Here is a 124,280-nt window from a genome sequence, read left to right as displayed (position 1 = left end):
ATATTTCATGCCAAAAATGTCAGCAATGAGGTTAAAAAACATTAAAGACTTTACAAAAAATTCTATCACCAATATCACCAGGTGGGTTTTTTTATCAGTTCATTCTACTCCATAATATAAAAAAAATCTTCTAGCATTTGAGGTCATCTATAATGGCTTCAATTTCAATATTTTTACAAGTTAAAACAAAACCTTCTTGTCAGATGTATGGAGAAGATCTTGAAAATGCAAATTTAAATTGCTAAAAGAATCAGAAAGCAAATGAAAATGATCACAGAAGGGGTATGAATAGCAATGCCAAAAGTAAATAGCATGGCAGTAGCATAAGCATGATTGCAAACTGGATCAGGTTTAAACCCCAGAAACACTTAAAGAGCACAGGTGGGTAAAAGGCTGAAACACACCCTGTTCCTGTCAAGAAAATAAGGAGGGAAAAATGGAGACATTGGTCATCATATGGATGAGTTGGAGATCACATCAGAGACTCAGAAGCAACACTTGGGCTGAATTTGTGACCTGCAGAGATATTGCTACAGAAGAAAATACAGTAGGCAAAGTCTTCACTAGCACTTGCAAACATTCTTGTTTCACTGTTTTTTGTAATGCCTTCTGGCAAAAGAAATGAAGTAATAATCCCCAGGGTTTAATTCCAGTGCCCCCACCCTCTTCTTCAGGGTACTTGAAATGCTCAGCTCTACCCAAAAGAAGAGCACTGCTGCAAAACCGCGGCTACCTCAGAGCTACGGGGACAGGGGAAGGAGGAGGCACTGCTAGAGGCATATCATGCCAGTCCCAAAGCAAGTCATGCTGGCACAACACAATTCCCCCATGGAGTAAAGTTACACAAGGCTTGCATTATGACTCTAGTATCATAATTAATTCCCTGATTTACTCCTGTGTAGCAAAACTATATCCCGCCCTTTATTCAAGGCTCTTAGCAGTCCTGTAAATGTAGGTGGCATCAAGTGGAATCAACAGAAATTACAACAAAAGCTTTTTAATTAAAATAAGCCACTGGACTTTGCTTCTGCAATGAACATTCAACAAAGAAAATGACTAGTCATTATTTAGCTCACTTCAGTGAAGATTCTCACGATGCCTTCAACTGGAATATGTGATAATTTATTAGATTATGGAATAGTCATCTAAGGGAATAAGTGAACTGCTTTTCCTGAGACACTAAAAACCAAACTAGTAGAATTCATCAAAAAAACCCATTAACAAGGCAATGTTTATACAAGTGGTTTCTTCTGCAGGATCTGTGGTACTACTGGTTTAAAAAGAATGGTGTACAGTGATTCCAGATTTTCATTAAGAAAGCAAAGAGATTTTGCTTTCTGACTTAGTTTTTAAAAAGTGTATATGGTGTTGTTACTGGCTACTTCTGTGGAGATGTGGCCTGCTATCTTCCAGTTATCTCACATAACATCTACCAGATTTCATTGTTAAAAGTGTTTTTTTTTTTTAATTGCCCTTTTTTAAAATTGTATAATAAAAACCCTGAAAATAATAATCTCGTTGGATTGAAATGCATCATTTAACTACTTACAGACACTGTTGGTCTGAAATGCCTGTTAATCTTTTTGATTTACTCTCATATCTTACTGTGATGTCCACAGGAAGGGCCTGATCCCCCTTAAAAAATACCACATCTGATGTATATAATTTGTTTTGTTCATCTTTCAGGAGCAGCTCCTGAAATACAACCCGTTCTTTCTTTCTAGCCTCAGTCACCAACAGTTCACATAGCCGGTTACGTCTCTTAAGTCTGGCATCCTGCACTGGAGGGCAATATCCACTTATATGGGAGCAGGTCTCACTGTCTGCCTGACAATGCCAACACCATTTAATTTGAGTCTCTTGTCTGCCTCTTGCCTAAATTCTTTTTTGAATTAGAGATTCCTTTAAGAAAGATTAATAATTGCACAGCTTGATAGGTCATGTTTTAATAATACAGGGACTATACATACACAGGCACAAGAGTCATGCAAAAACCCCTACTAGCTCAAAAAAACTCAAACAAAACCAACATTTAGTCTTTACTAAAGGACCTCTTTCCCTGCCTAAGAATGAGGAGGAATCAGTGTATCTATAGTGTTCCCATGACTTGATGGAAATTGCACAAATTCCATACCACTGAGTGCAAACGACTTCTACAACAAAAGCTGGCATCAAAATGGTCCTATACAGAAAGCTTGGAACTGGATTCAAGCATGGCTGAAGTTTATGAAACTCAAAATCCTGGTTCATGATCCAAAATCCTCTCCAGCTAGAACACCACATAGTTGGCTTTTAACCACTGACACACAAGCTTGTGCCAAAATCCCTTGTTTTCCTAGGTAAGCAATTTGTAATGACTTCTGGCTCTATTCGTTATACACACACATCATAGACAGCACGACAATGCACGTGTAAAGCACCAAAACCATCTCCAAAAACACAGCTACAAACCTATTGGGACAATAATACATCTTCATTTATTTCACGGGCTACTAAAATGTTAGATTGCAAAAGGGGAAGATCACAGGAGAAGGTGTCCCTTGTATACGGAAGTCACAATATAAAGATGAGCTAGGGAGTAAGATATGGGCTTTACTTTAGATTTTATAGTAATAAGAGAGGCAGGGAGACAAACAGGGATAAGCAGATGATAAATCATATATATGCAAAGATGGTATTTGCATACCATCAGGTTCTTCCTTAAAATCAGTGATAAACTCATATCCATTTTAACAATCACTTAACAAACTGTCTGTTTAGGATTTTGAGAGTCAGTGTACACATTTACAGTCAATTCAAATCATATGTTGTCATCCAGAAAAAGGTTGACTTGTCTAAATGTTTGAGAATGAGCAACAGATCTTCTGTGACATAGTAAGCTCCAACATCAGTGCTAAATGTACCAGCTACAATGCACTCCTCTGGGCTTTGTGTTGTTTGGAAAGAGTGACACAAAGAACTCCCCATTGATTTCTGTATGCCAGCCAGAGAAGTACCTTGCAAATTATCAAAGTTTCTTATTAACTAAGGGAGAAAACCTAGCTTCGGTGCTATCAGTGTACATTTGTGCAACTGATTTGGAGCATGTTTATACACTAAGTTTTCTCTCTTGGTGGTTTTGTTTGTTTGTGGTTTTTGGTTTTTGGGTTTTTTTCTCCCACTTCTGACCACTTTTTCTTAAAGCCAAAGTTTAGCTCAGAAACAGATTGCAATTATCCATAGTAAGCTTTCCAGCATGGGTTTTCCCCTTTCTGTTCCCTAAATTTCCAGACATGTATGTCAGCTAGTCACAAAAATAGATAGGGGCATATATATATATACACACATATATATATATATACTCATATATATGCACACACACCACACAGACACACGCTTACACACACAAATGCTATTCAAGAGCTAAACATGCTTCTTCACAAGCACAAAGTGTATATGTGCAGAAATGTACAGAACAAATATAAAACCTAATCCAGCTGAACATTATAAATCCTTGTGGATTTCTGTGAAGCAGAAGTTACTCAGTGTGTTTGAAGATATCATCAAGACTTGGCAAGACACATCAGGGAGCGCTGTGTTCCACAGGACACTGAGTACGTGCACATACTGGAGTTCTTGGGAAACTGTTTGGAATCTTCCAGGATTTGCTTTCTTTTGAAATTCATGCCCTAGGATTCAGTAATCAATTAATTAGCTCTGCATAGGCTTTTTTTTTTTGGAGGGGCAGGGGGAGAACGGGTTTGTTTTTCGTTGGAAATCAGCCTTGGTGGGGTTTTTCAGGATGAATAAAGATTTGGTCATAGTTCAGACTCAAATTCCTCAGGAGTACTTTAGAGTTCACCCAGTTTTAAAGATCAAGTAATTAAAAAAAATGAAGTAAGGCTTTGTACTGGTTATTCCCTAACTATGTTAATTGCATGACAAGTTTCAACTCAGATTTTATACAACAGAAACTTTTCATGTTTTTCCACTTGCTGAAGCAAGATTTCATGGGAAAGTTATTTCTTGTTCTCTCTGCAACATTCATATTTTCTTTTCTCCCTCCCCCTCATCTTAACTTCACTTCAGTCTAGACACTCATCTGACAGTAAGGCTTTCACAACCTACTGATAGAGATTTTCTACCATCTACACAATGCTTTAAAAACTTATGCTTGACATTCCATTCTTTTCTAGAGTAACCAAAGGGAGGCATATATTTGAAGAAGAAAGGCAATTATATTAGCAATTTAATCAGTAGAAAGAATTATCACGCGGAGATGCTTTAATCATATCCATAAATGGAAGTCTCAAATTCCATACATTAGAGTAGAAACTACTTCTGCAAAAGTTAGCATGATTTTTGTGGAAAGGACGTGCAAGGAGCAAATCTCAGATAGTAAACTCTTTCTGGGAATCCTGCCACAAAAACTTTGACCAATAATTTTATTTTATTTTAAATATTCAGGGAACTGAGCATTAAATGTTCCACAGACAAGGAACGTATAGCATAGCTGGTTTCCTGCAGATCCAGTAAGCCAAATTCTTTCTCCCAAAAGTAACTATAATTCCATCAATCTTTGTGGAGCTTTGCCTGCATACACAAGAAGCTTTTTTTGCTCTGGATGCTTTTCACCATTTATTTTTTTCTATAAAATGGTTCCTGTTTGAATGGTATGTTGAAAATTTCAGTAACCTTTAAACATCATAAAAATATTGTTTAATAATACCAGTTAACTGTACTGTGCAATACTGTACAATATTTCCATTATCCACCCCCCTCCACTCTGCACTGGTAAGGCCAAATCTGGAGTTCTGTGTCCAGTTCAGGAAACACATGGAAAGAGTCCAGAGGAAGGCTGTGAGGATGAGGAGGGGACTGGAGCACCTCTTGAGGAAAGGCTGAGAGAGCTGGGTCTGTTTAGCCTGGAGAAGACTGAGAGGGGATGTCACTAACACTTATAAATAAAGGGCGGATGTCTAGAGGATGGTGCCAGTGACAGGACAGGGGGCAGTGGGCACAAACTGGAACGGAACACAGGAAATTCCATCTGAACAGGAGAAAAATCTTCACTCTGGGGGTGACAGAGCACTGGAAGAGGCTGCCCAGAGAGGCTGAGGAGTCTCCTTCTCCGGAGAGATTCAACCCCTCCTCCTCTGGACATGATTCCATGCAACCCACTGCAGGTGATCCTGATTTAGCAGGAGGGTTGGACTAGAGGATCTCCAGAGGTCCCTTCCAACTCACGCCCTTCTGGGTTTCTGTGATTTTGTGATTCCAACCAGGACAATTTAAAATGAAAAAATATTCCATACCTCATGGAATCAAGCATGTATGGATTTATGAATTCTTAGATATGTAGTCATTTCACTCCATGAATAAAATGGTAATAATACCATATTATTCTGCTATACGTTTTGGACTGTATTCCCTCATTCGCCCTTTCTAGTACCTTTAAGTGTAAGAAGCAATATCAGCTGGAACACACTTATGTTCTCATTTCACTCAGCTCAGGTGAAAGTCCAAAAATTATCATGAGTCCTCACTCTCATGATAATTTTTGCCTGTTCAAAAAGTATTATTTTCTCAACTCTGCCAGTGTTCAGTAATATTCAGCTTATCAAAAATCACTGTGTCAAAGTCTAAAGACTTATCTGACTATTGTATGATCTGAAGATACTAACAGATATTTAACTAATCTTAGCAACTTCCTACAAGTTGGTACCAAATAAAAACATCCTCGTACAGATGGAAGCCATGAGTGCCACCTGACTCTCAGAAATGATGCTTATAAATTGTCAGTAATTTCATACGAGCAAACAGCCTTAAAGCCATTCACTGGCACTAAACTTATCAATCAAAGCTGAGCTAGACTTGCTGTCACTACAACAGTCAGCTTCAAGGTAAAGTCTAAGTCATATTTTCAGAGGAAACAGAGATTTTAGCAGCATCTAGTGCTGACTTAAATAACAAAACAAAACACTGCCATGTGCTGAGCCAAAGAAAAACCCAGTAACAAGTCATTCCCATAACTGCATTGTGAATGGCAGCATAAAATTTACTGGTGTACTTACTTGAGTCTAATTGTCTTCTTTTTTTTCAGTTACAGAGCCTCCTGCTTCTTTTTTTTTTATTGCTCTATTTCAATACATTTTCTTTTAAAATTATTTTCTTTTTCCATATTTAGAAGAAAGGTTACATCCACCTATGCTGTGAGGATCACAGTGCATGCCTTGCTGTGGCAAAGACCAACCAGTTGGGTTACCTTGCACTGTTTTGATGATCTCACAACCTTGCAATAACCAACCCTACAGTATTTTACTCTTCACAAATTCAGTTCAAGTGTGGGGAGGGCACTATGGAGTGCCAGTTCTACAAGTTTCTTTCTTGTACCATCCCACAGAATTCAAAGACATGTTTTTTCTGAGAGAGATACCAAAAAGATTACATCTTAAGCCGTCTGAAAGCTGCTTATTTGCAGTTTTCCATATCTGAAAGAAACTGTATTTTGTTTCAAAGAAAGTATATATGGTTTGTAGAAAAAAAAATCTATTATTTTGTTTTTTTCAAAACTGGAAGACATACCTTGACTTTGAATATATGTATGGCAGCTCTACTGAGTTCAATGAAAGCAGCATCTGCATGGCTGTAGACAGAATTATATCCTTAAAGTCTAGCACAAATTGTAGTGTCATATTGTGTGATGCTTATCATCTCCTTAGAGATACATATTCTCACTACCATCTGTCAACATCTTGCATAACTAAACTTCTAGGTACTTAACCCCCCAACATTCACGTCAGAAGTTTGCACAGAAGCTAATGAGTGGAGTACATATATTAAACTTAAAAAAACTCCACCCAAATATTGTTTATGTAATTTCACACAACTCTAAATTTGTTCTCTTCTTTCACAGGTTCAAGGTGTCTCTTAAGAAAGTCTTAGAGTAGGTAAAAATGCATCACAAATGAACCCGCCACGCAGATCTTTCTTCCCTATAAACTTTTAAAATCAACAGATTACAAAGGATGGATTAATTTCAATCAGAAAACAACTAGAGTGGGTGCTATTTTCAGACCGGTTGCATTACAGAGTTAGCATTTATGGATGATCCTGCACTTACTGATACATCTCTCCCTAGAGTTGCTATTTTAGTGCTCTTTCCCCACCGAAATCGCTGACGCTCCCGGTGACACCACTTTTGAAGCCATTGCCATTACTGCTGATGCTACAGATTCTGCTGAGATAATGTAATTGCTGCGGTCATTGTTAATGGCTATGAATAGCTACTCCTCTTGCTATCCAAAGTACTTCTATTTTTATTCTCTGATATTACTACCCACGAAGGGCCTGATAAAAACAAAGTGATGACGGCATGCAAGCAAGTACCTGTGGCCACAAACGGCAGTGAGATGAGATGACACTGCTGCAGCAGTCACCCCGTGCGGCTGCCTGTGAGCTCCAGACCTTTTCCCAGGGTGGGATAGCTCCTCACAGCGCTTCCTTCCTCCAGCATCAGAAAGGGGAAGTGTGGGCGGGGGTCACGCACTGTGGATTGTACCGGGCGGAGGTTTCCCTCAGCAACGGGACAGGGATGGGGAGTCGGTGTGAGGGGGACTTGGTACCTCACAGATAGGCCTTGCCTCACCAAGCAATCAGCTCAGAGATGCAGCGGAGTCAAGAGGAACGAGGAGGTGGGGAGAGAGAGAGAGAGGAAGGGATGGAGGGAAAGAAAGAGAGAGAGAGGGAAAAAGAGGTTAGGAGAGGGAAGGAGAGGTAAAGAAAGGGAGGGAGAGGGAGAATGCCCTTGCCCACCGCATCTCTGAGGCGCAGCTGCCCTCTCGGCTGGAACCTCGGCAGCGCCACCGCCCGGGGCGTTTGCCGCCACGCTCTACCCCCGCACCACGGGGCGGAAGCACAGCGCCTGTCTCCCCTCTGCTTTACTGCTCCTGTCCTTCGCCGTGGGGCAGGCGCTTGGCGGCACTGGCACTTGAGAACGGGCCCGCCGACCCGTGAGGGAGCCAGCGAACGGGAACCGCAGGCCGAGCGGCGTACCCCGCACCGCCTCAGCGGCGCTCGCGGGGGGGTGGTGTGCCACGGCTGCCCTCGCGGGGGCGCCGCCGCCCGCCCCGCCTCCTCCCGGAGTCCCAGCACCCCCCCTCCGCCTCCATTTCCCAGAGTGCGGCGCGGGTGCGGGGCAGGAAGTCTCGTGCGCCTGAGTCAGGGGAGGCGGGGGAGCGGCCGGCGGGCGCTCGGGGAGGCGATGGCGCTGGAGACCCTCTCCCCGGACTGGGAGTTCGACCGCCTCGACGACGGCTCGCAGAGTGAGCGCGCGGGGAGGGGAGCGCGGCCGAGCGAGCGGGGCCGCGGCGGTAGTCACCGCGGGGTTGGGGGGGGGGAGGCACGGACTAAAGAGATCCCGGTCCTCTCCCGGCCCCGGACCTCTTCTGGCCCCTCACGTCGCTGCATCCCCTCTGGGAACAGGAGGGAGGGAGGAAGGGAGAGAGAGGGAGGAGGAGGAAGAAGAAGCAGTCGTGAGAGCTGAGCGAGGTGACCCTCCCCAGCTTCCCTGGCGGACCCTGCCCCGCGCGGGGAGCCGGGCGCTCGCCTCGCCGCGCCCCTTCCCCCGGCCGCCCGCCGAGTGCTGCTCCTCCTCCGGTCAGGCCTGCGGGGGTGGCCTGTAGCGGTGACCTTTTATTTATTTTAATTTTCGTTTTGTAGTCGTGGGTGGCGGTTTGGGGTAGGAAAGTGGCTATTCCAGCCCTTCATCCTTCACCTGCCCCGGGGGGTCGTCTCCAGTGGCCGCAGCCTGGCAGGGAGGGGACAGGCAGCCTCGCCCGAGTTCCTTTTCTTGCGCGAACCGGGCAGGAGGAGCAGAGGTTTGTGGTGGAGATGGTGTCTCTTTCCTTGCCGGTCATTTCTCGTGGCTCTCAAATTTTTGTAGTTGCTTCCTCAGTTAGCCAGACAAATCATGCTGGTACAAGTTAGTTGTACGCAGTGACCACTGGTGAAGGCTTTCTGGCGTGGAGTTGGGCGATCACTTGTGGGTTTACCTCCGCAAATAATTGAATAAGACCTTGTGATGCTCAAGTCTTTGACAGTCGTTTGTGTGCCCGTCAAAATCCACGTTTTTCTCAGCCCGTGGAGGTGACCTACTTTCTAAAGAGGGAGTGTATATGGTTGTCGCACTGTAATGCACACTGTAAGTTGAACTGTGCCAAATTAATTACACCAGGTGTTGCTGTGAAAATATGTCACTCAAGGACCAACTGTTTCACATATAGTGTTATCCCAAGGGATGATTCTGTTCTTGCCATATTCATTTAGTCTGGATTTCAGTGGAAACCAAAGTTGTCCTGAGCCAAGGTTTTTACCAGCTGCAGAATGGAAAATACAGCTTTTACTCACAACGCCAGATCTTCAGTGATCTGCCCATAACATTAAGTGCAGCTACAAGAACTCAGCATGACATAATCTGCTCCATTACCATGATCTTGACAGCGAACAAACAGGATGATCTTACGTTGAGAATAGCACACAACATTCTTCTAGGGAAAAGCTGGAGAATCATCTGACTTGGAAAACGTTTGTTGTTGTTGTCTACTTTTGCTTTATACGCATATCACTAACCTTTAGCAATTACAATGCTCTCAACTGAGGATACAAGATACTAAGTAGGGCTGGTTTCTTGCATCTGTCATAGACACAGCACTTGCAAATCCTGCTGTGGCAGTAAGTCTTACGAATGTTGATACTGTTGATTTTATGGAAGCAGATAATATTAAGTTGGGGGATCTGTACTGCTGAGATCTCTTGCATTAGTCCAATTGTAATGCTTTCATTTCATCACCTGAGGAGAAAATAAATCCAACTTCACTGTAAACAGACTGCTCTGAAGAAAAAGAAAATACCTGCTTTCTGTGATTTCTTTTTCTTTCTCCATGTGAATCAGTTTATTTAGGAAACCTTTTCGGCATCTTAAAAAGCTTTCCCCATCTTCAAGTCCTTTTTATCAGTTCAACCCCGCCTATTTCTGGCTAGCTAGTAGCTTTCACTCTCTTGTCTCTCTGAAATAGAAATTATTCACACCTGTCAGTTACATATGTTCAGTACAATGTGGCAAATTGATGGTTATCAATAGTTAATAGCTTGGAAATATTTATTATCAGTTATGTTGAGCAGTAGCATTGTTCAAATCCGTCATTTGGCTGCTGGAATAGTGGCAGTTTGTGGGTCACTAGCGGAGTGCTGCGGTGAGATTTTGTTTGAGAAATGCTGCCTGCTTCATAGGGAATTGATTTGAACAGCAGTGCCAATTTCCTACTCTTGGATGACTTGGAAGTTTTTTTTCTGTTCTTCCTATAAAGCCCCAATATCTCTGCCAGGTCTTTCATCTATTTTAATTTTGTGCAAGGGAGGGGATGGGATTGGGGGAATACCTCAATGCGCCTCTGTAGTAATAGGTCTCCAGATTTTGTAGCAGTAAGGTGCTGAAGCTGGCATGGTGGCTGGTTAAACTCCATTCTGCAGGGTTCTGCAGTGTTTAACTGGTTTTCTGCAGCAGAGCTTCCAGAAGATGCACCTGAAAGATGAGATGAATTTGATGGAGTAGAATGACACAATGATAGAACCCAAGGGCTTCACATCAGTGTCTGGAGTGTGTACTGCTGATGGAGAGGGGGGTTTGTTATCTTGCTTCGTATCTGTTCACGTGAAATTCAGTCCCTTTATTTTGACAGTGCCTGTGTGCTGTCTAGGCTGCAGGTACAGGTAGAATCTGGTGGCACTAATGCAGAACTTACTGTGGGAGAGTTTACCATGCTCCTTGGAGAGGCTTTGCAGTCCATGTGCCCTTATGGTTGGTATTGCTGCTGGCTTCAAAGCCATAGCTTAGAATTAGTTTCGCTGCAGTCACTTCTTGATATCAACCTTCCTGTACGTAGTCCTTTTCATCTTTTCCTTATTTGTTCCTCTCCTTAGGCCCGGTGCATGGTCTCAGTCAAATATTTCCTTTTTCTCCAAAAAAAGTCTTAAGTGATAATCAGTTCTGCAGTGCTCTTCCACTGAAGTAACCATCAACTACCATTTGGCTTAATTATTGGCAGTGTGATGAGTTAGAGGTTAAATATGCAGAAATTTAAAAAACGTTTTTTAACTTTCTGGAGCAGCTTACCTGCTGAAATGTGAAAAGAGCACGCACAAAGCTACGTGAGAGCTTACCTTTTGTTTGGAAAAGTTCAGTTGTTCAGCTGACTTGCGTTGTCTTAACTTTTTTTAGGTACCCCTGTGTTCAACAAGTAGCAGATCACAGGCTGTTTTAGATTTGTTACCTAATTTTGCAGAAGACGCTTCAGTCTTGATGTGAAAAAGGATTGCACTTCCTTACTGAGCATAGAAGCCTTGAGCTTTCATCATTAATTCCATAGTCCAAGTTATGCAACTAAATAATTGTGTATAAATGGGGGGAGGAAGAGAGTGTTTTATCACAGGAAGAAGAAAGATCAGGATAAGATAGGATAGAATGAATGAAACTTGTGGACCAATTGTCTGTAAACTTACTTTGCTAATTATTGCCACTGTTCTTGATGATTGGTCAGTTGAATATTACCTTTTGAACCTAACAACTTACTTGCCCCAGGAGTAGCAGGATAGCTGTGCATTTCAATGTCCAGGTGTTAAGCAGAAGGAAAGATCTGCTTGAATATGGTGAGTTTGCAAATAGGGGGAATGGTTGAAAGCTGAAAACTTCACATTTAATGCCCAAATAACTCGCTGAGAGGTAGCAGGGAGAGAGAGGAAGGGGGATTGATGCTAATAAACTGCTACTTTAGCCAAAGGTAAGAATTTTCTGCAGACCTTTTAAATGTTTGCTATTTTAATATTTGTGTTTCTTTTAAGCTGACACACTGTGTTGCATGATTGCTTTTAAACAAAGAAGAACTTTGCATTAAATAAAAAATGCTGCAGCAAAATGAGGAATACAGTGCTAAAGCTAAATAGCAACAGTTTAAATATTTTTAATAAAACTTTTGATATTGCAGTTTACTGAACAGCCTGTGTTATCAATTCTCAGAAATTCATGCTGAAGTGCAGCTGAAGAATTATGGAAAATTTCTTGAGGAGTATACGTCTCAGCTGAAGAGGATTGAAGATGCTTTGGATGACTCTGTTGGAGATGTTTGGGACTTCAGTCTTGATCCCATTGCATTAAAGGTCTTCATATATTTAATATGTATTGCAACTGTTATTTTCCTAGTTCCTCTTTCCCTTCAAAACCTGAGAAGTAATGCATGGTGCATTTCTGCTATTAAAACTTTGACTTCTGTGTTTAAGAAGCATATCTAATACTATTTTAATTCTCAAGTAATTAATAAATTGGTGCATATGGCAAGAGAAGGGGTTTTTCATATTATTTTCCAGTCTTCTGGATACTAGTGAAGTTGAGTGAATTCATGTGTTGGGAAGCCTAATGCCAGCAAACTTCTTCCCTGTGGGTGCTGGTGTTTTTATCTGGGAGTTGGTGTTCCAGAAGAGCTCCCTAATACTTGTATAACTGCAGAGTGAACTGTGTGTGGGTATTTATAGTTGTGCTTTGACTTGTACAGTATTTTCTGTTCTCCAGAGGTGGCTGTTTCCTTGGTCATAAGTTCTCTGCCCTTTGTGGAGCATTATATGTTTTTCTCTCCACTGAATTTGCAGACACCGTGTTTTGTTACCGTATGGAACTTCCCTGTGCTGAAGATGCACTCTTAAGTAATCATCTGTCTGAATAATTTGAATAAATTATGTGTAGGGCCAGCACAGTGCTGGATGTATGTAAAATAATTGCTATCATGTCTGACTTCAGTACAAAACCTCGGTGCCTGCTTACAGATGCACACTATGCATCCTATTTCCTACATTTGGGATTCCTAATTCAAGTTTTAGGTTTCCTGAGCTGTTTTTGATATATACAGCATAATGACTGTGCTTTACTTTCCAAGTTTTGGGAATTGTTGTGAATGCTGTATAATGCAGATAATTATTTGGCTTTCTGCTTAGAGTGAAAGCAAAGGTATTTCCATGTAGATGTGAAGAGCAATGGTCTTCTGCAGAGTAGGTTGCCAGCAATGTGCAATTTTTGCTCTCTTATTACTGACCTGATTGAGATTAAACTGGGGAAATAGAAATTACTTACCTAGTTGGGTAGGAGTGTTTTTACTAGTATTTTTCTGAAGTTGTTTGTTTTTGTTTATTTGTTTGTTTGGGTTTTTTTTTTTTTGCTTTTTAAATTTTAGCTTTTACCATATGAACAGTCATCCCTGCTGGAGCTCATAAAGACAGAAAACAAGGTGAGTGCTTTATTCTTACAAGAAAAAAAAAACATACCAAAGAATTATTCTAGCTAAAATTGAGCTCTCTAAAAGTGAATCTGTTTGTAATCTGTGTGGGTTTTTTCTCTCTTTGAGTCTAGGTTCTAAACAAAGTTATAACTGTGTATGCTGCCCTTTGCTGTGAAATCAAGAAATTAAAATATGAGGTAAATTCAGCTTTTATTACTGTGTATGAAAATGTTTGCAGTTTGGCAAGCTATTCTTTAGCAGTAAAGAAAAACATAAAATGTGTAACAATTTTTATAGCATGATTACGTATATCCTGTTTATTAAAAACCAATTTTCTGCTTTTGTTGTTAGGCAGAAACTAAATTTTATAATGGCCTCTTGTTTTATGGAGAAGGAGGTAAGTAGCTCCCTTTTACTGTACAAGTTTGTAGTTTGGTTATGCTAAATGCTCACAGTAAGTGTAATTTTAATAATGCAGATACATGCTCTCTCTGTGTCTTTGACTGATGAAGACCAAATAATGGACTTGCAAGTTACAGGGATATCTACTAGTCTCTTGTTACTGTCCTGAGTTAGCTTAAGATAACAGTAAGGTTTCTCCCTTACATTAACAAAAGGTTTTGTTGCAGCTTTATTTACGTGAGAAGTAGGGAATATGGGCTGTTGAGTTTGTTTTTAATGTATAACACATAGAAACCTGAGCTTGTATACTGGTGTTTTTCAAAATATGACCTTGAAAATCTATTTTTCACATGTAAATACATCCTAAACCAACTTATTTCCTACTGGGGCTAGATTTTACATTGGTTGTAGTAAAACGTTAAACCTGTAATTTGTTTGTAATAAAACAATGAATCCATTAATAAATAACTTGGGCCAAGTCCTGCCTACTGTATTCATGAAACTTCTAAGAGAAGTTGCAGTGTGTTACGGTCGTCTGCCTTTCGTGCACAGGTGATAGTACTCATACTGCTGTTTTGAACATGGCATAATACAGGGGCACAAGAAACTCTAAGTCAATTTAATTGACAAATTGTGAGACCTTGCTTTAGGTGAAAGCTGCTGGTAACCCCTCTGAAGGGTTGGTCTTAAGCTTCTACCTTAAAGGATGTTAGTCTGGGAACAAGCATGGATCTTCGTCCTGAAGAGTGAATATATTGAGTTGATTTAGAGATGTATCACCTAACTTTGTTTTCTATTTCAGCAGTTTGAGAGAAAGGGAAGGCCCTCTCATACTAGTCTTGCAAAAGGGCTTTTCTTAAAGCTTTTCAAGAGCCTGGACAGTTTCAGAAGTATTGAGGAATGTGAAAAAAGTGGTGTTTGTTTGGGTCTTTTTCTTAGCATGCCTTTAAATAATCTTAAAAGAAAGTGATATGCTGCTAAAATGATACTAGGGATTCCCTTAAAACTTCTCCATGTCTCTAGCATGAGAAGCAGCAACTTGTTCCTGACAGGTATTCCGCAAGGAATGCTTGAGTGGCAGGTCAGCCTTTTTTGGGTTAGGTGGGGTTGCAGAATTGTGTTCTCAGCTTCCACTTCCCTCCTTGTAGCAAGCTTGCTTATTTAGAATAGCTGGCAAAGTTGCTGGCTCAAGGATCAAACCCTGTGCTGGCCCTTTTCTTCTATATAAATAAATGTTTTTTTTTTCATCTTGGAGTGGATAAGACTACTCGAGGAACTTTAGTTAATTGGATTGGGGATTTTTTTTGGGACATACACTAAACAGAGTAAAGGCTGCATAAAATATGTAAAGGGGAAGTGTGTCATGTTTAGAATCTTGTCCCAGAGCTCCATCTTATAGAACTATGGAGACCCCTTTGGTGGCTGCTCTAAAAGAACATATTTTATGAAGCAATAAGATGTGTTTCTTACAGAGGTACACTTGGGATCGTAAGCCTTTTTTGCTCAGAGTGGCCCAATAAAAATTTTTAAAGTGGAGAGCATTCAACTGTCATCATACTAAGACTGGGTTTTTGTCAGGTAGTATTACAACTACTCCAGCTGACTGAAACAATTTGGCATTGGTGGTGTAATTATATTTCATAGTATCCTGTTAGCATACTTCGTCATACAGGTAGTGCTTTGAAGCTATGGTAATGAGTTGGTTCTTTCGTGCAGGATGGTATGCAGGAAGAAGAAAATAAGTTTCTTGAGGAAATTGCTTGCTTTTTTTCTTCTGGTTCAAGTTGTATATTCTTCCAGTAAATTCCAAGGATGTTCCTTGCAATATAAATACCTAGTGTTTTTGTACAGTTTTAAAAGTGGAAACATTAAATTACATAATATATATGCCTTTAAAGAATTACATTTCATATTCTGTATCTTAGGTGATAGAGACTTTTTTTCCTGGTGTGTAACTTATTAAATATGACTTTGTTTACGAGAAGTAAACTTCAAAAATAAATCCAGCTTAGAAAAGCAAAACTAAAAGTTTTTAAGGCTCCATCAGAATGCTCATAGTAAGATCTCCACTGGTATGACAGATGGCTTGGAGGACAAATTTCAATGTTAATTTATCAGGTTTTACACAGACTTTTGAAAGTAGTGACAAATGTTTGTATTTTAAGCCACAGATTCCAGCATGGTGGAGGGAGACTGCCAAATACAGATGGGAAGATTTGTTTCTTTCTTGCAGGTAGAGTATGGGGTTTTTTGTTGGTTTGGTGGGATTTTTTGACAGCAATTATAATATTAATTTTAAAAATGCAGACTTGTCACAACCATGGAGGTATCACACATTGTTCTGTGTTTTTTTTACACTTGTGCAAAACTCTGGAATTCTAGTGAGAGATGAAATGACAGTTTGTATAATCATTGTTCAGAGAAATTAGAATTGACTTAAGAAAATTCAGTAAGAGAAGATAAGGTGTTTCATTTGATGGCAAATGTAATTGCATCTGTTTTTATGGCTTTGATTAGCAAGTTTTAGTTTTCATTGAACGTTGGGAATGGATTAATTGTTTATACTTTTTTTTTTTTTAAGATGATATATGTTTTAATTTTGCTTTCTTCTACCTGGAAAAAACTGCTTGTGCCTCACTCAAGCTTTCTGGTAACAATGCTTATTTCTTAAACAGTTTGGTTGTTATCAAGGTCCTTTGCGTGAAAACAGGATCTGTGTTTCTGCTGAGGATTTCCTGTGCTCTTGGTTTTCAGTCTACTGTGATTTTTGTCTTCAGTATAGCTGAAGTGATTGTCTTGTTCCCAAAAATGTTTCTATTTTTATACAGTATAGCTTGTGATGAAATGTCTGGCTGAAGTAGAGAATGTACAGGAAGCTTCCAGAATATTTAAATAAGTTCTGGTTTAACAAAAGTTAACATTCCTGTACTTGCTGTTTACTAGCCTGGCAGTAGTAATCTATAGAGGTGCAACATCTTTTCTCAACATCTCTTATGGTGCATTTAGTTGTTGGGATATCTTGGAGGTTTTGTCCCCCAAGGGGTTTGGAAGCTTTTTGTCCTATCGACTCTTGACAGTTTCTTCCCTCATCATCTATTTCGTACTGAGCAGTTGTTTGAAACCTTTTAATGGTCTAAGATGGGACAACTGTACAATGGCATTTTTCCAGACTTCATTTTTTTTTTTTACATTTTATTTTCCGTACTAGGACACTCTGTCCTGGTGGAAGTTGAGAGCAAGGTACCTGGTGGTTTCAATATTTATGTGCATTGCAAACCCACCCTGTAGAACAAGTTTATGTTTATTTGTGCTAATATATATATTTATAGGGTGTGTACACAAAAATATAGCAGTATTACCAGTGAGCCCACTTTGTACATGTGCTGTGATGGTTTGGTGATTGAACTTGGGAAAGAAGGGGGATGCAGGATCTTGCCCCATAGGGGAAGCTCCTGTGTTAACAGGTGTGTGTTGCTTTGGGTAAACTTATCTGGATAACTTTTTTCCTTATTGAGTTTGTTCTTCTTCAACTGTTGTGTTCCCCTGAATCCACTCAGTTGTAGTCTATATCCAGAGACAGGGCGATGCTGTTCTGGGCAGCGTTATAAGCATATCCTCAAGGGTGGTGTGAAAATACCAATGAAGATGACAGAAGAGGTGAAATGTTGCTTTCATAGAGCTGATCTCCATATGCTGGTTTATTTGCTCTCCTGAGTTAAGGTTTTCTTGGTTAACTTGATGTAATAACCTCAAATTTGCTACGTCAAAACACTTTTTTTAAAAAAAATTATCAAAACAGTGCTGTGAAACAAAACTTGAGTACCGTTGAAGACAGTGTATTTGAAGAACTTATAAAATGATCATCTCATCTGTACAGTGTCACTGTTAATACGCATGTGCTGTTAAATTGGACTGTTTCCTGGAAGTTGTAAAATGGCAGCTGGTCCCCCTTCCCAGGAAGCGTGGTCTCCGTTGTCTGTCAGTCCATTCTTCTGGAACCTGTTGGCTTGTTTCAGCTGCGTTTGATAGAGCAGTGCAAGTATAAGAAGTAAAGACACTTCTATGTTTTGTGAAAACTGGTGACTAATAGAAGGCAGAAGCCCAAATAAGATCTATTTTTGATGGAGAGGAAGACAGAATTCAGCTGTTAGCCAGCCTTCTGGCAGGATCGGCAGTCTGGCTGGTTAGCCAGTGTGGGCTGTCTGCTGTGACTCCATCTGTGTGCTGACTGGCTAGACACATCACATGCTGACTTTTCCTTGATGGGATTATAGGGTGCATTAATGAGCAAATATTGTTGTTAAGGGAAACTCAAATTCATTTATCCTATACCATGTTAAAATCCATTGTAGATGTTAAGATAGAGCTTTAAGTGGAAAAAGTTGGCCTGTTCTTACTCATTTTGTAGTAACTATGTAGCTGAGCTACACAAAGCTAAGTTCTGCTTTAGTCAAGTGTACCTCTCAAAGACACTGTCATGTTTCTTTAAAAGCAGGATTCTGTGGCTTCTCATTCTTACCAGGCTTCTGTGTTAATGTCTAATTTGAGTTCAGCTATCGCCAGCTCACAGAGTGAGTACTGCATCTAGTGGGAAAAGGCACAGCCTTTGCTGTCAGGGATATGCTCTAAGATACTTGGGTGCTGTTGTAAAGTCACTTCTTGCTGCCTTTTGATGAATTGAACCAATAGTATAAATAGTTCATGTTGTGAACAACTTCGCTTAGTCCCAGATACTTTGTTCAGAGCTCTTGGTAAGATGCTTCCCATCCTGCTGTCCACTGACTTGGGTTAGGGATGTAGTTGATGCTTGGCTGCCAGTTTGGGATGTGGGATGTAATGACAACTTGCATAGGAGGGGGTCCTGCCTATACACATACAGACATATTTTGTTTTCTTGTGTTTCAGGAGCTGTCTTGCTTTGTGACCCGATGTTACGAAGTGGTGGTGAATGTAGTGCATCAGTTGGCTGTTCTCTATACCAGCAACAAGTAATTATTCCCTAAAATGCTACATTGCTTTTTATGTAGTTTAACAAATGTATAAAATATGACTGTTCTAAGGCATGGGCATTTTGGGAATATTGCTGTCTAGAGACAGGAGAGTGCTATGCAAGGTCGGGCTGCATAAGCCATTATGGAAATGGATTTGTTTGATCTATCAGAAAAAAATAGTGGTTTTATATAATGATTCAAGAATTTTATTTTCTGTCTTTTTTTGATAGAATTGATGCTTCAAAGGCACTTAGCATTTATGATTGAGAGATCATTACTCCCTCATCCTTGCTCATTTTGAGAGATTCGTTCTGTTGACTGATGCAGTAGATACCATTAGCTTTAGGAACTTAAAAATCAGATCACTTTCACAGTCTGATGTTTTAAATATGTAAATCTTGGTATATATTCCTCACAAGGAAACCATGATTTTAACACTGAAGTTGATCTCAGTAATGTTCTTGGGTTTAGCTCCACTGAAAAGCCATGAGGAGACTTTATTTCTGAATAGAATTGTTTGCTTTAGCTCTGAATATAACTGCAAGGCTCTTGATTCCCTCTCCCCTTGTATAGAATAGCATAATTCTCAGCTTTAATTGTTTTTGTCTTATGCTACAGCACAAGGTAGACTTTCAGTATTGTGCTGAATGCACAAGGCTAAATGTGTAGCTTGGGCATGGTTTGATTAAAGATGTGAAGTGATCTTGCACTTTTGGGCTGCAAGGTTGTGTGTGTGCACACTACTTGCTGTTAATATAACTGAATTAGGAACTGCTGATGTACATGTGACAGCACTGAATGCTGTCAGAGCTTTGAACCCATCACATACTGTATATCTAAAAATGTAATAATAAACTTGATGGCACACATTTCACATAGCATATGCTTTTAGTCAGATTTTGAGATTCTTTTGTTTTCTGAAGTTACTATATTAATGAAGAAAAATGTACCCCAAGAAACAAAGGGGTACTGTGATACAGCATTGATAAATATTCTCTGTTCTAAGGATTAAAAAGGCATTAAAATATATATATTTTATTTACAGGAATGCACCTAAAATTATAGAGACGTCTGGAGTTCATTTTCAGGTGGGAATGATTTGAAGTCCTTTTGTTTATGTTGAGATATATGTGTGTGTATATATGTGTGTATAACTATATATAGGTGTGTGTGTATATATATATATATACGTGTGTGTCTTTGCTGCTTTTCCCAGGATTAATGAACAAAAAAGTGAGTTTCAAATGCAACTTTCAATCTGGCATCTCCTTTTTAGGTTTTATTTTGTTATCCAGCTTTTTTGGGGAAAGGGCTGGTAGCTCCATGTCTCTCATATTCTGGCTTTCTTAGCTGAAAAGTTCTTGTGTGCTCGCTCGTTGTGTGCTTCTTTATGTTGACAAATTTTAAAAATCCTACCTTCAGTGTCAAAACAGAATAGTGCTTGTGTGCAGGCACCACTTTAAGTTCTCTAACATTCCTTTTCACACTACATGAAATACTAAAGCTTTAAGCTACCAAACCAACAAATCTCCAATTTAACTCTCTAGCTGGTGTCTTGTTGACTGATAATAGTGACTGTGATAAACTTTCCAGTAACTACAGTTTTGTTTTGTTTTTTGAACAGGCAATGTATGAGCATCTGGGAGAGCTGCTCACAGTCTTAATCACTCTGGATGAAATAATTGACAATCATGCCACTCTGAAAGATCACTGGACCATGTATAAGAGGTATGTCTCTGACACTGTAAAAATACTCCTACAACATAAAGCCACGTGCACATGCTCTTATCTCTTATTTCAAGAAAGTTGGTGTGGGAACATGGATTTTGGTAGCCCTGAGAGTTTTCCAGAAATCTCAATGAAGAGCAGGGCCAAACTCCTGCTGTGTTCTTCTAACGGCATCAATAAATTTGGGATGTTTTTAAATGCTGAGTGTTCTTCTTAGAATACATGATAAGCATCTTGACAAGCAGAGTAATGGTTGGTGGGGTTTAAAATATATTTGGTTAGAAGGCTATCCATGTTGATCATGGGGGTGGACATACAGAATTAAGAACACTATCTTAAGTAAAAGCTGAGGAGTCAACAATTATAAATGTAGTTAAATTAGTGGAATAACAACTGCTTCATTGAAAACCTAAATAAATGGGAGTTGTTCAAATGCAAATAGCTTATAAAGACCTAGTGTGTTGTGATTTATTTTTAAAAAATTATTATGTATTTTTTCTTTTGGAGTTGCTGCTGGACAAAGATGTGTGCAAGTAAAATCTATTTTCAAAATAGATAAGGATATGATAAAACTGTTAGCATGTCTTAATTGGGTTGTATGTGTTCCACACCTGTTCCTTATAGGCTGCTAAAATCTGTCCATCACAACCCATCTAAATTTGGGATTCAAGAAGATAAACTGAAGCCATTTGAAAAGCTACTGTTAAAACTGGAATGCCAGTTACTTGATGGAATGATATTTCAGGTAATGAAGTTAATGTTCTCCAGTGTGATAGGGGGGAACTGTTACATTGAAGTGACACTCTCTTTAGAGTGGTTTGTGTGGTGTTATTTTGTTTTGTTCTGGAGAGTGTGATGTGTGAATTTGGCTCTTGTATCTCTGCATGGTGGGGGGGGGAAAAAAGGCACTATTGTAAGATCCTTCCTTGCTCTTTTCATCTTCTCACGTGCTAGAACTGTGCCAGGCTTTGAATGGTAGCACTTAATACTTACTGTTCTGCAGAATCAAAGAAGCACAAGCAACTTGGCACTAGGACTGTGTATTACTCAGGAGTCTGGTTTTAATCAGAAATTTTAATAGTGGTCAGGCTTTTATAGGATAGGTCTGCTTTATTTTAGCTGCTTTTTCAACACAGTTAACTGGAGTGTGCTCAAGAGACTATCTTTTCTTTTTTTTTTTTTTTTAAGTGTGTGTTTGAGAAGCTGAAATCAGGTGTTGTGGCACAGTGGGCAGAGGGTAGTGTGGCTGAATCTGCTCACAGCAGTCAATTGAACAGGACTGTTGCTCAGTTCCTGTGTCTGTAAAAGCTTCCAAAAGGGAAACTATGGATAAATAATGAAGCATAATTTGGGTCATTCTTTCAAAGGGCATTGCTACTGGCTATCCAGTTTTCATCTTGTGTTTCTCTAATATTGAATTATTGCAAAGACTTCTGTTGTGGTTTTGCCCCATCCGGCAGCTGAAGTACCACACAGGCCATGCTCTTGGGGGAAGGGGTGGGGATAAAACCAAAGGCAAACCTTGTGGGTTGGGGTAAGGACAGTTTATTGGGACAGCAGAGAGAGAGAAATAATAGCAGGGCTTTATAGCAAAATATACAGAACTGGTGATTCACAATGCAGTTTCTCACTGAACCACACATCTCAGACTGTACAGCTCAGAGCTGTCCTGAAGCTGGGCCGTCCCCAAATCATGTGTTCTGGAGCTGTGTGCTCCTCCCCCACCAGCCCCCTTTATGCTGAGCATGATGTAATTGGCATGGAATACCCCCTTTGGGTTTGAGTCGTCAAACTGGGAATACCAAGTTTGGGTTACCTGTCCTGGCTGTGTCCCTTCCCAGCTTCCTGGGTGCTCCCCTGCCTCCTTGTTAGCAAAGCAGTATGAGCAATTGAAAAGTCCCTAACTGCTTGGCAATAACTAAAACATCTATGTGTTACCAAAACTGCCCTTCTAAATCCCACACACAGCACTTAACCAGCTACTAGAAAAAAAACCCCAAACCTCTATCCTAGCTGAACCCAGGACAACATTTTGAGACATCAGTAGCATTTGCCTGGTATTCATTCAGGAAGTTTCCCCTCTTGTCCTGCAAATGCCCTTTTCTAATAAAAATACATGGAAAATATTCTTAAATACAGTTCAACTAAATACTTCTTTAATATCTTTAGAAAATTTGAAGTTTATCACTGTATTTTGACTGTTGTGTGGGGTTTGGATTTTTTTAAACCGCTACCAGTGTTCTGGGGTTTTATGCTACAAGGTCATGAACCACATCCTCCAAGCAAATTGCATGATGATCTTTGTTTAGTGGATATCTAGTAGTGTATTATAATGTATTAATGTGAATATGCATCTAGTTTCTTACTGCTGGCATGTCAAATGGTTTCTTTAAAACTGCTCTTTAACAGAACTGTCAGGTAAATAAAATGGTCTTTTGTTTCATGTTAAGTATGAGAAGTTTTTAATATTTTTCTGTTATACTGCACTTAAGCATATCTGTATGTTGTGAACTTTAAGACTAATTTGAGGTTAGTCTTAAATCATTTTGCTCTTGGAGTATTCTTCTCTTACAAAATCAGTATTCTTGTAAGGCCCAAAATTCATGGTGCACTCATTCTGCTTTTTTTTTCCTTTTTGCTTAGGCCTGCATAGAGCAACAGTTTGATTCTGTAAATGGTGGTGTGTCAGTTTCTAAGAACAGCACCTTTGCTGAAGAATTTGCTCATACTCTTCGCACGGCTTTTGCAAACATTGAAGCCAAACTTGGTAATGCAAGCTCACACTTCTGCCAGCTTCGCTGTTTCTAAAATTGTTTGTGGTGTTTGTCTAGGAGCAGACTTTAAAACAAAAGTAAATATGTATTTCTGCAGGTGAACCTTCAGAAATTGACCAGAGAGATAAATATGTGAGCATCTGCGGCCTCTTTGTACTGCACTTCCAGATTTTTCGGACCATAGACAAGAAATTTTACAAGTCATTGTTGGATGTCTGTAAAAAGGTGAGTGTTTTATTCCTTTGTCAGTAATTAAAGGGGAGAATCTTCAGTAAGGAAGTAGATAATTTACTTAGTTGGGTAGCACAGACTTGTGAAAAGAAAACACACACAAATTACCAAGACAAATCAGAAAGCAGAATTGAGATTTTTGTACTTTTTATAATTTCCTCCCTACCCCCCTTTTCTGCCCCCATTTTATTTTAAAGATGGTCTAAAACCTGTGCACTCATGTAGATGCAAGATAAAGTGACTTAAGATTACCAATAAAAATGTTTCTTCTCAAGATTAATGTGGCACTGAGGACAAAAAAATTGTCTGGAGTATTGTGGGACTGAATAAATGCTGTGGGTTTTGATCTTGGATACAAATACATGTTCTGGAAGACCTTTAAGTCCAAAGGTGGTTTGGGCTTTTTCATATCACCTGTTAAACTCTCCAGTACTGTTTGGAATTGCTGAGAGTGGTAATAATTTTGCCTGTGGTATCCTTAGTAGACCTCTATGGGAGAAACATTTTTAACAGGAACGTATTACTTTGTAGAAACCAGTTATGCAGCAATAAACTTAACTGTGTGTTATGGTTCCAGAGAGACAGAAGAAACGCACACGGCACAATATTTGTTGTAGTTGCTAATGTTTATTGCTACTTTGGAATATTCTTCCACTCTTCCCCCCTTTTTTTTTCCCTCAGGTACCAGCCATTACATTGACTGCTAACATTATCTGGTTTGCTGACAACTTCCTGATTCAGAAGATACCAGCTGCTGCCAAATTCTTGGACAAGAAAAGTATGCACACAGTTAAAATGCAAAGGGAGAACTTTCTACAGCAGAAGGCACAGTCACTCACCAAGTAAGCTTCTTAAATGCTGCTCTGTGATGCTGTTTGGCACATAGTTTACAAGCATGTGTGTTTCTTCATTCGGTGTACTAGCATGTTGTGTAGTGTTGCTCAGTGGTGTTAATCAGCTTTTCCATTTCACTGCAGCAATATGTGTGTTAGTGCTGCTGAAAGTGTCAAAACGAAGCTGGTTTTTTCATGCTACCATTTCAGAAAAATGTGTATTATGTCATCAAAATAACAATGTTCCTGGCAGTTCTAAATATTTCAGTGATTTCTATTTTCATACTTTCAACTTGTGGATTTTTTTTTGGGTGGTTTGTTTTTGTTTGGTTGTTTCAGGGTTTTTTTGAACTAGTGTCTAGTAACCTGAGCTGTTTGGTTTTCTACTGGGGCTCTGCTTTCCATGTGCTTATGGAGTGAAGTCAGTAGTAGGCTTGTAGAGGAGTTTTTCTCTGCTTGGTGACTTTCTTCATTGCTGTTCTAATTGTTTGTTTGATGGCCATTGAAATTATCTGTATTTCACCAGGCTTCTCATGTTTTGTGCTCTGTGTAGTTTGAAAGTCACTTCCTTGTCTAAATTCTTTCTAAAATATGTTTAGAGGAGAGTTGGATTTTTTTTTAGCTGTCAGTCTCAGGAACAGATGTGCTGCACTGCCTAGGGAGAACACAGGGCTGAGATTTCTGTTTATGTTGCAGACCAAAACAAGAAGTTGAAAATTGGGGTTTGTGGAATAGAAGTAAAAAATCACATTTTGCAGGTTGTCTTCCAATCCTGTATGTCAGCTGGAAGAACTGGGTTGGAGGGAAGGAGGTAGGGGAGGAAAGCAACTCCATGTCTCCATGATCCTCTGGCAGATTATTTTCACTACTGCCCTGTTTCTGTTTCAATCCACCACTTGCTGGTTTACATCCTACATCCATGGGAAGATTCAAGAGCTCTGACTAAATTTTCTCCTGGGCTTTTATTCTGAGATGGAGCGTAACTGCACTGCTGCTCTGCTTCTGATCTTGGACAGTGGTACAAGGCACATCTTGCAGCTCCTAAGGTGAAGAAGAGGTCAAAAGAGATCTGGGTGCTCACAGAAGTTTCATAGTCTTAGAATGATTAAAATTGGAAGAGACTTTTAAAATCATCAAGTCCAACTGTAAACCAAACAGTACCAGGTCTGATACTGAACCATGTCCCAAAGCACCACATTTACACATCTTTTAAATACCTGAAGGGATGGTAACTCAGCCACTTCCCTGGGCAGCCTGTTCTGGTGATTGCTAACCCATTTGGTGAAGAAAGTCTTCCTACTATCCAGTCTAAACTTCCTCTGGCACAATTTGAGACTGTTTCCTTTTGTCCTATTGCTTGTTACTTGAGAGAAGAGATAAACACCCACCTCACAATGACCTCCTTTCGGGTAGTTTTAGAGAGTGGTAAGGTCTCCCCTCAGCCTCCTCTTCTCCAAGCTAAACAACCCAGCTCCCTCAGCCTGGGAGGACTTGGTTCTCTTGACCTTTTGCCAGCTTTGCCCTTCTTTTGGATGCACAATTTTCAGGGTACTGTAATAAAATCCAGATTTTGTATCTCCGGATTTGAATTCTGCCAATAACTTTCTCTTCTTTTTACAAATTCTTGTAAAATTTGTCTTGTCTTCTTACAAAGACTGTTGCCTTAAGAGTATTCTTCAAAGTGTAATTTTTGATGTCATAATCAATGACTTGAGTAAATTCCTGCTATAACTGCTACAATAAGTGGTATTGTAGTGCCATAGTTCTGTGGAATAAATAGCAGTTTAGTGAACTCTCTAACCATTTAATTACAACTAGTGCAGTTGAATAATTCAGAAGTTAATCTGCTTCAAGAGCAGCCTAGGCTGGTACTGATACAATGACAAATTATATTTGTTTATGTGTCTGTGTGTATATAACAAAAACTAAAACTTGGAGGAAAAAAAATTAACATCAATTTATGATTTTTTTGTCTAGTGCTTAAAAGCATTTTATAGCCGTTTTATTTACTATTTAAATAAGTGCAGTGTATGTACTACTAAGAGGGCCATTTGTTGTCTTCAGAGATAGATGATTTTGACTGAGATACGCTTGTACAGATATAAATGGCAGACTTAACTAATCCTTACCTGTAGAAGTTTGAAATGTGTGAGGTTCCAGTACTTTCTGGGTATGAGATTTGCTATTTTGGGGACTAAATGTATTCTCCTTGCAAGAATTTAAGCTTTGGAAAGAGAAAAGGTGATCCTCATACTCCTTGTTCGAAGTGAGCAATGTTCTTTGTCTCTCCTCCAGAGATATGCAGTCATACTATGTTTTTGTGAGCTCATGGATGACAAAGATGGAATCTATCTTGTCAAGAGAGCAGCGCGTGGATAAGTTTGCTGAAGATCTTTCTAACCGCTGCAATGTCTTCATCCAGGTGTGTGGCTTTTTAAAGTTCTGTGATTATCAGGGTGTTATTTTACAGTGTGAGAATTCTTCTTTAAATGCCCAGTAGATACCCTTTCAGGTAAATCTGTAAAAAGAGTGTGGAGAAAAGTGAATCTAACTAAATAGTCAGTGGCTAAAATCTGGAATTTTTCTCTTGACTTAGGAAATTAAGAAAGTTTTATTTCCTCTGTAGTAAGGTTTTAGTTTTTATTTTCCTTTTGAGCCAGTCGTGAGGTACCCAAGTCGGCCTAAAGCAGTATCTACTTTAGTATTATTTAGCACAGTACATACTTCCAGTAAAGGTTTTGTGTTGATTCATTGTGCTTTGCCTAGTGATGGTACTTTGCAAGAATCTTGCTACGTTCCGAGGCAGCTGATTTTCTTTTGACATACTAACAGCATGTAGTCTTAATGTAAGATGCATCTTGTTTCTGAATTTACGTTTTTGTTAGTTTTTATATGTATCTATCTGCCTGACAGAAATCTGATAAGAATAGGTGTATGATAGATTGAAGCACCATCCTGACCCACCCGTATCTGAAGACTATGCGTACTGGGATTTGTGGGGTTTACAATTATTTGCAGTGGACTTAAAACTTTGCTTTGTAGTGAATTGAGTTTCCTACACCACTTGCTGTCTTTTCTTGGGGCTTTTTGGGGTTGCATTTTACTGTTACTACTTTTTGTTTTAAATAAGTTGAATAACATTGTTGTCATGCTGTATGTAATCAACATTGTGTTTAAAAGCTTAGCATGCATTGATTTTTAAAATTACTTCTCTTTTTATTGTGGGATGCACAGTTTTATTTAGGAAGTGTAGAAGTGTGTACTGTCAGCATTTTTATTCCGCAGAATCTGAAAGTTTTAGATTGGGGTTTTTTTGGGGGATGGGAGTTGTTTGGTGGGTTGGTTTACAACGGGACCTTCCATTCAGTGACCAGTATTTAATTTGAGTAGTTGTAGAAGAGGTTAATGATGAGGTGATCTACTAACTCATAGGCAGTTTCACAACATCTGCCTAAAAAAAAGGATGACATTCAAATTTGGTATCCCAGCCTTGCTTAAGTGGAGTGGTAGGTTTTCTAGCCTGAAGAGGCAAAAGTTAGCTGTCATGTATGAAGTAAAACAGAGAGGACTTAGTTGTGATATGTTGTGAAATTATTCTACTCCTTTTTAATTTCCCTCTTACTCATTTTATTTTCAGGGTTTTCTTTATGCATACAGTCTTAGCACCATCATCAAAACTACAATGAATCTCTACATGTCCATGCAAAAACCTATGACCAAAACCTCGGTGAAAGCTCTATGCAGACTTGTGGAACTTCTGAAGGTAGGTGACTGCATGAGCATTGTTTATTACATCTAGGTCTTTACAGAGAAGGTTGATCAAATATTGCATATTAAAAAAACAATGAGATGGGAAGTGCATTTTGCATGGATGTCGTCTTGTTCAAGACTGGATGTGATTAAAGAACAGGAAATTTGGGAGGCTAGAATAAATTTTTATGTAACTACTAACTATCTTCCTTAGTGTCACATGTTGGAAGGCACCTTCCCCCTCTAGAGGGGAAGGATCAGCTACCTTGACCTGCCAACAGTACTTTGTCTAATGCATCCAAAGGTACCATTAGCCACATTTGCAGCAAGGGCACGCGACGGACTCACATTCAACCTGATGTTGACCAGGACCCCCAGTTCTTTTTCACAGAACCAGAGAACATCGGGTTAGAAGGGACCTCAAGGATCATCTAGTCCAGCCTTTCTTGGCAAAAGCTCTGTCTAGACAGAAGCACCATCTTGAAAAGATGGCCCAGTTATTCCTGGGAAGGTGCCAGTTGGCCTCCAGAAGAAAATTTTTTGCAGTGAGAACAATCAACTGTCAGAGTAATCTCCCAAGAGAAATGGTGGATTCCCCAACGTGGGATACCTAAGATTCTGCTGGATAGGGTGTGTACCCATTGCACCTTAGTCACCATATTCTTTTGTAGCCACTCTCTAAGTACTGGAACTCTCCTGCAAAACTACTTATTAGGATAACTCCCAAATATATTGGTGTGTGGGACTGTTCCTCCACAAGTGCAGGATTTCATACTTCTACTGGTGCTTTTTCCAAAATGAAAATACTCTGTTTTGAGAGAACTTCAGAAGGCAGTGATGAATAGAACTAGATTATTTAAAAAACCCACCAAAATAAAACAAAAACGACTAAACACCCCCCCAAAGAACTCCCCCAAAGAACCCCCCCCAAACAAACAAAACCCAAAGCAGCAAACCAACCAAACATTCCAAAGCAAAAAGCCCAGTAACACTCATACCAGTCCGAAAAAAACTTTATGCTTTTGAATGGTATGATTTTTCTCAGTTTCTAAGTGTTAATTACAACTGCTACTAACTGTGTTACAAAGTGGAAGGAGTTTCTATTTGCAGTGTGGATGATTCAGCCACGAGAAAGCCAAATTCTGCAGGCAACAATTCCGGTAACTACATGAACTGTTGTGTTTTGGGATTGACTTTAGGCAATACAACACATGTTTTACCGGAGAAGTATGATTGTGGCAGATTCTGTGACTCACATCACTCAGCATCTGCAGTATCAGGCTCTTCACTCTATTTCTGTAGCCAAGGTATGTAGTCCAAGTTTTAATAATTAATCTTCCTATCTGTTTAAAAAAATAATCTTAATTTTAAATTATTTTTCTTACTTTTGCAACATCTGTAGTGCAGTGCTCTAACACAGTCAGCAGATAGCAGCTTTCCAGTAGGTCATAGCTTTACTCTAGAAACTCTGCAGTGTAGATGGTTATCTGGTTTTGACCCAGAGTGGTTTCTCTTTTCTCCGAAACCGCTACATGTCTTGTGGTGTTCCTCTTGTGTTCTTTTTTAGCTTTTATCTCTTGTGATTTTCAGAAACTGACCTCCTCTTACCCCTTTTCTGAGGCACGTTCTTAAAGCAGCCTGTTGCATCTCTGAGCAAAGAGGCTGTTATTTATATAAACCTTGCTTGGCAGAATACCAGTGGTTAATACACGATGGGTTTATGGGAGCTTAGTGTGTGGATAAATTCACTGCTTTGCTGCGGGGTAAAACGGCTTCTGGTGGTGAGATGCTGTAATACTTATATATTGCTTCTTTCTGTAATCGCGTTCAGTTTACTACACGTTTTTCTCATCAAATCTTGAATTTCTGAATTCAGGACAAATGGGGAAATGAGATTTTAGTATACCTGTTGTATATATGTTCTGAATGTGATGAAAAGCAATCACTAGTAGAATTCAAAGGATGTGTGCTACTGATATAAGTATGCCTATTAAGTTTCCCTTTTAATTTTTGGTTTTGGCTATGCTCCCATAAATGGGTTACAATTTTAATAGTAGACTTTTATATTTTGAAGTTTGCTATGTATGAAATTTATCTGTAATCTCAATTGGTATATTTCACAACTCCGTATTTCCTAGTATAAGAAAAAATAGTTCATACTTCTAAAAAGCTGATATATTTAAGAAAAAGAATTTGGAGTAGCATGAACTGAGTAAGTTTCGAGCTTCAAAGCTACTAAGAAAAAGGAAAGTATCTTCAAACAAGCAGTTCACATATATAAAAGATTATGAAAGTTATCTAAATATATAATTATATATAATATATTATTTATAATTGCAAGTTATTTCTAACTGTGGAGGAATATCCTGAGATTTGTGTATTGAGCAACTATCCAAGTGAACACATCTGTGAAGAATTCTTGATATTTTGACTACTTTTCAGAAAAGATGCAAGAGACAAAGGCTAGTAAATAGAAGAGTTTATTAGTAATTGTCTTTAGGAAAAAGTGGTGTAAGGTCTAAGGCATAAAGCTAACTTATCTTTAGCATGTAAGGTTAGGAGCTTCACATTGAACATATTTTCTTAGATTTGCTTTAACTTTTTCATGGAACTGTACCTCTTCTGAGTTATGCTGCCATCACAAATACATCTGTGACTTCAACTTACTAGCCAGAAGACTTGGCTTCATTTGTTCATGCAAGTGTTTTTGGTACTTAATCTTTCTGATAAATTAGAATTTGTAGAAAATTGCAAGTCATCATTATTGCCGTGTTTCTACGTCTTCTGGCTCGTCAGCTGTAAACTGGATTTTGTTACCAACAACATAGTAACTTTAAAAATATTATAAAAAATTACGTGTACCTTAGAATTAAAATTGGTGTGCAGTCACTGCAGTTTGCATGGGATTGGTGTACTGTATAACCTGACCCATGGTCATGGTTCAGCCACACGTATTCCAAGTGTATAGATAGGGTAACATCATTGAATTGACAAAGTAAATTAATCCAGGTTTGATTACCTCTGTTCACAAAATGCAATTTGTTAGCAGTTTATGTACTCAGTTTATGACAAATCATTAAGGTTTGGAAAGAAGAGGTAAGCTATTGCTTTTGGGCTTAAGTGACTTTTGTGTGAATTTCTGTGTCTTCCTGTCATCAAGAAAAGAGTAATTTCTGATAAGAAGTACAGCGAGCAGCGCCTGGATGTCCTGTCGGCTTTGGTGTTGGCTGAGAACACCCTCAATGGGCCAAGTACAAAACAGAGGCGACTGATTGTTTCCCTTGCACTGAGTGTGGGAACACAGATGGTAAGTGCTGTGATTGTTCCAGACCTTTGCTTGTTTGGTGCAGTATTTTATAAAGAAATTTAATCGTATCTCTCTTGTCTCTTTTTTTATTGTTTTCACAGAAAACTTTTAAAGATGAAGAACTCGCTCCCCTTCAGTTAGTTCTGAAAAAAATGGACTTGATCAGTGAACTTACAGAGCGGTAAGCAGTGGCACATGATGTATACAAGGCAGTATAATGTCACCAGGGAATCTGGATCTTCCTTGTGGGAACTGCAGAGTCTGGTAGCTGCATGCTGGTGGTAATTTTTGCATGTATTGTAGACCAGGGATGGACAGGAAGAATTCCACAGCTCAGCCTGAAGCTCACTTGTCTTTGGGCAAGTCATATTTTACCTAACTGTTGCAATTAGGTCATCTGCTTCTCTGATTTAGAAATTCAGTTACTGTTGGATGGCTCAGCTTTATGTCAAGCTGAAGTCTTCCTCTTAACCCAACCACAAAAGCCATGAGTTAGTACCAGTCTGTTTGGGAAGTCAGGCTGTTAGGTCATACGTGACACCATGTTTTATGCTGCCGTATTTTTAGTGAACACCTCATTTCTGTAATGTTGGTCGAATGAAAATCAGGTAAATATCTGGGTTCCATGAAGGCTTTGTGGAGAAAGACGAACACCTTCAGTGAATGACTGATGGGATAAACTCCTGGGATAAGTGTTATATGCAGGTTGTATCAGGAGAGGCCTGTTTCTCCCCTTTGGCTTAAAGGAGAAACTTTAGAGTATAGGTTTGACTTCTAAGTGACTAATTGCATGCAATAGGAAAACTCTTATTTAGGATGTTGTTGTAATATGTAAGGTTTAACTCTTTCAGAGACTGAGTGACCTTTTATGAAAGCCAGGCATCTTTTTTTCCATGTTTTCCACTAGGCTGTTTGTAAACAAAAGGTTCTTTATTCAAGAACTTTCTTTTGAAGGAAAATGCATCTGGAATGTTACAGTAACTATGTAGAACTTAGACTTGAAATGCAGTAGTCTTCAGTTTAAACACACTAAAATAAGTATCTCTGTATTAGAAGAATGGCTTCTTCCAATTCCATGTCCAATAAGTAATCTTGTGTTCTAGAATTCGAGCACAGTGCGACTGTTGTTTCTTATACTGGCATCGAGCAGTCTTTCCAATCTATTTGGATGATGTCTATGAAAATGCTGTTGATTCTGCCAGACTCCATGTAAGTAATAATGTTACTAACATGGTTTAACAAGCCACTATAGTAGGATAAAGCTTAGACTGAAACTCTTAAAGAGGAAGCTCAAAAAAACCCCAAAAGTAAAACCCAGGCAAGAGTTACTACTAAGGCAGAATTTTTTTCTCAATCTGGAGGAAATAAAAGCAGTCTTTGTTCTAGATATAATTGAAGTACATCTGTTAAATTGTTCTAAAAATCTAACATTGCTGCTGTTAACTCTGGCTCTCTGTGTATCTTTCTGTCTCTTGTCTCTTCAGTCATTCTAATTTGAAATTAGCACCTTTTTGCTAGGCTTGAATATCAAACGTCTTTGTTCCTCATTGTGGTTACGTATTTCTAAAACACATATCACTGTGTGTTCAATGATGCTGTGTGGGATAGTTGTCCTGTTTCTTTTCCTCCTCCCTTCTTTAAGTATCAAGTATTTGCTGCAGAAGCTTTGGCATACTGATAGAAATCGATCGTCTGTTCCAGTACTGTCCAGGATTGTACATGCTGTGGTCAATTACAGTATAAAACAATGATCACAGAATTAAGATCATCAAGTCCACTCATTCCTGTCCTTTTTTAAACACATCCAGGGATGATGACTCAACCCCCTCCCTGGACAGCCTGTTCCAGGCCCTGACAACTTTTTAAGTGAAAAATTTTTCCCTCACCTCTAATCTGAACCTGCCCTGGCACAGCTTTGTGCCATTTCCCCTTGTCCTATTACCTGTCACCTGGCTGAAGAGACCATCACCAGCCTCTCTACAACCTCCTTTCAGGTAATTGTAGGCAGTGATAAGATCTCCCCTCAGCCTCCTCTTCTCAAGGCTAAGCATCCCCAGCTGTTATGATAATTATGATAATGCAGATAATGTCAGATGAAATGACTAATAGTTATCACCTTTCAGTAAATGGATCAGTAGCAACTAAATACTTCAGATGAACACATTGCCAGGAAGATTCAGTAGGGTTTATGAAGTATATTTTTGATGAAAGTGGGAAGACTAGTGACTTTGATTTGTTTGCTAGCTTTGAACGCTATTTGAGATGCTGTTGACATGTCAATCTGTTGGTAAAGTAGTTTCTTTTCTCAGTATATGTTTAGTGCACTACGGGACTGTGTACCTGCTATGATGCATGCAAGACACTTGGAATCTCACGAGGTGCTTTTGGAATGTTATGACAAAGAAATCATGGAAGTGCTCAATGAGGTAACTTGTAAATGGAAATGAAAGGCAACACTGTGTTTGGAATATCTTATCAGCCACCATCTATTGTACAAACCTGATGTGAGCTATAAAAACAGAAGAGAGACCTTTGAGAACGGCGTAAGATAATGTTTACTGGTTTGGGTTGGGTTTTTTTGGTTATTCAAGACCTGTTATGAATGGTATCTGTGTTGGCTGGGAATGTGAAAATACCGCACTCTAAATGCCCTAAGTTGGCAAAACCTCAGTTATAGATTCAACTGTGCAGACAGAGGAGTGCTTTTTGTCAGATTAGCTTCTGATTGTATGAGAATGCCTAAAAGAAATACTACATGTATGCAAGACTTTTAATAGTGAAGGCTCTCAAAGTGTAGATGACCTCTTCAGTGGATTATTATCTAGAATTACGAAGGATTATTGACAGAAAATGTCAATTCAGATTTCCCAACTCCTAGATTTTAACTAACCTTTGAGCCACTCTTTGTTTGACTAGTTCAAAACTAAACATTACATATTCTGTAGAAAATCAGAGGCATTGCAAGACTCTTCCTCTCTGAGTTAGGTCTTATTTTTATCTAGATAGCCCTAAGCCTCCTTAAGTTCCCCTTAAGATGAGAAGTGAGAATACTCAAATTTAAATTGTGTTAAACGCCTTTTAAACTGAAACCTGTGGAGGTTTCAGTCATGCAGAAGGGCATTAGGTGGTTAAACCTTTAACTTTCTGAGGTGTGTAGCTTTTTCTTGCTGTTGTGTGCTATCAAAAACATGGGAATTAAATATACTTCTGGTTCCCAAGTATTGATTCACTTTGACCCTGGCAAAGCAAAGCTGTCTTTACTAGTTTGGTCAGTTTATGTATCTGAGCATTGTACATGATTTTTCTTTCTTCTCTGAATAGCACCTGCTGGACAAATTATGTAAAGAGATAGAAAAGGACCTGCGCTTATCAGTTCATACACATCTAAAGCTGGATGACAGAAACCCCTTCAGAGTTGGCATGAAGGATCTAGCTCACTTCTTCTTTCTGAACCCAATACGTTTTTTCAATCGATTCATTGACATAAAAGGTGAGGAGCTACACATTTTCTTGATTCCATTACTTTCATCTCTGTTTGGCCTAGTATATCTTTTCACTTCTTTCCACACTTCCCTAACTATACAGGTAGTATTATTTTAGTTCATCCTTTTATGTATTTACAGCTTATGTAACTCACTATTTGGACAAGACCTTCTACAATTTAACAACTGTAGCTCTTCATGACTGGGCCACCTACAGTGAAATGAGAAACCTAGCAACTCAACGCTATGGTTTAAGTATGACTGAAGCACATCTTCCTAGCCAGACTCTGGAACAGGTACAGTGCCCATAGAATATGAATATTCACTGTTCTGTTACACTGTCCTACTAGCTACCTATTCAGAGGACTGAGTCATTAAAATGGAAGTACCCAAGTTTAGAGAACTGTGTAGAAAAAGTGACCTTTAATTTCTGGTTGACTTCTGAGACAGGTTCTTTATCTACCTCTGGAGGTAACATCAGTTTTGGATAATTTCATGTTGGACTTGTTAGTTCATTTTTTAACATAAGACTTAATAAAATGAAATTTGATATACAAAGACAGGGAATGTTTTCTTTAAAAATTCAGCATCAGCACTTTGTCAAGCAATATATGTGGAATCCAACTATCACATGTATGGAGTGACCTTTGAATGTTGGGTCTTTTTCCTGGTTCATTGCTTGCTTCTCAGCAAGTTCTGTGTAGTGATCATCAAGAGAAACTTTCACTGGCTGGATATTGAGGACTTTAGGACATCTGTGCTTAGCTTAATAGGAGAGTGGCACACAGCCTCCTAGGAACTGCTGATCATGGTTACACGTAAAGTTGTACGGGGAAGTTAATGGGGAAGGCAGTCACTGTTTTAAGGTCAGTGCAAAAGAATTGCAAATTGCATATTTCTGGTGACTTTCCTTCAAGAGTTTTAATATGTTGGAAATTTATGGCACTTAGCTTCATTCCTTTATTTAGGGAATAGCTTTCTACTGATGGTAATTAGACAGCACATTGTTATAGAGTTAAACCAAGCAAAAAAATTGTAAACTTATCTTGTAAACACAAAGCTTCAGTCTCTAGACAGGTTGGGCAAAACAGTATCAAGAAGTAGCTTATTGCTTATCTCTCTGTAAAAATCTGTGTCTATAGAAATCTCTTTAAGCCAAATTTCAGTTTTGGTGGTTTGTTTTGTTTTAGTGCTTTTATTTGTGTGTGGGGGGGGGGTTTTGGGGGTGTTTTTTCTAATTGGGGCACTGCTTTGTAAAATGTTTTCAAGTAACTACAGAAATAGTGTTTGTGCATCTTAGTGGTTAGACATGCTAGTAGTTCTTGAGAATTTTTATCAAAATAATTTTCAATAAATAATACTGTTTCAGGGTCTGGATGTTTTGGAAATCATGAGAAATATCCATGTTTTTGTATTCCGCTACCTCTACAATCTGAATAATCAGGTAAGGTGCATCCCATGCTTTTTCCTGGATTTGGCTCTTATTTGAAGGGATTAAGAAATGCTGAGCAGTGCTTGTGTAAGAAAAACTCAAGCTGAACGAACACAATAAGCTGTAAAATATCTATTGCTGCTTGAGAAGAACATATTTGGGGATGTTGTAGATAAGGCTCTGAGAATGTTCTCTAAGCATATTTTGAGTACAGTGTGCCAGTGGGATCTCAGTGTCAGATAATCCAGTGAAGCTAGGAAAAAGCAATAAGGATAATTGGCTGCTATATAAGGATGTAGTAAGTATGTGACTTCTCAGCTTGAAAAAAGGGTATCAGAAAATGGGTTGTTAGAGAGATGAAGCAGTGAATGACATGAAGGAAATGTACAGGGTTTTCTCACAGTGTGAAAGTGAGGGGCCCGCTATGAAAATGTGCAGTTTCCTTATAGAAAAGGAAGTACATTTTCTCACAGCACTTAATTCAGAAGTGGAACTTACTGTCATGGTATCTAGAGGAGCCAAAAGTCAAAAAGTGTCAAAAAGGTGTCAAAAGAGTTTAGACCAGTTAATGTAGAATACAGTCTCTATAAATATGAGAGGTTACATACAACATCTCCCTTGGAATTGTTGAATTGTTCCTTTATAGAAATTGAAAGAACCTACCAGGAAAGATGTTGTATGCTTGCTGTGTTTTCTCATTTCTTTCCCTAATGGCCAGTTACTTGCTACTCTCAGAAATAGGATATGGGGTACCAAGAGTGCTTATTTATCAAAGAATCAGTTTTGGGTACATAACATTATTTCCCCTCACTACCTCCCAGATCTTCATTGAAAGAACAAGTAATAACAAGCACTTGAACACTATCAATATCCGACACATCGCCAATTCAATTCGAACCCATGGAACAGGAATCATGAACACGACAGTGAGTACCTTTTGCTCCGTTGTTTTACTATTTTAATAGTGCACAAAACTCTCCAAACTCTTGCTTGTCTTAATGATTTATTTGGTTTTGCAGTTTTAAGAATGCAGTAATTTCTGTGTGTATTAAGAAAAGAAATCAGTTCTTGGACAGGACACAAATCAATTATTGCAGTCTTGTGGGAGGTCTAAAAACACATCAAAGAACATGTAGTTGTTTCTGGTGGGACTCTGAATTTCAGTTAGAATCACAGAATATCCTGAGTTGGAACGGATACTTAAGGATCACCAAGTCCAACTCTTGGCTCCAGACAGGGCCAGCCAATTCAGAGCATGTGACTGAGTGCATCACCAGATGCTTCTTGAACTCAGTCAAGTTAAGATAAATAATGTTTATTAAACTAGCAAATATTTTGATTTCTAAGCTGCCTGCATAAATTAGCATGCTCTAAGTTTCTCATTAACACTTACCAGGCAGTTACTTCTGCTGCAGTTAAAGCAAAGCTGGAAGAAACAGTGTTAACTTTTAAGTGCTGCTTGTGGTTGTTAAGCTTAAGAGCTGTTGAGTTTGCAAAGTAAAAGCTACAGATCTCGGGTTGCTTGTCGGAAGACCACGACTTCTTGCTGCAGTGCTTACAATGATGTCTGTAGTGTAGGTGGTCATTTTAACCAGACAAAGGTTGGTTGACCTCCTTGCAAAGTAGATAAGGGCGCTTCCATTGGCAGGAATTTACCATTGTGGTTCTTGGCTTTGGGTACAGTGCCAAAAGTATTTTCAGGTCAGCGTTTTCCACTCTGCTGGGCAACTTTTTTGTTTCATTTTTCCTGTTCTGGACCTCCTGAAACAACAGAACTTGTGGAAATCTTGAACCTGCTCTGAAGTCATTACTTTAAAAGTGGATATGATAAGAAAAATAAGGCTTTCCTGCTTTCTCACACTCTTAGAAATAACTTCTCTTGTGCTAGTCCAAGAATTATTTTCTTCTTGTTACTGAAATAGCTAATCCGGGGACTTCAGTTACTCAAAAAAAGTTGTTACTCGCATTATTTCCTGGTGGTGTAGATTTATTCACCTCAGGTTGTGAGTAAAGTTGTTTGTGCAGATATGAGAAGTAATAGAGATGCATAGGGTAGAAGTGTGCTTCTGCTTCATGGGTGAGTGTTGTGTCAGGAGGTTATGCAGATAGCACAACTAAACTGAGGAAGTTGAGCTTGTCCACCCTTTTCAACTTGAAATGTTTCTATTGCTTCTCAAGGGCAGTAACAGGATATTCCAGACATAAACTACTAACTGTGTAGGGCAGGTCATTGAACTGAAATAGCTAACTTGTCCCTTGGTCCCTCTGTGCTTCTAGGAAGAGAACAGGCCTTCCAGGAGAAGTGATTTCTTCATTCTTTTAAACCTATGAAATTAAAAAGGTAGCTGAGAATAACAAATTGAAGTAAACTGAGTAGAAGGTTTCATTTTTGGAGGTTAGATTATCATGAATGCAAGTTACTCAGGAATCTATCGAAAATGGGTTGCTGGATACGCTTGTTACTTTGAATTTCCTTGATTTTTTTGTTTGTTTGTTTGTTTTGTCCCTCCTTCTAGGTAAATTTCACATACCAGTTCTTGAGGAAGAAGTTTTATATTTTTAGTCAGTTCATGTATGATGAACATATCAAATCCAGACTTATCAAAGACATCAGATTCTTCAGGGAAGTCAAGGATCAAAATGATCATAAGGTATAGTAATTTTTTAAGGATTGACAGTAACTTGGCTTAAAGAAATGCTACTTTTATGTGACTGAAGGTGCACCACATCATAACATATCCCTGTTATTTAAATGTGCATCTCCAGGGAAAACTTTGGCTTTTGTCCTAGCAAAATGCCCCAATACAAAGATCTGTATTTGGGAGGGCTTTGTTTTGTTCTGGCTGCTCTGTAAATGTGGAGTTGGCCAAAATTATTCCCTCAGTGACCTGAAAACAGTGTTTTGATGGAGTCATGATCTGTTTACGGTTCTAAACTTCTTGTCCAAACCATGCTTAACAGTTGTTGTCAGTTTTTAATGATTTTTTTTTCAATTGAATCAAAAAATGATGTGAATATGTAACACATATTCCAGTATGTAAAGATCTGGGAGGTATTAAAAAAATCAGCATCTGATTTTTTTTTCCTTGCTGGAAAACAGATTTCTTGAAAATATGAGACATAATGTATTTAGTAAAATAGGCTGCCAGCTTCTTTTATGTCAAGTACTTATTTGTTTTAGGAATTCTTTCTTGCTCACAGTAAGACTGCTATTTTACTTTTCAGCTTGCAGGAGTGACGTAGCCAAATTACTTTTGCAAACTAATATAGACAGGCAGGTGTATAATTTACTTACAAATTGAATTATGAATGGGGTTGTATTAACACGCTGAAAACATCTAATCTTTTTAAGAGCAGGTAATTATACTTACAGATTTTTCTAAAATATTTTTCTAGTATCCCTTTGAAAGAGCGGATAAGTTCAACCGTGGCATCAGAAAACTTGGAATCACCCCAGATGGCCAGAGCTATCTTGACCAGTTCAGACAACTCATAAGTCAAATTGGTATGAAATGCTTTCTAAGACAATGTTACAAATCTTATTAAATGAAAGAGGTCGTCATAGTCCAGTAACTAAACATTTAGCTCAGGCTAAAACTAGATTTAACTCTGGTCAGACATAAAGTACTTCTCTTGTATCCTACATGAAATACTCTCATCTAACTGCACAGAAATGGACCTTGCATGTCTTGATCGAAGCTACAGCTTGCGTAGATGCCCTTTTAAGTTTGTCTTCTCTCTGTTACAGAAGTGACTTTGAGTGTATTTCCCTGTAAGAAAACCAAAGTACTCTTAAGTTCATGTATTTGTGAACAAGGCCCACCTCTCTGGGTACACTGACTTTGAGCAATGCCTGACATTGCAACAGTATTTTCAGCTATTGGGGCGGTAGGCGAGCAGGGACTGACCTGCAAGTGGTTAATGGGACCAGTGAAAAGGGCTTGTGCTGTTCGGCCCTTAAGCTGCCATGACAGTGAACGTAACCCTGCTCGGTGTCACGCTCGTGGTTTACTTCTCTGCACAGACTCCTGACACCGGGGTTTAACGTTACATTAACTTGGGTTTCAAAGCAGTTTCTTTGCCAAAACTATTTGGTGACTTTCCAAGCTTATAAGAGTTAATTATATATAATAATTAACTATTATAATAAATTACTTGTCTTTTCCCTTTTTTCTTTTTAAGGCAATGCTATGGGTTACGTACGAATGATAAGATCTGGTGGACTTCACTGCTGTAGTAGTGCAATTAGGTACTTCCACAAATATTTCATTTTTCTGTTTGCTCTTTCTTGTTCCTTTGCTCACTATTCATGTTGATATTCTCTAGGTTCTTACCCATTCCCTGTTAATGTTGATTAATTTTTACGTCTTCGTTAAAGTGAAATTATCAAAAACAGTGCTGGAATTCAGAGCAGTACAAACACTGGACCAAAAATGAAACTTAATTCAATGGAAAAGCACTGCTAAAGTGTTAATAGAATGGGCATCCAAATCAGTGGTCCTTAATTAAGTCAGTGATTCCTGATATTAATCACTTCAGAGGGGTGTGTTAAGCAAAAAGAGTAGAAGCCTTGAGGAACTCAGAAAAAACACTTTTTTGACACTTTCTGCATGGGTGATAGTGTTTATATAAGGTCATGAAAACATAGTGACTCATATGCAAATAAACAGTTGATTTTCTTGAAAATAATAGTAAACTTACTGTTACCAAGTGCAGCAAGTGCTGGAGAGAGCAGACAGTATAACTTTAAGTAATTCAAGCCCATAAGACTTAACTAAATTATGAATTATGATTGATACTTCAGTGAGTACAGACAGTTGAACATAATACTAACAAATAGTAAGTTTTCAGGTTTGTTCCTGATTTAGAAGATATCGTTAACTTTGAAGAGCTGGTGAAAGAAGAAGGACTTTCAGAAGAAACACAAAAAGCAGCAAGGTACCCTAACATTGTGCTTTTCAGGTCTGGAACAGGGATGGGATGAGACACTTGCTATTTTGAAATTGTAAATGAGCTGTTGGTTGCATTTTTGAGTGTGCACATGTTAAAATTTCAACTGAACTTGTGCGAAAATATTTTCTGTTCTTAACTACTTCTATCTTCTCTGCTTTTGTTTTAAAAATGCTGCATGCAAAGGGGCATTTCCAGAAATTCAGATTGGACATTAGAAAAAGGTTGTTCACTGACAATGTAGTTACTGGAACAGGCTCCCCAGGGAAGTGGTCACAGCACCGAGCCTGTCAGAGTTAAAGGAGTATCTGAAGTTGTATGGTTTAGTTTTAGGTAGTCCTGCGAGGAGCACGGAGTTGGGCTTGGTCCCTATGGGTCAACTCCAACTTGAGATGTTCTATGAGTCTATTACTTGTAGTACTAGACTGTTAGAACCCGGCTAACAAGCTCTCCTCACCATGTATCTGACACGTATTTTTAGAATGTTCAGGGCTGTACAAAAGTATTTGTGAAGCGTTGGGGTTTTTTTCTGTTTGAAAAAATTAAGTGGAGAAACATGATTCAAGGTGGCTGTAGAGGTAGAATCTCATCTTAGTCACTGTGTTCCCAACACTGGATTGTAGGTACAGCCAAAGAGTGAAGAGAGGGTTGTTACCCGGAAGGGTGAGTAAGCAGGGAAACTTCTAGCAGAAACCAGGTGACATGTTACTTATCCTTTGCAGGCAGTTGGACTCTGTCCTCGGGGACCTCACGCGGAACTTTGCAGAGGGGACGGAGTACTTCAAAATGCTCGTGGATGTCTTCGCTCCCGAGTTCCGCAGCTCAAAGAACATGCATTTGCGGAACTTCTATATCATTGTTCCCCCCCTGGTTAGTATTTCTATTGTCATATCAGCAGTTCTTTTTAAAACTGTAGTTGATCAGGTTTGTGTTTCAGTGTTTTGTCTTAGGCTGTTGATTGCTGTACTCTACTTTCTTCCCTGATTCCAAGTGGGGTTGCTTTGACCTGGCTTTGTTGCCAGCTGTCCAAAGCCACATCTTTCTTCATTTACTTCAATTCAAGGCTCTTTTAATGCCCATGCCCACTCTGTTCCACCTGAGCACAGCACTCCAGGTGTTCGGAAGCAGTTTGGTTTGAAAGGCCTGAATGACCTAAACAGGTTCACAGCCAGCATCCATTTTAGAAACTAATTTTGGAATTGTTGATGAGCCATAAACTTAAGGCTGTGAGAGGACAGGTATGTCATGGCGATAGAAGTGGGGGAAGGTACTTTTGTTCTTTATCCTTCCCATTTGAGGCTATTTTTCTGATAAATACGGTTTCAGGAATGCTGCATCCACTTTAGTTTGTAAACGTGTTTCAGTGTTGTTAAATTTGAAAGTGTGTCCAAGGTTTTTGAGAAGTTATTAATGTGCACACGTTTCCATGTCTCGATTATTGCATACAAACACCCACCCACTGCTCAACGTTACCACCTGGATCTATTGTTCAACATCATTATGTAAACCTATTGAAATACCTTATGGTTTTCTAAATAGAGTGAAGTATGACGCTCTGTAGCGTTAAAACAGCTGTCTCGCTGAGCTTCCCAGCAACCTGGGCGACTTTACCTATCCTCTACTTGTTTGTATATTTGCCTTTAGTAGTCACCAAGGGAGTGTGAAGTAAAATAGTCTGACAAGAACAGTGAAGATGATGATGATGTGACTTCCAAAGTTTAACTTAATTTCTCCCCTCAGAAAACCTAGAAAAAGGACAAGCTTTTGTATGAAAATGCCTAATGATGGGAGATGCAATTAGCATAGTTTTGGGTATGGAATTATATTAATAGGTATGAATGTCTTTTAAAATTGTTAATTGTCACTTGATGATTCTGAAACAGCTTTTCACTCTTTCAGACCCTCAATTTTGTAGAGCATTCCATCAGCTGCAAGGAGAAATTGAATAAGAAGAACAAAAATGGAGCAGCTTTCACAGATGATGGGTTTGCCATGGGTAAGTTTCCACATGCTGACCAGTCTTTGGGTAAAGCAATGTAAAGGACGTTTACAAGAAAAGTTTTGTTTATATTTTGTGCATTCAGTAATTAGAAATTCTGTAACTTTAAATTTGGGTTGTCCTGGCTTCAGCACAGTGGGTTCGAGGGCTCTTGTTTTATTTGGAATCTCTTAAGCATGAAATAGCTGAGTGTGGGAACAGATAGTGTTGGTGCTCCCCAGTTTCTTTCAAAGCTCGTGGATCTCAGCAGATAAGGTATGCAAGTCTTTGGATAAATGATGAGATTTTTCAAAAGTTGATGCTTATTCTTATTAATTATTTTTTCCTATTAGATTTAATGATAAATTAATTGCAATTTAAGTTTTCATTGGGTGGTAATTACCAGCTTAGGCTGATCCATTAAAGACATGCATAAAAAGTTTTACAGATTACATGCTGACTTTGGTACATGGTTTGTTGACTGCAGGCGTCGCTTACATTCTGAAGCTTTTGGATCAGTACCAGGAATTTGATTCTCTGCACTGGTTCCAGTCTGTTAGAGAGAAGTATGTGAAGGAAATAAGAGCAGTAGCTAAGCAACAGAATGTGCAGTCTACTAATCAAGATGAAAAACTGCTGCAAACCATGAACCTTACCCACAAGCGACTGGAAGTTTGTTTACAGGTAAAGCATGGGTCAACTTACCTGTTCTGTATTGGCTTCTGCACCGAACCATCACAATTCAGGTATCTCTTTGCTGATGGAGCTTATCAAGAGAAAAAAAAACCAGAGAGCATTGTCTACACCAGCAATACAAAAGGAGTAAAAAGACATGAGGTGTATGGTCCAAGGGGAATATTGTGTTTGTAGTATTTGAGTAAGTCAGGAATTTGGCTCAGTTGACTGGAAGTGGCTCCATAGCAGCTCCTCTCTGTCTGGAGGAGAGAGACCTCGGGGTGCTGATCAACAGCCGGATGAATATGAGCCAGCAGTGTGCCCAGGTGGCCAAGGCAGCCAATGGCATCCTGGCTTGCATCAGGAATGGTGTGGCCATCAGGAGTAGTGAAGTGATCCTTCCCCTGTACTCAGTGTTGAAGAGGCTGCACCTGGAGTACTGTGTTCAGTTTTGGGGCCCTCACTACAAGAACATGGAAATGCTTGAGCATGTCCAGGGAAGGGCTACAAGGCTGGTGAAGGGTTTACAAGACAAATATGAGGAGCAGCTGAGGGAGCTGGGATTGTTTAATCTGGAGAAAAGGAGACTGAGAGGAGACCTCATTGCCCTCTACCACTACCTAAAAGGTGGTTGTAGTGAGGTGGGGGTTGGTCTCTTCTCCCAGGTCTCTTTTCCCAGGGGAAATGGTCTGAAGTTGTGTCAGGGAAAGTTTAGGTTCGATATTAGGAAAAACTTCTTTACAGAATGGGTTGTTAGATATTGGAACAGGCTACCCAGGGAGGTGGTTGAGTCACCCAGCATCCCTGGAGGTGTTTAAAAGAAGAGTAGATGTTGTACTTGGTGATGTGGTCTAGCATTGGACCTGGTAGGGCTGGATAGACGATTGGACTGAGTGATCTTGAAGGTCTTTTCCAACTGAAACCATTCAATGATTCCATGAAGTCATTGTGCCATGGAGTTCAAAATGTAATTCAACTAAAACCTAAATGCTTAAATAGGGGAGAATAACTGTTTGGTTAAGCTTACAACAACAAAGATTTTGCATAACACTGAACCCTCAGAGTTGGGTGTTGAATCTGAGTTGCTGAGCTGAATGATGCACCAGCAGTCAGATAGAGGAAAGATTAACTGCATTTTGAAGCCCCCTCTGCATTCTCTCTCTCCCTTTTTTCCTCTTCCTCCCCCCCCCTTTTTTTTTTTCTTTCTATCCTTTCAGTTTGAGGAGGATATGGGACAGATGTGTCACATCCCTAAACTTTGTGCAGAAACTGATCAAGCTTGTTGTCATTAAAATCGCTGCCTTGCATGAATTTCCATGGGCAAGTTGCTCCATATTCTCACTGCTGCTGCAAACCTCATTTTCAGTTTAGTGGATTAGGGGCAGGCTTACTGCACTGATGCTGCTTTGCCTGAGTTATCCTTCCTTGAAATTTTTGGCTGACCATCGCTTTGTAAAATGCATGTGAAAGAGGAGGAAGATTTTTCCAAAAGCATTTGAGTGATTTTTAGATAATGAAATCTAGTTGCCTTAAAACACTTCTGAAAAATCCCATTTATATCTGTCTACAAATTCATTCTTGTGATACACTGACACTCCTCTTCTGTATCGTTTCCCTTAGGAATTTGAACTCCTTTATTTCTCACTAAGTAGTGCAAGAATTTTTTTCCGAGCAGATAAAACTGCAGCAGAAGAAAACCAGGAAAAGAAAGAAAAAGAAGGTGAGTGACTGCTATACACTGAATTCTTGGGCCCAGGAGGGAGTGTGCCTTAGTAGGCAAAGTGCTGCTTTTCCTTTTGGCTGCTTTCTTGCTAGCAGTTTGATTCCAGAAAGTGTTCTTTGGGGTCGGGGTGATTGAGGAGTCAGGAACAGCTCACAGCAGCTGCCTTTGGAATGGGTGAACTTCATGCTGAACTTCTGAGGGGGAGAACCCAAATGGAAAAACCTGAACACCACCAAAAGCACCAACCAATCCCAAAAAATCTGGGTGGAGAGAATTGCATACTTGCAGTTATATTAAACTCAGTAACTTCAGCTTCATACCTACCCTCTCAGTTACTGGTTTTGACAATGAGAGTCTTTTCTGCATGACCTTAGCCGGTGTGAAATGAACTGGTGTGTTTCACCTGTGATTTAGCAGCTGGTTTTCAGCTTATGTAGGCAGAAGATGCAGGTACCCTGAGCATTAGAAAGCTGCATATGCTTTGGTTGGTCATTGAATTACATTCTAAGGGTAAGATCTTAACTCATTGTATGGTCCCTAGAGTAGGTCACGTGGTTATTGTGAGCTTTATATTCCTGCTTGGGTATTCTCCCTCCTGAATTTGGGAAGTTTGTCTTGGGTATGGGAAAATTCTTTTCAGAGAAATTAGAATTCTCCTGAGGATTAAGATACACTCAGTTTAGTCACCACTTACATAGAAGCTCAGGTAAGTGTATTAAAAATGGAATTTGCAAATAACCTTCCATAGTAGTTCTGACAAAGACACAAGTGAGCTGTGACACTACACTCACTGAGCCAAAGATCAATTTTCTTCTGTACTAGGAAAATAGTTTGCAAAGAAAGACAACGTTTAGCATGAATTTATATTTGATCATATTCAGTGAAGTTGCTGGAATAATTGTTCAACTGAAAGAACAACTGCAAGCACTGTGATGAGCAAGATCAGACCTTTTGGGTCCCACAGGGCCAGGACCCTTGTGTTGCTGTCTGGTCGGTTTGCATATGCCGACCCTACGTGTGCTGTGGCATCAGCACATAGATTATATAGGCCAAGTCTTTGCTTTTACTGCCTGGAATAAAGCGGTAAGCGTGACCCATGCCCTGTGCTTGTGTTTTGTAGAAGAGTCTGTTAAAGCAAGCAACGGAGATCTTCCCAGCTCCACGCCTGCAGATCCCGTGGTGAAATGAGACGGCTGGTATGGGTCGTGGTCACTTAATCAGACATTCACGTGCTTGTCATTGTCGGTAACTCAGTGGGGGTAAAAGCTCTATAGGTTTGATTTACTCGCTCCCTTAAACCCAAGGGGGAACGCACGGTAGTACACTAGCACCCAGCAAGGCCAGGTCTGTGTTTGTGTCTCTGTCCTGTAGAAACTCAGGAGTTTGTTATTTACAGCACTTTTCTTTAGATTGAAAAATAATTAGATAAGATGCTGACCTTGGAGGTAGTTACTTTAAAATACAAATGCACAGATTAAAAATAACCCAAGCAGAACAATTTACTGGTTTTTAGATGCATTCTGGCATCTCTAACATATCATTTAAAAAAAAATAAAATCATGGGCCATTGGTCTAAGATTTGAATGGGTGCATCTCTCAACCAGGAAAATGCTGAGTCAAGACATTGTGCATATCTGTTGTCCAAACAGTAATTCAGACGTGGTTTTTTGCAGTCCTGTTGTATTTAACACAGTCACAGATTACACTGTAAGTGTAACAGTGTATGTTGTGAACGTATGTTAAAGCTATTACACAACATGGAAATCCTTCCTAATGTTTTATTCCACAAACCCTTATTATTGCTATCCATAGTATTTGAGCTATAGGAACTTACAGTCCTCTCGGGCATTTATTTTCCCCTGCTGTTTTTACCCCAGTATCAGAGAATAAGGAAATTAACAAATTTAAGCTAATAAACTACTTCTCGTTTCGTACCGAAGGTCTGCTTTGCATCCACAGAAGTAAGGAAATCCAGAGCCAAGACAGAACCGCAATCAGCTCTTCCTTTTATGACCAGACACTGTGTGATGGGTGTCTGTAACTATTAAGTGATCTTACACTTCATGAATATGTTGTGCCTAATTGCAAGTTCCAGCCTCAAATCTGTATTTCCTAGCCTTTGTAGGTCTGTTGTACCGCCTGTGTTGTTCATACAGTCTTACACGCCTGACTATTAACAATAATTGCACTGCAGGCTTCAGAAGCTGCTGAACACTGTGAGAACTCTGTGTAAATACAACATCTGTTAATGCCTGCAAGTAGAGGTTCTAGATTGTGCAAGACTTACTCAGATTCCTAACTTAAGTAGCTAGACTTAGCGTGAACAGCACTTTCATTAAGAGGTGTAGTTGTGTTCCAGTCTCCCAGAACGCAAAACAATTCTAGGTCTTACTAACTAGACTAAATGACACCAGTCAGCCCAATTGAGAACTACTTTTTGGGGAGCTGGGTGGGGGTGGGGTTGGTTTCGGCACTCTTACCTGTATTTTGAGACTTTACTTGCCAGCTTCTTTCATCTCTTCTAACTACAAAAAAGGTGATGTTTGAATGGTTCAACCTGTTCCACCCACCCTTGGGTCACTGGTTAGGACAATTCCCAGCACACTTCTGACTTTCCCTTGCCTGCCAGTCACTTCAACGTGCAGAGAGCTCAGATAAATGTTTTGTTGCAACTGGAAAGACGGGTCTGATCCGAGGGTCCTTTCACTGGTTCTGAAAACGCCACACAGAAGCTTCACAGACTGTTTACATCAGCTGGGCTTGCTCAACCTTTTCTTTCTGATTCATGGTTACTGCAGAGACTGCCCTAATCCAATGCTGCATCACTTGATTTATACTTTTTTTATTTTCATACCTTTTTTTTCATAGTTTGTGTAACTTTTTTCTTTCCTGACCAAGCTGTGCCCGCACAGAGGGCTTCGTAGCGCTGCTGAGATCAGCCTTCTCACTGCTGCTTCCCATACTGTTGCAGCGCAGTGTCTGTATTTCCATATCCCCATCTCAGCCTGAAGTCACAGCAATTCTTGGCTTGGGGTGGCCGAGCGCTGTGTCTCCTTCTCCTACAGCCGCTGCGGAATCGCGTATCAATGGTGTCTGCTTCCCCCCAGCCCGAGTTGCTAGGTCGCTAGGTACAGTCAGGACCCTGCCTGCGCTCTAATAAAACCTGTGCTTGTGTTTTTCTTTCTCCTATTTATTACTCTTGGTCTTGAAAGACACCAGCCTCAGATAGGTAATAGTTTGCAGTTGGATATAAATTGACTCGTCCATCTCTTTTAACGTGTGGTTAACAAATTGGTGTGGTTCTGGTGCTGGATGTTCTACAGGAAAGACGTGAGCCTGTATTTTATAGAGCCCTATTTAATCTGGGAAATGTGAATGTATGCTCTGCATGCCAAAAACCATATACACCCAGAGATGCATGCAGAGAGAATAGAACTGTTTGGCCTCACACAGGATTGTAGGCTGGATCTCCTTCTCTTTGTCACGTAGCAGTGTAACCCTGCAGAAAGCTTTTCTCTGCTGAGCTGCAGGGTGGGTGCTGGCCACGGGTGTCCCTCACCCCTCTGCAGCAGTGAGAGCCATGTTAACTCCATTTTCCCCCATGAGGATCTGGAAGGGGTGCAATGTTCCTGCTATGGTGCTACTAAGATTTTTATTGCTTTTGTCCTCCTGTTCCCATGATAGGAACAAAATGGACCTCAACTGTTTGGCTAGAGGTGAGAGGATGGAGCTGAAACAAAAGATCCCCCAAGCGAAACTAACCATGTTCACTCAGAAATTCCTAGAGGTGTTAAGAGGAAAGCGAGGATGAGTGTGCAGGGGCATAAACCAGAGCTCCAGTGGGTTTTTGCCTTCCAGGTGTGAGATGGGTGGCACCACTGCTGTTGTGTGCCAACCCCTTGTCTTGGGATGGGGCTGTTGCCTAGAGAAGTAGCCACAGCTGCTCTTCTAGGGCTCTTGCAACCCATTTCCCCTGCCGGGCTAGGACCTCTTATGCCAGAATCCCTGGGGTAGCTGTGCCCTTCTCTGAGCAGCACTGGGGGTAAGGGGAACATGGTGACACCTCTCTTGCTGAACCCTGGTGGCAGCAATGGGCAAGCTGTGAGCCCCAGAAGTGGATTGCTGGTGCTGCAGGGTGCAGTGTGGAGGTCCTAGTGCGGTCTGTAATCAGAAGCAAATTTGAGTTTTCATCTGATGTCCATGACAACAGCTGTTTTCAGCTTCTCAGGTACAAAGGACCAAATGTAACACTTAATGTTTCCTAACTCATTGTACAAAGGGTATTTTGTTACCTCGGTCTCTTTGTTTGTGAGTAGAGATGATGTATATACAACTCTGTTAATAAATGTAATTTTGAGAACTTCATTCTTAGTGTCGTCAGTAACATCAGTTCAGCCAGTGTTAATTTTTCGTTAATCAAACAGGTTCAACTTTTATTTGTGAAGAAGTGTTTTGTCAGTTACTAAGCTTCTTCCCTGGTTCTCTTAAACATTCAGTGACAAGCTAAATGGAATTTATTCTGTGTCAAACACTTGCCCACTGGGCTCCTTCTGCTCCCCTAGACACTCTAGTTTCCCTTTGGGTGTGTGAGATGACTTTTAAGTTAAGGACTTCCAGCTATTTGTTCCAGTTATCTGACCTTGCTTAATATATCTAGGCCCCAGATTACACCCCCCTGCTCCCCAGTCACTACTCTTTATTTTTGTTTGCTCTTGCAAAGCACAGTGTCTCACAGGGAAAGGGAAAAAAAAGTCTGAATTTATTAGCCAAATAGCTCTAGTGTCTAAGGAAGGGACTGTGAGACGAGTCAGTACGCTGCAGCCGTATCATCTAGCATTTTATTGCTCAGTTTCTTAAAACCAAAGATTGCTGGTGGATGCAGCTGGCATATGTCACCACAATGTTAAAAATACAAAGAATTCTTATTATAAAAGTACTTACTTGTCCTACAGCTGCCATCTCTGGCAACTTGAAGTTTAAGATACCAAACCACAGAAGAACTGTGTGCAACTAACATGCCGCCTTCGTCGACTACTGATGTTTGCGTGTCAGTGGTACTTAGAACAAGAAATGGAGGCGGTGCATTACATCCACTACTTAATTACAGAAGGTGTGAGCGTGGTCCCCACGAAGGTCAGAGTAGGCACTTAGATTGGTTCTGTAAAAGCTTATTCTAGATGCAGTATAAAAATAGATTATGTCATTAGGAAAAACTTAGTGTTTACCAAACTATTCTGTAAATAGGCTAGCTCAAAAGATAAACCTTGTTACGCTTAAACTAGACTAAAAATAACTTCATCTGACAGGAAAGTAAATAGTGCATTTTAAACCTTCATTCGGCTGCACGCTCTCATGCAAACTATGACAGTCGACTATGGTAGGAGATGTGAGGCCTGGTCTCTGTTCAGGAGCTGACAGCTTATGGTCTGCGCTGATTTCAGTGGAACGGCAGGCTCCTGGCCGCGTCAGGCCAAAGCAGTGACTGACATCAACTCTTAGCGCCGACAGCTGTGCTCTCCTAACTGCAGCCAGGGCCCAACGCCAAACCCTTCCCCGAGATTGTCAGCTGCCGCCAGGCGCTGCCACGCTGCACAGTTGCAGATGCAAAAAGCCTCAATGGATGAGTCTGGCTGTTGTTCCAGGGTAAAGCCAGCGGCAACGCCACTGCGATGCGCCACGCTGGCTTGAGCAGGAGGACAGAAGGTGCCTGCGTGTGCGCCGGCGACCGAAAGCCAGAGTCTGAGAAACGCCTCCCTGCTGTCCCTGCTCCCGCCCAGGCTGCAGGCAAGGTCGAGGGGTTTGTTTATGCTTCTGATTCCTCCCCTTCTTCGTGTGCAGTTCCATCCTCTGCAGACTCATCGTTCAGAAGCATAAACTTGCCATCGTTTGTTAACGGCACCGACTTCATCAGCTGAGCCAACACCTCTGGGTCCTGAAGGAAAACAGGGAGTTGAGCAAGCTGCAGCAGCCTGTCAGAGGAGCACACGCTTCCCCCGCTACTTCTTGTTAGGGGCCAGCAGCTTTCCTCTAAAGGTTTGAATAATTCTGGCACTAGGAGTTTGGAACGAAGAATCCCTTTTGGTTCAGTAAAGGCACCCCTTCGGTACACACAGGGTGGGGAATAATTTGTTTGGAGTCTTTATTTTGCTGTTCTTACCTGGCATTGATACAATTATCGAAAAACAAGGAGAAAATAACTAACTTGTTCTGAAATCACACAGAATCACTAGGCTGGAAAAGACCTTTGAAATGATGAATCCAACCATACCTGTCCTCTACTACCCTGAGCACCTCATCTACCTGTCTTTTAAATACAGCCGATGATGTATTTATGTATTATATGTATTCAGCCTTTTGGTAAAGAACTTTTTCCTATCTTAACCTGCCCTGGTGCAGTTTGAGGCCATTCCCCCGCATCCTATCACTTGTCCCTTGGAAATCGTAGCAGCAAAAGTACACAGCAACTACTAATGTGTGTCACATCTTTCTTTATCAGCAGTGGGCTGTGCAGCTTTGCCATTCATCTCAAGTGTAAAAACTTTGTGGTTTTCCTCCCTAAAGGAGGAACAGGTTTGAGCTCCTACAAGTTGAACAGCAACAGGTGTGATTTACGCTTCACCCAGAGGAGCCTGGTTTATTTCAGAACTGCTTGCAGCTTCCTGCCAAATGCAAACCACAGGATTTGTATCTCCTGAATTTGATGGTGTGACACGTTTTGCCTCAAATCAAGCTACTGCAAAGCCAAACTGGGTCCTTTCGTACAAACTACCCAGGGGCTGTGGTGTTTCTCTCATGTGCCAGAGGTACCTGAGCAGTGCAACCCAAGCAGAGCAGGATGCCTCACACACAGGCATGGAGATGAAGCCAACTTACCTTCTGTGCCTCAATGATTTCTTTTCCCAAGCCAATGGCGTAACAAATCTAAAAGAAAATAAAAAACAAATACCAAGTTTGGGGCTTTGCTGCTTAACTGGGACTAAAGCACAGAAGCGGCGATGCGAACGTAAGCCTTAAGAATGGGCATAGAGCAGAGGCAGAACAATTCACCACACTAACCACAGAAAAATAAAACTTGCTCAGGTTCTTCTTCAAAGCTCACTCAGGCTGCTACATCTTACATCCAAACCTGGAGGAGCTCCTTCCAGTGCATGTATGAGAGGTTCTGGTTTTAAGACACAAATGCTCCTCTTATTTTTAATAGCCGGTTATTGTCACGGGCAGGAAGGAGCCGGTGGCGTTAAGGCAGCACGGCGCTCTCGTCTCCAAGAGCTTTACAGCAGAGCCGACAGTGTGTCTGTTGGTGCTGGTGCTAGAGGCACATGCTGTCCCCCACACCCCTCCCTGCTTGTTGTACATGCTGCTGCCTCACCTATGAATCTGGCCCTTCGCTAGACAAACCGCTGAGGGCTTGTGCATTACGCCACAGTTTTTTGGCAAGGAATCGAGCTGCTCTTGCTTCTCCAGCAGTGCTCACTTCTCCAGCAGTGCTTTCCCTCTGCGCAGCCAAGAAGCCTGAGCCCTGTTTTCTACATAAAAGGATTTCATTGAGTGTTACACAAACCTTTTCCCCTTCCGTGTTGCTCTCGAAAACATAGGCGCTCATGGATTCTTCTCCCAGAGCCTCGCTGAGATGGACCACAAAGCCAATCAGCCGCTTGTTATCCTGATGAGCAGCAAACTGGGTCACAGTGGGAAGTTCAAACTGGAAAAGTATCATAAAGAATTTGTGGGGTTATTTTAACCAGCATTTGATTGGTGCAGCCAAGAGCTCAAGGTTCACGTCACCAAGTATTCAGCGCTGTGGCAGAAAACCAAATTTGAAACAAAAGTTACTCACACTTGTTCGCGTAACTTGGGTCTGAGGATCTATTAACCTGCAATGCACAGAGACAAAGAAAAAGTAAATTATTTTAGAGTGATTCTTAGTAAGTGCCAGGTGCTTTATAACAGTGAGGTGACCGCTACACCCCTTGCACAGGTGAGGAACATGCACAGAATCCAGAGCTTTGTCAGTGGTTTCAAGTTGGGTGATGGCAGGCTCTAGACCCTGACTCTAGGCTGCCTGACATGTCTAGGTCATAGTATCCTTCCAAGTCACTAACTCAGTGAGTATCTTTTGTGTGTGGGCTAACACACTACCTTGCGTACAGACATAAAGACACACCAGCTAAAGCGAATCGCTTCTATCACATACGCTGCAGCGACAGCACTGACAGCGGGGCGGCGATGGCTCCCTGGCTGCTACTCTGCAGAGGGAAAGACTCTTCCAAGGCAGGTTTTCTGCATTTTGCTTTCCGTGTCTCTGCAGGGACTTCTAGCCCCACTGCATCCTCCAAATTCTGGTAGGATGTTCTTACAACTTGGTCAGGGGATGATTTGTAGATACTACAAACTAAGCAGAGAGATGTTTTTACTAAGTAAAGTGAACCTCAGCAGCATGCTCCCTCAAAGGCTATACTTCTTGGAAAAACAAAAACTAAAACTACTGTACTAATCACAGGTTTTAGGAGGAGCACAGAATGGTGAAGAGTTTAAGATTTTAGGTACCTCAGGTTCTTGCTGGTGACCATGAGATGGGATTCAGTCATACGGAAGATGTTGTGAATGGCACGAGCAGCTAACACTTGTCTCATCGCTTCATAGATCACCTCACTCGTGCTGTCTGACTGAACAGCCATAGATCCTAAAAACCGAACTACGAACATCTGCTGCAAGAGTGAATCTGGAAGACAAAAGGTGTGACTTCCTTCACGGTGCTGCTCCCATTTTCCAGTACCCCAAGGGATCGATGAGGTTATATTTTTACACAAACAGTAAACTTGCAGGTGGTGGCTGGGGCTGGAGACTTCCCGCAATGAGCCAGGCAGCACTCTGACCCAGATTTAACACCACTCCAAGTGGCAGAAAGTAGGAAAAAATGAATAAACAAACTCACGATTGCTTGGAAGCTTTGCAAGACTAACCGGTCCCTTGTGTGGTATTTGGCCAGTAAAATTCACCTGCCTGTCTGGTTATCAGCCACACAAAACCTGTGCACACAAACTGTGAGGTATGTGACCATGCACAAGCCTTGGCTTCTACCAAATTTACTCTTCCCTTTAAACCCTGCATGTGCCTCGCTTCTATGTCCTTCTGACCTTCCATGTAGCTGGTTCAAATGAGGATTTCACTCAATCCTCCCTTGCTTAGCGATCATTGCCACAAGACTCTTGATTTACAGCTGTGCAACTGTTCTGGGACAAAGCCACCATTCCATGGGGCTCCCTTTAGGGCTGGTGGTGGCAGGGTAAAGCGGAGGTCCTGCTGGACGTCACCGCTCAAAGGCCACAACAGCTGCGTCTACACTGCACGTGGCATCACAGAGACAGCTGAGCACCAGCTCGAGCTGAGCTACGCAGATCCACGGTCTGGGATGCAGGGCAGTCACCTAAGCACTGAACTCTGTGAGACCCAGACTGGGCATTTCAAGAGTAGACCTGGGTAAGAAACAGCTACCATGCAGCCTCCAAACTTGAACAGAATTATGGTACAGACCCATCAAATCCTTTCTCAGAAAGCCAGCAGCTACTGAAAATAAAAAAGAAGGAAAGACAAAAAACCAAGCAGAACAGATCTTTTTGCCTTCAAACATTTGAAACCTAATCTGGAATACAGCCTGGACTGTCAAGCAAACAGCAGTTCGTTTTTGCAGGCAGTGAGGTTTAAAAAACTGGCTTCTGAGAGGCCTCTTACTGCTGCTCCATGGTGTCAGGTGCTCTGTAAGGCACTGGATGGCTGATGGCTGAATTAGGCCTAAAATCATGACTAATTTTATCTGGGAAAATGAAACACTGACCTTCTTCCTCATCTTTGCCGCTGTCTTCAGACTCCCCGAATGGGTTTGCACGCCTACAGGAAAAAAAACACCAAAAGCTCTTAATTAGAGATTCGGGTCACCACGCACACAAGCGCCACAGTATCTCATTTCCTCCCCCGAAATCACACTGTGGAAGTGACTGATCACTGCCTCCAGCCATACCTGCCCCCTCTGTTCTGGTCCAGGAATTCTGTGGCAGGCAGTACGATATCAAATTGAATCGGTGTTCCGGGAGCAATGAGTTGCGGGGAGTCTTGACTGCCAGCTGATTCACTGGGAACTATTTTATCATTTTCCATATTCCTTACATTCTGGCTAAAGTGAAAATGGAGAAAAGAAAAACTTTCAATGGACGACACCCTCCCTCTGCTTTGGAAGGGAGACAAGATCAGGCAAAAATCCCAAGTGGGATTGAACCAATAGAGAGAAACAGCAATATTTTCCTATTTACCTGTCACTGAGGACACTAATTAAAATGTGGCTTACACTTTGTACCTAAAATTGTGTAGGGACAAAGTAAACACTGGAATATTAAGATAACTTCAAGCAGCGAGTTCCTGTTTGCCTCCCCGCCCTCCAGTGCCAACACTTCCTGCTGCACTGGCAGCTCAACAGCAGAGACCTGGACTTGCTTCTGAATGGGTAGATGGAAATCCTGACATCTTTATAAGAACTTCCCTGGCCACAGGCTTGTTGCAATGTGGTAGTTAAGAAGTGTTATGCAATGGGTCAGATTTCTTCCTGCAGCTTTTCTCAAAGAGAATGAAATGCTGCATTTCCCACAGGGACCCAAGTTGTAACCATACACGTCACTATGTATGGTACGCTGGGTTTACTAGCGGCATCTCCTGTTTCTAGAATACTGTCTGGTGGCAGAGAGATGTAAAAGAAGCCCATGGGAGATTAGTTTTCAATGAAATAGCTATTTCCTTTGCCCAGTGACATAGACAGCAATGCTCTTCTCTTTGCAGATCTGTACTCTAGGTGAAACTGTTGCACTGTGAATGAAATTAAAAAGGAGTTGATTGGCATTCCCCGTGGCCACTGGGAGTCTTTGCAGAAAAAGTGGAAATTTCTAGAAGTGTCTGCATAAGAATTTACAATTTTCTGACAAAACTTGCAGCAAAGCCTCAAAGGCAGCAGGACACAAACTTGCCCTGTTTTACTTATTACGTTGCTGCTGAAAGAAGGATTTTGGTCCAGAAGTGGGCTTGAAAGCCAACTCTGAGGAATTCCCACCAGGCAGGAGGCCAGTGTCATGCAGACACAAAGAAATGTCAGATGAAATACCTATCTGAATATAAATATATCCTAGAGCATTATTAACAGTTCTTCAGGGAGGGGAGTTTTATCGATTGACCTGAATGAGCACAAGAGAACAACCGTCATCATTCCGACAGCTGTGTGAGGGATATTCCTGTGACAGGTGGAAATGAACCGCTTGAGGTAACACACATGAGCATTTTGGAGTAGCATGCAAGAATAGAGTTGCTGCACTGTCTCCCAGGGACTCCGTGAAGTGATCCACAACACAAGCCATTCCCTTACAGCAAAGCACTCACAAATAAAGCCTTGTGCTTGTCTCTGAAGAAACAGCAATTCCCAGCGGCAGCCACAAGGAGCTGCAAAGCTGCAAGGTGGGGCAATGAGCACCACCCTCAACACTGGCATCTCTTAGGGATTTCAGCAGGAAACTCCAGAGGCAGAGGAATTTAGTGGAGCACACTGGCCTGCAAAGCCAGGGCCTGCAAAGCCAGGGCCTAGACGGGGCTTTCTCCTGTGTGGCTGTTGCCCCTCCAAAAGAACATGACTGAGCACTCAGCCTCTGACCCGTGCGACGAGAGTGTACCTGGGGTGGTGAGCTTCATGTTTCTTCCCAAAGCTGGTGATGGGAGTCACTGCTTGAAGGGCTGTCTGATTTAACTTAATGGCAGCTGCCTATGAAAAGAAGACCCAACAGCTCTTTAAGCTACAGACGTTACATTGCCATGTAAGGAACAGCAGGAAAGCATGTTGGAAGGAACGGACTGAAAGACAGAAACAAGGTCCCACCTCTGGATTGTCAGTCAGATAGATCTGTCTGGAGATGTTGTTGATGGCACAAATCCACTGGAAGAGAAAAATGAAACTGAACTCTTCCAGCTCACTTGTATACAAGAATAACAACATTAAGAAAATATGTTTACCTCTTCATATTCTTTCTTGCTTTCTGCCTGAAGGGTTATACCCCTAAAACATAAACACAGTGTATCAGTGCTAGCAGGGCACACCAAGACCGTCAGACTCCAGTGTCCTACCAACATCACCAAGCTTTGTGTCTATTAACCATCAAAGGAACAAATCTCAGGAAGAAGCTGCAGCTAAAGGATACCACGTGTGCTGTTCAGGCAGTTGTGGGGGAGGACGGGAAGGAACATGCTTTTAATTTGGAAACACCCTTCTGGAAACCCAGAAAGGCTTACTATTATAGCTAGCGTGTTTTACATGAAAAAGCATCTGAAAGGGTAGGTGTGACTGGCTGTCCTCAAATAAAACCTGTCTCATACGCTTTGCCTGTAGGAGTAGTGATCTGAAAGCAGTATCTCCTATCTTCGCAGTCCACAGCCATAACAGAGCAGTTGTCCAGGTCCTGAATCAATCCTCCAGCTACTGCTCCCCTCGGCTGACACATCAAGTTGCCACCTTGAGTGAAGAAATACAGTCTTTCCCACGTTGTAGTCACCAGACCTGTTTTACTGAAGGGAAGATGCAGTGATAAAGGCTCATCACTATTTAGAAATGGCTCCAAACACACATGAAACTGCACTGATGCTAATCTGAACTTTGTGTTCAGCCCTGGAACTTTCTTAAGGAGTCTCTGTTAAGAAATAAAAGCTGCATGAATTCCTAGCAGAGACTAATCCTTAATGAAAGCTGAAGAATCAAATTATTTCCAAACATCCCAAGTTAAAAATATTCTCCATTGTATTTACTACTTAAGGAATAAAATAAATGCTGGTATTGAGTAACTGATACGAAATACTATGTAGGCGAAGAGCAGTGTCAGCAATTTCAGCACAGAGTCATCATTAAAATGAAGTATCTTCTGCCAGTAGTATCTCAGAGTCCATGCACTCCCTAGCTATGGAGGACTACTGCACTGCAATCCAGCTCTTACAACGCTGCGAGAAATTAATAAACGTGCAATGCTCACAAAAAATACAATTATATTTAAAATTACTAGTCAAACAGAAATAAACTGGTATTTAATCAGTTACATGAGCAGGGTTACACTGTGTGCCACCAGTAACAGAGCTCCTGCAGAAGTTGATGGAAGGTTTTATTTGGGAAACCTGCAGAGGTAACTACGTATGGTATACATTCCAAGTAACACACTTACACTCTCCATAATGCTTTCATTTATGTAAAGGAGGTAATTTATGAAAACTTGTCTTAATTCCAGATATAGGAGTATATTTTTGTAAAAACTATGTTTTCTTTACCCTGAAGAGCTTGGAACCATCTGAACGCAGCCCCACTAGTTACTAATTTTTAGCCACCTGAATGCAGGAAATCATCCCCATAGGGGAATGCCAACAGAAGTGAGCTGCTGTTTTCAGGAAAGCAGTCTCAAACACTGCTAAATTTAGTTCAAACTTCTAAAGCACATTTTCAAAGATGACAGAGGTACTGAGGAGCTGAAGAGTACAGCTACCACAGTGATTTGGGAGCCTCAAACATCATTACCTGAGAAGCCATTATGACCTACAAAAATTAAAAACTAGCAACTAGCCAGCGATTAAACAGAAGAGTGGGTAGCAACAGCTTTCTTACTTTCTAAGATTAAGGTAGCCAGCCTTCTGGATGAGATTTCTGTTGATAACAGGTGAAGTTACATCAGAATCCGGGGTGTAAACAGATTCGTTAACCGCCATTAAGTCCTGCTGGGATACCCTCATTTTTTCAGCTTCGGCGTCCAACTCTCCCTGAATGCTGGAAAAAACCCCAAATAAACAGAGATGAATTTACACTGCTGAACATGTACAGATGTTGCTTTAGAACAGCGGCACAGTTCAAAGGAGGCTCCACTCGAGTATCTCCTGGCTTTTGCAGAACTTTGATTCCTGCAATGGTTTAACACACAGAAATTCCCACCCTAAGGCCACCTGTGAACTGGTCTCAGATTTTCAACAGTAAGTTTTCCCTGAATTCAGAGCAATGTAATAAAACCTTTAGCTCAAGCCTCATTTTAGCTTTAGTTTTTGTTTATAATACCGTCTTTCTCTTTGGTGCGATTCTGGAAATATCCCTGGTGCAGGCTGGGAAAGCTGAGCTTTTCCTGAATGTGTCAGTGCAGGTTTCTGAAAGTGGTACCTGTGAAAGGGCACCTGAGTTCAACATTTCTTTCAGAAAGCAAGCAGTAATTCATCACAGAAGCACCACTGCAGTGCTGAACATCTCTGTTCTCGTAATATTCCTGTAAGACTCACTTGGCATAAAGGGGGAAGCACAGCAGCCATTTTACTGGAACAAGCAGAGAGGTCAGAGTAACATGGTATGCCAGTGAAATACCAGCTTCATGCTTTTTCACCTCTACTGTCCGACAGTCACTGGGAGCCTCTTAATTTTACAGAGGTTCCCAAAGACCTCTGAGAGTCCCCTCACACCAATAAACCTGCCCAGTTTCCATCCACCTTAGTAAGGCTGTTTGGCCTGCAGACTTCGCCCACAGCAATGCAATGGGCATGGTCAGAAAGTAACCAAATGTGGGCCATTCTGAAAATATGGAATAATTAATATAATCATTTAACAAAAAACCTATTAGGGAAACTACACATAAAAGTGCTTGTATCTCCCTGTCAGCTGGTGCTGACATTTGGCACAGTGCTCTATTTGATGCATCTGCAGTCAAGGAAGTAGAAAAAATGTTTAGACCATCTGTTTGCACTGCCCTCCTGTGAAGCTGAGGTCCGGCTCCATGCCAGGGAACTGAGGTCCTGAGGGAGCTGGCTGATGTCCCTGGCAGGGCTGGTCTCTACCATCTTTCTGAAGTTCACTGCAGCCAGGAAAAACTCGTGGGGTGGGAACAGCAGGACAAGTGATCCATGTAGTCCACTATCCTCCCTCTGACAGTAGCTAAAGGCAAGAACATAGAACTCTTCTCCCATTTTCCTCACCAGTTTTTTGTAGATGCTGGTGTTATCCTGTAGCTGTTGAAGTAGCCTAGAGACATGGTGCTGCATTTGAAGTCAGCACTAAGCAGTACCTGGCTGGCCAGATGAAGTCTCATTCTTGCATCATGCTGTTAGTCTGTTTCATGTTAGCTTCTTCCCAGATTTTCTGCATCTTTAGAAAGCTGAGACTTCCTAAGCTCCCACGTCACCTCAAAATGAGACCAGCTGTGTGCATGTTACCTCCTGGCCAAGTCATGAGAGGCTGAGTTACACAGGCTGAGCAACATAATCAGATCTGAATTAAATTAGACCATATTTTGCAAGCTAGCACCTTTGAACATTATTGTTTATGGTGAAAATAATGCTTAAATTCTGAAATAAAAAGGAACAGTGTGGTCAGTTTTTACATGAGTGCTACCTCAACACATCTTTTGATCAGTCATTTTTGCTGCACCACAAATTGCTTCCAACAAAACTTCCCTGGCACTTTCATGGTTCCCAAGATGGACTCCTCTTCCTAAGACATGTTTCCCCTATCCCCAAGACAGAAAGGAGAGAAACAGCTTTCAATTCTGAAGTTTCGTGCATTTATGGCAATTAGGCCAATTGGTTAATGAGAATATTTTAGTGATCTGTCTTCTCTGATATGTTTGTACACTCTTAGCAACATTCTCTGTAGAAACAAAAATCTTTTTAAATATGAAGAATCGCAATCAGCTTAAATAGAACCATAAAAATCACTTTGGTAGGAAAAGTCCCTTAAGATCATCAATAGATGAAAGACTACATCACTGCTGAAATTCTGTAGCTGCACAATGGATCTCATCCTCTTGTTGTTTCAAGAAAACAAGTCTGACAAATAAAAAGCTTTCAGCTTGATAAGCAAGCAGATCTGACACACTGAGGCCCTGTGATCCCCAGCACTAAAGAAGGAAAGGAGTGGGCAGTATGGTTTTCAGTGGCTGTGTGATCTTACATCATGAAACTGTGTCCTGTGTTAGTAACTGTTAAGCTTCTCAGTGTCATTCACAATTTTGCAAGGCTCTCTTGTTTTTCCCAAAGACGTCACGCTGCTGTGCTAGTTTCAAGCTTTTCTGTGTGACACGCTCGAAACCCCAAAAAACAGACTCAGCAGAACAACTGAGCAGCCTATTTCTGCTCCAGAATTCAAATCCATCATACTTTGAAAAAACAAGGGCTTATTCTACAGTAGGGACCCAGCGGCAGGATCCTCACTGTGCCTGTCAGACACAGGCCAAGTGCTCCAGCCTTGCTAAATAAAGGGCACTAGTCCAAGGGAGCTTAAAATCTGTCCCCCAGTCTGTACAAATGCTGTGTAGCCTGTAGAGGGTTTACTGAAGAAGCGAGTGTGCAAACATATATACATAAGTGCAAAGGTACTGGAAGTAAGGAATCATTTAGTAAAAGAATCTACTCTACAGGGCCATTACTTGTAACAGTGTTCTCAAATTACCAAGTATGCATTATTTAAAATGCCACCGGTGTCAGAATAGCGAATGATTTGGCTGCAGGCTGGTATGGAACGTAGGAAGCAATAAACTGAAGGACTCAGTCTAATGTTTCAGCTGATTTAATTTAAATGATTAATGTTCTCTCTAATATGATTACATTTTAAATGTAAAGTTTACATTTACTAGGACTTAAAGAAAATGTCAATCTTCACTACAGGTAGAGGACAGGGGCAGGGAGAGCGTAAGAAAAATTAATCACCAAGGTGAGACAGTTTATTGAAATAAGGACTTAGCCACAGCAAGTTGAATGAACTCAGAGGACAAATACAGCCTGTGCTGGATACAATGAACACATTCTCTAGGGTGAGAAGTTTTGTTTGCATTGTGCTGTATAGCTACAACTTCAAACACAACAGACCCTAACTCCTTATTTGGGAAGTTAATGTGGTATTGCCAAGGCGTTACCACAGAAGACCCAGCAAGAATAAAAACCTCTAATTGAAAATGCACTTGAGCTCGGTTTTATTAATTCTGTTAACCCATTTCAAGCCCAAATTCCATTCTTTGTGTCCCTGAAGAGACACAAGGGTGTAAGAAAGTATGTGAAGACTTTGCAGTATGTAGTTCCTGACTGTAAAAATATTCTCTGCAGTGCACTGACAGCATTTTCCTCTACATGTCCAAACATACATCCTTTCCACCTGCTGCTTTAAGAAAATACACCCAACAATGCAATACAGACATGGCAGGAGTCTCATGAGAAAGAAACAGAGGCACTCTCTTACATGGTATTGCTCTGAAATTCAAAGGAACCAAAAGTATTGTGTTACCTCTGAACCATGTCTGAAACAGATGACAAAAACCCGTCCATCCTTTTGGAAAACATCTCTGCTCCTTTCTTAAAAAAGTTGATCTGAAAAATACAAAACAAACGGACACTGTAAGTCACATCGGTCTTGGCAGATAAACAACTGATTGTGGGGACTGTGTTAAGAGCAATCCCATCGTGACTGATACTTTGGGCTGGTGATCAAACACATGGGTCAAAAGAGCTGCTTTGCTCTTTTTTAATTTCTCACTTTTGCACCTTCCCACCCCTTCACACACACTCAGCTACAGGCTGCTGACAGCTAAATTCCCAACGAATGCGCTACATGACTAGAACTAGGGAACATGAGCCTTCTCCCATACTAGCACTGTGCAGAATGGGGTCTAGTGGACTTAGAAGCCAATGCACACCCTGCCACCAGATCAAAAGGAACAGAGCATAAATTGCCCATTAGATTTAGAAGCCTAACCTGGGCTACCAACTCCAACCCGGGAATTTTCTAACTGCCACAGCCAAGTCAGTTGGAAAAGTGAGGCAGCGTAGCTGTGCTAGCAGAAGCCTCCAGGGCAATCAAACTAGAGATCTACTGCAGATTTCACCCCCCTGAAGGAACTAAAAAACCTGCTAAGGCCAAAGTGCTCATTTTGTGACACAAGATGAATGCACTTAGCCAGTACAGCTCAGCAGGTATGTGACAGCAGCGGTGTGCTCAGCGCAGATGTGACCTTGGATTACCTACTGTGGGGCACACCGACATCGTTAGGACCTACTGGCAACTGCCTGAAACATGAACATGGCTAGCACATGCGTGCAATTAATTAGCTTTAAAAAAGATAATAAAATCAGGGAAATATTCTGGAAAGAGATGTAAAAGAAAATTATTGGCTGTTAAGCAATTTATTAGCTATTTAATCTGATTTTACTAGTAATTCTACTCCTTTTCCCTAACTTTGGGATGTGGGATTCCTCTTGCCTGTAACTCAAAATTTTTGCTATCACACTATTGACCACAGACTCTCTTTACAGACAAAGGAGAGAAAGCATGGTCTCTTAAAGAATGGTTTGTTTATGCTATTTCAGAAGCCTGTCTCAAAAGGAAGAGTTCTAAATTCCACGGATGATTAATGAGACTGACACGCCTAGCTTAGATGTTGATGTCAGTTTTCAGTCAAAACCCCGTATCAGTCACTGCTTCTTCCAGAAATTCCTTACAGCCTGCTCATTTGTTGGAAATGTGAAATATAAGACACACTTTGAGCAATTAATAAAGAAAATATATACATGGGCTGAAGGACAAAGTATTCAAAGTATTTAAGTATCAGCATGAACTGGCTACTGGCTACTCGGTCTTTCCCATGACAACCTAAAACTTTCCTGTGCATGCACTGAGAGATGGCAGATTTGCCTGGTAAAAGACAAGGAAATAAAGTTCTGTTTGGCTTCGATAAAGGAAACCATTGAAGTTCTTTCACATAGTGTAATCACAGCAAGGAAGCAGCATGATCTTCTGTGGTGGGGGAAGCGACTGAAGTCTTATTTATTACCTATTTTATATGGGGCACATGCTCTGCAAAAGACACAGGGCAATGGAGATGGAGATCCACACTACAGAGCACTGCACCCATTTCTCCTGTTTTCATACCCCAATTCTCATCTTCCCAATGCTTCTTTTCATCAACGTTGAAGCACAACAGACCCTAAAAATCAGTGTCAGTAAGAATCAAGTGCTGTGAACATACTAGTTTGTTGATCCTCCTGACATCCTGGAGAGTCAGATTATCAGTATCACTACCACACTTTAAAGACTTGAGAAACACTCTATCAAATTGCTGGCAGAATAAAGACCAGAAAGAGGATTTGCCAGCCTTATGCTCAATCCACTCTACTGTTCTGTCCTTCCAGTTCTCCAGTGCTGCTCTGTTCCCTGTCCTGTACACTCCTCATCAGTATGCTGAACATTATGTGCCAGGAAGGAAACTGCTACATAGGAGAGAGAGTTTGTGCAGACTAGAGTAAACAGTGGGAGTAAATGCTGTTGCATTGACAGCTTAGCCAGTAAAGAACTAACCCTGGGCTGATTTTTACATACACGTGTACTCATTTTTTTTTTCATTAGTATCTTTTCTGACCACCTAAACATTCAACTACCTGCCACAGGAAAAATCAGTTGTTATAATCAAGGGAAGCTGAATAGAAGTTCCCCCCAACCCTGGTTATTGTATGTCAGTTCTCAGAAAAAAAAACAACCAAACCAATCCAGAGCTACAACATTTACTTTTCCCAGGGATATGTCCAAGTGATACCAAGACTTTACTGTCCATACCTGTCCTCGGGTATATCCTAGCATAGGTTCCATCATTGCCACTCTCTTCCTGTACTGCAGAGCATTCAGTGCACAGTAATACTGCAGAGATGAAAGGTGTTGCTTTCTCCTTGCATTTGCCACTTCTTTTGCCACTTCTGCCTTCAGCTGAATAAAAATTGATAGAGGTTGACAAAGTGCTACTGTGCATGTGGATATACTCTCATTACAGAACTTCTCCACATTAAAATGAAGGATGACAAACTAAGAAAGCAAATCCAACCCCCAAAGCAAGTACTTCAAGCCCTTCTCTAGCAAGATACTTAAGTATCTGGGGAGCCCCTGTGATTATAAGCTACATAACTACCACAACTAACATTTTTGATCTGATCTCTGGGCATGAAATTAATTTGCAGCTGAGATCACAACACAAGCCTGCAAGTGCAGAATTCAGAGATAAGTAATTCACAAGATGCTGTATCACATTCTGTAATGCATTTTGTTTAAAGGATTATCCTGGTGAGCTGGTGGACTCTTATGATAGGGCCAATCACACACTTTTCTGGCATACAGGGATATATTTTGGAATAGTGGTCCAGTGGGCAAAGAAGAAGGAATGTAAAACAATCCCAGCAAGGGAGCTGTGAGTGCTCTGAGTGGAATGCCAACCAATACAGAGAAATTTAGCAGGAAGGTAAATGCAAAAAACTGGAACATTTTACCAACAGCAGACACACAGCTTCATGGCAGTTCCCAATGGGCTGTACCCAGTGGTACAGCATCATCACATCAGCTGTACAACAGTAGGCCTATACAAATCTATTTATAGCCATTCAGACTGCCTCTGTCCTAAGAGCCGCCCTGGACCTGAAGGGCTCTAGTTCAGCACAACACTTCATCACTTGCCTAACTTGGAGAAAACAGCTAAAACATTCCTGAACTGATGTTTAAAAGCTTTGTGTTTGCTTGGAAACCAAATCACAAGTACTCTTGAGCTACTGTGGCTTTAAGTGATGAACTCTCCGCAGTTCCTAAGCGAACAAGGATGCAGACAGAACGTCTGATGAAAACTTTTCCCTTTCACGTTCGTTACCTTTTCATTTTCTTTCCTTTTCGGTAACCTGCTGTACTTTGCCATGGACACGTCATGTTCTGTAGACAAGGAACATTAGTTCTTTTAGAAATGTGAAGTGTGTGTGTACATGGATTAAAAATGTCTTCTGTGATGCAACAGGTGCACACCATTGGAAACAAACAAGCGACGGAAACATACCATTGCTAGCAAGGCCAAAAAGGTCCTTCAACGTGCTTACTTCTGGAAAAGAGAAATCAAACATTCAAAGTAAAACCAGCTGCAAAATCTCTGTTCAGCTGAGACCATTTCTGGCACATTTAATGCCCAAGTCACCCCAATCCTTTCGCAGCACAGATGCCTAAGTTGTGCCCATCTTGAAAATGACACACCAGATCAGCTGGTGGCCATCAGATGGCCCACCATTACCATAAACGATTGGTAGTTCCGCACAACTTCCTGACAACACTTAGGTGATACTGAGAAATCCAAGTCCCAGAGACTCAAGAACTAACCCCCTTTCCCATACATGAATCCCCACCAACATGAAACTTCTCTTGGCTAAGTTTCTCTATGCAAGCAAATGTGTCTAACATCTGACTGCTGGTTACGGCACTAGAAACGCTTGCCATGAGTTTCTCCTACAGGTAGAAGGCAGAAAAACTACACAGACAACTCAACTTTCTCAAATCTTGGGCAAGAGCTACTCTCAGTATCTGTACCAACTGGCAAACTCTTCGCAGAAAGCTACAAAGAAAGCATATTCACAAACCAGACATTATGCGACTGTGAAAAAAGCAAGGGGAAATTGTAGTATGTCTGATTATTTGTAACAAGAAAGGAAGGGCAAAAGGGAAGAAAAGGGGGAAACAGGGAAAAAAGGGGAAAATGGGGAAAAAAGGAGTAAAGGGAGAAAGGTGAAAGAAAATGCTGCAGTAAAAACTGTTGTTTCTGTTGCGTGAGTAGGTTAGAGTGTCCTTGACATTTAATATGAACTTGTTTCTTCAGAAATTGCACTAAATGTTTGCATTATTGCTTTGCTGTTAAGTAATGAATTTCCAAGTTTGTGCAATCAGGTTACTTGGAAATACCCTGGGGGGGGCAAGGATTTAAAGTGGCCTGATTCCTTAAAAGGGAGGGGATAGCGTACACTCTGCAGTTAAAGACCCATTCTTGCTTGTGATTTTCAAACAAACCCAAAAATACTGTTTGCAAGTCAGACACGCTGCTAAATTACCCTTTAGGCAATTGTAACATCAATGGCTTCAGTGAAATTGCACTAGTATAGAAGCAGAGTGACCCTGCAAAGAGCAAAGCTGTGTATTTTCAAACTTCCACCATATGGTGCATAAAACAACGTTAAGTGGTGAACTTGGACTGTTCAGTTCTGAGTAAAAGCACCCACCTGTCCATGAAATTCTGTGGCAGAAAAAAGAATTACAAAAAACCCCTCTTTTGTGAGTCATCCAAACCCCCAAAATTGCATGGATTATATCTGTTTATTATGAAGCAAGCAAGAAGGACCACTTGAGGAAAATCAAAACTTAAACCAAAATTTACCTGTGAGATCCTTTTCCCGAAACTGTATTATTGGGAGAACCATTGTATCAGCAAGCTGTTTTGCCAGTTCAGAATGGAGAATATTGAGCTGAAACAGAGAACAGAGAGGAATGCCCTAAGACACTGTGTAAATAAATTAAAAAATTAAAATAACAGCACTCTGTTGAAGAAGTACAACTGTCACTTGTGCCCCGCAGACAAAAAAAAGCTGTAATTTACTTTGGTGCTTAAAATAGATTTCTCAAGTATGTGAGACAGATGGGGATTTTCCCCTAAATGCATAATTCCTGCTTGGGCTGTCCCAGGGTTCCAAGAAATTTCTGTTCCCACATACTGTATTAACTGTATTAAGGCAGTTCACTTGACCATTAATTCTAATGCTCAGCCCAACAGAATTTAAGCTGGAATTTGCCTTTATTAGCCAGATTTTGCTGGCCTTTATTAACCAGATTTTGTTAAGTCTCTGCACCACAGAGTTACAGTTCCACCACCATGACCAGAGTCTTTTTCCATCCCTGAGGGTTACCCAGGACACAGACACGACAGGGGGCACACACAGTGAAAGGTCCCATTCAAATGTTTTACCACAGAGCAGCTTCCCGTTCCTGTTTTTGCATTTCTCTAGAATGTAGCACGTTCTAAAGCACTCGTGTGATGCTGTTTAGGATGAAGACAAGGCTCTCCTGTCAGCATTGGCATGCTGAGAATATTAGAGGGGCTCAGGCAGGACAACTACCATTTACACAGCTCAAGTGCCTGATAGTACAAACTAGGAATGCCACAGGTGCTGATGTGATACTCTGCCCACTTGCTGACAGTATCCTGGAGGCTTCTAGGTGAGATTATGCAGGTGAGGATGAAGTCAGCATCTCCCACCTCAGCATCTCCCACCAGAGAACACAATGCAAAACTAGGGCAATTCAATGCTTGTAAGACAACAGAGGGGGCATCTAACATACAGAAAAGGAGGCTAAGGAATGGAGCAGGTTCTTCTGCTCCCAAATGGAATAGTCCTCTTGTACCTGGGAAGGAGAAAATTCTTGTTTTGATTTATTCATAGTTCACATAGGCAAGTACAAGACTGGTGATGATAAATGTTCCTTTCAAGTATTTCCTGGGAGCAGACATGCAGTGGGAGAAGCCTAAGTGAAAAGTTAACCTTTGGGATTCCTCTCACTATATTGTTACTTTTCCATTTGCCCTAAAAATTTTAACCTTTTTTTTCCCCCACAACCCTTCTATCTCCCCTCCTCTCCCAAAAAGTAGTCCTCAATACAGCTTTTTGTCTTAACGAAAGCTGAAAGCAGAGTAACAAGAACACCACCACTTTCCTGATTGCACAGCCCTCCTCACAATAGAAAGTGTGATGTGACAAAGTTAAGCAATAAGGACCCAGATACTAAGATTATACTGAAATGGGCAGGTCTAACAAAAGTATTTAGGGACTCTGAGTACTCACAGCAACCTAGGGAGAATAAAAGTGTTCAGAGTACACAGCAATAGAACCCAACCTGCAGCCTCCTCCATCCAGTTATCTCTGGATTCTATGTCATCACATGGCAACTAAACTGCAATTTTAGTAATTCACGGCTGCCCAGCATCCATTCCTGACAGGTTTTGACTCAAGCTGCAGTGTTTAAGGCTTAAAAATGTAAATGTCATTTTAAAATTGAATTAAATTAAAAATGGCCCCAGCCTAGACAAACATACTGTTTCAGCCTGTAACTCCCCCATTTAGGAAGTTCAGCTTCACTCTGAGGACAACATGTGGGATGAAGCCACAGAAACCGCTCTGACCATTACAAAAGGGTGATGCTATACTTCTTCATCCACAGTTAAATGATTCTGTAAAACAATCTAGCCTCCAGTGGTAAATCTCAGGACCAAAACCCACCAGTGCTCTACATATTGTAAAAACAGAATATTGGTAATTCAAATTACCTCATCCACAACTTTTGAAAAGTAATGAAGGGTGGATATCACTTCTTCATCTCCTTTACCTAAGGCAAAATGCTGAAAACAGAAGCACACTTTTGGTCTGTAAATCAATAAAGGTGAGTATAAAATACAACATGTATTTTACTATCAAGGTAATGAATATGCCTACAAAATGCAACAAATAAATAAATGGACAAACATGAACTCATTAATACATATTTTTTTTACTCTACTACTGTTGTTTCAAATGAATGGATTTTGGACCACATATAATTAATGCTTATTATACACATTTTAGAGTCCTAGTCATACAGTGGGAACAAACTAGTCTGCATCTTAATAAATTTATTAACTCATATTTTGCACTTCTTTGTTTTTTGAGATTTTTGGAAGTGACCTAACTTCCTTGAACATCCTGAGGAATTTTACAACAGCCTGCACACGAAACTAAGTAAAGCAAATTTCCCAAGCACTTCTGGAAACCACACTATTTACACAAACTTCTTTGCAAGTGCTGAGGCTGAAAAGAAATCAAGGTCATGCGTTGACCATACCTGTTTTTCATAGGCAAGGAGCTGCTTCGAAAGCTGTTGCGTGGCAAGACACATTTCATTCTACAAAAAAAACCCAAAACATAATAAAAATGACATGTTAATAGAAATAATTAAAGGCCTTTAGCTCTTGGCTGAATCTGCAACTACTTACACAAACACTGTAAATGACTAGTCCCAAAATACCTGCACAGAGAAGCAGTAATAATGGGTATGTTTCAGACTTAACCAACACTTTCAGTTATTCAGTTGAATAGAGGTAGGATTTGGGGTTTAGTTTTGGGTTTGGGCTTCCCCCCCAAAATAACAGAACTGGAACCTCAAACATGTAAGCTGTCATAAGAATGTCGGTGGACGGTGGAGTCACCATCCCTGGAGGTATTTAAAAGGGGTGTAGCTGAAGTGCTTAAGGACTAGTCAGGGTTAGGCTGTGGTTGGACTCAATGATCTTAAGGGTTTCTTCCAACCCAGGTGATTCTATGATATCCCCCAAACCTACAGCAATAAAGAGAACCAGTAGATGCACCTTTCTACAATGTTTTCTTACTAAGGGAATGTGCTGATGGGAATACAGTGCTTTAAGTTGATACAGGAATATAAAACAGCAGAGTTTTGTATTTGCATGGCTAAACTGGCCAAAATGCACACATGCTCAAGATGTGCTTGTACAAAGCACGACTTGTTGGCAGGTGTCATAACTTTGCTTGAGAGATGGAAAAAACCCTGGAAAGTTTTTGGGTATATCAATCTTTAATCTGTATATTCATAACACTCGTATATCAGCTGCTGTGTCCCCGATTTGCTACCAATAACTTAACAATGGAATAAAAGGGGGAAGGGGGGAACTGGGATCCTGGGATCTGTCTTAACCCCTGTCAGATCCTTCTCTTCCTCAATAATGCAGAAAACTCATCACTTGCAATTCAGTTTTAACCTATTCCTCTCTCCAAAGACATAAAGGTGCTGAGAGTTTGTAAATCTGAGAGCAATCTCTGAACTGCTTTAATAGCACCTTTTATGCTGGGGCTGGTACAAAAAACCACTAAAACTGGGGCAGAGTTTGTGTGCTCTCTTATCTTCCCTTGTCATCCTGAGCAAGCAGAGCACAGCACAGTTAACTACGCGGGCCAGAGATTCTGAAACACTCTTTCGTTTGGCCTGATGCCACCTCCGACATACTGTGCTACAGCCTGGTGCTTCTGCATCACTTTGGCACACCGGGAAGGAGGATTAATATGGACAGCAAGGCCCAAACATTTAGCCAGTGTCTTAACTCTGCCCAAGTGCTCCAAGCCACAGCCTGGGTAACAGCAGCCGTGTGTGAACACTGAGCGGGAAAAGACGAACAAGCTGATTGTGACCATCTTAAAGCTCCACAGGGATAACACTCAGAGGCGGCTGGAGATGGGAGAGCAGAGGCCTGCCAAGGTACAAACCAGGGCTGAGAAACAAGTTATTCTGTGTCCAAACTCAGATCATGCGCACCCCATGACTATTCTTACCTCAGAGGGATGGATTAGTCTTGTTTCTTGTCTCAGACCAATTAGTAACGAGCATTACACTTTCACACAATAATCACGCCAAGGATCCATGTCAGATTTGCAGGTTGGTTCTGCAGATGTTTAGTTTATAAATGAAAAAGCTTTACAGAAACACTTGGCATTTAAGTGTTTCCCAGTCCAATGGATGGAAAAAGATGTCATGCCCTATAATAAATTACCAAACCTTGTTAAGGGCTCAGGCAAGGATAGGAACGACCCAATGCTGTAAGAACACTTGAGAGACTTTGCTGCCTTCAAAGTGGGAGCTACGCAGCAATGACTTGATGACAGGAAGGATGACTCCTTGCATGTGGACAGGTGACATTAAAGGGGGGTTGTTTGTTTGTATGCATGTGGATGGAGTATAAAGATGAATTTAAGACTACCAAAAAGAAGCAGAGGTTCTCAGACCTGGGATCTTTTTCATAAACACAACCTCAAAGATAAGAGCTGAGTAAGAACTGCAAGCAGACTAAGTCCTCACACAGCAACTGTGTCAGTTGTACAGCTGGGTCAGGGTGAGGGAAATCTTTTGCAATAAACTGAGTATGAAAAAAATTACTCTTTTTTTCCCACTTTTTGTTTCAATTCACTTCTTCCTGCAAAGTCTGCAACTGTGTGGTCTGCTCTGAATTTGGAAGGTAAATGGCTTCTGTCTTAAACTTGTTAACCCTAAAAGAAGCTTCAGAATAAGGGGCTGACACAAAGGCAATATATTCCTTTGTGCTAGCCATCCTCAAAGCTTATACCAGTTTGGTTTTCAAAGACAACCAAATCCTCAATTTCCTCATCCAACATCCAAAGAGTAAAAAAAGAGTATCATTATTCATCTGTGTTGGACAGTGTGAAGATGGGCAACGCAAAGAGGTGTGTGGAAGAAGCATCTTCCAGCCAGCACCCCTCCCCAGGAGCAGTCCCCAGTAGGTGATAAGAACTCTGAGAGTCTCAAAGGGGAGTAAATTAACATCATCATACCAAGTGCATGATCAGGTGACAACAGACACATATAGTCCCCTGGCAGACATTCCTAACATTCGTAAGATGTTACCCCATGTACAGAACAAATTGATGGAAGGGCCTGACAAGAAAATTACTTTGGGATTTTGGGACAACAGTTTCACACATCACTGATATCTTGTTGATGTCAGTAGGTCACATTTTTCATTTGTAGGCTCAGTTCTTTGTGTCAGAACACCCAAATCCCTGTCCATGTGGAAGAGTTAATTCTGGGTCCTTCATCCTCCCCCCCAAATTCTCCCAGACTTTGTTCCCATTGAAGGTACAAAATAATTCATTATATCACTAGGAAGAAAACAAACCAAAATAAAACCCAAACACCCCTCCCCCAAGGAGTTGTAAATAAATCAAATTATGCCAGCAAACTGAACAGAGCCCCATTGCATAAGGAACAGGAAGCAGATCCAGTGCTCTGCTGACCTAGTGTTAATACTGCCTTGCTAAGCACACAAGTCTGGGAAAGTTTCATTTAATCCTCCTCCCATTTCTTCTTAATCGACCTTCTCCCCTCCCCCCCAACTAATCAGTCTCAAGGCTTAAAAGTTATTTGCATTGCTTCGTTTGACAGATTCACTAAATCCAGGAAAATTATTTCAACAGGTTTTAATCTCTTTCCAAGACATTTTCCCATGGAATAAGGCAACATTTACATCTTGTAGCCTGAAATGACTGAAATTCAGTATAACACAGCAAAAAGAAAGCTACAATACAATCCTGACTGCCTGTTTTACATCTCTTCCACATTACCTTGACATTTCAGAATTCAACAAGCATTTATGGTGTGGGAGAGCTACTGAGGAGATCCTGTATCAGGTGGAAACTCAGTAACATCCTGAACAGAAATCCAAGTATTTAAATGAAGGCAAAATTAACCAGTGTTGGACCTCACAATACATTAATTTTCAACAGATTTTACTTAACAGGGAAAACATTATTGCAGCTGTAATGTAAAAAAGTATACTAGAAGGAAGGAAGAAAGGACTATATACAAACAGGTATCATGCAATCAGTTATGATTACAGATGTGCTGACTTTTTTTTCATTTTCAACCTCAGCTGGCATGCTTGGATATGCTCACCCTAGGCAGAGAATTTTATGAGGTTCACTAACACTAGTTCACATAGATAAGGTCACAGGAGTTGTGTTTGTTATTTAGCACTAATCTACTAGAAATTAAAATACCCCCCCCCCAACAACAGATTAAAATCCATTGTCTAATTCTCAAGTTATTTCAGTACCTCACCCTGCCTTCAAATAAGTCAGCAAGAAAATGTCCAACTGTTATTTTCTGATCTAGTGCCAAGAAAAAGGCACGTGATTTTTCTGGGTTGATTCCACCTTCTTCATTATCACCTTTATTCACCAAGCTGTTCATATCAGAAGATAGTAGGGTTTTTTGGTAAGCCACCTGTAACAAATATCTCGATGCTGTTAATGATTTACCAGTGAGAAGTCCATCCCCTTTTAGGGTCTCTTTTTGTATTTTTCCAAAGTAAACTCTGAGCTAATACACTGAAGACTGAAGATATTTCTGTAGACAATCACCTAAGAGACTCCAGATTTGAGGGCACATAAAGGATTAAGTCAAACTATAAATTAACTTCTGAAGACAGAGAACCAATCCCAGCTTAATGAAGATTTCTACAAAACGATTTTCCTACTCCTGCTAGAGCTGGCATTTTTAAAACTGCAAGAAACCAGCACACAGAACCGCCAAAGGCTTCTTCGTGTAAGCAAACAAAATACTGGTAAAGTTACTTATTCATACACCCTGTACATGCAAAATGACACATAATAAAATTTGGCTTGCATCTGGGAAAGCTTAATGCTTCATAAATGAGAGAACAACCAAACAGGTAGCTGGGTGAGGGAGGCAGCTGCAGCCTTCTCATTCTAGGGAACACATACACAGTCAAAACTGGGCACAGCACAGAAAGAACTAGATCTAGATATGAGTGTTTATGCAGGTCTGTCTACAAGTGCATGTCATCTTCCTACAAAATAGATTACTCCAGCCATCTAGTAAATGTTACACTCCTACGGGCTTCGGTTTGCATATTAAATGGCTTGGAAACATGAACCCAAGGTTGAGAGAAGCTAAGCCTCACCAGGGTGCTCAGGCTGCCCAGCACTTTACAAGCTCAGGCTAACATATGGCTTGCCCTGCTCCTGATTCACAGCGTGGCATCCAGCCCTCACAAACGCGAACGGTTCAGCAAGACATCATCTAATAGCTTCAAGAAATAGAAGAGGCTAGTGAACACTCTGAGGTATAACAGCAAGAGCAGCTACAGTGGATGGGTAGTTCAGTAGAAAACGAAATCTCTTCAGTTTCTTGCAAAACAATTACTATCAACAGGACACGCATACATTTATGCCTCCTTGTGGTACTTGGATCTCCAGGTCCTGCTTAGCACAATTTAACTTGCTTCCAGGCATTGTAACGACTCCAACTCCATAGGCAGTATTAAAAACAACTCCCATGGCTTTGTAAATACAATAGTTCTCATGTGATTATGCTCTGCCTACCTCTTGTTAGCAACATATGGTGAATAGGCCTCTGGAAGCGCAGAGGTGCCTGATGCAAGCTTACAATGAATATGGAACAATAATAGAGGCAGTCTTTCGCAGAAGATGGTGCTGTAAAATGTAATTTACTGCAAGTGTTTGTCCTACCTAATACTTCATTGAAGTTTCTCCATGTGGAGCTGAAAGTTTACAAGATAACTTGAACTTTACTGTTTAAAAATGTTTTTGAGGAAAAAAGCCATATCTTTTGAAAAGGCAAGACTATTGTTTCCTCAGACATGAAAATAAAAGCAACTGAAAGAAAAACATATCAGTCTTACTTTTTAGTTTAGCAAGAACTAATTTAATAATTCTGAACACTTAGGGTTAGGTATGCAACTTAATATAAAAAATCCATGCGTGCCCTGAAGAACCTGACACCTGTCTGAGTTACAGCCCTGTGAAGTCAATACACAGGAAGATGAAACAAGCAGAACTGCTGAAAAATGCAGATACAAGGTATCATGAACTCGGGGAGAGAAGTAATGCTGTTGAAAAGAACTACCTAAAATAGACCTAGACTACTGTATTGTACTAGCTGTCCTGCTAGCCATGTGGTATGGTATGTATAACCCAAGATTGTAACTGTCAAGGATTTCCTTAGGAGTCTGGCATGAAGAGGCAGTGAGACCCAGAGGCTGTTGCTGCTTTCTCTGTGTGTCTCTGGAATCAGAAAGCAACTGCTCACAGAGACACTGATGCTGAACAGAAGTACACTCTGCAATTCCCATGCTGTTCTCTCTCCTGCTACAAAGGCAACATAGCAGGGGTTATTCCTCTTCTGCCGTCGCTGCTCTTGTATCTAGACAGATTTGTCAGGAATAATGAGATGAAGCCTCCTTCCAACTACAAAATACTGCATCCTACTTCCCTGTAACCTGCTTAACTCTTTATCCCTTCTAATAGTCAGTAGAGACAAAACAGTCTCCTGAGTTTCTAAATGGCATTTTGTTTCAAGTGAAGATCCCAGTTGAGCCATTTCATGATGAAGATGAAGAACTGCAGATGATAGTAAATCTCTGAAAATAATTTACTACGGCAGTGAGAAGTCCATAAGATGGGCACACTTTGTTTACAGGCCATTGCAAAAGCCTCAGCATGCAACTTAAGTAATGAAGTTTTCTAACAGTCCCTGCTTGCTGCACAGCATATTGCTCAGGTAATACAATGTCCAGAATGACGAACACAATATTCTCAGAAGTCAGGCAGCAGTAGTGCCAGATGCAACACCAGAACTTGCTTTCAAAGAGGAAGAACTACAGGAATAAACTCTGCAAGGAAGATTTCCTCTATGAGACCACTGAAGTGATAACTACTTCAGGGTACCATGGCACAGATGGGAGAGCCAGAACAGGAAGTACAACATGTACTCACACAAATGTGGTTCATTGTATTTACACACATGGGCTTGCCAGAGCAACTAAACCTCACTCTTTGAGCACAGCTCATACATTTGGTTCCTGTGACTTACCCTTAATTACGGCACCATACGCTGCATTTGCCTAGTAGCATCACTGTCTCTTTTTACTGAGTAACTCCATGTGCAAAAATAGAGTTGCCACCCATCACATCCACTGTGAGTGCCCAAAGAGGCAGGAGCACTGCTCCTGCAGATCAACCAGCGGCTTGTCACACATCGGGGTCCTTGTACCCAAAGACAATTTGCCGGCAACACATCACACAGCTGCAGCCTTGTGTGATCAGCCCTTCCACATTAAGTGGCTCCAGTGTCCAACCAGGGGATCCACCACTACACCTGCCACACCTCCACCCTGTGACAGGATGCTCAGGATGCTGCAGACCCCTCCTTCCACTCTTGGGGGCAAAAGCAGTTTTAAGTCATTTCAAAGGTCTATCCATAGCCCTTACTGAAGCTCACCCCAGTGAATGCAACCATCCTAACAAGTTGCCCTAGTGTCATTAGAAAAGTTAAAGGCATGCAAAATTAAATTCGGCTTGAATATATGTAAGGTTGAAAAATTAAGTGCCCAGCACCTAGCAGAGACCTGTAGCTTAAGAAAAAAAAGCTAAAATAAGGATGTTCAAAGAGATTCCTGTTTTCCTAAGTGTTTTAAAAACCTCTGGGCAAATACTACTCTTTCACTTTCCTTTCAAATGCAGGGATCCAAGTGTTTAGAGCAGCTTGAGCTGTCATGTTACAAACATGTTGTGGCTCTGCACACAAAGCACTGTTTTGGGACAAATATACGCACATAGCCACATTAACAGCTCGCAGCTGGTACTTACTGCTATTCTCCTGAGACACTGCACTGCATCCATTCAGAACCATCAACTATTATTACTTGATCACAAGCTACTGTGGTTTGAATTACATGAAAATCCAAGTTTTCACCACAAGAAACACCAAACTTCTAGCAAACTGCTCCAGAAAAATCTTGAAAGTCTGGTTGAGACATCTGGGAAATCTTAAAGCTCAGAATGTGGTTACGAAGAAAACAAGATTAATGTTCTTTAAACTGTCATAACTGTTTTGAGGGGACATAAATCCTGATTTTTCAATGCTGGGGACTAGTACAAGCCACTGTTGTTTTGCCTGACTGCCATGACTGATTCCAGCCATTTTTATGGCTGTTCAAACAGAACTTGTATCATTGCTTCAAAGCAGGTCAGTAACTGCTATTCCTGCTTTAGAGATAAGGAAATCAGAGCAGGGGATGACAATGACTTTGCAGAGACAAAAAAAGTCAGAGAAGTAAAAAGGCAAATTCAGAACTTGGCTTCATGCTATTCTCAACTTTTTCACTCTCTCTACTAAATTTTACTCCCTCTCAAAATGAGAAGGGTTGGTAGCACTTCCTAATGTGAGGCCCAGACAATGTGTCTTCTAAAAACACATCAGCAAAAGCTGATTTTTCTCTCAAGCTGTATTAAGGAGAAAAGAATTATTACACATGGCTTTTTTTTCTTAACTGTCCATTCATGTTTAGTGTGCATTTCAGCATTATGCTTCTCTGCATGCTGTGGTTTAACCTGATAGGCAGCTGAAACAGTGACACAGGCATTTGCTCACTCCCCCTGAAAAGAAGTAAAACTCGTGGGTTGAGCTAAAAACAGTTTAATAGGACATAAAAGAAAGAGAATAATAATGATAAAAATATACAAAACCAGTGATGTACAGCACAACTGCTCACCACCCAAGCCATGACCCTTCCCTGCCAACTCCCCCCCAGCTTAGTAGCACAACATCACATGTATGGAATATCCCTTTGGCCAGTTTCAGTCAGCTGTCCTGGCTGTGCCCTTTCCCAGCTTCTTGTGCTCCCCCTGTGGAAGGCTTGTGCCTCCTTGACAGCAGGGCCTCGGAAGCCGAGAAGCCCTTGATTTAATTGTAAACGCTGCTTAGCAACAACTAAAACATCATTACGCTATCAGGATTGCTTTCATCACAAATTAAAAACACACCACCACACCAGCTAGTATGAAGAAAATTAACTCTGTCTCAGACAAAACAAGGACATCACGGCAGCTGCAGTCATAAAGTTTTGCAGTAAGGTGTGTGCCTCTCAAAAATTGAGGGTGAGTTCAGTCAGAAAGCATGTCTTCCTTTGACATATTCAGGAACAGCTCCTTAAAAGGTTATAGTGATATTTACAAAGCTTAGTAAATCAGTTAGAAATCACTGTTAGCCTGTAAAACAATAACATTCTCTTGGAAATTAACCACCATATACAGAAGAATTCATTATTTCCATTAAATTTTATTTTAAAAGACTTAAGTTTTTCCCAATTCTACTTATTTTTAGGCCTCGTACAAAAATATCAAGGCTTTTAAAAATGCATCTAGGAAAAAAACGATAAAACATTTCAGGTTTCTTTTCCACTTACATAATTAATATGGTCTACTTAGGCTTTCTTTATACTGCAGTTATCATTTTTTGCCAGTACTGGATCCTGAATCCACAAACCCAAACTGATGTCGTAACACACAGTGATTTCAACAGAATTAAATGGCAGAAACAGTAACTCTAAGAACACTAACTGTTGAGCCAATGTCCTTGGTAAAGTCCCTAATATTAGCCAGTAAATGTGAATTTCCCTAAGTCAGTAGTAGTATAGAGTGCTCTCCTCCACATACTTACAAAGTTTGACTTTAAACAACTGCTATGCACCTCCCACCTCAAAATGGCATCAACCATCTGATGATGTATTTCAAGAAACACACCCAATATTGACAACTGTTTGAATATTTAGATCAAAGTAAACCAGATAGTATGCAGGAAGAAAATGAAGTGCTGGAAAAATGAAGAAAAAAACCTCAGTAGTGCTGCAAAATACAAATGGGTAAATGCGCTGAGATAGTGAGAAGAAAGAGGAAATGTCATAACTGTGACAGAAATGGAGAAGGCTAAAAATTGGGATGGAAAGAAAGAGGCAAATAAAAGCAGACAAAGCATTTTTTTCACGAATTGCAGGCCAGAGTAACCACTTCCTAAAATGCTATCCTAAAAGGTATCAGCCAGGCAAAGGGACACTTTGTCAGACCCACAAGCTGGACACTTAATGATCAAGCCACAGTTATGCTCTAAATTCTTTATTTCACCTATTTCAATCCTACCTGCTCTTTGGTCTCAGATTTCTACTATCCACTGCCCACACTCTTGTTACTCAAAGCTCAACGACTCTCTACCAGAATGCCCACCACTGACTTTCAGTGCTGATTTCCTGTCATGTCTCCAGCCCCTGACCACATGTTGTGCTGTTCTCTAAGTATCTGAGCTGTGCTGTAAGGCTCCGAGTGCTGTATCTCTGGAACATGAAGACTCTGAAACTCTCTGAAGCTGGATTTTCCAGGTGTAGGTAGCCAGATCCCGGGCAGACTGCTCTTTCTTCCAAGTCATGCTCTCAGTCACCAGAAAGAGCAATCCCACTACACAGACAGACATTTGCAGTAGTTTTAAACCAGAACCGATTCCCCATAACATAAGAATCGGACACTCAGTCTTTCAGTAAATTCAAAACACCCCCATTCCTTTCATCTTTCTGCATCCTCTGATTTACTACCTTACAAATAGAAAAGCAGTTGTTTGTATGGAACTCAGATATCTAACCTACATAATCACTTGCAGAATTTCCATGAGACGCTGCGTATGTCTTTAATGACATTGATATGCTAGCTCACAATATCTAGCTTTATGCACATAGGAATCCTAGCTTCACTGAAAAATCTCACTGATTTGTAGTAATGTTTTCCAAAGCACTGGGCATGATTTATCTAGCAAGTTTACTTTCAAAGGGATTCGGTCATCTAAGTGCTTTAGGAGGTGTTACATTTCTTCTGCTCCCACTTCCGTATCTTTCACACTCACTAATTTAAGTGGCCAACTTCAGTATGACTCAAAGCATACATCAGCTCTGTCATCAATGGACATCGACAGTTTCTTCCAAATGGTGAGTTTCAGCATCTAAGTTAGATGCTTGAAGTCAGTGTGAATACCTATCTGTGTATTGTGTCTATGTTTAAGCAAGCAATTTAGTCAAGGGTGACCTTCCAATGTACCATAAGGTAAGGATATCCCTCAGCTTTTATTAACTCTCTGGAGACAGACGAAGCAAGTAAGATTTTTTTCATGCATATGACTTCTGAACATCAAGGCGCGATGGGGCTGAGATATCAGATGGAAAACACCCACAGCTCCTCTTAAACCACAAGAGGTGCAGCTACTTGGCAACTTTCAGCATCATAATAGCAGTTTATCTTCTACTGCACATCGAACAAAAGAAATACAAATGAAAAATTACCTGAGCACCATAGACTCGTTGCATTGCCTGAAGCAACTGGTTTGTATATTCAGTAAGGGTTCCTGCATCTTCTTCAAATACACTGAGCAAAGATCGAGTCTTCAATAGAAGAAAAAAAGCAAATTGTTTTAGTCCCAAGTGAAAATATTTAAAAGAATCACAAACAACTCTAAATATACGGTAGCAAAACCCACAAATTAATCAGAAATAATAAGCCTTTAATGTTGCATTATTCTGTCTACTCAGAATCTCAAAACATGTAGAAATTAGTCCTTCTATTATGGATAGGTAAACTGAGGCACAGGGAAGCAAGGGATAAAAACTATGGCCAAATCCTGCCTCCCAGTCTCTTGCTCTAACAGACATTCCTTCCAACATAATCACGAATGTAAAAAATCCTGAATATCTGCCCGCTGACTATAGTAAGCCAAAGCACGTTAAGGACTCAAGGTCAAACACCACTGCTTGCTCACTGTACTTCTCTGATGTCAGACTGCACTAAAAGCACCCCTTTCCGTGAGATAATTTACAGAGTATTATTCACTCTCAACTGTCTTGAGCAACTCTTAAAGGGCCACTGCCAAAGCTAGCTGATGTAATCAGACCAAACAACTGAGTCTTCATCGGTAACAACAGGCACAGAAGTATACACCCACTCAGAGATACCCCGTACCTTCTCCATTTTGCTAGCTCATCTTTGTCAGCAAACAGGGAAAAAAAAAAAGAGGATAATGACTTGTGTTATCTTAAAGTCGTGAATTCCCTTGGTTTGTTCTGGTGGAATCGTGAACAAAGAATTACGTTGCTGACAGCTCCTGAGATGGGAAACAAAGATATCTCAGAATAATGCCAAGCTCTAGAATTTGCTAGATCAAGACAATAATGAAAGAGGGAAGGTTGTCCCTTTAACAAAGTCATGATCCATCCTTAGTCTTAAGTTCAGTAAATCCAATCTATTTGATGTTAACTGGCTATGTCTTTCCATCTGTACAGCTAATTTATGTGACATTAATTAGTTTCATCTGCTTATGTGAGAGGCACACATAAACTCCTGTATTTTAATAAATACCTCAGTCCTGTAACAGAGCAAGTGCTTTATCTATCCTCCTATTACAGCTATCTCTTATGTACCTGAAGCATCCAGGAGCTGGGAAATTTATTTCAAAGATTTAAAGTAGCTTTAAATTGCTCCACTATTTTAGCAGAAGGCACATGTACTCTTCCCCAAGGCACTTACTCTTCTCTGCAAAATTCTCTGCCTAGACTTCATTTGCTCTGAAAAACTCAAGATCAGCATCTTTCAAGAACCCTGGTCTAAGTAAGATTAACTGTTACTGCATCTCCATCAAGAAGTATCTAAGTTAGAAATTAGAACTGCTCAGCAGTTAAAGTACATGACTTGGGAACCAGCCCTAGGGTTCTGTTCTAGGTGTTGCAGGGCAGTACTCTGATACTTTGAGTAACCCTAAAGCTCTCAACATTTGTTTACTAACATACTGAGCTGCTGCAGTACATTCAACCTTAGAGACAAGGGCAGTCAATGCATTTGGGAAACTAGTTTGAGATCCCAGCATATAAGGATATGTATAATACAAAGTATTTTTCTCATATAAAAGAGAACATAAAAACCAAAAAATGCCGAGGGACAACTCAACGGAAGGGATACCGAGAGCCCAAACCTATAAAGGACCTTTGTGCAGAACTTCCCAAAAAGGTCAGTGGCATGATTTGGAAAGTCTTTCACACAAAGCTAATATTTCAGTAATTGAAAACACACTGCTTTTCAAAATATTTGTTTTAAATGTTTTATCTTGAATGATGCATTAAAACAAGCAAAACTAATGCCAACAAATTATCTCCTAACTCTACAGCATTCGTCTTCCGTGATTTGTGTTGTAACAGCACGTGAAATGCACAGGGTATGAAGATGATTATAAAACAAATTTAGGGAAGGTAAAAATGATAAAATTTGACACAATGTTTATCAACACAAATCTCAAGCCAAAATCTAAAAATTACGAAGAAATTCCCTGAAGTAGGCTACAAATCACACGGTTTCTGCATGCTGGAAAAAGTTTCCAAACACACTAATGTCTGCCAGATTCCTAAATCTTACTGAATTTTTGCAGGTTCGGTTTTTCAGATGTCTAAATATGGGTTGAAGTACAACAGCTCTGGGAAATAATTTCTGAAAGTCTTGGCCCCAGTTATTAGCACATTGTTCAAAAATAATAAAAACAATAAATGATTCAAGCAGTTTGGAAGTTATTCCTGGAAACATTTAGATTTAAGAACACCATTTTAAATCACTGCAACAAAATACCAGCATGTGTATATTTCTGTTGTTACTGTTTTGACAAATTCTGGAATAGCAGCAATGCTGCTGAAATAAACCAGTAATCCAAATACTAAACTAACACTTAGGAGGCCTCATTAATAGCACAGTTATCTCAGCTTCTGGAAACAGGGGGGAAAAAAATCTGCTTTCACGTAAGTGTTTTCCTTGGCTTTAGCATGACTGCTTACGTGAATTTCTCTCCTATTTTATGGCCAAACACTTCAAAATTAAGACAATTCTTGTGGCCTTTTTCAGCCAGGGCTTGGAGATAAATCAAGACCAAAGTACTATATTGTCAGGGAGAGAGAAAACAAGTTTCAGAAAACTGACGAAGAAATAACTTCGGCCTAATTATCTTCTGTCCTGCTTGTAATTTACAGACTTCACATAGTTTGTATTATACAAAGTGATGTGGTACCTTCATTTTACCATCTCTCTGCATCACTGTAGGTGACTACACCAGGCAGAAGAGAATCAGGTCACTTTATACAGGAGAATGAGGTCACTTTATACAGAAGTACAAAATCCCATAAATTGCCATGCCATAAGCTTGGTGGGCCAGAGACTACCTTTTTGCTTTCATTTTATAGCACCCAGCTCAGAGAGATACTCTGCTGCACCATGAATCTAAAGCTCTCCCCAAGAAAAAAAAGTAATAAAATTACAAAAGATTGGGGAAAAAAATACCTGCTTCCTCATACAAAAAAAAAAAGATATTTCAGCAACACTGGGCCATTATAAAAAATTAAACAATGTCCTTCTCTCTCAAATTTCTAAGACTTGAACAAAAAGGAATAACCAAATCAAGACAAATCATCCTGCAAATACTCGGGTTTATGCACAGCCTGGTCTTCCCAGAAATTGCAAAGGTGATGTTAACAGCCCTTATTTCAGGTCAGAAGAAAGACAAAGACATCCAAATTCAATTCAGTGCATTGTTCAGCAGCTTTCAGTCAGTGTTACATTTTTAATCACTGAATGAGGTGTTGACTGAAGATGTAAATGAGTTCACTTAGCCTGCACATCAAGTTCTTCAGCTCCAGAATGCACTGGGGATGTTGATACTAAAAATGTTAATAACTGCTCATAACAAATCTAGCACATTTTGGTAAACTGTGGAACACTGAACAGTTCAGGCTGGCAAGGTCACCTTGTCCAAACCCCTGCACAAAGCAGAGCTGACTCTGACATTGCATCAGGTTACTCAACACTTTTTCCAGTCGCGTTCTGAAAATCTCCAAGGATGGAGATTTCACATTTCCCATATCAAAGAGATGATGAAAATCGTTCTTACTAGGAGGAGATTTCAGGGAATTGCATAAAACAGGATAAGAAGAGGTGATGAGCTCAAGATGAGCCCTAAGACTCATTAAGTCCTGACAGATGCATGTCCAATCTTTCCTTCAAAATGTCTCCTGACAGACTCCATATCACCTTTCAGCAATCTGCTCCACAGCTTATCTACTCATTCCTCCTCCTGATGCATCAGCTGATGAGTTAGGATTACAACACAGGGCTACCTGGGAGCAGGATCCGTGCTGACCCACCCTGCCCTCCCCTCTTTACCTGCTTCACCAATTACTTTCCTATCTCTGTCTGCACAACACTTTGTCCTCAAGTGGGCCTTCCCCACCTCTCTGTGAAATTTCCACTCTTCCCCTCTCTTTCTCTCTTCCACCCAAACTTCCCTCCTTCCATCCTCCTTTCCCAGCTCTTGAGGCCTCGATCCCCCCTGAAAAACATCACAACATGACATGTTCTTCCCTTTGGGGTTTCCAAAGTCCTTAGCAATCCAGCTGTGTTGCATTGGCTCCCAGCACTGGGTACAGGGTGCTACACCTGGCTGGGTGTAGCACAGGGTGAGGGTAAAAATGTCTTCCCCTGTCTTCAGGGGTTGGGAAGGGTGACAACTGTCGGTCCTCATTTCTCCAACTACTTCAGAAAGAGGTCATCTTCCACGGGATCCAACTCAGCTCATCTGTCCTCCCGGAAAGCCTCTGTATCTGAACTACCACCCTTGGGATCTGAGCAGGGAGGAGCAGTACGCTGGCGGTGACATTCCTTCAGCCCATTTTTGTCACCCGGGCCAGGTGACTCACAGCATGTAAGTCTCCCTTTCCCCAGGGACCCTGGAGGAAGGGAGGGCAGGACGCCATTCGCACCTGTCCTTCTCCAACACACTTCAACTCTTCAGGGCAGCACTCGCACTAACCCAGATGGGACAGCATGAAGAAAAAGCCAATGGAAGGGCTACTCTGAGGGAGGTGGGGAGCCGAGGCTGCAGTGCCCCGAACCCCTCACACCCTGCCCCTGTGCACTGGTGTGCGGGCCTCTGTCCCGGAGGTTCCCGGGAGCAGACACGGCTGGGTTTTTCCTGATGCGCAGTAGGCGACCAAAGCCTTCCCCGAAGCCACATGGGTGCCGTTTACCTACTTCACAGAATCCCTACTTCTCGAAGACTCCGACCGGCAAAGCCACCATGACCCACTTGTCCCGTCCGGCCGAAGCCCGCCCTGCTGCCCTGCCGCCTTGCCCTCCTGCCCCGCCTGCCGACAGCTCCCCTCCCCGCCACGGGATGGCTGCTCCCCAGCCATCCAGAGGTGTCAACCCCCCACCGCCGCGGCCAGACCCAGCGAGCTGCCTGCCGGCACCGCCAGCTCAGGTGCGTCACACCGGCGGTCGGGGTCTCCCCCTGCGGCGGCCGCGGCGCGGCTGCGCCCGCCCCCCACCCCAGTTTCGCCCCTGGCAGCGAGCCGCTACCTGCGGGCTGTCCTGCAAAGCCTCTTCCAGGAGGAGTTTATCGACGGCGGGCATGTTGGCGCTGCGGTGCGGCTGGGCGCGGGGAGCTGGGTGCGCGGCGACGGCGGACGCCCGCTGGCACGCCCCGGCGGCGGGGCTCGGCGGCGTCCCTCCCCGCGGGGGCGGCCGCAGCTCTCCGTGGGCAGTGGGGCACGGCGGCTGGCTGGCTGGCTCTGCTGGCGGGGCAGGGGCGGCAGCCCAGGGCTGCTCACTCCTCCCAGTTCCCGTCGGCCGGAGGAAGCGAGTCACGGGGAGGGCCGGCGGCGGGAGGGAACGCGGCAGATGGGGGGTGGCTTCCTGCCGCCATTAGCATCTCGGGCCTGGCCGGCGCTGTGGCCGGACGGAAGCCTCAGTGGAGAACTCGCCTTCCCCTCCTCCCCAGCTGCGGGCAGCATAGGCAGTAATGGCCTCCCGCAGCCCCACCCCTGGCTCCGTCCCCTGGACGGTAGGGTGGTGGGGAACGTGGATGCAACAGGGGCAGTGGGATCATCCCACAACTGAGAGCGATCTCCCTGGCTGTGAAGGTGCCTGGATGTGATGGAAACGAGGGGAAGATCGCACCCTCCAGCTTTGGCTTGTGGTGCTTGAGGACCTCCAGCCGTGGGTGAGCCCTTTGCTGCACCCCTCGGGGCACCCCGGCACTCCTCAGGGGCACCGAAGGGTTGGGGGCTGCTGGCAAGGCCAGCCAGGCTACCGGAGCCCCAGGTGGCTCCAAGAAGCATCCCAGGGCCTTGACCAGTTTCTAGGAACTATGTTGTTACTGGCTAAGAGAACCTTGCTTGCAGGTGGCATTCATGGCACCTGCATTCATTCTTGTTTATGGACAGCTCTGCCAGTGAAGCTCTGGGACCTCAGAGTGCTCCAGGCAGGTTGATCCCTACTCAGCCGTGTCCCTCTGCTCGGTGGGCTTAGAAGGGATGCATTTTAACTTGCTGGTTCTTCATATACAGTATCATGTTTTTATTTCTATCTCACTGCTGTCTTAAGTGTGTTGGATAATTTCAACATTTGGACATTAATTCAGATGCTTAGTTGAACGAAGCGCATGTTTTCAAAGTAAGCAGAGTCTTGCTTGATCCACGAGTATTTCATAATGTTCATGTTTTTGAGGGGTGGCCACTGGTTTTAGATGCCTCAGTTTCTCTTTAACAGTCCAGAGCTACTGATAAGCAGATCAGTTGCTCTCTACTTGTCGGCTGTAGCTTTTGTTGCGCTAGTGTGGCTTGAGACAGAAATATACTCAAAACCAGGCTTCTGTTTAAGGGAAAAAAAGGTTTCTGAAGAGTTTAGGAAGGATCCTGCCAATTAAACAGACTATACAAACAAAAATACTGGCTGTAAAATGATAAGGTGTTATCATCTTAGAAGAAACTTTAGTCTTCAGATAACTCATGGTGCTGCTCTCTTTTAAAAGAAAAATAACTTTTTAAGACATGCAGCTTGAATTGTAAAAGAACTTCAAACATTATCATTGGTCTGCTTTGCCATTACAGTAAGTGCCTGTGCTCTGCATCTAAATCCAAGTGGATTTTTCTGCTTCTGTCTTAAACAATAGTGAACATTTAATATGGCAAGAAAGTTGATTGCCGATGCAGATTCTTTTTTTTTTCTTTCTGATTAAAAGATGGACACCAGCAGGTGGCCTTAGGAAAGTTTTGCAGATCAGCTGGATGATTGTTTACTTTCATTATGTATGAAAAATGATCATTGGACCTTGTAATTTTTGGCTGAAGATAGTTCTGGGTCCGTGACATTGATTGGTACTGTTTCTGAAGCTTGTGATAGGACCTTTAACCCAATGTGCCAGGCCTGCCTTGGTATGACTCTGCTACACCTGTTGGTGCTGAAGCTGCACTCGCTGTTCCACGCCCTTGAGTAAGAACAAAGGTCCAGTCCACTTTTCCTGCCTGAATAAAGATGCTAAGCCATAATAAAAATCACTACCTAATGCCAAAAATATCCTGTATGACAGTACATATTTATATAATAGGAAAACAAAAATAGATATGGCTTTATCATAATAAATGGTGAAAAGAGGTCAGAGAAATATATTTTTTTTTGCCTACCGAACATGAAGTAAGGCAATAGCTAGCCTTTAGACTTAAGAATCCATGACTGCTTCTGAGCCAGTTTTGTCAGTCTGTGTTAGTCTTATTTTTCTTCAGAGATTTTGAAAATATTTGAAATTCACAGAGGAAGACAAGACCATGCTTTATCAGATTTTCTGTATCGGTTAAAGAAGCTTTGGGGCATTTTTGAATATTTCCCAAATGCTTCTGTTAGACCTCTGCCCTTTTCTTTCCCCTTCCAGTCTTGAAATAGTTCAGCAACAGCTCTTCCCCATTAGGCTGAAGTATTTCCTTCACGGAGAAAACATCAGCACGGTTTATGTTTTTATTTCACATTGTCTTCCCTCCCAAGAGCTATAACCTTTAAGGCCTTATCTTGTTCCTCATGATGGCTTTGTGTAGTATAAGGTTCAAGTGTGGAAGCCTGTTGTCATTCCAAAATTGAGGATAGTTATTTCCAGAACAGGTTCTGCTAGTTTTATTTAAATGAAACAAAAAGCACTTCAGTAACTACTGAAAGGTGATGCTTTTACTCTGTCATTCTTATCTGCATCATTCCTTACATGGCTATAAACTAGATGGATTGCTTATTTATAGTGATGAAAACATTTTTCTTGAAACTTCTCAATACAGCACACGTGGGTTTGAATTTAAGAGAAAATCTTGCCTACTAATAATTGTAATTACTTTTTCTTTGTATTACTGATAATTGCAGTTAGTTTCCCAGTCACTTAGTTTTATTAGGTCTCAAGAATTATTCTTTAGTCTTGGCAACTCCAAATAAGGTTTCTAAAATATTTAAAGTAACCCATGGTACTGCCACAAAGCAATTAAACATTTTCTTTATACAATAGTAAGGATATTACAAACAAATTAGTCCCATTTATGTATAGGCAGTACTTTGGGTAGGGGGGCCTTTGGCCCAAGAAGATGCTGTCTGTGGGTTTCATGGGTTTCTGTGCACAGCACCAGTGCTGCAGTGCTGAGCTGCCAGGCTTAGGCAGGGCCCTGGGAACAGCCTGGCCAGTCCAGCTCCAGGTGACATGCTTCTGGGATGCTCTGCGGTACCCATGCTGCATCTGGTAGCCAAGGTAGCTTTCTCAGAGCTGCCTGAATAGCTTTACATCACACAGTGTTTTACCCCTGCCTGGAGGAGAAGTGGAATGGCATTTTATCTTGTCCTGTGGTCCAGGAGCTGATCACTGCACTGGGCTAACTGCAGTTCACTGTGGACTAACAACGCTTCAGCTCCCATCTTCTAAATCTGAGTATCGCAATACTCAGTTACAGAAAGTCTTGCTAGTGAAAAGTACTCTCATTCTTCAAAGTCAGATATGATGGGAACATTGTATGTATGGGAAGAGAAGAGGGAAGCAGCAGACATAGTATCAATTGCCTGTATGTTCAAAAACCTGTCACAGCAGAACGAGCTGAGCTGGAGAACACTTCCAGTAAGCAGTCCAATTATTTTTTATGTGCGTATTCTGTAACCTACAGATGACTCAATTACATTAAGATAAACGCCTCTTAGGATGTGAAAACATAAGGTAAAAACCCTGGAATGGCCAAAATGAAATTGATACATATCTCCTATAAAACATATAAGAATTAATAGTATCACATAAAATCAGCAAATAATTGAGTGTTGAGTATGAAGCAATCCATTACATGAACTAGTTGAACTGTTTCTAAGAGAAGATGGTGCTTCCTTCTAGCAAAGGCCTGAATGTAGCCCAAAAACCTTACTGTAGAGAGAACAAACAATTTTAAAGGAAAGAAGGAGAAAGTTTGGATTGATCTGTAAGATCGAGATTTGTCTGCTGTATAAATCTCTTGTCAAAGTGATGTAAGATCTTCCAGTACTACTGCAGTTTCGCAGAAATCAGTGCATCTTCAACCTTGAATTTGGGGTTTTACGCGTGGGGTTTTACGTGTGACAGTCTTGTTCCTGTGTGAGGCTGGTCTGGAAATACCCCTTGGTAACCAGCCAGTCAGGTATGGTCCTCCCCAGACTCCCTTTGCTCATGTGACAGAGAAGAGATGGCAGGTGGGGACAACTCTACCTGCTGCAGGACAGCAGGGTCTCAGTGCTGTGCTTCCAGATTTGTCCAGGTGCTCATCCACCTCACTGCCCAGCACCGGCCTGGGGCTAGAAGCAGCAGTGCTGAACCTGGATGATGCTGGGCCCAAGTTAATAAGCCCTGCCAGCTTTAATTGGCCCATTTGGAAACAAGGCAGCTGTTGTGCATCCTTAGCATAATTTGTTTCCAAATTCGATAATCCACCCAGTATTAATGGAGAGCTGACTATAATTATTTTTTCTGGTTAGACTAGTTACAGAGTAAGTCATGCTGCATTGTGTTTTCTTTCTCATATGTTCCATTATAACTTTAAAGAACGTATTGTGTTATACTTCCTTTTTGGCTTCATACCTTATACTTCACAAGAAACTTCTGAGCAGCAGTGTGCTAGTCACATGTTTGCTAAGTCAGCTGAGTCTATTTATGTGTTTAACACAGTGTCTCATATTCTTATTCTTCTTTGCGCTCAGGAACAAATCTTTGAACTACAGACAACTTTTAGAAGTGTAAACATTTACCCCCAGTTGTGCAGCTGTTCTGCATAGAAGGTATATTATATGATAGCAGCAATAAATTGCTTCACATGAATTCTTTACAAGTGAAAGAGTTGAAAAATACTCTTACTAGAAGCATCCTAAAACAATTTTTAGTAGTATCTGAAAAATTACTGGTTAAATTAATAATAGGGCATCTAACCTGTGGGAGAACTCTTGGACACAGAGAGGAGTATCTTGTGGTTTTGTGTATGACCCACAAGATAATACCAGGCTGAAATAAAATTCCATTGAACTTATTAATTGCCATGTAACCAAGATCTCATGCTCTTTATTTTAACATAAAACACATGGCTTTGTTTGTTTCCATTAAACACATTAGTAATATGCCAGAATGGATATGTACAGATGTACTGGCTAGTGGGATGGATTGAATTAAAATCTCTTCGAAGGTGAAGGGTGTAACTGCCATCTTTAATTTCATGTAATTTAAAGACAATTAAGTTCCCTCATGTAACCGAGTACAGCAGTGGCCTCCGTGTAGATCCAGAATAAGAAGATGGTTTCAAAAGCCAGGGACTCTGATGACAATACTGGTATTGCCATCACTTCCCCCATGCCTGCCTCTACCCTGCAGTTCGTGGCCTCCAGTGGTGTTGGCACCACTTTTTCTTTGGGAGCCAGCCTGGTGCAGGGCTTCTGGTTTAACAGCTTGGGTTCACATTGCAAGGAGCAGGAGCAAGCAGAGGTGGTTTGTCGGTAGCAAGAGGTGTCAACATATTTTAACCTAATATTACTACCTTTTCCTTACAGTTTTTGTAGCTCTTGGGCAAATGCTAAGTTACAGGCTCCTCTCTCCTTTTAGCTGTGCTTTTTGTAATGTATGTTGCTCCTTAACCTAGCCAACACATCCCCAGTTTCATATGATGGTCCTGTGGAGTTTGGGGGTATCTGAGGTATAGTGAAAAATCTTAATGTGAAATACAGCAACAGGAAGAATAAGGCGCCTGATTTGTCAAAGAAATGTGCAATGGGTATGATTCTGTGGAGTAAAATAAGAGACATCTGATGGGTGGCATGTGAGTGTTTTATGAAATGCTAATACATTACTTGTTAGGTGTAGAGGTTACCAAAGGTCAGAATACTGTGTTGCAATTTGGATCTGCAGGTGGGACTGTCAGTTTACTGTCAGAGGGAACACTGACTCAGAGCCCTTCTTTTATAGTATTTAAAATGCATCATTAAAAACAAATATCAGAAACAAACACAACGTTGTCACTGTGTCTAAAGCCAGTTTTTAGCCTAATTTTTTTACCATGAGGTGACCTGTTCCAACTAGGCCATGCACTCTGTGTTTCTTTCTAAGCAACAGAATTGAAAAGTTAGTGTTCTTAACTTGGATCACTCCCTTCACTCTTGGCATCTCTCTCTGGCTGCTTGGGCTAAAAAAGCTGAACAATAAAGTCATGACACTTATATATAGTAGAATATATGCTAAGGCCCATTAGAAGTCCAGGGTCCTTGTCTTCAGGTAGAGCGGAGTTAATTTTCATGAGAAGGTGGGAGGGGACACAGCACAGCGGATCCAAACTAGGTAAAGGGATACCATACCATATGGCATCATGCTCAGTATGTGAGGTGGGAGCTGCCTAGGGAGGGGGGATTGCTGCTCAGGGACATGCTGGGCAGCAGATTCTGAGCGGTAAGCGAATTACGTTCTGTATCACCTGCTTTGTTTATTCTTTCATTGGTATTGTTGTTAACTATTCCCCTCTCCCTTTGCTGTGAAACTGTCCTTATCCCAACCCACGAATTTCACTTTTTTCTTCCAGTTCTCCTCCCCATGCCATGGGCAGAGGGGAGGAGTGAGTGCACAGCTAGATGGTACTGAGCTGCTGGCTGGGACTAAACCACGGCATCCACAAAAGTCTATTTGTATTATGATATCCCTTTTGGCCTTCCTGCTTGCTGTTTGGTCTTCCTGTTTGGCATTCATAGTGTAGTGCAGGGGCAGTCTGGTCCATAACTGAAACTACTGCAGACTACATAGGCCCCAAATGGCTCCCGTGGTTTTTTCCCCCTTGAACAGAGCCTGTCAGCACTGCCCAAGGCCAAGGCAGACCAGGACATGGTGGTGCAACAGGGTGTCGATTTGTGTTTGTAGAGAAACAGCAGAAATAAAAACCAGAGGATGAGGCAGAAAGCAATAAGGAAACTCCAGGCAGTGCCTGAATGGTCATCGATACTGCAATCTCTGTTTCCTGAAGGGGAGTGACTCCTCCAGGCAGGCTGCCAAGGCAGTGTCATGAATGTGCAAGCAAGTGCTGGCATAGCAGTAAAATACCCTGCTGTGTTGCTGCCCATGGAGAAGGTTTGGCCACCCCCAGTCTACATCAGCAGGAGGCATCTCACAGATCTCCGTGTTCCTTTACTGTGCTCCAATGCTTCCAGCTTTGTGAGATCAGATGGTTCCAATTGTTCTTCCTGTGACAGACACTTAGAAGTTGTTCTGCTGACTGGAGAAAGCCAAATACTGGAAACTTTTCTGTCATGAGACTGGACCGACAGTTGTAAACGCAGGGCTTGCTGGAAAGCCAGCTTTGTGCAGCGCGTGCACTGAGAAGCTCCATCCAGTACTGCAGCTGGTGGCAGGATTCTCACCCTGGCGTGGTAGTGGCTTGCTTTCCTTGGGGACAGTCAGGATGAGTACAAGGGGAGCAGACTTGAATGATTATAGTGGAGGTAGAGTAAGCCACATATTATTACTACCTTTCATGACGTTGTAGATCCGAGATTGTCATGTCAGAGATGTGCTGGTCTTGCAACATGGGTAAGAAGAGCAGAGCTCCTAGGAAGGCTGCAGTGCGTGGTTCTTAGGAAGGCTGGCAGCAGGGCCAGGCTGCTGCTATTAGGAAGATAAGCCTTCCAGTTGGCAAACCTTGCTGTTTTTTCCCATGATAAAGGTCACTGTGAGCAAGGTACAAACAAGATGAATTAACTCACCAGGTCGCGGGCAGCTTGCTGGCTGCAAACTGTCCCTTATGGGACTGAGCACCTTGTCGAGATCTCTGGAGCTTGCCTTGCAGCAGAGAAGCTGCCCTGCCCTTTTGCAGGGCACAGTGAGATTTGCAATGCAGGCAGATGTTTTGTAGCACCTGTAACAATGCCATATGGTACCTGTGCACTTAACTACCTGGCTCCAGTCCTGCAAACATAGAAGCTTGTGTTTAGCCTGTCAAATTCCTGGAGATTAATCAGGCATATAAATATTGGCTGGGTCTGTACATAGTTTTCCAGTTTTTCTAAATTCATTTATGGTAACACAGTGCTTATCCTTGTTTTTCTTTCATTTTTCCAAACAGAACATTTAGTTCAAGGGGCACATAACAGTCATTATCTTTAAATACTCTGTAAACATAAGCACTGACAAGATCCTAGGTCATCAGGCATCTGTCTTTGTGAAACCCGTGAAGTGTGCAGACACCATGTACAGCAGACACAGTCAATAGGACCTAATATTACACATGAGTTTTTTCTTAGAGGGGACCAGTGGTTCCTAATTAAGTTTTCAGCCTCTCAAATCAAGCCTGTATGGAATAGCAAGAAGAAAAAAGCCCGAAGCAGAAGAGCAGTGCCTATCTGTGACTGGGGAGAACATGAATAATAGTGCAATGGAAAATGTTCTCGTCAGCATTTAAACTGACGTAATTGCTTTGAAAGAAATCTATGACAAAGGAAAAGTCTGCAGTTTTTCAGCCCTTGCCTGAACAGAACTGCTTGTGCATACAGGACTTCAGAGATCTCGTTACATTTGATTTACAGTGCGTTGTAGCATTGCCAAATGGAGCAATGTTCAATACTTTGAAAACTAAATCAAAACAGAGCGGCTTGGTTTCAAAGAAGCACTCTGGTTATTGTTAGGTTGGAGTCCAGATCTCTTCTCACTTACACTGTTTTACACTTGGATCAGTGCTGCTGGCACATGTGGTTTTACTGTGTCACAGCTTTCTGGGGCAGGTTTATGGTGAGGGGTTACCTGTCCTCTCCCCCTCAGCACTTCCCTGAGTGACGTGTGCTTCTTGTTAAAAGAGAGAATTTGGTTTTCCTGGAAAAGGATTAGTCCTTAGGAGAAAAGAGCAAATGCGAGTCCTCAGAACCTGAATGCTTACTAATCAGAAATCAAAGAAGTAAATCACTACAACAATTATGTAAGCTAAATTCATAATTTTTATGCAATCCCACACATTTTAAGAGCCCCAAGTAAAGATTTTTGGGCTTAGATGCAAATAATAGTAAACAAAATACCAGTGTTTTGGGAGTAATTCCAGGGATACTCTGGTTTCTCAGTTTGGTTGCACTAGGTGATCTCCAGAGGTCTTTTCCAACCCCTACCATTCTGTGATTCTGTGACATATTGAGAAACAGTTGGTAATGGGGTTTGGTGCGCTTCCTCCATTATGTTGTTAAATCTGTAGTGACTGAAACTATATTGAGAGCAACTCTGAGGAGAAAGACTTGGGGCTGTTGGTGGATGAGATGCTCAACAGGACCTGCATATCCCAGAAAGCCAACTGTTTCCTGGGATGCATCAGAAGAAATGTGACCAGCAGGTTGAGGGAGGTGATTCTGCCCCTCTACTCTGTTCTCATGAGACCTCTACCTGGAGTATTGCATCCAGCTCTGGGGTCCCCAGTACAAAAAAGACATGGAGCTGTTGGAGCAAGTCCAGAGGAGGGACATAAAGATGATCAGAGGGCTGGAGCACCTCTCCTGTGAAGACAGGCTGAAAGAGTTGGGCTTGTTCAGCCTGGAGAACAGAAGGCTTCAGGAGGACATTACAGCAGCCTTCCAGTACTACCTAAAGGGCCCTACAAGGAATGTGGAGAGGGACTGTTTACAAGGGCATGGAGTGATAGGACAAGGGGTTTTAAATGGCTTTAAGCTGAAGGAGGGCAGATGTAGATTAGATACTAGGAAGAAATTCCTCTCTGTGAGGGTGGTGAGGCACTAGCACAGATTGCCCAGAGAAGCTGTGTCTGCCCCCCTCCCTGTCAGTGTTCAAGGCCAGGCAACCTGGTTTAGTGATGTCCCTGCCCATGGCAGGAACTCGATAACCTTTAAAATCCCTTCCAACCCAAACCATTTTGTGATTCTGTGATTGTAGATAAAGTGTTAAATGCAGAGATTCCCAAACTTGATTTCTCTCTCGCTCTCTACCCTTTGCTTCTACTTGTGGATCCAGAAGCTGACTCCCTTTTAGAACAAGGACAAATTGCTTCATCTATATTAATATGAGAGGAGATTGTCACCTTTATACAAGTCCTAAAAGGATGTCTCCTGTGAGAACATCATGTAACTACACATACTGTTTGCTTAGTTTGTTTTATTCCATGTGTACAAATACTCCGCTGTTATAAATATTTCAAATTATGTATACAAAAGCCTTCTCTGAGTGCTTAAAAATTACTTGCATTTTATCTGTCAAAAATCACATTCTGATTAAAATTCGGTCTTAAAAACATACTTTTGCTCTTTGTCAGTCAGTGCAAAATAATATAATTGGCACATGTGGGTGTGTTTTTTGAATAAGCTAACACACACTGCTTCCATGTTGCTAATTGTATGAACAACTTCTGTTTACTGTACACCTAATATGACAGACATTTCAATTAATCAAAATGATTAGCATCTGCTTATGTTAGATGCTGTTTTGATGGACAGAGTTTTTCTCTTTTTGAACCTGGCTGGTTATTTGCTGAAGCAGATTTCCTTTTTTTTTTCCTATAAAATGGTACATACAAGTAATGAAAATCCCATCCAGAGTGGATTATATATAGCCTACGTAGGTTTTCAAAGGAAATAATCAAGGGTGGATAAATATACAGATTTGATAAAGATGTTTTTCATCATGAGGATATATCTCCTGCTTCTGCAGTCTGCAGGTACTCTGCATACAAAAATGAGGCAGTGACTGTGCTATTTGGCTTCATTACCAATATAAGGCAAAAGCAATTACTCTGTGTGGAAAACTATAATAACTGTAATGAAAATCTATATCAACAGTAGAGGAAGAATTTACATCTGAAAAAGTGTATGAAAATGAAAAGAAAATAAAGCAGGGATACCATCTCCCCATGAGACTGAGCAAGCAAGAGCCTTGTGTGCAGAAGGGCCTCTCTTGAAATTAAAGCGCATGACTCCCTAAGACAGACTGGTGTACCGTGCAGGGGGCCATCTCCCAACACCCTTACCTTTTCTCCCATCAAATTTTGAGACAAGGAGAGTTTTCTCTCAGGGATCTAGATCAGGTTGTCTTACACTACTGGAGTACTAGTTTAGGTTTATCAAATGGTGTGAGTGTGCATTAAGTACACAGCAGTGGGACTAAGCATATGCCTGAAGTGAAACACTTGCTTTTGTTTCAAAGGGATGCACTGCTGCGCTCTCATCTGAATGACATCTCAGTCTGAAGGTCCTTTCTCTAGTGTTTTTCCATTTTTTTTTATCCTTGCATTTTTGTGATCCCTTCTTTCTTTGTAAAAGCTGATTTAGCTGCATCTTGCAAATTAATTTAGGTAGTGAGAGGCAGGAGAAAGAGATTACTCTGCATAGCATATTAAAAGAAGAGAATAAGATGATTTTCTCCTCTGAAATAGAGCTTTGGGAGACTGTTATCTGCAATAGTAAAATGAAGGTTAAGTGACCTCAAAGGTAGGAAGCACTGTTATGTGTCTCCTCTATTTTTAAAAGACCTGTATTAGAAGATTATAATACAACATATCTATATCTATATATAGAGAGATAGATATATATCTCAACCTTTTGGGCACAGAAGGGGTTCAAAACTGTTTCTGAACATACAGTGTGAGCATTTGTCCATTTTTTCCTGATTCTGAAAAAATAAGGCACAGAAGGTTAGAATTTTCATTTGGGTGAAGATGGCCAGGGAGGTTTTCTTGAACATGCAGCAGATGTTGAAACTGTATTTCACTGCCACTGATGGGAAGGCAGCTGTTTAAGGAGGCTAATAAAATATACCTTCTAAATCACCTCTGAGGTTGATGTAGTGATCCTCACTGAGACTGAGATCCCACATGCTTAGAGAATGTTTGCTCACACAGCCCAAAACTGAATCATCCTTATGGCTCTGAAAGAAAAAATTTGCACGGAGTGGGAAACCACCGAGCTGAGGAGCAAATTCTTCAATAGCCCTGTGCAGGTTTGTGTGCTAAAATCTAGAGGTTTTAGGAACAGATGTGATACTGATGGGAACATACTGGTGTTGAACTGTGACTTACTGCTTCCCCTTGAACTTACCTTTGAATGTTTTTACTGCTGAACTCTATTTCTACCTTGTGAATCAGCTAAGCATCATGCAGCCTGGACAGCTAGCTTTTAAAAACAAAATGGATTTTCATGACTATGCACAGAAATCACACTCAGAAAGAATCATGGCAGAATTTCCCACTGCCATGTAGTGGGCACCTTCAATGGTTGTGGAATCATGATAGATTTTACTAATAACGTTCTTGTCCTGATTTCCTCCCTCTTTATAGCAAGGAAAATAACTGAGTATCTTGATACACTGGGTTTTGTTCACTGACATGTAAAAGCAAACTACCCCCAGTTGTCCCAAGGGTGCTTTTGTCTGTGGTAGGCTGGAGCATACACTAATGAACCTTGCAAGCAGAATCATACTTGTGGGTTTACTGGGAAACTGAGGTGTAACTGGGTGACCTTTGGTGATCAGTGAAAGTCAGTGAAAACTACTAGCCTGAGTTGCTAGCTATAAAACAACAGAGCTGTAGCAAGACTGTGAAACTATTCAGGCAGAAACATAGTGCACAATAACCTGAAAACAGTGAAACTTGAATTTGCAAACACTGGAACTGAGAATTCATCATGAGTGAGTTAGTTGTGTTGTTTAACTGTGACAACGGATTTGTAGTGCAACTCCTCAAGTGGAAAAGTTTTGCTTAGGAAAAAAAGTCATTTCAGGATGCTAACTAATGATAAAGAACTGACTTTTTTTTTTTTTCCAGGACACTTGTGATTTTGAGAATATCCATATCTAAAAGACATTCCTAAAAAAAGGATAATACCCAGAAGATGGTAATTAGTACTAATTCCTTTTTCTGTGCTTTCATGAGCTGGGATACAAGCCTTTGGAGATGTTTTGTTAGAAAAATCATGGGTGAATAAAGTTTCTATATGGATGCCTAGATACAAATAATTTGGGAAAGGATACATTCTTGTACAAATAAGAGCTATTTTCTAATACACAGAAGTAACTATGGAGTTTAAAAAATCCTTCTCCATAGACCTGCATGCCAGCTTGGCAGACAGAAGTAGATTGTTTGGGTTTCAAACCCTCAGACTCGCAAAAATGTTCAAAAAGAAAAAATCACTGGAATTTCAGATTTGGATAATCCTATTAACCTGTTTTCCCATCTGGGTAAATTTTAGATTAATTTAGGGAAAGTACAACCAGATTCTTTTCCACTATACCTTCTGAAATACTTACTGAAGCCCACATCCATAGCTTTCCCAGTTTTTCTCAGAGGAGATGGTGTATGTGGGGTGCGTCATGGCAGACACCAGAAGTTCAGTGATGTAGGGAACTTCCATTCCTTTAATGTAAAGCCTTTGTATCATTAACTTGCTTGTGCCACTGTATTTTGCTACCAGTTATTTTCAGTAATAAAGTGAAATCCTCAGTTTGTGTCAAACTGAGTAAAAGGTAAAGTTGAACCTGAAGTGTGTCTTCTCATTTGAAATAGGAGGTACCTACAATACAGTTGCCAAGGTAGAAAGTTTGCCTTGGGGCCCCTCTTTTAAAATGTTCAAGAGGGGCTGGCTCATTACAATCCCCAACAGTATATAGAGAAATAGATCACATTCCCTTTTGTCTAAGTGCCCTGGAACCACTTCTGGCTCCAGTTTTGGATGGGTGTGCTGGAAATTTCTTGCCATATTGAACTCAGTGCAGCCCTTAGTTTGTGCCCACAGGGTTTTCAGCTTGTGTAAGACACACTGAACTTTTAGGAGGAGTAAAAGCACATAGAAAGAAGTTGCAGCATCCTTCTGCTATCTGTAACACCACTGCAGGTTTCTGAACCAGTCTCATATCTTTTTGTACCCAGGGTGATGGATCAGTCTGAAGGCTTCTCCAGGGGATTTTTGCTCCCAGCTGCCTCTTCTAATGTGTGAGGAGATGTCTCGGTTTCTGTGCTCACCACAGAGGCTTCCTCCCAGGTAAATTATAAATTAAAACCATCTTCATGGATTATTCCACAGTGTGACAAGTCTATGGTCAGTGTGGGTTGCTGAGGTTGTTTTGTTTGGTTTTATATTAGAAAATTGTATGGGATCTTAAGCAGTGTGCAGCCTTCCAGCCTTCCTTTCCTAACACCCTTTCTTCTTTCCTCGCTCTGCTGTTAAAAATTCACTTTGGGCTGATGCTTGGCACTTGAAAGTTCAGACTGAGGATTTATTTTCCTGTATGTGATTTTCAGAAAATATGCCATCAGCCAGATGTGGCTGTGAACCTTTGTGGGATATTTATCTGAAACAAAATGCATGCAGTTGTGCTGCCTGTATTTGGTGGCTGGTGGTGGTGAAGGAGGTGTGTAGCCATGCTTATGTGCCCATTAGCCCTGCCTTATTAAATTTTGAACTGATTTTTCAGGTTCAGGGAATCTGTCAGGAACATATAGGCAGAAATCATGAAAATACTGACTTTTTACAAATGTCATTAAAATAGGAGGCAGATCCTACAAATGCCCATCCTGCTTTGAGGTGTGCTGACTGCCCATCAGTGAGCCTACACAGGTCGGCCTTCCCAGGGCAGAAATCCCTAGGAAGCTGGATATTATTGACTGCTGCTTATGGAGCTGCATGTTTTTAATATGGGCTTTTTGCAAAGTCTGAAAGAAAACTGTGATGTCTTTCTTTCCCTTCTCTGAATGGGCTGAAAAGTTAGGTGGCAGCATTTTATATCTGGTCCTTTTTAGTAAAGGCAGTTATCAATCATGTGCATATGTGATGTTCATACTGGTGTTTATATGACACCCTAAAACGTTCTTCTGAGCCCTTAAACAGATCTGTCGTAGCATTAATATCTATCTATCTAGACTATTTGTGGTTGCATCCAGTTGTATCCATTGGGTTTCAGCTCCCAGGTCATTTGAGAGGACTGAGCAAGAGTTAGCCATCAAGGTTTTTTCACTTAAAAAAGTGTTTTCACTTCTCTGTAGAGGAAAGGTTTGGGTTAGCAGAAAAGTCAGTTCTTTTGGGGGAATGATACAAATTCTCAATTAAAAAAAAAAGATTGCTTGCAGATTTTGTAAACTCACCTTGCCCGTTTCCCTGTGCTGTTAACATCAATGGGGGGAAAACAGTCTGTAGCTCTGACCAACCCAGGGGGTTTCCAGTTTCACCGTCCTGAGCCTGTAGGAAGGTTAATATTGAAAGTAGCCAATAAATATTTGCTTAAAAATAGCGAACTGGATGTTACTGGTATCAGATGTAGGGTTCGCAGCCTGGACCTGAGGTTACAAAGGTTCCCCCCGCCCCCGGTGAATGAGGGGTGTCCCAAACCTGCCGTGAAACGCGGGAGGCAAGGGGCATCTTCACTGCCCGGGGAAGCTCCGCGCCCGCCGCCTGCCTGTGGCGATCGCGTTCGGGTCCTGCGGGCTTACGCCTGTGTCGAGCGGTATCTCCAGCTGAACAGCTCCAGCCCGGGGTTGGACTCGGGGAAAGCCCGGGAAGGCAAGGGGATGCTTTTCCTCGGGGGTGGGCGGACGGAGCGAGCAGTGAGGGGCCGGGGCTGGTGCCGAGCGGCGGCGCTCGGGGCCGGCGGTTTCCCGGGCGATGGGTGGGGAGAGAAGGAGGAGGAGGAAGAGGAGGAGGAGGAGGGGTCCTCGCGGCTTTATCTCCCACCCAGCTCCGCCCGCCGCCGGCTGCCTGCCGTTGCCGTTCCGCACCGTACCGCTCCGCACGGCCGGGCAGGGCAGCGCCGGGCAGGGCAGCGCCCATGGGCTGCGGCAACTCCACGGCCAGCGGCGCGGGCGGGCGAGGTAGGGCGGCGGCGGCGGCGCTGCTCGGGTGGGCGGGGGGAAAGCGTCGGGTCGGGTCGGGTTGGGTTGGGCTGGGTTGGGCAGGGCTGGGTGAGCGGCGATATCAGCATCCCCGTGGGCAGCCCTGCCGGGGGGCTTCGAGTCGGGGAGGGGAGGGTGGCGGGCATACATCCACCCCCGGCGGGGTCGCATCTCCCCGCTTTGGGGGATGCCCGTCCGAGCCGCGGAATCGTTGCCCGCTCAAGAGCATCTTCCTTTCCCGAGGCTGATCTGCTTGCCCTGGGGAGAGAGAGGATGATGTGGCCTGCCGGTGGCCACCGAAGACTTTCTGGTGCCCGGGGTGTCGTTAGGGTCAGCGCCTCCAAAACAGTAGCTGTCCTGGGCACAGCGAGCCCAGGCCAGGGGCTGGATGTAAGGATCCCTCCGGCTCCATCCCCTTTGCTTCCCTATAAGGCCACAAATGCCACTTCTGAAATGAATTTGTGCGACTTCTTCTCCTTTGCTTGCTGGAGAAGTTAGAGGGTATTCCAAGACTGAGGTTTCTTGCATGTTAATGTGTACTGCTGGCTGGTGAGTCCAGCTGGCTCCCTTATTTGTTCATTGTTATTTCCAAAAGAGATAAGATCTGGGAAGATGGTGCTGTTGTGCTCTTCCTCCCCCCAGCCCTGCAAAAGAAGGAAGGTATATGGAAATTGATAAGTGGACCTTCACCAGAGAAGTTTAAATATGAGCATTTATGAATCATTTTTCATCCTAACTGGACTTGGCAAACATTACCACCTGTTTCAGTACCTGTATTAAGTCTTTCAGATGCATTTGTCAGCTTCATAACCTCTTGAAAATACACAGCAAAATAGAGGTTGGACCAGTTGGAATGATGCCCCTCACCAGTTTTGACTTTGCAGAGCTTCAATGGTGCCTGGGTGGTGCTAGTCCTGATTTGCAGAACTGGGCATTATCTTTGTGAACGATGACTCCTCCAAGTTGTGTCTATGTGTGTATATTTGTGTGGGGTGTTGCTGGTTTTCCCATGAAACCCTTGCACATCACACTCACAGGGGAAGGGGGAGGTTTTTCTGCCATTATTGCTTACTTGATTTCTTTTAAATGATTATAAATGAGGTTTTAGGTATCATGTGTATCCATCAGAGGCCTCTCTGATGCATAAAGAACACACTGCATGAATTTGCTTGAACTTCCAGCACTCTTATTAGAGCTGTCCTGGTTGCACATGTTAATTCTCTCCCATCATTTGATTCCTACATTGCTGTGACTGGAGGTTGTTTCAGTATACTACCACTGTAGCTGAGATGATGGTTGTTCACATCCTAGCTCTGTTTGCTGGGTAAAAGCACCAGAGCAAGTACCAGAGAAGTTCAGAGGAAAACTTTGAGTTGACTATTAGTCCCTTTGGAGTAGCTTCTCAATTAATGTTGACCTGGCACTCGTACCATGACCCAAATGGGTAAATGACAAATGTACTAATGCTGACAGCAGTAGTTAGTGAACTATGTTGAACTGAAAGTTTGGTTGTCTAAGTAAATGTGTCGACTGTTGCATTAAAGGCAGCTAATTTCAGCAGCTTTTGGCCTGTAGATTTGTGAATTGTTTTAACTGAAGGTATGTTGTCTTTGGTGGTTTCTTACCTGTACTGTTAGTCAGAATACATTTGAACGTGCATTTTGTGGCAGCCCTTTGCACGGGGTTTAGAAATAGTCCACAGATCTCCAATGGCTTAGTGCAGGCAAAAAACAACAGCTCTGAATAGTCCAGTTCTCTTCCCAAGTTCACCACTGGCTGTCAGGAATAACTCTATGCAGTCCATGATATTATAATAACCAACAACTGGTAATGAAAGTAAGAAGTCACATGACTACTGTTTATTGTTTCCATTTAGCATTCCTTACAAAACCTATCTAATAAATAAAATTATTCTGTGTAGAAGAAGGAGAAAATACACCATTCGTAACTGGAATTCTAGAGCTCTTAAGGAAAGTATAACTCTCAATATTTTCCTGAAAGAATACTGTATAAATACAAATTAATTTTGTGGCTTGCACAGCATGAATAGATCTTTAATGCTGGAGTTGTGACTAGTCTACAGTACGTAATGTCAAAGCTAGAGGTACATAACATATAATTAACCTGTAACACTCTGTCATATTATGTGACTAAGGATAATACTGTAGCATAGTTCACAGGCTTGTTATGCTAGTCCCCATTTTCTTACTCTGGTGAAATTTCTGTTGTTGCCTAACTTGATTTTTTTCCTAAGCACACGTATATGTAATGATAGTTCAGCTAATGGCATTATCTTCTGGTGCATGGCTGGAATGACATCAGAGCAGCTATCAGCCCTATCGTCTGAGAGATCTAAACTAATAGACGTGATCTAGAATAACATTTCTGTCTGTGGTGCAGTACTCCAGAACACCAGTATAGCTCACAGAGTTTACATTTTCCTTCCTGGGCATCAGACACTGGCAAAGGGCTCCTCAGTTGAGAAATTACATCTTCTGTTATCCAAATAAACTGTTGTATGCGCATACCTCTTAACTTATCCAGTTATTTCATGTGTTAAGTATTGCTTATATATATTTTTTTTTAATTTCCCATTACCCAATGGAAGCTTTATTGCTGTATTGCTCTTTTCCCACTGTTTTGTTAGCTTGGTTTACATATCCTTCTTTCATCTTATATTTCCTGGTACTTTAGAAGGTCCAAAATAGTTCTTCCTTTTTTGTCTTTTAAAAACATGCCCTTAAACATCACTTTACTTTTGAGTTAAGGCATTTCTTTTCATTCTAGTGCAGCTTCACTAACAATTTTTAACTGCCTCCTCCTTTCTATATCAATTGTAGTAGCAATGACAGCACCTTAAATTATGGCACTCAGTGGAGGCTGGCAGTCTAGCCTTAATTTAAATATACAGTTAAGCTGTTAGTCTGTGAGGAGCTTCAAACACAGCCAAATTATGATAAAGGAGAACTCTCACACCAAATTTGAGCAGATTTATTAAGTTCAAGTTTGGTGGAATGCCCATGAAACCATGCAACCTGCTCTATGTAAAATCCAAATAATTTTAAAAATGAATGTTTGATCAGGTCAGGTCTTTGTACAAAGCTGCCACCTGATGAGTTGAAGTAATCAATTTGAAGTAAATTGATATAATTCTGTCCTTGGTTACACTGTGGTATAAATAGAATAAATTCATTGATGTTAGGATTTGGTTCCACGTTGCTGTCTTTTGGAGTGAATCAGAAGGTAGCCAATGATAGAAAACTCATTTCTAATCTTAACTGGTGCATGAATGTACACACAATTTTGAGGTTTTGATTTGCTTTTCGTAGCAATTTGAAGTATTTGCAATAAAATAATGGAGGAAAAATGTTTCATAATCTGCTCAGGCAGTTCTTGTATCCGTGTTTTTATTCGTGTAACTGGTTGCCTCTCATCCTTTGTATCTTTTTTCTGAAATTTTTGTCTCCCATCCTCTGGGGCTATCAATTTCTTTCAACCACCTTTTGCATTTGTCCTGCGATTGCTGAAGTCCTGCAGGGTTGCCAGTAACAAGCTACTGTTGTTTTGAAAGTGCAAAATGTCCTCACACCCAGTGGATGATGCTTTGGGATACGTTTTTGTCCTTCCTCGTTATTGACTGTTAAATGCTATAGGGTGTGTTGGGTTTTTTGAGGGTTTTTTTGGAGGGATCACAGCTCTATTACTCTAGACAGAATGTTTTTCTTCTGTAATCACTTGGGCTCACAGCCATCTATGGCTGGATGGGCCTCAGTTATTCTGCAGGCTGCACTCTTCCTCCTTCAGCTCTAACATGCCAAAATGCACCCATGGTCCTACTGTGTAGATGGTGGGAGCAGATAAGTCATTCAGGACAACTCAATACTACCTATTTTTTACAGATGCAGCTTCCTAGCTACCCCTCAGTCTGTTGCTGAGGTTAGTCAGGTTTTGGAAAACTAAACCAGCATCAAAGTTTGTAGGGTCAAGTGCTGCCTTTTTTTAGTCCAGGCTGATACAGTGGGAAAATAATGGACAAGCTTTCAAATATGTGAGCCTTTTCTCAAGTCATATTTCTAAAACATCGTGGCTGTGAGAGCACTATGCCTTGTTGCTGTGGCACAGCTATGCACTGTTTGTGAATCGATAGTAAACAAGATTCTTTGGCTCAACTTCTGGCAGGAGGAACTTGAGTATCTATAAATTAACTTGTCACTCACTAAACATGGAAGAGTCAGAGAAATATGTCAGTGAAATAACAGGAGTGAGGGTGAATGGATTGGACTTTAAAAACAAACACATCTATACAAACTGAGGTGTTATTGGGTTTTTTGTGAAGTAAAATCTAGCTACAAGGAGTGTTCAGGCTCCCCTTATGAGTTTTTACTCATTACATAGCTATGGGCCACCTAACTGAAGTGGTGTTCATTCGCAAGGTCAGAACTCTTCCAGGAAAAAAACTGCATTGTGAACTGGGAATAGTCAGATCTATATTCAGGTACTTTAGTGGTACTCAAGTGATTTTGGACCAAATTCTTGTTTCACTTTTGCTTATAATTCTAAATAACACTGCTGAAATAAGTGGAAGTGAGGATGTGCCTAGGCTCTGTCTAGGTGGGCAGGGTGGTGTGTTGAAGGTACATAGCTGGGCTGACTCTGGACAAGCTAGCCTTGGTAGCAGAAAATGTCTTCTGCATTAGATGAGATTGAGCTTGCACGCAGCATTGCAATGCCAACCTTCCACCTGGGCACAATTAATTTGGGATTTTATATGTAGTAACTTGTAGATGTGCCTGTAAAGCCAGTCTCAGAAAGCTGCCTGGTAGAATAAGTTTTAAAATGAGGACCTGAGCTTATTGTGCATATGTGAGGTGAAAGTTATTTGTTATTTATGGATATTTTTCAGCAGCAAAAGTAGAAGTTTTCAAGAAATGAAGTGCTGTGGCTGAAAAATCCCAAACCTACTTCCAAACCCATTAAATCTTTTGGATTGACATCTGTAGCTTCTTCAGAGTGAGCTCAGATGACCTCCTCCAGCTAAGTACTGAGAGGAACAGGAAAAGAAGTGAAAGGTTTTCTAATGTCTAGCCTAGCTTGTGTAATTAATAGAAGGGATAATTTGCTGGTTACTCAGCTGAATGATATACCAGCAATAGCAACATGGCATTAATAACTTGGGAGGAACAGGAAGGAATTCGTACTTGAGTGAATGTCCCTCTCCCAGCAAGAAGCATCTGAGTCACTGGGGGGGGGGGGAAAAGGGTGATCAGACAGCCAGGTGGTGGCTTTTGTCTTTGTGCTTTTTTTTGTTAAATAGCAGGGTAAATTAACAGGTGGATGATCTATTTAGATGTCTGTGCCTTTGGATGGATTGTGTCCCACTGTTTTTATTGGTCCTGTCTAGTTGTTTTATAAAACTTTGTTTATCTGTCAGGAAGAACAGAGCAGCATTGTACACACGTAGTGCCAAGCCTACAGCTGAATCAATTGGCAAAATACACAGGCGTTCAGGAGCAGCTGCTTGGTTAGTTGCACTAACTTCATAGCAGACAAAACCACCAGACGACTGAGCAAAGTGAAGTGTACAGAATTCAGAAAGGTGGATTTTGTCTTAAATTGCTGTCATCCTGACCAGCACCTGGGTGCTGGTCCACAACAGCATCATTTTCACCCACTGAGAATCTGACCCAGCTCTAAGAGATAATCTAGATAATCACTGAGGATAAGCTAGATAGACATAAGAAACCTGTTCTCTGACAATAGAAAAATTCCTGTTGCTATTTCTGCATTGTTTAGGACAGAAAGGCAGAGCAATGCTTACTGTACTATCAGTTGGTTTAGAGGATTGTGCCATTATATGGTAAATATGCACTTTTTTTTTTTTCCATTCTAGGTGCCACGGGGACTACTAAAGATGTGTAAGTATTTACTCTTTCAAATTTGTAACTCTGGTCTTACCTTCAGTCCTACTAGCTTTATACTAGATTTAGTCATATATGATTCATCAGGCTCCTAACATGTAATCAACACCACCAGGTGTTTATTGTCTTTAGTGACAGCTTCCGTCTCCACAAAACAACTTCGTGTCTTGTTTACTTTTCTACAGATTCCTTCCTTTGTTATTTCTCAGACAGAAATGTCCTTTCGCTGCTTCTGTTGAGAGAGTTATCTCCCAGAGATGGTCATATTACATCAGACAACTCTTCTCTGTAACCTACCAGTACACCTTTTTCCAAAGGACACATCATTGTGTGAAGCAACCACATATATTTCCACTGAGCCCTGTGAGAGATTTATAGAGCCACTGAGGCAAATTTCCTCTCTGCAGGAGACCCAGTAACCCATCCAGACTTCCTTTTCAAGGTACCCACCTGCTTTAGATATTCTTTGCATTAAAGATAGTATCTCTCAGCTTGTCTTTCTTTCCCTTATCTTTGACACTGAGTAGCAGAGGGCAGCCCTACCCATCCTGTTTTTCTCTAAATGTGGAAGGTCTAAACCTCTATTGTCCTGTTGTCTCTTGCCAACTTCTGCTTTTCAGAAAAGCAACAGCAAAAGATCAGCTTTTCTCAGCCCGTTTTCCATTTGCTTATGCAGAAATGTGCAGGAACAGCTTTATACAGTCATAAATTTATTTTCTTATCAAAGAAAACATTAAAGAGGTCCTCCTGAGGTCTTGCCTCCTTCTAGCCTAGCATTGTAATTGGTATTTGCCACTGGAGTTTGAGACTGAGTGACCTGGGAAAGATTTTCCTGTTACGCAATAGGAACATTCTTCAGCTTTATTTACTTCATTTAGAGTAACTACTCTAATTAGACAGAGGAATCCTGGTGTAGAAATGAGGGCTGTCAAGTCAGATAAGCAAGTGGAGAGAATAGCTTAACAACAGGCTTGTCCTTGCTATTATAGAGCACAGCTGAGAACTCACTACAGGTCCCACTTGGCAGATGAACACTCTTGTCACAGATCACTCTTGAGATCTGTGCTACCCGTGTAGGCTGTTTTCTGGGTTTGCAGTGTCAGATGGTGAGCTTATGAGGAACCTCTTCTTGACACAGCCTGTGGCATCCGTGCCTTCAGCTCTTCTGTACATACAAACCCACTGGTTTTCATTTATATCAGGGCGTTTCTTGTTCTTCATTTTTAGATAATTGAAGTGACTTGGAATTGCATCTCTCTCTTTGCCCTTTGGTAGTTTTAAATTTCAAAATTGCGAGCACTGTTAAATGATGCACTTGGTAGGCATGTTTCTGTGCTTAAAAGTTTGGGGATATGCAGAACTGTGTCTGTGTGTGGTGAAGCATTTGTAGGGCTAGGCTTTAGTAGTTAAACTGGGAACATCCTACTTGTAAGTGTCAGATCATCAGTCACGCTTCAATAAAGTATCGGGATAACTTAGAAATAATTACCAGTGCAGACTTCAACAAAGTGAAAGGGTCAGTCCTGGAACCATTACTTATTCAGATAAGAACAACCTATGTGAGTAATAGCATGGTTGAGCCTTCTTGTCAGACATGAGGAACACAGATCTGTTAATGAGGAATGGCGGCGATGACACAGAAAGTCCTAAATCAATCATCCTAACATTCAAGTGCAGGTATTTACAAAGGACATAAAATACCAGAAAAAACTATTTGAGTTTTATGGAAATGAACAGATTTATGTTAACTAACATTATAAATCCGTACAAGCTTTTGTTTTTTACCCTTTCACTTTATCAGATAAAAGATTAAAAATAAAATCCTCTTTAAGAAAACCCACTGTTTTTTTTCCGTTACATTTCAGTTGTATTGACTCTGGTCCAGAGAAGCCTTTAGATGTCTCCTTACTTACATAGTACTTTTTGATACAGAAAACGGTTATTCTAACTCAAGAGATTTCTCATTTCTTGACTGTGACTCATTGCCAAGGCACAAGCATCTCCTGGGCTGAGCAGATGGGTGCCAAGAGGGAGGGCTGGATCCTGCTCTGAGCCCTCACAGGTGACCATGGGGAAGCTGCTTTGCCCTCTGGGCCTTGAATTTCTTCACCAGTAAGATAGGGATGATGATACGACCTTCCTAAGTGAAGTGCTGTGGAGGCTGAGGGCCATGTGGTGACAAGAAGGATGTATGGTCTGGGAAGGTGACCTCTCCCTGTGTCCTCCAAGCCTCAAATCAACAGTGAATGTGTCAGCCAGCTATAGCCAGTGCTTCTGTCCCACTGATAAAGAGAAACACATCAGTGCAAGCTGGGAAAGCTTAAATGTAGGAGGGGTGATGCTAGAAAGTAATGCAATGCTTGTGATATGGAGAATGTAGCTAAGTCCAGAGGAAGATTAGAAACAGTAGGAAGGAAAGGACAAAGCAATTCAAGCCTGTTTCAGAATATTGGGAAGAAATCCATTAAGTACAAATGGCAGGCCCTTGTTCCCAGAAATGCTGAGAAACTAAGGAGAAGTGGTCTGTCACTTGTACAAAGTTTAGTGAATCATTTGTGGTGGAACTACTGAGCACAGCTAGAAAGAACCCCGTGTAATGCTTGGCACAGACAGAGCCATAAAAGCTGAGGTAAGAAAAATGTGTCTGGAATGAATTAATGTGAATGCCTGTCATTTGGTATTTAAGATATTATGTGAAAAATGACAGGTTCTTTTACCATCAAATGGACATAGGACTGATGGATGTAAGAACTGACAGTTGAAGCAAGCATACTTTTCAGACTTTGGAGGGTGACATGAAGTCTCTTGGGACAGACAATCCTTACCAAAAGAAACATTTACTCTAGCTGAAAATAGAATGCCGTTATGTAGATTTGCTGTTAAATCCTCCTGCTGGCTACAGGACTCCACCTACGCTACCTGCTGAAAAACGTGCTCTCACTAGAGAGATGGCAACAACATCTGAGGTGCAGCAACACGGCAGCAGATCAGCACAAAGCACATCAGACCCCACAGTTCATTTTGCTGTCTATTCCTGGGGGAAAAAAAAAAAAGCTTCTCCCAGCTTGCTGTTCCTGGAGGACTCTGTAAGTGGAGATATTTAAAGATTATTTTTTTTAATGTTAGGTTCTTCCTTCATTCTTGACATAATAAGAGGCTGGAGATGCATTGGAGGTAGAGAGGGAGAGAGAAAGGATGTGCTGGAATCCCGTATCCCCATATTCCCTCTGCAAGTCTGGGAGATGTGGCAATGGGAGGAGTGCTGAAGCCAAAGGAGCTTCTTTCCATCCTCATTTCTGTGCAGTCAAGTGCCGCTGTCGCAGCTCTGCTCCCCAGAGTGACCCATGTTCACCCAGCACGAGCACAGCAACAGCTCCTGCTGCAGTGGCTCAGCTGGCACCTGGGAATTCGATCTTGTGAAGTTAGTGGGCACCTTTCAAAATGGGACCTTATAACCTACAGTGTGTGAAGGTGTGTGAAAGTGCCCAATGCATAAACTGGAGCAGCATTCCTTCCCGCGTTGCTTAGAAAGGAGTCCCCAGAAAGGGGTGGAAAATAGCTTCTTCCTTAAGTGCCATCACCAGAATTTTTCTTTCCCTTCTCTTGCTCCCACGTTCCTCCTGTCTCTGCTCACCTCCCCTTTCCTAGCAGAACTATGACGAGTTGCATCCAGTCATCACCCAGCCCAAGAGCTGTGGCCTTTACAGTCCCAGATTATATTTGCTGTTGTGCATTTAAGGGAAAAGGTATTGCAAAATTAGGGTTTGATTTGTAGCTATTGAGAGTAAAGAAAGAGGGCAAAAGGGTTAAAAAACTCTATCCTGCTTAGTCATAGACCTGGCTAATTTGTTTTGGTGAGAGAAAGACAGTAATAGTCCAGTGATGCCCCTTACAAAACTGTTTTAGAACAGAAGGAAATAGCCCTGTTGCCTAGTAGAGACTTTTTTTGGTTTTTTAAACATTGACATTAATTTCCTGTTAGACAATATTGATTATTATTCTTGCCACTCCATTTTAGAGGCTTTGAGCTGTGCGTGAAGTTGATGGTGCTTTTAAAGAGTTCTTTTCTCTGGATAATGGTTAATCTGGATTATAGAAAATGTTTCCAGTTCCTTAAGAAAATCAATCCTGTGACACATTCAGTTGGTTCAACAGAAATGATTGTTTGTGGTCTCATGGCGCCCAAAGTCCCTCTCTTAAAGTGCTGGCTTTTTTTTTTCTTTTTGCTAAAAATAGAGGGCTCATGGCTCCTGATTGTAAAGCCTGTGTGTACCACTTCCTTCAGCTGGACTTGGCTCACACTAGGACAGAGCAGGTTCACAGCCTTCAGGGAAAGTTGTCTTTGAATTCTTCTGGCCCTGTGCATGAGGACTGCGAGGTGGTGTAGGCACCGTGGGTTCAGAGGAGGTGGGTGATGCCTTCTGAAATGGCACTTGCTCCTCCAGGGAGGAGTGGCAGGAGGGCCAGAGATGAGGATTTTATTGCTCCACCTCTCTTGAGGGGTAAGACATAGACAAAGACAACAGATGAGGAGGCTGAGCCCACACTGTGCTGTGCTCTGTGTGAATATGGGCAAAACTTCAGCATGCTTAAATTTACCCTAAACCTCTACTATTAGAAGGACTGGTGTCACCTTAGTCACTGTGGTGACACAGGAAGGATAGTTTGTAATGTACTACTGCTTAGAAAGAAGATAAGTATAAGATGATTTCCAAATTGTAGTATTATTTTTCAGGCATTTGCTGCCCTCCCAGGAGAGCGCTGGCTGAGGTTTAAGGGGTGTTTTGTTGCATTTAAGGCAGCATCTTTCTATGAGCTCTCTGCACTTTGGGCCAAAATGCCATTGACTTCAGGGATCGGAAATGGCATCCAGCCCTGGTGATTAAACAGTGGGCACACCTACCTCTTAGAATAAATAAATTGCAATGAGAAATGTCATATATTATTGTTAAATATCATAGTTCAGAAATGCCTTTCAAGGCTACAGAAAGGATTTAGCCCTAACACTGGGTAAAGGCCAGCTCTCAGATTTATCACCAAGGGAGCAGATCAGAAATTCATGGATCAGCTCATGATGGGGAATATCTCTGCACTGCCCCCATAGTCGAGTCAATTGGCCCTTCCTTTAGTGGGAATATTCAGGATATGTGGGTGAGCAGTCTGTGCATGAACATTCCCACGGCAGAGCCCTCCTTGGGTGGCGGTGCCCCCTTTGCTGACTGCAGCCTTCCCTGGCACCACTGTGTCTGTGTCTCCTGGCTCCCTGCACAGCTACGGTGTGGGACTCCTTGGGCAGTTCTCACGGTTTTCCCCCAGGGAAGGGGTGAAGGATGTCTGTGGATCTAACAGCATTCGAGCCATCTTGCTTCTGGTTTTATCGCTAGGTTGGTAGGCTGCAGACCAAGCTGAAGTGCAGCTGCTGCCCCGATCCATACCCAGCCATGCAAGCAGAGATCAAAGTCCAAATATTTAATCAAAGATGGGTGAGCGATTTGTGCGAAGGCTGGTGCTGGGGCACAGACTGAGACTGCAGCGCAGGGACTGCACCCCCAGGGAGGAGGAATAAATTCTTTATCTTTACTGTACTACATCTGTCTTCCCACTGATGCCGATTCATTTACTCCCTGCTACACCGGAGAGTATTTCAGTCAAACCTCAGTGACTCCCTACTGACCTACAGACTGACCTGTGGTTTTACTCTAAAGGTAAAAGAAGTAATTGCCCATTTCTAAAGGATTAGTAACAATTGTTTGGTTTGTAAGCAACTCTGACTTCAAGAATTGCAGCATCTCATTTTACAGGGAGGCTCCGTAACATCTTTTGGCACAGCTGCTGTGAACATTCATAGAATCATAGAATGGTCTGGGTTGGAAGGGACCCCAGGGATCATAGAGTTCTAACCCCCCTGCCACAGACAAGACCACCAACCTCCAGGCCTGGATCTACACAAGGCTTCCCAGGGCCCCATCCAACCTGGCCTTGAACACCTCCAGGGACAGGGCATCCACCACCTCTCTGGGCAGCCTGTTCCAGCACCTCACCACTCTGTAAAAAACTTCCCCCTAATATCTAATCTAAACCTTCCCTCCTTTAGCTTTAGTCCATTCCCCCTTGTCCTGCCATTATCTACCCTTTTAAAAAGTTGATTCCTCTCTTTTTATAAACTCCCTTCAGGTGCTGGAAGGCTGCAATGAGGTCCCCCCGCAGCCTTCTCTTCTCCAGGCTGAACAAGCCCAGCTCCCTCAGCCTCTCTTTGTAGGGCAGGTGCTTCAGCTCTCTAATCATCTTCATGGCCTCCTCTGAACCCTCTCCAACAGTTCTTATTGGGGGCCCCAGATCTGGACACAGTACTCCAGATGGAGCCTCACGAGGGCAGAGTAGAGAGGGACAATCACCTCCCTGTCCCTGCTGGCCACTCCTCTCCTGATGGAGCCCAGGATACCATTGGCCTTGCGAGCTGCAAGAACACACTGCTGGCTCATGTATGGCTTCATCCTTCTTCATCCTCATTCCCATGCTAGCACAGATGCCTACTCTCTTCCAGGCCTCTTTTGATGGAATAGCAGCCCAGACTTGCTCCTGTTATGTGCAAAGCCTTTATGTTCCTGTTATCAGTGGAGCAGTGTGGGGACTCCCTTAGGAAAAGTGTCCATTTACCTGTTTCAGCTCCCAAACCCAAACCTTTCAGGCATCACTGGAAGGCAGGGGTCACGAAAACAAAGCTCCATCTGTTCTCAATCCTTTTTTTTCTTTCCTTCTGTACATTAGATTGGAAAACTGTCTCTCTTTTTGTGCCTGTGTGAATACTTTATTGAATTGTGGATGACCTGAATTAAACTGGGATCAGTAATAATCTCCTTCCCTTACTCCTGAATCTACCCAGATGGTGACAGAGTATCTGAAAGAAACAATCTGCTAATGTGCTTTATGTCCTTTGATGTTACAGAGCAGAAGAATCTGTATCAGATGATGATAAAAGGAGGTAAGTGCTCTGCTGAGACTGGCTTTATTTACAATGGGCTGCAATGAGTTCTGTCACCAGATGTACACCTTTCCTTTCCTTCTAGTCGCCACCACCACCACCAAAGCAGAGAAAAAAGAAAAGAGAGCAGGAAATCTCTCTCAGAGCCCAGTATTGATGAATCTACTCACCCCATGAATCTACTCCCCAGTGAGCTGGGGAGGAGAGAACCTTGCAGCAAGAAGAGCAGTGATGTGCTCAGTTAGGGCTACTGACCTCTGCTGTCCCACCAGCCCCATCACAGACAATGGCATTAGCATTTGTGGGAAATTTCTGCTGGGCTGGAAGTAGAAGGAAGTGTGACTATCATCAAACAAATCAGGAATCAACTCAAAGTCCTGAGGGCTGGAGGAGGTGTGCTTAATTTGGCACCTAATGGAGTACAGCAGTTTCTGCAAGTAGCTCCAGGCATGGCAGAGGCTCTTAAGGTCCCAGTTTTTCACCTTCTTACATCAGTCCCTGCTTTTCATACAGGCCTTGGAGCCAGAAAATACACTCTGCAGGGCCATGAAGAGGAGAGGGTTGGGATGTGAAAGTACCTAACACCCTTGTGCTCCTTCCTACTAACAGTTTTCTCCAAGTGTGAGCCGAAGCAGGAGGCTGCAGGTCCTATTTATTAACAAGGAGGCATAAAAGTGCTGTTTAGTTGGTGTGTGCTGTTTGAAGTGAGGTGCTTCAGCAGTTCCATTACTGTCCGGTTTGCTGTCCTCAGTTGGATAAATCTGGTGTCTAGCAGGAGCTGGGCAGGTGGGGTTTATTGTCACAACCCAGCTGGGGTTTTATGAAAAATATTAGGAACTGGAGTGAAAAACAGCATCTCTCACAGGCTTGGGCTCCACTTAAGAGTAACAGTGAGTCTCAGAGTTTTTTTGCCTGGCACCACACTGGCAAGCACATGGCACTTAATATGCACTTTTCACACAGCCGTGGTAAAGGAGGGCTTGTGCAGAAGCACCCTCCTCTCTGAGTATCTGTGGCCTTTGTAGATATAGGGAGAAGTGTTTCAATTGAACTCTGATGTCCCCTTAACTATTTCCTCTACTCAGGAACTATGGTGGTGTGTACGTTGGGCTGCCGGCGGATGCGGCTGCCATGGTTTCCAGTCAGACGAAAGCTGCACCAAAAGGTACCGTGAGGCTGCGTGTTGAGTTTCTCCTGCTTTCTCAGTTTAATTTCATCTAGTAGGATGCATTTCCTTTAAAAATCAATTATTATTTCAGACAGACTGGCTAGCCATAGAGGCTCTTAAGGTAGTGGGGCTATTTATAATCATTAAAGTGATCGTTCCCATTTATTTAAATCTTGCCACACTTACTTTTGCAGAAGGATCTTAGAGCAGATGCTGACAATGTGGTAAATTGTCTTCTGAACAGCTTCTCCAGGCTTTGAGTGCTCTACAGATTCAAAGAAAACAAATCCCTGTTAGGTTTAAGAGGCTGTGACAGATGCACTTGCAGAGCCTCGGCACTATTTTTAGTTTTGAAGGTGTTTACTTGCATTGTGGCGAATTCCAGTAATAACAGTTGGTAAGTGCTTGCTTTCAGGTTTATTTCTGTTCTTATGTGAAACACGCTGCAAACGGTTTCTTTCCCATGTGATGTTTTTCAACAGCAGGAAAAGGCATTAAGTTTATAGGTACTTAATAGACAAGTCATAAACATATATTTATGAAATCGGGTAATAATTGTTGAGATTTAATACAGCGAAATGCTGCTGTCACATACGTGCAGCACAGACTTTAGTCACTGGTTGGTGCTTCCAAAATTTGCTGCAAAACAAAAAAAAAGGAGAAAAATAATGCTATTAACCATAAAAGAGTAGCTGGTTTTGGAACAGTAGTACCTTTGTTGTGTGTTTTTTTAAAGCAGTGTTCAACATTAGTGATATGTTACAATGTTTTAACCATCTTTATTTTTTGTTTTCTAATTAAGATTAGAAGGAAATAAACACATCAAGATCCAAACAGCTGGAGGTACAGTATGTCTTAATAAATGTTATGTGCTTGGCAGGCATTTGTTGAATGGTAAAAAGATGGCAGTGCTCCTTCTCCAGCTGCACCATAATTCTTCTAAAGCCTGGTCCAGTGGCCAGTTCTCAGTGGTGCAGATGTAAATTAAAAAGAGGATAAAGTCGCCTTCTTGGTGAGAAGTGAGAAGCAAGGAAACCCCATATTACTCCATGTGGGAAATCAATAAAAATCAAATGTCCTTGCAATCACCATCAGCCACACCACAGCTGATCGTGCAGCAGCACTAAGACCTCCCATGAGAGATGAGGTGCATCAGCAGTGTGTAGACCAATGTCTGTAGAGGCAAAGCTTTTCCTAGGAGTAAGTAGGTTTTGGTTAGAAAACATCTCTGTTTTGGGGAGGACCTTGAGGACCAAAGTGAGGCACTCACAAAGTGAATTATTGGAGCTTTCCACTTGCTATGGGAGAATCTGTGGGGCTTTGTTCTCCACCAGCCAGAACAGGACAGTGAATATTTATGGAATTTATTCCTGATTTAAGAGCTCCAATTAACTAAAAAAAAAAAAAAAAAAAGAAGCCCTGTACAGATTCATGTCTGAAGAAAACTAAACCGAGCTCAGTTTCCGTCCAGAATTTGAACTGAATAAACATTGACAAATTTTGAAAGGGAACACTAGCCAGTTTAGGGGCAGGGAAAGCTGCCAACGCTTTCCATAGGAAGTAGAATCCTTTCCTAATTTTGGTGAGTAGCCAGAAGCAGTTCTGGCTGGTCCCGGTGCTGGACACAGGCCCAGTAGAGCAGAACACACACTGGTTATATATAGCGAGACCTGCAGTTGGTCATAACACAATTTCAGTATCCTGGCTGAGATATCTAAGCTGGGAACACCACTGCCCTCGACCTGGGCAAGACTGAAGCACCTTCTTGAGGTTGCAGCTTTCTATCTGTAGTTGATGACCAGAGCCCAGGTTAATTAGGTCCTTATCTAGGTGCTGAGGTTGGGCAGAATGAATCACTTGACATTTCTGATATTCAAAGCAGCTGAAGTATACTTTGCCTCCACAGGGGCAAGATTAGGGCTTGACTGCTGACTCTGGCTGAAAAAAACAGACAGATGAGCACCTTTTAATTGGCAAAGGGTCCTCTGAGCTCCACATGTTTATGGGCATGTGTGTCTGGAGGGTATAGACCACAAATCTCTGCTTGGCTTGCTGGTTTATGTGTGGTGCTGCTGTATTGCTTTCCCAATGTCGCTTCACCAGTCCAGCTGAGTCTGGTTGGTTTGTTCTTTCTTTTTTTTTTTCTGAACAGTCTTCTACTGAGACCACTTGCCAGTGCTTTAGAGAGAGTCGTCTTTCTGCTGAAGACTTTTATATTTACGTAGCCTTCTGGAGAGCAAGAGGGATCAGAGCACCAAAACAACCGAAACTGTTGCAAGTTCCAACTACGGGTAAAGCTCAAAGTACAGCACCGGATCCGTTCCCTGTGACGGCTGCGATACGGAAACCTCCTGCTGTTCTCCAGTGAGAAGTGAAATTGATGAACTCATGGTGGATGTTTCTGCACAAGAGCTAACTCTGATGATCTGCAACTTATTTCTCTGTGGCCATACTGCAGATCTCATCAGCTATCAATCAGCTACGCTTCATATATTTTCTCCAACAATTTTTGATAGATTTTATATAGAAAACCATTACTACTGTCCACTTAATAGTTCCTATTGTAGGTTCCTATAAATTAATTGTTAATTTACTTCAGAGTAATATATTTGACAGGTTTGCATCTTTTTGGTAATATTGCAAATTTTAATATTTTTGCTGTGAAAACTTAAGAAATAGGATGAAATAAGCATAAGACCATCAGGTTCTTTGTAATTACTACTGTCACTTTTATACAGTGGGACAAATGTTAGTGGTTAATTTCACCTTTTAAGAAGCTACTGTCCAAGGAAATTTATTTAAATAACAAAGTACTTCATCGTAATATTTACATGTCGGTTTTTATTTTCTTCAGTCTTATTTCTTTTATAAAGCATTACGTGGAAAAAAAATACTAACAAACCAAACCATCATGTTATGTCTTCCGTTGTGTGGAATGTTACAATGACATTTCCTTGCATAAGGATGAAGTGATAGTATTTTCAGAGGTAGTGGGACTAAACTCCAGCTCTGCAGACGATTTTTGATCGCCGTTAGTTTTGTGTCCCTGACTCATCTCGAAGCATCTCCAGTATGACAAACTGTAACAGAATGAGCGTTATTATTACTTCAGCAAGTTGTTGTATTAAATAACGGATGGGTTGTTTTAAAATTCATCAAGTTTATAGCAACTGTAGGTTTCTCACAGAACATAAACCAGATTGTATGTTTCCATATGGCTGAACAAGTATTTAAATTATTAAAGCCTTTTGCATAATACTTTAGTCAAACTGTTTTTAATAGTACATGATATGCCATATACATTAAGCAAACAAATAAGCAAACAAAAAAAAATAACCCCAACCCACACCATAATAATGTATTGATGGAGATTAACAACCACTTTTGAAATGACAAAAAAAAAAAAAAAGCAAAACATAAAATTTGGACATGAAGTGAAACACTGTAAACCATGAAATTACTGTCCATTTCACCAATCTCTGTTAAGACCAGTGAAGAACTATTGACTATGGTTTCCAGAAACCTGCAGCTCCAGCTTTAAAAGAAGTGGTAGCTTGCTTAGGGTGAGTCCTGTAAAAGGAAGTATTTAAAAATATTCCTTGCTTGTCCTGTTGAAGTATTTGTGACATTATTTCCTGCTGTTCTCTAGAAATCTGTTACTTGGGACATCAACAATTTCAGGCTTCTAGCTCGTGAATACAAATGCATGTCTCATATTTGACCCCTTCAACCTTGAACTAAGAGGAAATAATCTTGAAGATTAAGAGTTGGTGTTAGAATGAATGCCTGTAGAATACATCTGCAAAGTCTTGTTCTTGCAGGCCAAGCTGATGTGAACTCAAATAGCAACGAGCAATAAACATGCAGGTTTGCTTGCCACCTGCTTCCCCTAGCATAAGGGATTAGTTTCCACATCACATATTCCACCAATGCTCTAAACAGTTTGCACAGTACAGGTTTATTTGGTACTCAGCAATTGGGTCCATGCCTGACCTGATCGCGATTGCCTTTCCCAAAGCAGAACAAACACCAGCCATCCTACTAGGTTACATCATAGTTCATCGAGTGCTTGCAAAGCCAATGACAGACAGATGCCAGTAACCTCCCCAGTTATTTGTACACTTCTATCCTTCAGTTGCTGGGGAGAATCATCAAAGAGGTGGACAGGGCTGAAGTTGAACATCACTTGTTCTGCTACTGACTTCTGAACCCCCATGTGTGGGCTGAGGAAATGAGGAGATGGTTAGTGAATAGCTCCTAGCAGTTGGTGGTAGGACAGTTGCAAAGGGTACTTTTTCTTGTTTTACATCATTGCTTGATTTTTCCTGTACAGAGCTGCAGAGAAGTGGAGCACTTTGCAGAATTGGCTTCTCAATGATTCATCCTCTGAATGTGTGGGAGGTATGGTGGTTTCTTAATATTTCTGTTCCTCTGCATCTTTTAATCTCAGAAGCTTACTGATCAACTCACAAACGTTTCAGTATCACGGGCTGGAGCCTCTGCAGTAGATACACAATCCTTTATGCCATGCAGGTCTGTACCCATCAAACGGAAGAGCTGGGGCCTTGCCCTTGTCTGAGATTTGCAGACACTTGTCTTGTGTTTTCCCGAGGACCCACAGGTCTAGAAACTGTGACAGGACACTGTATGAACTCTTGGCCAAATTCCACTTAGGGGACTGATTTTCTGCTCTTTGAAATACCTCTGTGGGGAGTAGCATTTCTTAAGATGGAGAAATGGGGATATCTGCTCTTTCAAAATTTACAATCCTTGGATATTTCTGTTAGGAGGAGGAACACAAAAGAATCCCTATGTACCAGCTGCCAGCTGTGCATTTGATGGCATCCTTTGAGGATATTTAGGCACTCAAATGATGGTTCAATATGAGGAGTGAGAACAAAACACAAGAAGCCATTGAATGGCAGAGTTGTTATTATTAAGAGATAGACTTTGGTTTTGTCAAAACATCTTGAATTAACATTTGTAAAGAAGCAGCATTGAAATGATGGAGCTGTGTTACCATTTCCTTTGCAGCTGTCTCTCCTTCTCCAGACAGAGCTGAGGACACAGTTAAAATATTTAGCAGAGACAGTGAGTTCTGACTTTGTAATCTCAGAATCTCTTATCTGGAATTCTTTGACAGCTCAGAAATACTATGCTTGAATTCACACAACTCAGACAATCAAATCTTGCAAAATTCTGGAATACCAAAGCACAGGACTGAAACTATGGTTTGTGATTGGCTGAAAAACAATCCAACCATCTTGGGCTGCAAATTTTGTTCCAGTTGTACAAACTATTTCACCTCGAAGACAACTGTTCCTTTGGATTACACTGATGAGACACTGCATTTAGTGCTCTCTTCTTAATCCAGAACCAGCATCTTAGTTTTAAGGATTCAACTTCTTGGTATCTGGGCTGGGTGCTAACCACATCACAGCATAGTTCAGAGGATGTAATACAGCTTTAAACCTCTGTGTCACTCAGGCTAAATCTGTCACTCAGAGAGTTGCAGGAGGTGTGGTAAAGTCCGGTGTGGACTCAGTCAGGACTTCATTCAGTAGAAGTGAAATCCTCTCACAGCTAAGAGTCCACACAAGGCTGAAGCTGCAGAAAATCATAAAGGTGAAATTTGTCTCTAATGAACACGTAGACAAAGTACTAATTCACTTGATTTCATCCTGCATGTCTAGCAGAGGAGTCTCTGCTGTACTGGGCTATGGGCTGAAACAGCATCACTAGTGTATTGTTCCCTGTCACCCACACAAGTCTAGTGATTGTCAATAATCATGCTTCCCAAGCAGTTGGTGAGTCACTACTGATCTGTTTTTGGCAAAGTAGACCTCTGTTTGGTTCCCATGGTGATCAGAAGTGACAATTATTACAAACTGCTACTACAGCTCCTCAGTTGCATGCACCCACTAAAAGAAGCTCCAATCTAGTTACAGTTCCTTGGAGTTTTGCAGCACATCATCATTGCTTCCTACTGGCAGCAATTTGAACACTTCAGGTGAATTGGCTTTGTGGAGAACATGCTGGAGGAGGGTGATTTGTGGAGTGGTTGGTTTGGTTTTTACCCCCAATATATTTAGAAAAACCCAAGAAAATATCAGTTCTGTAAGCTTTCTGTAGAGCAGTGGTGGGCTGGTATTGCAGGAAATCTTATGAGGATGGGCTAAATGATTCAGCCCTTGTTTTAACAACAAGCATGCATAAAATTTAATTTATTATAATAGGGGCAATTTTATTTTACATGATCTAATGATTGTTACTGTAAATCCAGGATTTTCAAACATAGGAGTATTTCCCATAGAGCAGAAACCTGCTTGTGGGTACTTAGAACAGCTGGCACCCGTGCTGGGGGGACTTCATGTAGTGGGCACTTACCTGGTCATTATTAAAACACCTGTAGCTGAAGATAGGACCCTGCTTGTGAAACTGATTATTCCATGAGGTGTAGTGAAACTCTCATTAGCTGAATTGTTCTGAGAAAGAATTAGAAAGATATCATGGGATGGAGCTTGGATGAAAAGGATGTGCCAGAAAGGAGGAAATATGTAGGAGAATGAGGATTGTAATCTTTGAAGCAAAGACAGGTGCAGAAGGAGGTTAGGAACTGAAAACAACATAAAAAAGAAGATATTTTAATTTAAGTATCTGCTCCATTTCCCTGTGATTCTAATTTGCAAATACAGCAAGAAGTAGATCACTGCAAAATCATTTTAAGACTGAAGAGAAACAAGGATTGGCTTATCAGTTTGTTTCGACCCTCAGATGTCTGAGATTGCAAACCTTTTGGGTGACAACTTATTTTTAATTGCTTCGTGCTCGGTGTAGTGAGCCCATGAACATTATATGTCCTTCTGGGTGTTCCCAGATTGTATAAATATCCTGCCTTCTCTTTCAAAATGTGTGTTGGTGTTCTCTTTATGTCTCGCTGTGCAGACTGAAACTTCTAATTACTTTGGAAGCTTACATCACGCTTGAAAAACAAGTTAGTAGACTGAGAAAATAACAAGAGATGTAAAAATCATTAACAGGCACAGTACAGGGAAAGATTATAGAGCATGTGAAAAGGAAGAAAGAGCTTAATCTGGAAAACAGAGTAGAGCAAGAACCAAAGCTTTGGTTTACTTATGCCATCTCTTTTACATTTCTCATAACTAATGGATGGCTGTGCAAGTCATTAGTTCTGATGACAGCACACTTATCAGTAGTCTTGGAATTAGCGTCCACTTACAGAGTTTTGTTTGTGGTCTTTGATTCCTGTGTTACAGGAGGTGGCAGGAATATGAAATACTAAATCCCACCCTTAGCCTTCATTGCCCACTTTTTCTGTTGGCCAAATCTCAGTGTTGTCTGCAGGATGGCTTCAGCTCCATAAAAGCTGACCTCACAGGACTCTTACTGTGAGGCCATGATTCAGAGCGACATGTTAATTGGAGGCAAGTCACATTCAATAGCTGTTTTGTGGGGGATAACAGTCTGCAGGAAAATGTAAGACTGTTTATTGGAGTTTGGGAGGTATTCAGACTTTGGAGAGAGTCCATATTACATCACTACCAAACTCTACTTGACAGAACATGAACATAACACCACATGCAGAAATAAATAAAACCAGGGAGGTAATGCACACCTTTCAGCCTCTATCCAACATCATATCTATGGTTATATACTACTGGACACTGACTGTGACTTGGTATTCTGAATATTTTCCCACAGGTAGGTTTGCATTCCCAAAATTATTTCCCTGTAAAGAAAAAAACTTGGAAGGATTTCCACTACCTGCTTTGTCCACAGGAGCCTTACATGCTTTGGGGAAATCAGCCAACAGATTTTCTTTAAAATGAAAAGATTTCATTAATTCCTTAATGTATAAACAGCATCAGTCATGCTAATTCCAGGTATCTGGCTATTATAAGAATGTACTTTATCTTTGAAGTCCCACAAGAAGCTAGTTGCCTACTACTTTTTCCTCCTCCAAATTGTGGGTTACTAGAATAAATGCATGATTAAATTTTTTTACTGTTCTATCAAAGGAACTGCTGTGGATCATCAGATAGAAACAAACCATTTGTGTTGGGGATTCAATTTGTAACAAGAAAACTGTTCCAGCCAGGTGAGATGGGGCTTCTATAAATTTCAGGCTCTTTTTAA

The 124,280-nt window shown here is 41.4% G+C and overlaps 3 protein-coding genes across 3 annotated transcripts; 2 read left to right on the top strand and 1 right to left on the bottom strand.

Annotated features, from left to right (window-relative positions):
• Positions 1 to 8,242: 8,242 nt before the first annotated feature.
• WASHC4 (WASH complex subunit 4) lies at positions 8,243 to 47,534 on the top strand (the record flags this gene model as incomplete). The annotated part of the gene is made up of 34 exons (XM_084279555.1): positions 8,243 to 8,303; positions 12,053 to 12,192; positions 13,257 to 13,310; positions 13,433 to 13,498; positions 13,653 to 13,698; positions 15,869 to 15,936; positions 18,609 to 18,691; positions 19,740 to 19,782; positions 20,319 to 20,422; positions 21,047 to 21,167; positions 23,066 to 23,189; positions 23,294 to 23,421; positions 24,109 to 24,269; positions 26,556 to 26,682; positions 27,898 to 28,023; positions 29,210 to 29,317; positions 31,171 to 31,317; positions 31,419 to 31,498; positions 32,421 to 32,526; positions 33,627 to 33,743; positions 34,639 to 34,807; positions 34,941 to 35,095; positions 36,169 to 36,243; positions 37,053 to 37,157; positions 38,748 to 38,882; positions 39,628 to 39,736; positions 40,414 to 40,480; positions 41,083 to 41,169; positions 41,904 to 42,051; positions 43,081 to 43,177; positions 43,647 to 43,843; positions 45,455 to 45,554; positions 46,678 to 46,753; positions 47,498 to 47,534. The coding sequence occupies 33 exons, from the start codon at positions 8,243 to 8,245 to the stop codon at positions 46,743 to 46,745; spliced, it is 3,522 nt and encodes a 1,173-aa protein (XP_084135681.1). The 3' UTR covers positions 46,746 to 46,753; positions 47,498 to 47,534.
• Positions 47,535 to 50,381: 2,847 nt separating this feature from the next.
• APPL2 (adaptor protein, phosphotyrosine interacting with PH domain and leucine zipper 2) lies at positions 50,382 to 86,350 on the bottom strand. The gene is made up of 21 exons (XM_084278550.1): positions 86,274 to 86,350; positions 81,176 to 81,274; positions 70,294 to 70,353; positions 69,743 to 69,814; positions 67,802 to 67,889; positions 66,443 to 66,484; positions 66,263 to 66,321; positions 65,191 to 65,337; positions 62,869 to 62,951; positions 59,227 to 59,385; positions 57,960 to 58,148; positions 57,600 to 57,642; positions 57,466 to 57,522; positions 57,263 to 57,351; positions 55,576 to 55,728; positions 55,393 to 55,445; positions 54,105 to 54,279; positions 53,395 to 53,431; positions 53,119 to 53,259; positions 52,431 to 52,478; positions 50,382 to 51,489 (listed from the first exon to the last, which is right to left on the bottom strand). Exons 1-21 carry the CDS (start codon positions 86,325 to 86,327, stop codon positions 51,361 to 51,363), a joined length of 1,977 nt encoding a protein of 658 aa, XP_084134676.1. The 5' UTR covers positions 86,328 to 86,350; the 3' UTR covers positions 50,382 to 51,360.
• A 15,641-nt stretch (positions 86,351 to 101,991) lies between these two features.
• Positions 101,992 to 118,321, top strand: LOC311194445 (overexpressed in colon carcinoma 1 protein homolog; the record flags this gene model as incomplete). The annotated part of the gene is made up of 6 exons (XM_084267548.1): positions 101,992 to 102,034; positions 107,946 to 107,970; positions 114,920 to 114,955; positions 116,041 to 116,120; positions 116,926 to 116,966; positions 118,276 to 118,321. 5 exons carry the CDS (start codon positions 101,992 to 101,994, stop codon positions 116,928 to 116,930), a joined length of 189 nt encoding a protein of 62 aa, XP_084123674.1. The 3' UTR covers positions 116,931 to 116,966; positions 118,276 to 118,321.
• Between the last annotated feature and the right edge of the window lie 5,959 nt (positions 118,322 to 124,280).

The sequence above is a fragment of the Gallinula chloropus genome (genome assembly GCF_964237585.1).
Source record: "Gallinula chloropus genome assembly, chromosome: 1".
Taxonomy (NCBI): Eukaryota; Metazoa; Chordata; class Aves; order Gruiformes; family Rallidae; genus Gallinula; species Gallinula chloropus.
This window is presented reverse-complemented; position numbering and strand designations above follow the sequence as displayed.

What these genes read in the sequence shown, in the direction of transcription:
- APPL2 (XM_084278550.1), bottom strand. Translation starts at nt 86,327, where the DNA reads ATGCCCGCCGTCGATAAACTCCTCCTGGAAGAGGCTTTGCAGGACAGC. An exon ending in CGGCAAAGATGAGGAAGAAG is followed by an intron (nt 54,280 to 55,392) that starts GTCAGTGTTTCA and finishes TTTGTCTTCCAG; the next exon opens with ATTCACTCTTGCAGCAGATG. An exon ending in GTCACCAGCAAGAACCTGAG is followed by an intron (nt 53,432 to 54,104) that starts GTACCTAAAATC and finishes TGTGCATTGCAG; the next exon opens with GTTAATAGATCCTCAGACCC.